Genomic DNA, 144,179 nt, shown 5'->3' with positions numbered 1-144,179 from the left:
TTGCATCGCGCCAGAGCAGATAGAGCATCTGCTAGCTCTATCTGCGCTAGCAGTGACGGACCCGGAAATGCTGCAGCCCGCGTCTCCGGGTCCGTTACTCAATGACGGCACATCCCTAGCGTACACCCATTGTGGGCGTGCGCTAGTGATGCATCCGACATTGCTGTCAATGGTGGCCGTAACGGACTACGTTACACCGCGTTTATGCCGTGGTGTAACGTAGTCCGTCTAATGGACTGCTTAGACGCAGTGTGAACTAACCCTAACCCTAGTGGGGCAAAGAAAAAAAAAATTATATTATTTTTGTCCCTACCTATGGGGGTGATAAAGGGGGGGGGTTATTTATTATTTTTTTTATTTTGATCGCTGTGATAGAACCTATCACAGCGATCAGAATGTACTTGCAACGAATCTGCCGGCCGGCAGATTCCTCTGGCGCACTGCGCATGCGCCCGCCATTTTCCAAGATAGCGGCGCCCATGCAGCAGCCGGATGGACACCAGGAGGGACACGGGAGGTCGGTAAGTACGATGGGGGGTGATCAGACAGCAGGGGGGGTATCGGACAGCGGGGGGAGCGGACAGGAGGATGGAGGGGAGCGGAGGACATGAAATGACAGGACGGAGGACCGAAGGGGAGGCGATCGGTGGCGGTGGAGGGGGTCAGATCACGATCTCCAGCCATGGCTGATGCTATTGCAGCATCGGCCATGGCTGGATTGTAATATTTCACCAATTTTCATTGGTGAAATATTAGTATTGCTCTGATTGAAAGTGAAACGTCACTTTCAACAGCCAATCAGAGCGATCGTAGCCACGGGGGGGGGGACGAAGCCACCCCCCTGGGCTAAAGTACAACTCCTCCTGTCCCTGCAGGCCGGGTGAAATTACAGTTAACCCTTTCACCCGGCCTGCAGGAGCCCAATCCGACCATGACGCATATGCTGCGTCACAGGTCGGATTGGCACAGGTTTTCATGATGCATACGGTGCGTCAAAGGTCAGGAAAGGGTTAATATTCAAATTATTATTTAATACAGCCATGAATTCATCCAACTGCCGCACCGTCCCCCGCCCAAAAAGTAAAACATCATCAATGTAGCGTAGCCAGCACAGCACATGTGTTGTGAATTCTGTGGCCAAGCTCCCTCCTGTGGTCGTGAGTGGTACTGCGGCTGGTTCTGTCTATAAGCTTCCTTTGGTGGATGAGAGTGGTACTGCGGCTTCTGAGTTTCCTTCCTCAGGTGATGAGGTTAAGTCGTTAGGTGCTGCTCTATTTAACTCCACCTGGTGCTTTGATCCTGGCCTCCAGTCAATGTTCTAGTATTGGTCTTGCTTCCTCCTGGATCGTTCCTGTGGCCTCTCTATCCTGCATAAGCTAAGTTCTGCTTGTGTTATTTTTGTTTGCTATATTTTCTGTCCAGCTTGCTATATTGGTTTTTTTTTGCTTGCTGGAAGCTCTGAGACGCAGAGGGAGCACCTCCATACCGTTAGTCGGTGCGGAGGGTCTTTTTGCCCCTCTGCGTTGTTGTTTGTAGGTTTTTGTGTTGACCGCAAAGCTATCTTTCCTATCCTCGGTCTATTCAGTAAGTCGGGCCTCACTTTGCTAAATCTATTTCATCTCTGTGTTTGTATTTCATCTTTACTCACAGTCATTATATGTGGGGGGCTGCCTTTTCCTTTGGGGAATTTCTCTGAGGCAAGGTAGGCTTATTTTTCTATCTTCAGGGCTAGTTAATTTCTCAGGCTGTGCCGAGTTGCATAGGGAGCGTTAGGCGCAATCCACGGCTACCTCTAGTGTGGTGTGTTAGGATTAGGGATTGCGGTCAGCAGAGTTTCCACGTCTCAGAGCTTGTCCTATGTTTTTGGTAAATGTCAGGTCACCTTGTGTGCTCTGAACTTCAAGGTCCATTGTGGTTCTGAATTACCTGATCATAAAAGTACTGGAGGCCCAAAGTACTAATGCTTCTCAATAGAGGGAAAAGAGAAGTTCTGAGACCATTTTTTTTTCTTTGCACTGTGTTCTGTCTTTCTTTTCCCCTTTACATCAGGGTGGTTCAGAACACAGGTGTGGACATGGATATTCAGGATCTGTCCTCTTTGATGGATAATCTCACTATAAGAGTACAGAACATTCAAGATTTAGTGGTTCAGAATCCTATGTTAGAACCTAAAATTCCTATTCCGGAGTTATTTTCTGGAGATAGAGCTAAGTTTTTGAATTTTAAAAATAATTGTAAACTGTTTCTGGCTTTGAAACCCCGCTCCTCTGGTGACCCAGTTCAACAAGTTAAAATCATTATTTCTTTATTACGTGGCGACCCTCAAGACTGGGCATTTTCCCTTGCGCCAGGAGATCCTGCATTATGTAATATTGATGCGTTTTTTCTGGCGCTCGGATTGCTGTACGACGAACCTAATTCAGTGGATCAGGCAGAGAAAAATTTGCTGGCTCTGTGTCAGGGTCAGGATGAGATAGAGATTTTTTGTCAGAAGTTTAGAAAGTGGTCCGTGCTCACTCAATGGAATGAATGTGCGCTGGCAGCTATTTTCAGAAAGGGTCTCTCTGAAGCCCTTAAGGATGTCATGGTGGGATTTCCTATGCCTGCTGGTCTGAATGAGTCTATGTCTTTGGCCATTCAGATCGGTCGACGCTTGCGCGAGCGTAAATCTGTGCACCATTTGGCGGTATTATCTGAGCATAAACCTGAGCCTATGCAGTGCGATAGGACTTTGACCAGAGCTGAAAGGCAGGAACACAGACGTCAGAATGGGCTGTGTTTCTACTGTGGTGATTCCACTCATGCTATCTCCGATTGTCCTAAGCGCACTAAGCGGTTCGCTAGGTCTGCCACCATTGGTACAGTACAGTCGAAATTTCTTTTGTCCGTTACTTTGATCTGCTCTTTGTCTTCCTATTCTGTCATGGCATTTGTGGATTCAGGCGCTGCCCTGAATTTGATGGACTTGGAGTATGCTAGGCGCTGTGGGTTTGTCTTGGAGCCCTTGCAGTGTCCTATTCCATTGAGAGGAATTGATGCTACGCCTTTGGCCAAGAATAAACCTCAGTATTGGACCCAGCTGACCATGTGCATGGCTCCTGCGCACCAGGAGGATATTCGCTTTCTGGTGTTGCATAATCTGCATGATGTGGTCGTGTTGGGGTTGCCATGGCTACAAGTCCATAACCCAGTATTAGATTGGAAATCAATGTCTGTGTCCAGCTGGGGTTGTCAGGGGGTACATGGTGATGTTCCATTTCTGTCTATCTCATCATCCACCCCTTCTAAAGTCCCAGAGTTCTTGTCTGATTACCGGGATGTATTCGATGAGCCCAAGTCCAATGCCCTACCTCCGCATAGGGATTGTGATTGTGCTATCGATTTGATTCCTGGTGGTAAGTTTCCTAAGGGTCGACTGTTTAATTTATCTGTACCTGAGCACGTCGCTATGCGCAGTTACGTGAAGGAGTCTTTGGAGAAGGGTCATATTCGCCCGTCATCGTCGCCATTGGGAGCGGGTTTCTTTTTTGTGGCCAAGAAGGATGGTTCGCTGAGACCTTGTATTGATTACCGCCTTCTAAATAAAATTACGGTCAAATTTCAGTACCCCTTGCCGCTGCTGTCTGATTTGTTTGCTCGGATTAAGGGGGCTAGTTGGTTCACCAAGATAGATCTTCGTGGTGCGTATAATCTTGTGCGTATCAAACGAGGCGATGAATGGAAAACAGCATTTAATACGCCCGAAGGCCATTTTGAGTACCTGGTTATGCCATTCGGACTTTCTAATGCTCCATCAGTGTTTCAGTCCTTTATGCATGACATCTTCCGAGAGTACCTGGATAAATTCCTGATTGTATACTTGGATGATATTTTGGTCTTCTCGGATGATTGGGAGTCTCATGTGAAGCAGGTCAGAATAATAATAATAATAATAATAATTTTTATTTATAGAATGGTATTCCAGGTCCTGCGTGCTAATTCTTTGTTTGTGAAGGGGTCAAAGTGTCTCTTTGGTGTTTAGAAGATTTCATTTTTGGGGTTCATTTTTTCTCCTTCTACTATCGAGATGGACCCTGTTAAAGTTCAGGCCATTTATGATTGGACTCAGCCAACATCTCTGAAGAGTCTGCAGAAGTTCCTGGGCTTTGCTAATTTTTATCGTCGCTTCATCGCTAATTTTTCTAGCATTGCTAAACCGTTGACTGATTTGACCAAGAAGGGTGCTGATGTGGTCAATTGGTCTTCTGCTGCTGTGGAAGCTTTTCAGGAGTTGAAGCGTCGTTTTTCTTCTGCCCCTGTGTTGTGCCAACCAATCTGGCCAATTGTCAAATATGAACGGGAAGCATTCCGGCAACTACGGGACAATGAGGTATATACTAAATTGGGTTATAGCCCTGTGGTGTCTTTCTCTGCACAACTTCAAAAAATCTTAATGAAGGCTTTTGATTAGGGGATTATCAATAAAAAAATTATTGATGGGTTGACAGTACAGTTCCCTAAGATACCAACTTTTTATTTACTTCCGGAGATACACAAGGATGCCGTCAACCCACCAGGACGTCCAATCGTGTCAGGGATAGATGGTCTGTGTGACCCCATATGTAAGTTAATTGACTATTACTTGAAGAGTCTTGTGGAAACATTACCCTCTTATGTAAAAGACACGACGGATGTCCTTGCGAGGGTTGACGGCATCTTTGTGGATAAGGGAACTGCATTGGTGACCGCAGATGTTAAAACATTGTACACTTGCATTAACCACGAAGATGGTATTCGGGCGGTCTGCTTTTTCCTCGGCACCTCCAACCTGAATGGCCCTCTGTGTGAATTCATCCTTGAACAGCTGCACTTTGTCCTTACGCATAATTTTCTTACTTTTAAAGACCAGTTTTATCAACAGAAGCATGGCGCAGCCATGGGTGCGGCCTATGCCCCCGCGTACGCCAACCACTTTTTGGTAGGACACAACCTAGAAAAGGTTTTTTTAAATGTGGACACTGTCTGGCATGTGCCAATACCCATCAAACATCTACGTTTAGTTCAGTTGACCTGACATCACCACAGGTCCTGAAACAAACATAGATAGGCACGGTTATGCCCCTTACCCAGGGGTGAGGTATATGGGTAGCCAGACCCTCCCATCTCTCATAGCTACCCGTAACCCGGACCCAAATATACTAAACAATTCCTTATTGCTTTATGTGTACTAAAGAAAACACTCCGAGTTACATCACAGCAACAAGCCTTCTCTGTGATACATACCTCCCGTCGACTATACAACCTTTAGCCACGCTACATACCTCACCCCTCTGCCTAAAGCCGTGGGGCTTGGCACTTGTCTTAAACCGACTAGAGACCCCTCTCAGTCGTCCCTGACAGTCAAACCGTCTGTCTAAGTCAGGGCCTGTTATAGAACCCTTTCGTCGGCATTCGTCATCCCTTTCCGTCACATCCTTTGATAACGATGACCCCTTGTCATCTCGTCTGTTACAGGATCTCCTGCTTAGGTCACTTAACCCTGAGCTAACTGAGGCATCACTGCTTCTACTTGTTTCATCAGGCCACCTTCTCCCATGGTTTTTATTGCCTGGAGAGCAATCTATCCACTTTTCTCTATGTCCTCTGTTAGCTTCAGCTTGAGGACTTCTGGTCTTGCGCAAACTTCTTCGCCTCTCTGGCAGCTGTTTATTAACTTGCCGTCTCTCAAGTCTCAGCTGCTCTACCTCCCTTAGGTATGCCATGCAATATTCCAGGAGCATGCGGATATTCCTAAGACTCTCTCTGAATCCGACAACCAGGAACGGGACCATCCCATCTTCACCCATGACCTGGACCTCTTCATCAGCGGGTATCCTCAGTCTCTTCAGACCGGATTTATCCACCATCTTCTGCATCACTCTCCCAAGTTTCCCAATGACTTTTGCCACCAGACCTTTAGGTACTTGGACTGTGTCTTCCACTAAGCCCATCCGACTAAGAGCTTTCCTTTCACGCTCCAAACGTCAAACGGCTTCATAATTCTTCAAAATGATCTTCTGCTTTGTACGGAGGCAATGTAGGTGCATATCCCTCAGGACAGCCACCCGCTTCACTGTGACTTCCCTAGTCGACAGTATGACCAATTGCTGAGTCTCAGGCGCCCAGTGCACACTACAAGCCTCTACTGCCTTTCTAAATGCTTCATGCACACCCTTCCTGGCGCACACTGCTCGCATGTCTTCGGGTACTTCTATTATGCTCTTGAAAAGCGGGGTCTCATCTTCACGGACATCTACCATAAGCAGGTGACTATCTTGTTCTGCCTTAAGCACGAACTCTTCCCCAGTCTTTTCTTCTGCTTGAGCCTTTGCCAAGACGGGTATTGGCAACTCCTCTACCAGGCAGCGACGTTCCTCCTCTCTCTGGAGAAACTCCTGCTGATGCTTTTCTTGAGCCATTCTGAGCACATCCATATCTTTCAATATGGCCCTATTCATGGCCTGACACGCTGATAGTTGACCTCTGAGTTCAACGACCTCCTTCTCTAGGTCACCCACTTTGTGCTCAATTGCTTGCCTCAGGACCCTTTCTTGTTCAACAGTTTCTTTAAGCAGCTCTATGTTATGGTCCTGCTCACTTTTGGCCAGCACATGTCGCACCACCAGTTCTTTAATTAAACTTTCAAACGGGGGCTCTTGTCCACCCACACTCTGCCTCTTCAGAGTTCCACCTATTTCCGCAACCACCTCTATGGTCTCTCCTGGGCTCTCTGTCTGTTTACTGTTCGGTACCTCTGGACTCTTGGTAACTTCAGAGTTCTCCATCTCTTCAGCATCAGGTACTTCATCATACTGAGCCAGTTCAGTCTTTCCGGGCATTGCAGACGTGGGTCTACTACAGATCTGTTCTAACCCCAGCCTGACACTAACTACCTCAGTGCTAGGGTTTGTCAGAGATAAAGTGACCTCCTCATCAAGGACAATAATGTTATCTGCACCTGACCCTGTCTCTTCCTCATCATCTTTCTTCTCAGAGGGTGTAACTTGTCCCACCTTTTTGCGTCCCCAGCGACGAGATGAAGATCTGTGATTTTTACTCGGCTCCTCCTTACTGCACTCCTTTCCCTTTGTGCTCGAGTCACAGTCTGAATAGGAGTCACCCCCTCTCACTCTGTCATCCTGGAACAGCAATTCCCCATTTAAACATGTGTCAGACCCACACTTTCTTCCAGTCACCCGGAACTCTGGACTATCGACCTTAGGTGTCGCTATCTCCTTTTCACACATCACACAATCCGGAATCACTACAGCCGCCTGTTGTGGTGGGGCTCCCTTAGAGTCCTTCCGACTCCGTTCTGAGCAATCAGACACTCCCCTTTCCTCCCACAAGTCCCAAAACCTTTCAAAGTCCTGGCCTATTACAACAGGGAATGGTAAGTCTGGGACTACAGGTACATCATGGCTGGCAATAAACGTGGGCGTCTCAATGATTACCCTGGACACCGGATAATCCCTAGCGACCCCATGAATGCAGTGAACTTCCATCTTCCTTCCGGGAATCAGATAGACAGGGAGTGTGGCGCTCACCAGCGTCACCAGGCTCAGAGATCCAGTCACGCACACTCCATTGACTTCTACAGAACAGCTCTGTGTCATCTTGCCAGATGAAAAGTCAGTACAATATTCTGAACATGTGCTGTTCGAACACTGAACCCGGCAACAGTTTATCAGCGAATTCACCGCCGCCCCTTTTTGAGCCACCACCCCTATTTGGGTTGCCGCTCCCTTTTTGGACTCCACCCCTTTTGGGTTACCGCCCCCTTGTGGACCATTTTCTCCTTTAGGGCCACCGCCCCTTTTAGGGACTCCACCCCCTTTTGGGTTACCGCCCCCTTGTGGACCATTTTCTCCTTTAGGGCCACCGCCCCTTTTAGGGACTCCACCCCCTTTTGGGTTACCGCCCCCTTGTGGACCATTTTCTCCTTTAGGGCCACCGCCCCTTTTAGGGACTCCACCCCCTTTTGGGCAACTACCCCCTTTTGAGACGCAGCCCCTTTTTGGCCAACCATAATTATTTGGGCACCGCTCTGTTTTTTTTGGGGACTCCACCCACTTTTTAGGGACACCACCCCACTCTGGGGTACACCCTGTGGACTTCCAACAGTACTCTCAGGCCCCAGTTTGCACAGCACACCAATGTGACTCTGGCCCTTTAAGAGTCTGCACACTCTAAACCAGCAATGTCTTTTTTTTTTTTTCTCTCTTTTGCTGCAACTGCACTTCACAAGGCTCTGCACCGCGGACTTCGTGGACCCGCCGATCCACAGCAAAACTTCGTAACCCCGCCGAGTTACCGCCAGACGCCTTCAGTCTTCGTGGCCCCGCCGAGCCACAGCAAGTCAATCACAGAAGAAAAAAAAAAGAAATACATGGACTCGCCGGTCCACAGCAAGCACTTGCACACGTGTTTATAGAAAAAAAAACACAGTCTCTCAGTGACCTCTGGTCAGCATAGCACAGACTCCTGTCTGTTACAAAAAAATCACTGATCCCAATCAGCACAATACACGGTTTTCAGACCGTTACCCGCTGGCAACTTGCACGGGTTCCTGGACACCTCTTGGCCTCAGAGGTGCCCCAGACACAATGTCTCTTTCTTTGTTTCACACTGACCCTGGTCAGCACAACACGGATCTCCATCCGTTCTCAGCTTTACAGCCCAAACACATTTTCTCACTGATCCCAATCAGCATAACACGGATCTCCATCCGTTACCTGTTGGTGGCAGCCACACAGGTTCCTGGATCCCTCTTCTCCACAGAGGTATCCCATATACAGCAGTTCTCACTGATCCCGGTCAGCATTACTCACGGTTGTCAAGACCGTCCACTCTTCTGGCTCAGACCAGCCATCACTGCAACATGTGCTCCTTGGATCGTTGCCCGCATTCGAAACACCAATTGTAGCGTTTCACCCGCTACGGGTCTTGGGGATACTCGCTTGGCAGCAGGATAAACACTTCAGGCACGATATCTCACACATATCAGCCCATATGGTTTATTCAAACTCCGCATAAACCAGACAGGGTACAGTCCATTTCATTACAGCCATGAAATATTAGACAGTTCACGTAGCAGATAGGCTTCACTGCTGTATATTATAATCCCGTTGTCCGGGGTTACCTCTCAGAAGTTCCACTTCTTACACTGACTTCAGGTCAGTCCCAGGTCCTCAACACAGACCGTCCAGGTCTACGGTCTCCAGGTGCTTCCAGGACGACTCCACTCACAGGAGTCTCCAACACGCAGGCTCTCCAGCCTGGAATGGTCTCCGCGTGCTTCCAGGACGTCCCCACTTGGAACCGTCCATCATACAGGCCATTCTGCAGTGTCCTGCCAGGACACACAGAAGTGTGTCCACCCTGACAGACACTCACTCAGTCTCTCTACATAGGTGTAACCACACCCAGGAACCCATTACATGATTAGACATGTGGTTCTGACATCACCACAGGTCCTGAAACAAACATAGATAGGCACGGTTATGCCCCTTACCCAGGGGTGAGGTATATGGGTAGCCAGACCCTCCCATCTCTCATAGCTACCCGTAACCCGGACCCAAATATACTAAACAATTCCTTATTGCTTTATGTGTACTAAAGAAAACACTCCGGGTTACATCACAGCGACAAGCCTTCTCTGTGATACATACCTCCCGTCGACTATACAACCTTTAGCCACGCTACAATATATATATATATATATATATATATATATATATATATATATATATAAATATATAGGACTAATGTCACGTGAACTAAGGATACGTGTAAGAGAGCACGTACGGGATATTGGCGCAGCCAGATCAGTGGATGACGTGTCGACCCTTAAAACGATTCCTAGACACTTCAGAATGGTCCATAATTGTAATCCAAAGGAGTTTAAAGTTAGAGGTATAGATGTCGTACATGTTGGAATCAGAGGGGAAAATGTAAAAAAACTGCTAGCACAGCGAGAATTAAAATGGATTGTTACACTTGGAACTATGAAACCTGTGGGTTTGAATGAGTCCTTGAATTTTGGCCCATACTTGTAAAGTTACTCTGTCTCTGACCCCTATCAAAAGTTCCTCTCTATCTGTATTTTAACTGTTTATGTGAGTTTGGTTTTAACTATTTTTTGTGTTTTTGTTATATATTACATAGGTTCCTTTTTTCTTAAATGCATTATTTTGACTTCATTTGGACCCTATCATCCCCCCCAAAAATGTATGCAAAGATTGACACCTTGTGAAGAGGAATGACACATCTGACCCGATGGACGATGAATGGGATTCATTACTGATCATTTCTCATCGTGGATGTTCCTTATGATGACATAATACCTGCATTACATACTGTATTCATATGCAGATTCACCCTTGCTTTAAATATGTGGGGTAGATATAGGCTCTCGCAGTCTCTTGCTGTGGTGCGCGTGTGTGCGCAAGCTCTCTGGGGTTGTCTCCTCTGGGCGTGACTGGGACCAGCTGGTGCCCGCTCGTGCTCAGGGTCGGATATGTCCGGGCGGGGGTGGGTTAACTCGGACAGCGGCGCGCGCATGCGCCATACTTACACAGCATAGGATTTAGCGATATGATGTGATCATCACATGACACGTTTCCATGGATGTTTAAGGTCCTACAGGTAATTGAAACCACACTTCCCCTTGAGAAAGCGAGGCTGACAGCGGCGAAACACGTGTTGGGGTGCGTGCAGTGGTCTTCCCAGCACCAGGTGAGACATGCTCTCCTGTTGTTCCTATTCCTAGGTCCACGGAGTTGGGCACATATTATGGTCGCATGCCTTATTCAAACTGGTGTACCTAGATATGGAATCCCCTCAGGTTGTCACTAATGAGAGAGTATGGTATAAAAAGGAGGGTTACCATTAACGAGAGTTATATGTTTTTGGATACTATATAGGAGTCTCTTTTGTCTGCACCTTAAATATTATACTGATATCATAACACACTAATTTTTGTGCTGTAGACCTCTAACATCTGGTGTCTTTTGTTTGTTAGCACTTTCATTACCTGGTATATGCTTGTTTTTAAACTGTTTGTATTGGTATAAATATAGTTTGGTCACTTTTTATACAAAACTTCCATTTGTTCTCCGGAGTTTTATATACTATTGGGCTTATGTGTCTCCATCTAGTGGACTAACTTAAATACTGCACTTTCCCTACAACATACAGTACGAACCAAAAGTTTGGACATACCTTCTCATTTAAAGATTTTTCTGTATCTCCATGACTATGAAAATTGTAAATTCACAATGAAGGCATCAAAACTATGAATTAACACATGTGGAATTATATACTTAACAAAAAAGTGTGAAACAACTGAAAATATGTCTTATATTCTAGGTTTTTCAAAGTAGCCACATTTTGCTTTGATGACTGCTTTGCGCTCTCTTGGCATTCTCTTGATGAGCTTCAAGAGGTAGTCACCGGGAATGGTCTTCCAACAAACTTGAAGGAGTTCCCAGAGATGCTTAGCACTTGTTGGCCCTTTTGTCTTCACTCTGCGGTCCAGCTCACCCCAAAACATCTCGATTGGGTTCCGGTCTGGCCAGGTCATCTGGCGTAGCACCCCATCACTCTTCTTCTTGGTCAAATAGCCCTTACACAGCCTGGAGGTGTGTTTGGGGTCATTGTCCTGTTGAAAAATAAATGATGGTCCACCTAAACACAAACGGGATGGAATAGCGTGCCGCTGCAAGATGCTGTGGTAGCCATGCTGGTTCAGTATGCCTTCAATTTTAAATAAATCCCCAACAGCAAAGCACCCCCACACCATTACACCTCCTCCTCCATGCTTCACGGTGGGAACCAGGCATGTAGAGTCCATCCGTTCACCTTTTCTGCGTCACACAAAGACACGGTGGTTGGAACCAAAGATCTCAAATTTGGACTCATCAGACCAAAGCACAGATTTCCACTGGTCTAATGTCCATTCCTTGTGTTCTTTAGCCCAAACAAGTCTCTTCTGCTTGTTGCCTGTCCTTAGCAATGGTTTCCTAGCAGCTATGTTACCATGAAGGCCTGCTGCACAAAGTCTCCTCTTAATAGTTGTTGTAGAGATGTGTCTGCTGCTAGAACTCTGTGTGGCATTGACCTGGTCTCTAATCTGACCTGCTGTTAATCTGCGATTTCTGAGGCTGGTGACTCGGATAAACTTATCCTCAGAAGCAGAGGTGACTCTTGGTCTTCCTTTCCTGGGGTGGTCCTCATGTGAGCCAGTTTCATTGTAGTGCTGTGATTTATTCATGTGCTCCCAGAGCTCTGTGCTGTTTGCTGTAGGATCAGGTTTCACAGTCACATACAGCAGCCATTGGCTCTGACCACAGTCACTGCTTGTAATCTGAAAGTGCGACCTGCTGTCAATACAGACTGGATGACACAAGGCAGGAATATTGTCTGCTGAATCAGGGTATCTATTATATAGAAATAAATGAATTCCCATGTGAAATATTAAGGGTTAGCCATACACATATAGTACAGGTGTGCATAGGAATCAGCGTTTTGGGAGCATTTTTTTTTTGCAGCCACAACCTACTCTCTTGGCAGTAAAAACACTGCTTTCAAAACACCCATTTTTAGGGTATGTGCAGAGGATCCGGAAATGGCAGCACCTTGGACGCAGCGGACATGTGCTGCGTCCAAAGTGCTGCCATCTTTTGAACACAGGTGATTCCGCATGTGTTCATTGATCTGTGCAGAATCCCTGCATCCTATACATTGCACGGGTGAGATTTCTCTTGTGGAGACTCATGTCTACGCCAGATAAATTGGCATGCTGGGGTCTGGACAGACGCGCCGCATGTCCGTCTCCGCTGGTGAGGTGCGGGTGTCAGTGCACGCATAGTAGAGATGGAATTTCTTGAAATCCCATCCACTATACTGTAACATCTGGCCGCTGCGGGTTGGACGCTGCACAAGTACACAGCAGCCGACCTGCAGCGTTTACTGATTGCGGGCACATACCTTTAGAGCTTTTGCCGTTTGTTTTTTTTTACAGTTTGCATTTTGTCTACGGTACATGTTTAATAAAGTTAGTGTTATTCACAAAAAACGCAGCAAAAAACAACGTTGCAACATTTGCAGCATGTTTTAAACTTTTTCATTGCTTTCTACAGGTGAAAAAAATTGCTGAAAGTGACACGCTGCAGATTTAAAAAAGGCTGCAGATGTGAAATTCTGTCAGGGGAAATAAAAGGGTGTGCAGAAGATTACTGAAAATCTCAGTTTTTGCTTGTGCTGTAAAATGCTGTAAACTTCTTATTTGCAGAAGAAAAAGCTGCAAAACTTCTGCATATGAACATGGCGAAAAGCTGCTTTAAAAAGTGCCAGCAAAACATAGGAGATTTCCGAAATCTCCTGCATGCGCTTGTTTGTTTTCTGACTGGATTTCAGAACTGTAGCACTTTTTAAATCCCCTCAGCTTTACCTGCAGATTTACCGCAGATTTATGGCGGCGTTACCGCGGTTATTGTGCAGTTTTCAACAGCGTTTTTACACCTGCGGATTCCTATTATGGAGCAGGTGTAAAACGCTGCGGAATCCGCTCAAAGAATTGACATGCTGCAGAAAATACAACGCAGCGTCTCCACATAGTATTTTCCGCAGCATGGGCACTGCGGATTTCGTTTTCCATAGGTTTACATGGTACTGTAAACGCATGGAAAACTGCTGCAGATCCGCAGCAAAATCCGCAACATGTTCACATAGCCTGAGAAACACATCACTACTTCTGTAGTTCTCACCCTCCTGGTTTTGGCTTACATATGCTGACCAAACACTCAACGTGTGAACGTGGCCTTAAACATACTGTAGACAAAACAAACATCCTCTCTCCAAAAAAAAAGCTGAAAAAAGTGTGAAGAACACCACAAAACAAGCTGAAAAACAGGCAGGTGTTTTGAACGCAACATTTTTACTGCTAATAGAAAAGGTTTTGGCTACTGAAAAAAATGCTGCATGTGAACATAGTCTTAGTCTGAAACGCTATGTCTATCTGTTGTGTTACATAGGACTGCATGTGATATATACTAAATTATCTGTACTCAGAGAATTATCACTGCTATCTCTAGTGTTACATAGGACTGCAGGTGACATCTACTACATTATCTGTTCTCCGAGAGTTAGCACTGTTTTATCTGAAGAGTTAAAAAAAAAAATTAAGAGGGGGTTGGGGGCAACTCTTTGTCTTGGGCCCCCAATCTTTTCTGACCCTAGCAACGCCCCTGTGTACAGCTAATATCGGCATACCCGTTGGCTGATATAAGGCCCCTACATATGGGGGCCACAGTGCAATGTTATCATTTGGGGCCCTGTTGTGAATTCCGCTCTTGGGCTCCCTCCGGTGGTTGTAAGTAGCATTTTTGTGAGTTCTGCTCTTTGGCTCCCTCCTGTGGTTTTGAGTGGTATGGCTGCTTCTTGGATTTAGCTTCAGCAGCTGTTTTCACTGATCGTCTTTCTGGCTCGGCTATATTAGTCTGGCCTTATCCCTCATTCAATGCCAGTTGTCAATTGTTCCTGCCTGGAGTCATTGCTCTTAGGACTTTCCTGTCACTCTGACCAGTTCATCAAAGCTAAGTCCTTGCTTGTCCTTTTGCGGTTCCCTTGTTGTGGACTTTGTTGTTCAGCACTTTCTTTGTTTTTGTTCATTTGTCCAGCTTTTCAGTATGGATCTATTCAGTTAAGCTGGAAGCTCTGGGCAGCAGAGTTTGCCCTCCACACCTTTAGTCAGGTGTGGAGATTTTTGCATTTCTCTGCGGTGGACTTTTTCTAGTTTTTTTTACTGACCGCACAGCGTTCTGTTCTGTACTATTTCTATTTAGCTAGAAGTGGCCTCCTGTGCTAAATCTTGGTTCATACTACGTATGTCATTTCCTTCTCCTCTCACAGTCATCATTTGTGGGGGGCTAATCTATCCTTTGGGGGTTTTCTCTGAGGCAAGATAGTTTTCCTGCTTCTATCTTTAGGGGTAGTTAGCTCTTAGGCTGTGACGAGATGCCTAGGCCGAGTTAGGAGCATTCCACGGCTACTTCTAGTGTTGTGTTGAGCTTAGGGACTGCGGTCAGTATAGTTGCAACCTGCTCAGAGCTAGACGCATGTCGCTCCCTAATCACCAGATCATAACAGTACAACTGGCCAAAAATGAGCTGGATGCCTCTCAAAAGAAGGAAGAGAAAAAGAGTTCTGAGCCATTTTTTTTCTTTAGTTTGTTTTGTCTTTTTCCTTCCTCTTGATCTCTGGGTGATTCGGGATTTGGATGCAGGCATGGATGTTCAGGGTTTGTTTTCTCGTGTGGATCAGCTTGCTGCAAGAGTACAGAGTATTCAAGATTATGTGGTTCAGACTCCGGCCTTAGAGCCTAGAATTCCTACTCCGGACTTGTTTTACGGGGATAGATCTAAGTTTTTGAACTTTAAAAATAACTGCAAATTGTTTTTTGCTCTGAAACCCCGTTCCTCTGGTGACCCCGTTCAGCAAGTAAAGATAGTTATTTCTCTACTGCGTGGCGACCCTCAGGACTGGGCATTCTCACTTGAGTCAGGAAATCCGGCATTGCTTAATGTAGATGCATTTTTCCAATCGCTCGGATTATTCTATGACGAACCTAACTCTGTAGAGCATGCTGAGAAAACACTGTTGGCCCTGTGTCAGGGTCAGGAAGCGGCAGAATTATACTGCCAGAAATTTAGAAAATGGTCTGTGCTCACTAAATGGAATGAGGATGCTCTGTGTTATGATCAGGTAATTCAGAACCACAATGGACATTGAAGTTCAGAGCACACAAAGTGACCTGACAATTACCAAAAACAAAGGACGAGCTCTGAGACGAGGGAACTCTGCTGACCGCAATCCCTAATCCTAACACACCACACTAGAGGTAGCCGTGGATTGCGCCTAACGCTCCCTATGCAACTCGGCACAGCCTGAGAAACTAACTAGCCCTGAAGATAGAAAAATAAGCCTACCTTGCCTCAGAGAAATTCCCCAAAGGAAAAGGCAGCCCCCCACATATAATGACTGTGAGTAAGATGAAAATACAAACACAGAGATGAAATAGATTTAGCAAAGTGAGGCCCGACTTACTGAATAGACCGAGGATAGGAAAGATAGCTTTGCGGTCAACACAAAAACCTACAAACAACCACGCAGAGGGGCAAAAAGACCCTCCGCACCGACTAACGGTACGGAGGTGCTCCCTCTGCGTCTCAGAGCTTCCAGCAAGCAAGAAAAACCAATAAAGCAAGCTGGACAGAAAAAAATAGCAAGCAAAAATAACACAAGCAAAACTTAGCTTATGCAGGGTAGACAGGCCACAGGAACGATCCAGGAGGAAGCAAGACCAATACTAGAACATTGACTGGAGGCCAGGATCAAAGCACCAGGTGGAGTTAAATAGAGCAGCACCTAATGACTTAACCTCATCACCTGAGGAAGGAAACTCAGAAGCCGCAGTACCACTCTCATCCACCAAAGGAAGCTCATAGACAGAACCAGCCGAAGTACCACTCTCGACCACAGGAGGGAGCTTGGCCACAGAATTCACAACAGTACCCCCCCTTGAGGAGGGGTCACCGAACCCTCACCAGAGCCCCCAGGCCGACCAGGATGAGCCACATGAAAGGCACGAACCAGATCGGCAGCATGGACATCAGAGGCAAAGACCCAGGAATTATCTTCCTGACCATAACCTTTCCACTTAACCAGATACTGGAGTTTCCATCTCGAAACACGAGAATCCAAAATCTTCTCCACTATATACTCCAATTCCCCTTCAACCAAAACCGGAGCAAGAGGATCAATAGATGGAACCACAGGTGCCACGTATCTCCGCAACAATGACCTATGGAACACGTTATGGATGGAAAAAGAAGCTGGAAGAGTCAAACGAAAAGACACAGGATTAAGAACCTCAGAAATCCTATATGGACCAATGAAACGAGGCTTAAATTTAGGAGAGGAAACCTTCATAGGAATATAACGACATGACAACCAAACCAAATCCCCAACACGAAGTCGGGGACCCACACAGCGCCTGCGGTTAGCGAAACGTTGAGCCTTCTCCTGGGACAAAGTCAGATTGTCCACTACATGAGTCCAGATCTGCTGCAACCTATCCACCACAGTATCCACACCAGGACAGTCCAAAGACTCAACCTGCCCTGAAGAGAAACGAGGGTGGAACCCAGAATTGCAGAAAAACGGCGAAACCAAAGTAGCCGAGCTGGCCCGATTATTAAGGGCGAACTCAGCCAAAGGCAAAAAGGACACCCAATCATCCTGATCAGCAGAAACAAAACATCTCAGATATGTTTCCAAGGTCTGATTGGTTTGTTCAGTCTGGCCATTTGTCTGAGGATGGAAAGCCGAGGAAAAAGACAAATCAATGCCCATCCTAGCACAAAAGGCTCGCCAAAACCTCGAAACAAACTGGGAACCTCTGTCAGAAACGATGTTCTCTGGAATGCCATGTAAACTAACCACATGCTGGAAAAACAACGGCACCAAATCAGAGGAGGAAGGCAATTTAGACAAGGGCACCAAATGGACCATCTTAGAGAGGCGATCACAAACCACCCAAATGACCGACATTCTTTGAGAGACGGGGAGATCCGAAATAAAATCCATAGAGATATGTGTCCAAGGCCTCTTCGGGACCGGCAAGGGCAAAAGCAACCCACTGGCACGAGAACAGCAGGGCTTAGCCCGAGCACAAATCCCACAGGACTGCACAAAAGAACGCACATCCCGCGACAGAGACGGCCACCAAAAGGATCTAGCCACCAAATCTCTAGTACCAAAGATTTCAGGATGACCAGCCAACACCGAACAATGAACCTCAGAGATAACTTTATTCGCCACCTATCAGGGACAAACAGTTTCTCCGCTTGGCAACAGTCAGGTCTATTAGCCTGAAATTTTTGCAGCACCCGCCGCAAATCAGGGGAGATGGCAGACAAAATTACCCCCTCTTTGAGAATACCCGCCGGCTCAGACAAACCCGGAGAATCGGGCACAAAACTCCTAGACAGGGCATCCGCCTTCACATTTTTAGAGCCCGGAAGGTACGAAACCACAAAGTCAAAACGGGAGAAAAACAGCGACCAACGAGCCTGTCTAGGATTCAACCGTTTGGCAGACTCGAGATAAGTCAAGTTTTTGTGATCAGTCAAGACCACCACGCGATGCTTAGCTCCTTCAAGCCAATGACGCCACTCCTCGAATGCCCACTTCATGGCTAGCAACTCTCGATTGCCAACATCATAATTTCGCTCAGCAGGCGAAAATTTCCTGGAAAAGAAGGCGCATGGTTTCATCACCGAGCAATCAGAACTTCTCTGCGACAAAACAGCCCCTGCTCCAATTTCGGAAGCATCAACCTCGACCTGGAACGGAAGCGAAACATCTGGTTGGCACAACACAGGGGCAGAAGAAAAACGACGCTTCAACTCCTGAAAAGCTTCCACAGCAGCAGAAGAACAATTGACCACATCAGCACCCTTCTTGGTTAAATCAGTCAACGGTTTAGCAATGCTAGAAAAATTAGCGATGAAGCGACGATAAAAATTAGCAAAGCCCAGGAACTTCTGCAGACTCTTCAGAGATGTTGGCTGAGTCCAATCATAAATGGCCTGAACTTTAACAGGGTCCATCTCGATAGTAGAAGGAGAAAAAATTAACCCCAAAAATGAAATCTTCTGAACACCAAAGAGACACTTTGACCCCTTCACAAACAAAGAATTAGCACGCAGGACCTGGAACACCATTCTGACCTGCTTCACATGAGACTCCCAATCATCCGAGAAGACCAAAATATCATCCAAGTATACAATCAGGAATTTATCCAGGTACTCTCGGAAGATGTCATGCATAAAGGACTGAAACACTAATGGAGCATTAGAAAGTCCGAATGGCATAACCAGGTACTCAAAATGGCCTTCGGGCGTATTAAATGCTGTTTTCCATTCATCGCCCCGTTTAATACGCACAAGATTATACGCACCACGAAGATCTATCTTGGTGAACCAACTAGCCCCCTTAATCCGAGCAAACAAATCAGACAGCAGCGGCAAGGGGTACTGAAATTTGACCGTAATTTTATTTAGAAGGCGGTAATCAATACAAGGTCTCAGCGAACCATCCTTCTTGGCCACAAAAAAGAACCCTGCTCCCAATGGCGACGATGACGGGCGAATATGACCCTTCTCCAAAGACTCCTTCACGTAACTCCGCATAGCGGCGTGCTCAGGTACAGATAAATAAACAGTCGACCCTTAGGAAACTTACTACCAGGAATCAAATCGATAGCACAATCACAATCCCTATGCGGAGGTAGGGCATTGGACTTGGGCTCATCGAATACATCCCGGTAATCAGACAAGAACTCTGGGACCTCAGAAGGGGTGGATGATGAGATAGACAGAGATGGAACATCACCATGTACCCCCTGACAATCCCAGCTGGACACAGACATTGATTTCCAATCTAATACTGGGTTATGGACTTGTAGCCATGGCAACCCCAACACGACCACATCATGCAGATTATGCAACACCAGAAAGCGAATATCCTCCTGGTGCGCAGGAGCCATGCACATGGTCAGCTGGGTCCAATACTGAGGCTTATTCTTGGCCAAAGGCGTAGCATCAATTCCTCTCAATGGAATAGGACACTGCAAGGGCTCCAAGACAAACCCACAGCGCCTAGCAAACTCCAAGTCCATCAAATTCAGGGCAGCGCCTGAATCCACAAATGCCATGACTGAATAGGAAGACAAAGAGCAGATCAAAGTAACGGACAAAAGAAATTTCGACTGTACTGTACCAATGATGGCAGACCTAGCGAACCGCTTAGTGCGCTTAGGACAATCGGAAATAGCATGAGTGGAATCACCACAGTAGAAACACAGCCCATTCAGACGTCTGTGTTCTTGCCTTTCAGCTCTGGTCAAAGTCCTATCGCACTCTGCATAGGCTCAGGTTCATGCTCAGATAATACCGCCAAATGGTGCACAGATTTACGCTCGCGCAAGCGTCGACCGATCTGAATGGCCAAAGACATAGACTCATTCAGACCAGCAGGCATAGGAAATACCACCATGACATCCTTAAGGGCTTCAGAGAGACCCTTTCTGAAAATAGCTGCCAGCGCACATTCATTCCATTGAGTGAGCACGGACCACTTTCTAAACTTCTGACAATAAATCTCTATCTCATCCTGACCCTGACACAGAGCCAGCAAATTTTTCTCTGCCTGATCCACTGAATTAGGTTCGTCGTACAGCAATCCGAGCGCCAGAAAAAACGCATCAATATTACATAATGCAGGATCTCCTGGCGCAAGGGAAAATGCCCAGTCTTGAGGGTCGCCACGTAATAAAGAAATAATGATCTTAACTTGTTGTAGTGGGTCACCAGAGGAGCGGGGTTTCAAAGCCAGAAATAGTTTACAATTATTTTTAAAATTCAAAAACTTTGCTCTATCTCCAGAAAATAACTCAGGAATAGGAATCTTAGGTTCTAACATAGGATTCTGAACCACTAAATCTTGAATATTCTGTACATTTATAGCGAGATTATCCATCAAAGAGAACAGACCTTGAATGTCCATGTCCACACCCGTGTTCTGAACCACCCTGATGTAAAGGGGAAAAGAAAGACAGAACACAGTGCAAAGAAAAAAAAATGGTCTCAGAACTTCTCTTTTCCCTCTATTGAGAAGCATTAGTACTTTGGGCCTCCAGTACTGTTATGATCAGGTAATTCAGAACCACAATGGACATTGAAGTTCAGAGTACACAAAGTGACCTGACAATTACCAAAAACAAAGGACGAGCTCTGAGACGTGGGAACTCTGCTGACCGCAATCCCTAATCCTAACACACCACACTAGAGGTAGCCGTGGATTGCGCCTAACGCTCCCTATGCAACTCGGCACAGCCTGATAAACTAACTAGCCCTGAAGATAGAAAAATAAGCCTACCTTGCCTCAGAGAAATTCCCCAAAGGAAAAGGCAGCCCCCCACATATAATGACTGTGAGTAAGATGAAAATACAAACACAGAGATGAAATAGATTTAGCAAAGTGAGGCCCGACTTACTGAATAGACCGAGGATAGGAAAGATAGCTTTGCGGTCAACACAAAAACCTACAAACAACCACGCAGAGGGGCAAAAAGACCCTCCGCACCGACTAACGGTACGGAGGTGCTCCCTCTGCGTCTCAGAGCTTCCAGCAAGCAAGAAAAACCAATAAAGCAAGCTGGACAGAAAAAATAGCAAGCAAAAATAACTCAAGCAAAACTTAGCTTATGCAGGATAGACCGGCCACAGGAACGATCCAGGAGGAAGCAAGACCAATACTAGAACATTGACTGGAGGCCAGGATCAAAGCACCAGGTGGAGTTAAATAGAGCAGCACCTAACGACTTAACCTCATCACCTGAGGAAGGAAACTCAGAAGCCGCAGTACCACTCTCATCCACCAAAGGAAGCTCATAGACAGAACCAGCCGAAGTACCACTCTCGACCACAGGAGGGAGCTTGGCCACAGAATTCACAACAGCTCTGGCAGCATTTTTCAGAAAGGGTCTTTCTGAAGCCTGTTATGACCTGGTGGTTAGGAGCACCCAGAATGACCCGATAGTTAAACCTCATACAGGACGAGCTCTGGGATGTGGGAGCTCTGCTGACCGCAAGCCCTAATCCTATCACACACACTAGAAATAGCCGTGGAGCGCTCGTGACCAGACCTAGGTGCCTCGTCACAGCCTAAGAACTTTCTAGCCCTAGAGATAGAAAATAAAGCCTAACTTGCCTCAGAGAAATTCCCCAAAGGTAAAGGAAGCCCCCACATATATTGACTGTGAGTAAAGATGAAAGTCACAAACGCAGAAATGAAACAGGTTTCAGCAAAGGGAGGCCAGACTTACTAAATAGACAGAGGATAGGAAAGGTAACTTTGCGATCAGCACAAAAACCTACAAAAGACCACGCAGAGTGTGCAAAAAAGACCTCCGCACCGACTCACGGTGCAGAGGGGCCACTCTGCATCCCAGAGCTTCCAGCTAGCAAGACAAAATCATGAAAACCAGCTGGACAAGAAAACAATGAACAAATAATGACTATCAGGAACTTAGCTTCTGCAGGAGAAGGCAGGTCACCAGAGAGATCCAGGAGCGAACTGAACCAATGCAAAAACATTGACAGCTGGCATGGAGTAACGATCTGAGAGGAGTTAAATAGAGCAGTCAACCAAAGGATAAACCACGTCACTTGTGTAAGGAACCTCAGAAGCAGCAGCTTCACTCACAGCCACCAGAGGGAGCCCATAGACAGAACTCGCCGAAGTACCATTCACGACCACAGGAGGGAGTTCGACAACAGAATTCACAACAGAAGCCCTTAAAGATGTTATGGTGGGGTTTCCCACGCCTGTTGGTTTGAGCGAATCTATGTCTCTGGCCATTCAGATTGATCGGCGCCTGCGCGAACACAAAGTGGTGCACCATATGGCAGTGTCCTTTAAGCAAAGTCCTGAGCCCATGTAATGTGATAGGATTTTGACTAGAGCGGAACAGAGGGGATACAGACGTCAGAATGGGCTGTGTTTTTACTGTGGTGATTCTGTTCATACTATTTCTGATTGCCCTAAGCGTATTAAGAGGGTCGCTAGATCTGTTACCATTAGTACTGTGCAGCCTAAGTTTCTCCTGTCTGTGACCCTGATTTGCTCATTGTCTTCTTTTTCTGTCATGGCATTTGTGGATTCAGGCGCTGCTCTGAACTTAATGGACTTAGAATTCGCTAGGCGCTGTGGTTTTTCTTTGCAGCCTTTGCAGAGTCCCATACCCTTGAGGGGTATTGATGCTACACCATTGGCCAAGAATAAACCTCAGTACTGGATGCAGATGACTATGTACACGGCTCCTGCACATCAGGAAGATTGCCGTTCTCTGGTGTTGCATAATTTACATGATGTTGTTGTACTGGGTTTTCCATGGTTACAAGTACACAATCCAGTGCTGGATTGGAAATCAATGTCTGTGACTAGTTGGGGTTGTCAAGGGGTACATAGTGACGTTCCCTTGATGTCAATTTCCTTTTCCCCCTCTTCTGATGTTCCTGAATTTTTGTTAGATTTCCAGGATGTATTCGATGAGCCCAAGTCCAGTTCCCTTCCACCACACAGGGACTGTGATTGTGCTATTGACTTGATTCCTGGCTGTAAGTTCCCCAAGGGCCGACTTTTCAACCTGTCTGTGCCAGAGCATGCCGCCATGCGGAGCTATGTTAAGGAGTCTTTAGAGAAGGGGCATATTCGGCCGTCTTCGTCACCATTGGGAGCGGGATTCTTTTTTGTTGCCAAGAAGGATGGCTCCTTAAGACCCTGTATTGATTATCGCCATCTTAATAAGATCACGGTCAAATTCCAATATCCATTACCTTTGCTCTCTGATTTGTTTGCTAGGATTAAGGGGGCTAGTTGGTTTACCAAGATTGACCTTCGAGGGGCATATAATCTTGTTCGTATTTAACAGGGTGACGAATGGAAGACTGCATTTAATACGCCCGAAGGCCATTTTGAATACCTTGTGATGCCATTTGGGCTCTCTAATGCTCCATCTGTGTTCCAGTCTTTCATGCATGATATTTTCCACAATTATCTTGACAAATTCCTGATTGTGTATTTGGATGATATTTTGATTTTTTCCGATGATTGGGAGTCTCATGTGAAGCAGGTCAGGATGGTATTCCAGATCCTTCGTGATAATGCTCTATTTGTGAAGGGGTCTAAGTGCCTATTTGGAGTTCAGAAGGTCTCTTTTTTGGGGTTTATTTTTTCTCCTTCGTCTATAGAAATGGATCCTGTTAAGGTCCAAGCCATTCATGACTGGATTCAACCCAAATCTGTGAAGAGCCTTCAGAAATTTTTGGGCTTTGCTAATTTTTATCGCCGTTTCATTGCCAACTTCTCTAGTGTGGTTAAACCCCTGACCGATTTGACGAAGAAAGGCGCTGATGTGGCTAATTGGTCCTCTGAGGCTGTTGAGGCCTTTCAGGAGCTTAAACGCCGATTTACTTCTGCCCCTGTGTTGCGTCAACCGGATGTTTCTCTTCCTTTTCAGGTTGAGGTTGACGCTTCTGAGATTGGGGCAGGGGCCGTTTTGTCACAGAGGAATTCTGATGGTTCCTTGATGAAGCCATGTGCCTTCTTTTCTCGGAAGTTTTCGCTTGCGGAACGCAATTATGATGTCGGCAATCGGGAGTTGTTGGCTATGAAGTGGGCATTTGAGGAGTGGCGACATTGGCTTGAGGGAGCCAAGCACCGCATTGTGGTCTTGACTGATCATAAGAATTTGATTTACCTTGAGTCGGCCAAGCGGCTGAACCCTAGACAGGCTCGGTGGTCCCTGTTTTTCTCCCGTTTTGATTTTGTGGTCTCATATCTTCCAGGATCTAAGAATGTTAAGGCGGATGCACTCTCTAGGAGTTTTTTGCCGGATTCTCCTGGAGTCCTTGAGCCGGTTGGCATTCTTAAGGAAGGGGTGATTCTTTCTGCCATCTCCCCTGATTTGCGGCGGGTGCTTCAGGAATTTCAGGCTGATAGGCCTGACCGCTGTCCTGTGGGGAAGCTGTTTGTTCCTGATAGATGGACGAGTAAGGTGATTTCTGAGGTCCATTGTTCAGTGTTGGCTGGTCATCCTGGGATTTTTGGTACCAGAGATTTGGTTGCTAGGTCCTTTTGGTGGCCTTCCTTGTCGCGTGATGTCCGTGCTTTTGTGCAGTCCTGTGGGACTTGCGCCCAAGCCAAGCCTTGCTGTTCCCGCGCTAGTGGGTTGCTTTTGCCTTTGCCCGTCCCGGAGAGGCCTTGGACGCATATTTCCATGGATTTTATTTCGGATCTTCCTGTGTCCCAGAGGATGTCTGTTATCTGGGTGGTTTGTGACCGGTTCTCTAAAATGGTCCATTTGGTACCTTTGCCTAAATTGCCTTCCTCCTCTGATTTGGTTCCATTGTTTTTTCAGCATGTGGTTCGTTTGCATGGCATTCCGGAGAATATTGTGTCTGACAGAGGTTCCCAGTTTGTTTCCAGGTTTTGGCGGGCCTTTTGTGCTAGGATGGGTATTGATTTGTCTTTTTCTTCGGCGTTCCATCCTCAGACCAATGGCCAAACTGAGCGAACTAATCAGACCTTGGAAACCTATTTGAGATGCTTTGTGTCTGCTGATCAGGATGATTGGGTGACTTTCTTGCCGTTGGCCGAGTTTGCCCTTAATAATCGGGCCAGTTCGGCTACTTTGGTTTCGCCTTTCTTTTGTAATTTTGGTTTCCATCCTCGTTTTTCTTCAGGGCAGGTTGAGCCTTCTGATAGTCCTGGTGTTGATTCTGTGATGGACAGGTTATAGCGGATTTGGGCTCATGTGGTAGACAATTTGACGTTGTCCCAGGAAAAGGCTCAGCGTTTTGCTAACCGCCGTCGGTGTGTTGGTCCTCGGCTTCGTGTGGGGGATTTGGTTTGGTTGTCTTCTTGTCATGTTCCTATGAAGGTTTCTTCCCCTAAGTTCAAGCCTCGGTTTATTGGTCCTTATAAGATTTCTGAGATTATCAATCCTGTGTCTTTTCGTTTGGCCCTTCCAGCCTCTTTTGCCATCCACAATGTTTTCCATAGATCTTTGTTGCGGAGATATGTGGTGCCCGTTGTTCCATCTGTTGATCCTCCTGCCCCGGTGTTGGTTGAGGGGGAGTTGGAATATGTGGTTGAGAAAATTTTGGATTCTCGTTTTTCGAGGCGGAAGTTTCAGTATCTTGTCAAGTGGAAGGGTTATGGCCAGGAGGATAATTATTGGGTTGTTACCTCCGATGTTCATGCCGCCGATTTGGTTCGTGCTTTTCATTTGGCTCATCCTGATCGGCCTGGGGGCTCTGGTGAGGGTTCGGTGACCCCTCCTTAAGGGGGGGGTACTGTTGTGAATTCCGCTCTTGGGCTCCCTCCGGTGGTTGTAAGTAGCATTTTTGTGAGTTCTGCTCTTTGGCTCCCTCCTGTGGTTTTGAGTGGTATGGCTGCTTCTTGGATTTAGCTTCAGCAGCTGTTTTCACTGATCGTCTTTCTGGCTCGGCTATATTAGTCTGGTCTTATCCCTCATTCAATGCCAGTTGTCAATTGTTCCTGCCTGGAGTCATTGCTCTTAGGACTTTCTTGACACTCTGACCAGTTCATCAAAGCTAAGTCCTTGCTTGTCCTTTTGCGGTTCTCTTGTTGTGGACTTTGTTGTTCAGCACTTTCTTTGTTTTTGTTCATTTGTCCAGCTTTTCAGTATGGATCTATTCAGTTAAGCTGGAAGCTCTGGGCAGCAGAGTTTGCCCTCCACACCTTTAGTCAGGTGTGGAGATTTTTGCATTTCTCTGCGGTGGACTTTTTCTAGTTTTTTTTACTGACCGCACAGCGTTCTGTTCTGTACTATTTCTATTTAGCTAGAAGTGGCCTCCTGTGCTAAATCTTGTTCCATACTACGTATGTCATTTCCTTCTCCTCTCACAGTCATTATTTGTGGGGGGCTAATCTATCCTTTGGGGATTTTCTCTGAGGCAAGATAGTTTTCCTGCTTCTATCTTTAGGGGTAGTTAGCTCTAAGGCTGTGACGAGATGCCTAGGCCGAGTTAGGAGCATTCCACGGCTACTTCTAGTGTTGTGTTGAGCTTAGGGACTGCGGTCAGTATAGTTGCCACCTGCTCAGAGCTAGACGCATGTCGCTCCCTAATCACCAGATCATAACAGGGCCCCCACATTAAATTTTTGCCTAGGGCCCCACTTTGTCTAAAACCGGCCCTGGTCATAATACAAATTCTAACAGTCTATTCAGTAGGACTATCAGCTGTGTATCCACCAGACTCCTGCTCAACACAACTGATGGTCCCAACTCCATTTATAAGGCAAGAAATCCCACTTATTAAACCTGACAGGGCACATCTGTGAAGTGAAAACTATTTCCGGTGACGACCTCTTGAAGCTCATCAAGACAATGCCAAGAGTGTGCAAAGCAGTCATCAAAGCAAAAGGTGGCTACTTTGAAGAACCTAGAATATAAGACATAATTTCAGTTGTTTCACGCTTTTTTGTTAAGTATATAATTCCACATGTGTTAATTCATAATTTTGATGCATTCAGTGTGAATTTACAATTATCATAGTCATGAAAATACAGATAAATCTTTAAATGAGAAGGTGTGTCCAAACTTTTGGTCTGTACTGTACATATTTATGCATTATACTATACAGTAGCAGCATCTGATACAGAATATTAAATATAACCATAAATACACGGTTTAACGACATTACAGGGCGGCAATATACATAGAATTAACCGGGACGTGCTTGGGGCACAAGACCGCTTTTATGACCCCCTTACATACACATGGCTCCGCACTGTATGCTTTATACACACATGGCTCTGCTCTGTGTGCTTTATACACACACGGCTCTGCGCTGTATGCTGTTGTCACGGATAGGGGGGTGACATTTGGCCAACACACAAGTATCACATGTGCAGGGGGCTTATCTTAGTTTCCCACCTCTGCTACAATGTGATGAAAACACAAACAAAGCCTATTGACCTATCAATTTACCGCAGGGGCTTATTTTAGTTATCCCGCTGCTGCTACAATATGCCACAAACTGCAGGGATTTATGTATATCCCGCTTTCCAGTTCCGCTTCAGAACTTGCAGCTCTCCGGCGCCCCCTTACCCTCAGGTCAGTCAGGGAACTACACCTACAATAATTAGTCGCCGGATGAGCCGCTTCACTGTGGACTGGCTAGTAGGCATGCTGCAGCAAGGGAATTATAAATGCTCAGGCCGCAGCCAGACAATAGTTATAAAACCCCGTTCAGTCGCTGCCAGCTTTACCCACCTAGCCCAGAACACACTTTGCTGCCAGCAGCTCCGATTCCTCAACAGAGGGGTTCGAGCCAACCCAAATTAGTAACGTAATTAACTTCAAGCACGTGAAAAATTAGTTTCAGAGCATAGAGAGACAACTAGTAATTTTATAGTTTACTCCAAAAGGTAGGCAGTGTTTACAGAAGGTATAAAAAGATTTTACAAAATGAGACAAAGTATGCACAAAGCACTTACAAAAACAGGGATTAAAGAAGATAAACACTCACATGTTGCTTAGATCGTCCTAGCTAACCATGCTGGTGGGAGGAGCCAGACATCCCAATTCATCAGAGGATGCTGCAACAGCTGCTCAGACAAGACTGAAGTCTGGGCTGACTGGCAGTAACTTATACTTGTAGGCTTGTGACAACACTAAAGGGGCTGGTTTAGCTGCACCCTCCCCTAGCTGCCAGGGTGTACATATTGGTACAAAAACTTATAATACTTGTAAATGTGCTTGAGAACCTAGTAGAATAACGGCACACCCATCACTCATCTTATGTTGAAATTAGCTTTCTAATGAGTCTAAACTCGGGCTAGCTATTCCACTGTTTAGGAGAAATCCGCACTTTGCACTCATTGCGTTTAGCTGCTAGCGCTTACAGTGATTGACAGATCTACTGATGAACATTCGTAATATGTACTCCTTATATTTGTAGCCCAAATCGGTGGCCCAATATATCACTATAATAGAACAAAGAAATCCCTGCCGTGTGGAAGGGCCTAATAAAAGTTTTAGCTGGTACTAGATGGGAGGATTGTCTGCTGCAGCTACAAGGACCACAAAAATTATTTTGGGAGGGGGGAAATGAGGGGCTTGGGATTCACACACACATAGCAGCAGGCTATGAGAAGAGAGGGGGGGGCGGAATAGCCCGCAGCATGTCTTGTAAAGTTAGGCAGACTCAAACATGGCATATTCACATTATCGTAATAGCTGTATACACACATGGCTCTGTGCTGTATGCTTTATACACCCAGGCTCTGCGCTGAATACTGTATACACACGGCTCTGCACTGTATGCTGTACACAAACACAGCTCTGCGCTGTATGCTTTATACACCCATGGCTCTGCGCTGTATGCTTTATACACACGGCTCTGTGCTGTATGCTTTATACACATGGCTCTGCGCTGTATGCTATATACACACACGGCTCTGCACTGTATGCGATATACACACATGGCTCTGCACTGTATGCTTTATACACACACAACTCTGCACTGTATGCTGTATACACAGGGCTCTGTGCTGTATTCTGTATACACACATGGCTCTGTGCCGTATACTTGATATGCACACGGCTTTGCGCTGTATGCTTTTATACACACGGCTCTGCGCTGTATGCTGTATAAACAAATGGCTCTGTGCTATATGCTTTATAGACACACGGCTCTGTGCTGTATGCTTTATACACACACAGCTCTGCGCTGTATGCTGTATACACAAACGGCTCTGTGCAGCATACTTTATACCCACATGGCTCAACGCTGTATACACACACGGCTCAGCGTTGTGTACTGTATACACAAACGGCTCTGCGCTGTATGCTGTATACATGGCTCTGCGGTGTATGTTGTATACACACATGGCTCTGCGCTGTATGGTGCATACACACACGGCTCTGCGCTTTATACTGTATAGAAACACGGTTCTGCGCTGTATACTTTATACACTACTTTAGACACTACTCTGTCCTCCTCCTCCTCGACCTGTCGGCTGCCTTTGACACAGTGGACCATTCCCTATTATTACAGACCCTCTCATCCCTTGGCATCACAGACTTGGCCCTATCCTGGATCTCATCATACCTAACAGACCGGACATTCAGCGTCTCCCACTCACACACCGCCTCCTCACCTCGCCCCTATCTGTCGGAGTCCCACAAGGTTCAGTCCTAGGGCCCCTGCTCTTCTCCATTTACACTTTTGGCCTGGGACAGCTCATAGAATCTCATGGCTTTCAGTATCATCTCTATACTGATGACACACAGATCTACATCTCTGGACCAGATATCACCAACCTACTAACCAGAATCCCTCAATGTCTGTCCGCTACTTCATCCTTCTTCTCCGCTAGATTTCTAAAACTTAACATGGACAAAACAGAATTCATCGTCTTTCCCCCATCTCACGCGACCCCGCCCAACGAACCTATCCATTACAGTAAATGGCTGGCCACTCTACCCAGTCCCACAAGCTCGCTGCCTCGGGATAATCCTTGACGATGATCTCTCCTTCAAACCACATATCCAAGCCCTTTCCACTTCCTGCCGACTTCAACTCAAAAATATTTCACGAATCCGTTCATTCCTCAACTAAGAATCTGCAAAAACCCTAGTCCATGCCCTCATCATCTCTCGCCTTGACTACTGCAACCTCCTGCTCTCTGGCCTCCCCTCTAACACTCTCGCACCCCTCCAATCTATTCTAAACTCAGCTGCCCGACTAATCCACCTGTCCCCCCTGCTATTCCCCGGCCTCTCCCCTCTGTCAATCCCTTCACTGGCTCCCCATTGCCCAGAGACTCCAGTACAAAACCTTAACCATGACATACAAAGCCATCCACAACCTGTCTCCTCCATACATCTGTGACCTCGTCTCCCGGTACTTACCTACACGCAACCTCCGATCCTCACAAGATCTCCTTCTCTACTCCCCTCTTATCTCCTCTTCCCACAATCGGATACAAGATTTCTCTCGCGCATCACCCCTACTCTGGAACTCTCTACCACAACACATGAGACTCTCGCCTACCATCGAAACCTTCAAAAAGAACCTGAAAACCTACCTCTTCCGACAAGCCTACAACCTGCAGTAACCACCGATGGACCAAACCGCTGCATGATCAGCTCTATCCTCACCTACTGTATTCTCACCCATCCCTTGTAGATTGTGAGCCTTCGCGGGCAGGGTCCTCATTCCTCCTGTACCAGTTATGACTTGTATTGTACAAGATTATTGTACTTGTTTTTATTATGTATACCCCTCCTCACATGTAAAGCGCCATGGAATAAATGGCGCTATAACAATAAATAATAATAATAAGAATAATACACACACAACTCTGCGCTTTATGCTGTATACACAAATGGCTCTGCGCTGTATGCTGTATACACAAACGGCTCTGCGATGTATGCTTTATACACACACACAGCTCTGTGCTGTATGCTTTATACACGGTTCGGTGCTGTATGCTGTATACACACATGGCTCTGCGCTGTATGCTGTATACACACTCTGGTCTGCGCTTTATACTGTATACAAACATGGCTCTGCGCAGTATGTTTTATACACACATGACTGCACTGTATGCTTTATATACACACGGCTCTGCGGGGTATGCTTTAAACACGGCTCTGCACTGCATGCTGTATACACACACGGCTCTGCGCTGTATACTTTATACACACGGCTCTGCACTGTATGCTGTGTACACAAATGGCTCTGCGCTGTATGCTTTATACACACACGGCTCTGCCTTGTATGCTTTATACATACACAGCTCTGTGCTGTATGCTGTATACACAAACTGCTCTGAGCTGTGTGCTGTATACACAAACGGCTCTATGCTGTATACACACGGCTCTGCGGTGTATATACAAATTTTTCTGCGCTGTATGCTATATACACACGGCTCTGCGCTGTATGCTTTATACACACATGGCTCTGCACTGAATGCTGTAGACACAGCTCTGCGCTGTATGCTTTATACCCACACTGCTCTGTATGTTTTATACACACATGGCTCTGCGCTGTATCCTGTATACATTGCTCTGCGGTGTATGATGTATACACACGGCTCTGCCCTGTATGATGTATGCACATACGGCTCTGCGCTGTATGCTGTATACACACAACTCTGCGCTGTATGCTTTATACACACACAGCTCTGAGCATTATACTGTATACAAATACGGCTCTGCGCTGTATGCCTTAGGCTGCCGTCACACTAGCAGTATTTGGTCAGTATTTTACATCAGTATTTGTAAGCTAAAACCAGGAGTGGGTGATAAATACAGAAGTGGTGCATATGTTTCTATTATACTTTTCCTCTAATTGTTCCACTCCAGGCTTTGGCTGAGAAATACTGATGTAAAATACTGACCAAATACTGCTAGTGTGACGGCAGCCTTCTACACACATGGCTCTGTGATGTATGCTTTATGCACACACAGCTTTGTGCTGTATGCTTTATCCACCGCTCTGTGCTGTATGCTGTGTACACACAGGACTCTGCGCTGTATGCTTTATACACAAAGCTCTACGCTGTATTCTGTTTACACACACGGCTCTGCGCTTGTCACGGTTCACACCGTGCTGCCAACAATATGTCACTAATCCCAACCCTAAGGGTACCGTCACACAGTGGCACTTTGATCGCTAGGACGGCACGATCCGTGACGTTCCAGCGATATCCTTACGATGTCGCTGTGTCTGACACGCTACTGCGATCAGGGACCCCGCTGAGAATCGTACGTCGTAGCAGATCGTTTGAAACTTTCTTTCGTCGCTGGATCTCCCGCTGACATCGCTGAATCGGCGTGTGTGACGCCGATTCAGCGATGTCTTCACTGGTAACCAGGGTGAATATCGGGTTACTAAGCGCAGGGCCGCGCTTAGTAACCCGATGTTTACCCTGGTTACTAGCGTAAACGTATAAAAAACAAACACTACATACTTACATTCTGGTGTCTGTCCTCCGGCGCTGTGCTTCTCTGCACTGGCTGTGAGCGCCGGCCAGCCGGAAAGCACAGCGGTGACGTCACCGCTCTGCTTTACGGCTGACCGGCGCTGACAGTGCAGAGGAAAGCACAGCGCCGGAGGACAGACACGGAAGGTAAGTATGTAGTGTTTGTTTTTTTTACATTTACGCTGGTAACCAGGGTAAACATCGGGTTACTAAGCGCGGCCCTGCGCTTAGTAACCTGATGTTTACCCTGGTTACCAGGGGACCGGGATCGTTGGTCGCTGGAGAGCTGTCTGTGTGACAGCTCTCCAGCGACCAAACAGCGACGCTGCAGGGATCGACATCGTTCTTGTATCGCTGCAGCGTCGTTTTAGTGTGACGGTACCCTAAGTCACGGTCCACGGGTAAGAAACCTTTATCATCCCCACCACTTACACCAGTTTGTCACGAACCGGGGTTGTTTGGTTGCCCCTGGTGTCATGATTCCAATGGCAGGGAATCACAAAAGGACAAGCACCAACGAGCTCTAGGGTGATGGAACCTGAGCTGACCGCGACCCTAAACCTGAACACACAAATAACAATAGCCGGGGAACGTGCCTACGTTGATCCTAGACGTCTCGCACCAGCCGAAGATCTAACTTCCCCTATTAGAAGAAACACAGACCTCTCTTGCCTCCAGAGAAATACCCCACAGAAATAGCAGCCCCCCACATATAATGACGGTGAAATGAGAGGAAGGCACATACACAGTATGAAAACAGATTCAGCAAAATGAGGCCCGCTAAAACTAGATAGCAGAGGATACAAAAGTAAACTGCGTGGTCAGCAAAAAACCCTTCAAAAAACCATCCTGTAATTACTTGAACTCATGTTCCAACTCATGGAACATGAGGAGCAATTACAGCCCACTTAAGCAACCAGCAGCAAAGAGACAATTATATGCAAGCTGGACAAGACAAAAATAAAGCAAAACGTGGAACAAGAAAATCAAAACTTAGCTTGTCCTGAAGATTACTGAAGCCAGAAGCTGAGGTAACAAAACACTCTGATAACCTTGATAGCCGGCGGGGAAATGACAAGAAAGCCCGGCTAAATAGGAAACTCCCAAATCCTAATAGAACAGGTGGACACCAGAGACAGCAGAACACAAATCACCCAGTACCATCAGTAACCACCAGAGGGAGCCCAAAAACAGAACTCACAACAGTACCCCCCCCCTTGAGGAGGGGTCACCGAACCCTCACGAGAACCACCAGGGCGACCAGGATGAGCCCTATGAAAAGCGCGGACCAAATCATCAGCATGAACATCAGAGGCAACCACCCAAGAATTATCCTCCTGACCATAACCCCTCCACTTGACCAAATACTGGAGTCTCCGTCTGGAAACACGAGAATCCAAGATCTTCTCCACAACATACTCCAATTCTCCCTCCACCAGCACCGGAGCAGGAGGCTCAAGCGAAGGAACAACAGGTACCTCATACCTCCGCAACAACGACCGATGGAACACATTATGAATAGCAAACGATGCCGGGAGATCCAAACGAAACGACACAGGGTTAAGAATTTCCAAGATCCTATAAGGACCGATGAACCGAGGCTTGAACTTAGGAGAAGAGACCTTCATAGGAACAAAACGAGAAGACAACCACACCAAGTCCCCAACACGAAGTCGAGGACCCACGCGGCGACGGCGATTAGCAAACTGCTGAGCCTTCTCCTGGGACAACTTCAAATTGTCCACCACATGACTCCAAATCCGATGCAACCCATCCACCACCATGTCCACTCCAGGACAATCAGAAGGCTCCACCTGACCAGAGGAAAAACGAGGATGAAACCCCGAATTACAAAAGAAAGGAGAAACCAAGGTAGCAGAACTAGCCCGATTATTAAGGGCAAACTCGGCCAGCGGCAAAAAGGTAACCCAGTCATCCTGATCAGCAGAAACAAAACACCTCAAATAAGTTTCCAAGGTCTGATTAGTTCGCTCCGTCTGGCCATTCGTCTGAGGATGGAATGCAGACGAAAAGGACAAATCAATGCCCATCTTAGCACAGAACGTCCGCCAAAATCTAGACACAAACTGGGATCCCCTGTCAGAAACGATGTTCTCCGGAATCCCATGCAAACGAACCACGTTCTGGAAAAACAGAGGGACCAACTCAGAGGAGGAAGGCAACTTAGGCAAGGGTACAAGATGAACCATTTTAGAAAAGCGGTCACACACAACCCAGATGACAGACATTTTTTGAGGGACAGGGAGATCCGAAATAAAGTCCATGGAAATGTGCGTCCAAGGCCTCTTCGGGATAGGCAAAGGTGACAACAATCCACTGGTTCGAGAACAGCAAGGCTTAGCCCGAGCACAAACCTCACAAGACTGCACAAAAGAACGCACATCCCTCGACAAGGAAGGCCACCAAAAAGACCTGGCCACCAAGTCTCTAGTACCAAATATTCCAGGATGACCTGCCAACGCAGAAGAATGGACCTCGGAGATGACTCTACTGGTCCAACTATCCGGAACAAACAGTCTCTCAGGCGGACAACGATCAGATTTACCCGCCTGAAACTCCTGCAAAGCACGTCGCAAGTCTGGGAAGACGGCCGACAAAATCACCCCATCCCTAAGGATACCAGTGGGCTCAGAATTTCCAGGGGAGTCAGGCACAAAACTCCTAGAAAGAGCATCCGCCTTCACATTCTTTGAACCTGGCAGGTATGAAACCACAAAATTGAAACGAGAGAAAAACAGTGACCAACGAGCCTGTCTAGGATTCAGACGCCTGGCAGACTCAAGGTAAATCAGATTTTTGTGATCAGTCAAGACCACCACACGATGTCTAGCACCCTCCAGCCAATGACGCCACTCCTCAAATGCCCACTTCATGGCCAAAAGTTCCCGATTACCCACATCATAATTCCGCTCAGCGGGCGAAAATTTTCTAGAAAAGAACGCACATGGCTTCATCACCGAGCAATCGGAGCTTCTCTGTGACAAAACCGCCCCGCTCCAATCTCGGAAGCATCAACCTCAACTTGGAAAGGAAGCGAAACATCAGGCTGACGCAACACAGGAGCAGAAGAAAACCGGCGTTTAAGTTCCCGAAAGGCCTCCACAGCCGCAGGAGACCAATCAGCAACATCAGCACCCTTCTTAGTCAAATCCTTCAAAGGCTTAACAACACTAGAAAAATTAGTTATAAAACGACGATAGAAATTAGCAAAGCCTAAGAACTTCTGCAGACTCTTAAGAGATGCAGGCTGCGTCCAGTCACAAATAGCCCGAACCTTGACGGGATCCATCTCAATAGTAGAAGGGGAAAAAATATACCCCAAGAAAGAAATCTTCTGGACTCCAAAGAGACACTTTGAGCCCTTTACAAACATGGAATTAGCCCGCAGGACCTGAAACACCTTCCTGACCTGCTGAACATGAGACTCCCAGTCATCAGAAAAAACCAAAATATCATCCAAATACACAATCATAAATTTATCCAGATATTCACGGAAAATATCGTGCATAAAGGACTGGAAGACTGAAGGAGCATTAGAAAGTCCGAAAGGCATTACCAAATACTCAAAATGGCCCTCAGGCGTATTAAATGCGGTTTTCCACTCATCACCTTGCTTTATTCGTATAAGATTATACGCACCCCGAAGATCAATCTTAGTGAACCATTTAGTCCCCTTAATGCGAGCAAACAAATCAGTCAACAAAGGCAAAGGATACTGATATTTTACGGTAATCTTATTCAAAAGACGATAATCTATACAAGGCCTCAAGGACCCATCTTTTTTGGCCACGAAAAAAAAACCTGCTCCCAAAGGAGACGAAGATGGACGGATATGTCCCTTTTCCAAGGACTCCTTAACATAATCCCGCATAGCAGTATGCTCTGGCACTGACAGATTGAACAAACGACCTTTAGGAAATTTACTACCAGGAATTAAATCTATAGCACAATCGCAATCCCTGTGAGGAGGAAGCGAACTGAGCTTAGGCTCCTCAAAAACATCCCGATAATCAGACAAAAATACAGGAACCTCAGAAGGAGTAGATGAAGCGATAGAAATCGGAGGTGCATCATCATGAACCCCCTGACATCCCCAGCTTAACACAGACATTGTTTTCCAGTCAAGGACTGGATTATGAGTTTGTAACCATGGCAGACCAAGTACTAGAACATCATGTAAATTATACAATACCAGGAAGCGAATCACCTCCTGATGAACGGGAGTCATACGCATGGTCACTTGTGTCCAGTACTGAGGTTTATTCATAGCTAAAGGTGTAGAGTCAATTCCCTTCAAAGGAATAGGGACTTCCAGAGGCTCAAGACTAAACCCACATCGCTTGGCAAATGACCAATCCATAAGACTCAGGGCAGCGCCTGAATCTACATAGGCATCGACGGAAATGGATGATAATGAGCAAATCAGAGTCACAGACAGAATGAACTTAGACTGTAACGTACTAATGGCAACAGACTTATCAACCTTTTTTGTGCGTTTAGAGCATGCTGATATAACATGAGCTGAATCACCACAATAAAAGCACAACCCATTTTTCCGCCTATAGTTTTGCCGTTCACTTCTAGACTGAACTCTATCACATTGCATTGTCTCAAGTGCCTGTTCAGAAGACACCGCCAAATGGTGCACAGGTTTGCGCTCCCGTAAACGCCGATCAATCTGAATAGCCATAGTCATAGACTCATTCAGACCCGTAGGCGCAGGGAACCCCACCATAACATCTTTAATGGCCTCAGAAAGGCCATCTCTGAACTTTGCAGCCAGGGCGCACTCATTCCACTGAGTAAGCACTGACCATTTCCGAAATTTTTGACAATATATTTCTGCCTCATCTTGCCCCTGAGAGAGAGCTAATAAAGCTTTTTCAGCCTGAATCTCCTGGTTAGGTTCCTCATAGAGCAAACCCAATGCCAGAAAAAACGCATCCACATTAAGCAACGCAGGATCCCCTGGTGCCAATGCAAATGCCCAATTTTGAGGGTCACCCCGCAGGAAAGATATAATAATCTTAACCTGCTGAGCAGGGTCTCCAGAAGAGCGAGATTTCAAAGAAAGGAACAGCTTGCAATTTTTCCTAAAATTCAGAAAACTAGATCTATCTCCAGCAAAGAACTCTGGAATAGGAATTCTAGGTTCAGACATAGGAGCATGTACAACAAAATCTTGTATATTTTGAACCTTAGCAGCAAGATTATTCAAGCTGGAAGCTAAACTCTGGACGTCCATGATAAACAGCTAAGGTCAGAGCCATTCAAGGATTAAGAGGAGGAAAAAAAAAAAATCAGCCTGGCTGCAATTAAGGCTAGGCAGCAACCTCAGAGGAGAGGAAAAAAAAAAAAAAAAAACTTCCTCAGACTACTTTTCCTCCTATTTCAGCCCAAACATTTTGGCCGGCTATACTGTCATGATTCCAATGGCAGGGAATCACAAAAGGACAAGCACCAACGAGCTCTAGGGTGATGGAACCTGAGCTGACCGCGACCCTAAACCTGAACACACAAATAACAGTAGCCGGGGAACGTGCCTACGTTGATCCTAGACGTCTCGCACCAGCCGAAGATCTAACTTCCCCTATTAGAAGAAACACAGACCTCTCTTGCCTCCAGAGAAATACCCCACAGAAATAGCAGCCCCCCACATATAATGACGGTGAAATGAGAGGAAGGCACATACACAGTATGAAAACAGATTCAGCAAAATGAGGCCCACTAAAACTAGATAGCAGAGGATACAAAAGTAAACTGCGCGGTCAGCAAAAAACCCTTCAAAAAACCATCCTGTAATTACTTGAACTCATGTTCCAACTCATGGAACATGAGGAGCAATTACAGCCCACTAAAGCAACCAGCAGCAAAGAGACAATTATATGCAAGCTGGACAAGACAAAAATAAAGCAAAACGTGGAACAAGAAAATCAAAACTTAGCTTGTCCTGAAGATTACTGAAGCCAGAAGCTGAGGTAACAAAACACTCTGATAACCTTGATAGCCAGCGGGGAAATGACAAGAAAGCCCGGTTGAATAGGAAACTCCCAAATCCTAATAGAACAGGTGGACACCAGAGACAGCAGAACACAAATCACCCAGTACCATCAGTAACCACCAGAGGGAGCCCAAAAACAGAACTCACAACACCCTGGTTCCTTCTGAAGGGGATTTATCTATATCCCACTTCCCAGTTCCGGTTTGGACCTTCCAGCTCTCTGGTGCCCCCTTACCCTCAGGTCAGACTAGGTACTGCCCCTAGGGTAATTAGTCGCCAGAATGGATGCCTGCTATGTACTGTTTATTGGGCACGCTGCAGCGAGGGCGATATAACTACTCCCACACACAAGGCCGTATTTACCACTAGGCACTTGAGGGCACGTGCCTGGGGCGGGAAGATGGCGCGGGAGCGGCACCTGAGCAAGGTTTTTTTTTTTTTAAACTAGTCCAGTGCGTCCCTTCCTGAAGATGGATCGGCAGAGCGGCAGCCAGAATACATGGTGCTGGTGCCGCCTTTCCGTACTCCCCCTGCTGAGACACAGTGAGGCCCCTGCTCACAGCCTCACTGGTGCCCTGCCGGAAGGTGACTGTTTGACTGCTGACGTGGAGCGGCGGCGCCCTGTGTTCTGACCCTGGCTGGGTCCTGTCCTGGACTCACACTACTGGCCTCTGGACTCGCAGTAGAGCAGTACAAACACAGTAAGGCTAGGTTCACATTGCGTTAGTGGGTGTCCGCTGACGTAATCCGTTACATAGCGCTACTAACGCAATGTAACAGGAGTTAGTGCACCCATTGACCGTAATGTATGTAATGCATCCCTAACACATGCCATTTTTGGCATGCGTTAGCGATGTTCCGTTATTTTGTGACGGACCTCAAACGCTGTCTGCAGCGTTTTTGGGTCCGTTCTCGCTAGCGCAGATCGGGCATCTGCGCTAGCATGATCGCTAAATGCGATCCCTTTTTGGACATTGCGTTAACACAGTCCGTTAACGTATGCGCTAAACGGACTGCACTAACGCAATGTGAACCTAGCCTTAGTAGTGTACTGTCTCTGTAATGATCTCCCTCCCGCGCGCGCTGCCTGCCACTCCTCACCCCTTCCCTCGGATTCCTCATCCTCATTTCTGCCTGTATTGCCTGAGGCTAGAGGAGCTGTGCAAACACAGCAGGCGCAGCACTGGAATGTTTGATGTTTGCTCCCAGCCAGGAGATGGACCCAGAGAGTGAGTGGGGGTGTGTAATACACTGGTTCCTGAGAGCAAACATTGCCAGTGCTGCGATTTGTGTGTGTGTGTGCTTGCGGGGCTGTATGTGTTGTGTGTGTGCGGAGCTGTATCTGTGTGTGTCTGTGTGTGCGCGTGGAGCTCTGTGTGTGTGCGTGCAGAGCTGTATGTGTGCGTGGCTGTGTATGTTTGTGTAGCTGTGTATGTGTGCGTGCGCGGAGCTGTGTGTGTGCGTGTATGTGCGCGGAGCTGTGTGTGTGCACAGAGCAGTGTGTGTGTGGAGCTGTGTGTGCGGAGCTGTGTGTGTGCGCGCGGAGGTGTGCGTGTATGTGTGTTCGTGCGCGGAGCTGTATGTGTGTGTGCGGGGCTGTGTATGTGTGTGCGGGGCTGTGTGTGTGCAGAGATGTATGTGTGTGTGTGGGACTGTGCGTGTACGGGGCTGTGTGTGTGCAGGGCTGTGTATGTGTGTGTGTAGAGATGTATGTGTGTGCGGTGCTGTGTATGTGTGTGTGCAGAGATGTATGTGTGTGCTGGGCTGTATTTGTGTGTGTGCAGAGATGAATGTGTGTGCAGTGCTATGTATGTGTGTGCAGAGATGTATGTGTGTATGCGGGGCTGTGTGTGTGTGCAGGGCTGTGTATGTGGGTGTGCAGAGATGTGTATGTGTGTGTGGGGCTGTGTGTGTGTGTGCGGGGCTGTGTAAGTGCAGCGCCCCAGAGTCCTGGTCGTTGCAGTAATGTCATTCTTCCACAAAGGGGGAGTGATGTGACGTCTGATGGCACCAAAGGAGTTCACCTTGCCAGGTATCACAGCCACACACACACTTCACACTCCAGTCCACCAGGGGGAGCTAAGGGTTCTATCTACTAGGCCACTCCTCACATAGGGTAAAACTGGTGGGTTGGTTAGGAAGTTAGTCAGTCGGAGGAGAGGAATTCCTGGCTGGGGACCGACGAGGAAAGGTCTCCAGGTCGAGCTGGCTGGGGTGATCCCTGGTCAGATCCAGACTGAAGTCTGAGGAGAAAGGAAAGAAGGACACGGAGCTGCGCCTGCAACCTATGCGGCAGCATCCTAAGAAAGGACACGAAAGGAATTGTGCTGTAGTGAGTGAGAAAAGAAGTCATAGCAACAGGAGTGAAACATCAGTGGGAGACCAGCTAGAAGCAGGCTGCCTCCATCTGAAGCGCAGATCTGGTGGTCGGAACACCGAGGGAGTAATATACTCTACACTTTACTTAAGAGACCGGTAAGGCAGTCAATTCCAAGTTGGCTGTCTGACCTAAACACCTAAGCAGACACGGTGGCAATTGTGTAGGAAACTCCATTATTCTGTAAAAAAAAAATTTTTTTCAAACATAAAATAAGTATGTGATGGCAAAAAAGATAAAACTGAGATGATAAATAATTGTAAATCGTGAGAATGAGAACTATAGTTTTTAAGATGATGATGTACTGCATGTAATGCAATTTTGTGCGGAATAGAATTTTGTGCGGAATAAAGAGCAACAACATTGCATGTGAGCCAACACCAGCGTGGATTCCACGTTATATTATCAAGCATATTGAGCACGTCTCTGGAATCTTTAAGATAACCCGGAACCCTTTGCACTAATGGTTGTAAAATACTGTCTAGCCATTCCCCTAAATGTTCACTATAGGAACCTATCCCTGAAATTATGGGACGCATGGGTGGTGGTCTGATGTGTTTATGTGTTTTGGGCAAAGCATATAAAAACGGAATCTTGGGATTATCAATAAATACATATTCAGCTTGTTTTTTTTTGTAAAAATGTTTTGACTTAAATCATTATCAATGATGTTTTTGCAAAGTTTGAGATATTCTGAGGTTGGATCTGATTTGAGTTGAATGTAAATGTCTTGTTCTGATAACATATCGAATATAGCTTTTGTGTAGTCACATTTGTTAAACACTACTACCGATCCACCTTTATCCGACATTTTTATGATAATGTTGGAGTTACTGCGAATTTTTTCTAAATGATTCACGTTCACATTTGCTCAAATTCAATTTAGGATGGAAAATAAATATATCCGATTTCAATGCTAAATTACGTATGTCTCTTTCAACATTTTCTTGGAATCTGTCCATAGCTTCAGTTCTGGTATGAACCGGATAAAATGTTGGATTTTTAGTCCTGAACGAAGAGACAAAGTTTCCATCTTGGTGAGTTTCCTTCTGAGTATCCAATTCCATAAGACATAACCCATTTTGTTCAGCAAAACCCATGCCTGTGAACTCATTGATATTGTGGGGCACAGATGAATCAGGGGTTCCTTTTTCAGAAAAAAAATGCTTTTTAACCGTCAAATCTCTCACAAATTTGTTAATGTCTTTAAGTGTTGAAAAGATATCCAAATTGGTTTTGGTGGGGGCAAAGTTTAAGCATCGGGATAATAGTCTTAAATCAATAGCAGAAAAAACGCAAGATGACAAATTGATGACATCTAGCGAGGTGTTTTGTTGTAACTCCTCAATCGATTCTGGAATATAGCAGGCACCTCTGTGGTGTTTTCTGCTGCTCCTCCTGATGCGTTTTTTTGATGCATTTTTTGAATAACCAATGTTACTTTGTCTGGATTTACGATAATAACTAGTCTGAGATTTGGAATTGGTGTTTGCTTGTTGTACATGTGTGCCATGATTCGATGAGTCCACAGAGACATCAGATGTTTCTAGATCTGACAATGAAAACGTGACTTGATTGCGATGTGCAAAACAACGATTGCGTCTCTTTAGAATAGATTTGGGTGGATTTACTTGCTTTTCCCATCTTCCCCACTCGTATACTTGTTTGTTGGTATCGTCAAAAACATCTCGATTAAATTTACGTTTTTTGACTGCAATAATGGATTCCTCTAGAGCATGTAGATTAGATTTTAGGTCTTTTTGAAAGTCCAGATATTCCTGACTAGTTATAGAAGATTTTAATGATGATAAATCTTTGTCAAGATTGTTTTTTATGGTCAGCAACTCCTCATTTTCATGTTTAACAATAAGTTGCATTAATTGTTTTGAACATGTTGAAAGAATTGAGTTCCAATTAGTTACAAAGTCATCATTACCGTATTTTTCGGACTAAAAGACGCACTTTTTCCCCCCCAAAAAAGGGGGGAAAATGGGGGGTGCGTCTAATAGTCGCAATGCAGTCTTACCGTGGCGGCAGAGGTGCGGTGGCAGAGGTCCGGTGGCAGAGGTGCGGTGGCGGGGGTGTTATCAGTGGTGGCGGCCATTTTCCGGAGGCCGCGCGTGCGCAGATGGAGCGCTCTGCTTCCCGGGGCTTCAGGAAAATGGCCGCCGCAATCTCCATCTGCGCACACGCGGCCTCCTGCGGCCTTTTTCCTGAAGCCCCGGGAGCAGAGCGCTTCATCTGCACACGCGCGGCCTCAGGAAGATGGCCGTGCCCACCGATAACAAGAGGATTCACCCGGCTCTGCTACATACCGGGCCTGCTGCATCACCATACCGGGGAAAGGGACCCCGCTTACTGCGCCTCCTCTGCTGCCACACCCCCGCCACCGCACCTCTGCCGCCGGACCTCTGCCACCGCACCTCTGCCACCAAGGTAAGCCTGCATGGTAAGCCAGGGACCCCTCTCACGCCATACCTCTCACTGCACCTCCTGATCCCAGCACCTCCTGATCCCAGCACCTCCTGATCCCAGCACCTCCTGATCTCAGCACCTCCTGATCCCAGCACCTTCTCATCCCAGCACCTTCTCATCCCAGCACCTTCTCATCCCCGCACCTCCTCATCCCAGCACCTCCTGATCCCAGCACCTTCTCATCCCAGCACCTCCTCATCCCAGCACCTTCTCATCCCAGCACCTCCTCATCCCAGCATCACCCCACCTCTGCCGACACCTTGCCTCCTGTGACCCTGCTCTGCCACCGCCATCCCTCAGGTAAGATACTGTAAATTCGGACAATAAGACGGACCCCCATCTTATAAAAAATCTTTTTTTCTGCAATTTTCACCCCAAATTTGGGGTGCGTCTTATGGTCCGGTGCGTCTTATAGTCCGAAAAATACGGTATATACCGTAGTAAGTATCTTTTTAATTCTCAAACCTCGCGGAATAATGTCTTGTTCAAGATAATTTACAAGGGTGGTTTGATCCCACCAAATGTGAGTTTAATTTAAAGATGATTTTTCTATTGAATGCATGATGTTAAGTATATCAGGAGAAGTATCCATATTTTTATGCATGGACTGAAAGACCTGTGCTGCTCGTTCCTTTCTCTAGCCCACCTGCTCTACCTTTGCTCCTTTCATTCTCTGTGGGGTTGTAGGAGGTAACTGAGCCCAGCTCTCACCTATCCCACCTGCTCTACCTTTGCTCCTTTCATTATCTATGGGGCTGTAGGAGGTAACAGAGCACAGCACTCCTCTATCCCACTTACTCTACCTTTGCTTCATTCATTCTCTGTGGGGCTGGAGGAGGTAGCAGAGCCCAGCACTCACCTATCCTACCTACCCTACCTGTGCTCCATTAAATCTCTATAGGGCTGTAGGAGGTAGCAGAGCCCAGCACTCACTTTTACCATCTTCTCTACCTCTTGTCCTTTCTTTCTCTATAGGGCCGTAGGAGGTAGCAGAGCCCATTACTTACCTTTACCAACTGTTCTACCTCCTGTCCTTTCATTCTATATGGGGCTGTAGGAGGTAGCAGAGCCCAGCACTAACCTTTACCACTTGTTCTACCTCTCATTTAATTCTCTGTGAGCTGTAGGAGGTAAAGCCCAGCGCTCACCTTTACCAACTGCTCCTTTCATTCTTTATGCATGTAGCAGAGCCCAGCACTCTCCTATCCTACATGCTCTACCTTTGCTGCATTCATTCACTATGCGGCTGTAAGAGATAGCAGAGCCCAGCACTGACTTGCTCTACCTCTGCTCCATTCTTTCTCACTGGAGCTGTAGAAGGTAGCAGAGCCCAGCACTCACCTATCCCATCTGCTCTACCTCTGCTCCATTTATTCTCTATAGGGCTTTAGGTGGTAGCAGAGTCTAGAACTCATCTTGCCCACTTGCTCTACCAATGCTCCTTTCTTTATGGATAGCAGGTAGCTGTAGAAGGTAGCAGAGCCCAGCACTTAGCTATCCCACCTGTTAGGATCAGGTGACCTTGGAGCAGCATGAAAAACTTTCACTGGAGTAGGTGGTAACTATACTGACCGCAAACCCTGATCTTATCACCGCAACTAGAAGTAGCCGTGGGGTGTGCCTAACAAAACCTAGACACCTCGACACAGCCGGAGGACTAAATACCCCTATAGATGGAGATAGGAATTTCTACCTTGCCTCAGAGCAGAACCCCAAAGGATAGGCAGCCCCCCACAAATATTGACTGTGAGTAGTAGAGGAAAAGACACACGTAGGCAGAAAACAGGATTTAGCAAATGAGGCACACACTAGCTAAATAGGAAAGGATAGGACAGGATACTAAGCGGTCAGTATTAAAAATCCTTCCAAAAATATCCACAGCAGAAAATACAAAAACTCCACCATCTAACTAAAGATTTGGAGCGTATATCTGCATCTCCAGAGAATCTAACAAGACCGAGAAAACACTGACACAGTCTAAGCTGGACAAGAGAAAAACAAATGAATAGCACAGAATATAAGCACACTGCATGTGTGCCACAGAAACAAAAACCAGACACTTATCTTTGCTGAATTGACAGCTGAACAGGAGAAGCCAGAAAGTGATCCAACACTTCAGAAGAAACATTGACAACTGGAAAGGACAAAAGAATCCTGCACACCTAAATATCCCAGTCAGAACTGCAATCAGTAGATACACCTGGCCAGGACTGTGACTCAGAGACAACTGCATTCCCACCTACAACCACTGGAGGGAACCCAAGAGCAGAATTCACAACAGTCCCCCCCCTTGAGGAGGGGTCACCGAACCCTCACCAGGGCCTCCAGGACAATCAGGATGAGCCAGATGAAAGGCACGGACCAAATCAGCAGCATGGACATCAGAGGCAAAAACCCAAGAATTATCCTCCTGGCCATAACCCTTCCATTTGACAAGTACTGAAGCCTCCGCCTCGAAAAACGAGAATCCAAAATCTTCTCAACCACATACTCCAACTCACCATCAACCAACACAGGGGCCGGAGGATCAACAGAGGGAACAACGGGCACCACATATTTCCGCAATAAAGATCTATGGAAGACATTATGGATAGCAAAAGAGGCCGGAAGCGCCAAACGAAAAGACAACGGATTAATAATCTCAGAAATCTTATGAGGACCAATAAACTGAGGCTTAAACTTAGGGGAAGAAACATTTCATAGGAACATAACGGGAAGACAACCAGACCAGATCCCCAACCCGAAGCCGGGAACCAACACACCGACGACGGTTAGCAAAACGTTGAGCCTCCTCCTGAGACAACACCAAATTGTCCACCACATGAGCCCAAATCTGCTGCAACCTGTCAACCACAGAATCCACACCAGGACAGTCAGAAGGCTCAACCTGCCCAGAAGAAAAAAGAGGATGAAAACCAAAATTCCAAAAGAAAGGCGAAATCAAAGTAGCCGAACTAGCCCGATTATTAAGGGCAAACTCGGCCAATGGCAAGAAGGCCACCCAATCATCCTGATCAGCAGACACAAAGCATCTCAAATAAGTTTCCAAAGTCTGATTAGTTCGCTCGGTCTGGCCATTTGTCTGAGGATGAAATGCAGAAGAAAAAGACAAATCAATGCCCAGCCTAGCACAAAAGGCCCGCCAAAACCTAGAAACAAACTGGGAACCTCTGTCGGACTCTGTTGTGAATTCTGTGGTCAAGCTCCCTCCTGTGGTCATGAGTGGTACTTCGGCTGGTTCTGTCTATGAGCTTCCTCTGGTGGATGTGAGTGGGGCTGCGGCCTCTGAGTTTCCTTCCTCAGGTGACGAGGTTAAGTCGTTAGGTGCTGCTCTATTTGACTCCACCTAGTTCTTTGTTCCTGGCCTCCAGTCAATGTTCCAGTATTGGTCTAGCTCTCTCCTGGATCGTTCTTGTGGCCTGTCTGCCCTGCATAAGCTAAGTTTTGCTTGTGTTACTTTTGTTTACTATATTTTCTGTCCAGCTTTGCTATATTGGTTTTTCTTCTGAGACGCAGAGGGAGCACCTCCGTACCGTTAGTCGGTGCGGAGGGTCTTTTTGCCCCCTCTGCGTGGTTGTTTGTAGGTTTTTGTGCTGACCGCAAAGCTATCTTTCCTATCCTCGGTCTATTCAGTAAGTCGGGCCTCACTTTGCTAAAATCTATTTCATCTCTGTGTTTGTATTTTCATCTTACTCACAGTCATTATATGTGGGGGGCTGCCTTTTCCTTTGGGGAATTTCTCTGAGGCAAGGTAGGCTTATTTTTCTATCTTCAGGGCTAGCTAGTTTCTCAGGCTGTGCCCGAGGCGCCTAGGTTTTTGTTAGGAGCGCTCCACGGCTACCTCTAGTGTGGTTTGATAGGATTAGGGATTGCGGTCAGCAGAGTTTCCACGTCTCAGAGCTCGTCCTATGTTAGTAACTATCAGGTCACTTTGTGTGCTCTTAACCACTAGGTCCATTGTGGTTCTGAATCACCTGTTCATAACAGTACTGGAGGCCCAAAGTACTAATGCTTCTCAATAGAGGGAAAAGAGAAGTTCTGAGACCATTTTTTTTTCTCTGTACTGTGTTTTGGCTTTCTTTTCCCCTAGACATTTGGGTGGTTCAGGACACAGGTGTAGTGATGGACATTAAAGGTCTGTCTTCTTGTATGGATCATCTCACTGCAAGAGTACAAAATATTCAAGACTTTGTGGTTCAGAATTCTATGTTAGAACCAAGAATTCCTATTCCTGATTTGTTTTCTGGAGATAGAGCTAAGTTTCTGAGTTTTAAGAATAATTGTAAACTGTTTCTGGCTTTGAAACCCCGCTCCTCTGGTGACCCAGTTCAACAAGTTAAGATCATTATTTCTTTATTACGTGGCGACCCTCAAGACTGGGCATTTTCCCTTGCGCCAGGAGATCCTGCATTATGTAATATTGATGCATTTTTTCTGGCGCTCGGATTGCTGTATGAAGAACCTAATTCAGTGGATCAGGCAGAGAAAAATTTGCTGGCTCTGTGTCAGGGTCAGGATGAGGTAGAGATATATTGTCAGAAGTTTAGGAAGTGGTCTATGCTCACTCAATGGAATGAATGTGCGCTGGCAGCAATTTTCAGAAAAGATCTCTCTGAAGCCCTTAGGGATGTCATGGTGGGATTTCCTATGCCTGCTGGTCTGAACGAGTCTATGTCTTTGGCCATTCAGATCGGTCGACGCTTGCGTGAGCGTAAAACTGTGCACCATTTGGCGGTATTATCTGAGCATGGACCTGAGCCTATGCAGTGCGATAGGACTTTGACCAGAGCTGAACAGCAAGAACACAGACGTCAGAATGGGCTGTGTTTTTACTGTGGTGATTCCACTCATGCTATCTCCAATTGTCCTAAGCGCACTAAGCGGTTCGCTAGGTCTGCCACCATTGGTACGGTACAGTCGAAATTTCTTTTGTCCGTTACTTTGATCTGCTCTTTGTCATCCTATTCTGTCATGGCATTTGTGGATTCAGGCGCTGCCCTGAATTTGATGGACTTGGAGTATGCTAGGCGCTGTGGGTTTGTCTTGGAGCCCTTGCAGTGTCCTATTCCATTGAGAGGACTTGATGCTACGCCTTTGGCCAAGAATAAACCTCAGTATTGGACCCAGCTGACCATGTGCATGGCTCCTGCGCACCAGGAGGATATTCGCTTTCTGGTGTTGCATAATCTGCATGATGTGGTCGTGTTGGGGTTGCCATGGCTACAAGTCCATAACCCAGTATTGGATTGGAAATCAATGTCTGTGTCCAGCTGGGGTTGTCAGGGGTTACATGGTGATGTTCCATTTCTGTCTATTTCATCATCCATCCTTTCTGAGGTCCCAGAGTTCTTGTCGGATTACCGGGATGTATTTGATGAGCCCAAGTCCAGTGCCCTACCTCCGCATAGGGATTGTGATTGTGCTATCGATTTGATTCCTGGTAGTAAGTTTCCTAAAGGTCGACTGTTTAATTTGTCTGTGCCTGAGCACGCCGCTATGCGGAGTTACGTAAAGGAATCCTTGGAGAAGGTTCATATTCGCCCGTCATCGTCGCCATTGGGAGCAGGGTTCTTTTTTGTGGCCAAGAAGGATGGTTCGCTGAGACCTTGTATTGATTACCGCCTTCTAAATAAAATCACGGTCAAATTTCAGTACCCCTTGCCGCTGCTGTCTGATTTGTTTGCTCGGATTAAGGGGGCTAGTTGGTTCACCAAGATAGATCTTCGTGGTGCGTATAATCTTGTGCGTATTAAACAGGGCGATGAATGGAAAACAGCATTTAATACGCCCGAGGGCCATTTTGAGAACCTGGTTATGCCATTCGGGCTTTCTAATGCTCCATCGGTGTTTCAGTCCTTTATGCATGACATCTTCCGAGAGTACCTGGATAAATTCCTGATTGTATACTTGGATGATATTTTGGTCTTCTCGGATGATTGGGAGTCTCACGTGAAGCAGGTCAGAATGGTGTTCTAGGTCCTGCGTGCGAATTCTTTGTTTGTGAAGGGGTCAAAGTGTCTCTTTGGTGTTCAGAAGGTTTCATTTTTGGGTTTCATTTTTTCCCCTTCTACTATCGAGATGGACCCTGTTAAAGTTCAGGCAATTTATGATTGGACTCAGCCGACGTCTCTGAAGAGTCTGCAAAAGTTCCTGGGCTTTGCTAATTTTTATCGTCGCTTCATCAATAATTTTTCTAGTATTGCTAAACCGTTGACTGATTTAACCAAGAAGGGTGCTGATGTGGTCAATTGGTCTTCTGCTGCTGTGGAAGCTTTTGAAGAGTTGAAGCGTCGTTTTTCTTCTGCCCCTGTGTTGTGCCAACCAGATGTTTCGCTCCCGTTCCAGGTCGATGTTAATGCTTCTGAGATTGGAGCAGGGGCTGTTTTGTCGCAAAGAAGTTCTGATGGCTCGGTGATGAAACCATGCGCCTTCTTTTCCAGGAAGTTTTCGCCTGCTGAGCGTAATTATGATGTTGGCAATCGAGAGTTGCTGGCCATGAAGTGGGCATTCGAGGAGTGGCGTCATTGGCTTGAAGAAGCTAAGCATCACGTGGTGGTCTTGACTGATCACAAGAACTTGACTTATCTCGAGTCTGCCAAACGGTTGAATCCTAGACAGGCTCGTTGGTCGCTGTTTTTCTCCCATTTTGACTTTGTGGTTTCGTACCTTCCGGGCTCTAAAAATGTGAAGGCGGATGCCCTGTCTAGGAGTTTTGTGCCCGACTCTCCGGGTTTGTCTGAGCCGGCGGGTATTCTCAAAGAGGGGGTAATTTTGTCTGCCATCTCCCCTGATTTGCGGCGGGTGCTGCAAAAATTTCAGGCTAATAGACCTGACCGTTGCCCAGCGGAGAAACTGTTTGTCCCTGATAAATGGACGAGTAGAGTTATCTCTGAGGTTCATTGTTCGGTGTTGGCTGGTCATCCTGGAATCTTTGGTACCAGAGATTTGGTGGCTAGATCCTTTTGGTGGCCGTCTCTGTCGCGGGATGTGCGTTCATTTGTGCAGTCCTGTGGGATTTGCCCTTGCCGATCCCGAAGAGGCCCTGGACACATATCTCTATGGATTTTATTTCGGATCTCCCCGTCTCTCAAAAAATGTTGGTCATTTGGGTTGTTTGTGATCGCTTCTCTAAGATGGTCCATTTGGTACCCTTGTCTAAATTGCCTTCCTCCTCTGATTTGGTGCCATTGTTCTTCCAGCATGTGGTTCGTTTACATGGCATTCCGGAGAACATCGTTTCTGACAGAGGTTCCCAGTTTGTTTCGAGGTTTTGGCGAGCCTTTTGTGCTAGGATGGGCATTGATTTGTCTTTTTCCTCGGCTTTCCATCCTCAGACAAATGGCCAGACTGAACGAACCAATCAGACCTTGGAAACATATCTGAGATGTTTTGTTTCTGCCGATCAGGATGATTGGGTGTCCTTTTTGCCTTTGGCTGAGTTCGCCCTTAATAATCGGGCCAGCTCGGCTACTTTGGTTTCGCCGTTTTTCTGCAATTCTGGTTTCCATCCTCGTTTCTCTTCAGGGCAGGTTGAGTCTTCTGACTGTCCTGGTGTGGATACTGTGGTGGATAGGTTGCAGCAGATTTGGACTCATGTGGTGGACAATTTGACATTGTCTTAGGAGAAGGCTCAACGTTTCGTTAACCGCAGGCGCTGTGTGGGTCCCCGACTTCGTGTTGGGGATTTGGTTTGGTTGTCATCTCGTTATATTCCTATGAAAGTTTCCTCTCCTAAGCTTAAGCCTCGTTTCATTGGTCCGTATAGGATTTCTGAGGTTCTTAATCCTGTGTCTTTTCGTTTGACCCTTCCAGCTTCTTTTTCCATCCATAACGTATTCCATAGGTCATCGTTGCGGAGATACGTGGCACCTGTGGTTCCATCCGTTGATCCTCCTGCCCCGGTTTTGGTTGAGGGGGAGTTGGAGTATATAGTGGAGAAGATTTTGGATTCTCGTATTTCGAGACGGAAACTCCAGTACCTGGTTAAGTGGAAGGGTTATGGTCAGGAAGATAATTCCTGGGTCTTTGCCTCTGATGTTCATGCTGCCGATCTGGTTCGTGCCTTTCATTTGGCTCATCCTGGTCGGCCTGGGGGCTCTGGTGAGGGTTCGGTGACCCCTCCTCAAGGGGGGGTACTGTTGTGAATTCTGTGGTCAAGCTCCCTCCTGTGGTCATGAGTGGTACTTCGGCTGGTTCTGTCTATGAGCTTCCTCTGGTAGATGTGAGTGGGGCTGCGGCCTCTGAGTTTCCTTCCTCAGGTGACGAGGTTAAGTCGTTAGGTGCTGCTCTATTTGACTCCACCTAGTTCTTTGTTCCTGGCCTCCAGTCAATGTTCCAGTATTGGTCTAGCTCTCTCCTGGATCGTTCTTGTGGCCTGTCTGCCCTGCATAAGCTAAGTTTTGCTTGTGTTACTTTTGTTTACTATATTTTCTGTCCAGCTTTGCTATATTGGTTTTTCTTGCTTGCTAGAAGCTCTGAGACGCAGAGGGAGCACCTCCGTACCGTTAGTCGGTGCGGAGGGTCTTTTTGCCCCCTCTGCGTGGTTGTTTGTAGGTTTTTGTGCTGACCGCAAAGCTATCTTTCCTATCCTCAGTCTATTCAGTAAGTCGGGCCTCACTTTGCTAAAATCTATTTCATCTCTGTGTTTGTATTTTCATCTTACTCACAGTCATTATATGTGGGGGGCTGCCTTTTCCTTTGGGGAATTTCTCTGAGGCAAGGTAGGCTTATTTTTCTATCTTCAGGGCTAGCTAGTTTCTCAGGCTGTGCCCGAGGCGCCTAGGTTTTTGTTAGGAGCGCTCCACGGCTACCTCTAGTGTGGTTTGATAGGATTAGGGATTGCGGTCAGCAGAGTTTCCACGTCTCAGAGCTCGTCCTATGTTAGTAACTATCAGGTCGCTTTGTGTGCTCTTAACCACTAGGTCCATTGTGGTTCTGAATCACCTGTTCATAACAGTACTGGAGGCCCAAAGTACTAATGCTTCTCAATAGAGGGAAAAGAGAAGTTCTGAGACCATTTTTTTTCTCTGTACTGTGTTTTGGCTTTCTTTTCCCCTAGACATTTGGGTGGTTCAGGACACAGGTGTAGTGATGGACATTAAAGGTCTGTCTTCTTGTATGGATCATCTCACTGCAAGAGTACAAAATATTCAAGACTTTGTGGTTCAGAATTCTATGTTAGAACCAAGAATTCCTATTCCTGATTTGTTTTCTGGAGATAGAGCTAAGTTTCTGAGTTTTAAGAATAATTGTAAACTGTTTCTGGCTTTGAAACCCCGCTCCTCTGGTGACCCAGTTCAACAAGTTAAGATCATTATTTCTTTATTACGTGGCGACCCTCAAGACTGGGCATTTTCCCTTGCGCCAGGAGATCCTGCATTATGTAATATTGATGCGTTTTTTCTGGCGCTCGGATTGCTGTATGAAGAACCTAATTCAGTGGATCAGGCAGAGAAAAATTTGCTGGCTCTGTGTCAGGGTCAGGATGAGGTAGAGATATATTGTCAGAAGTTTAGGAAGTGGTCTATGCTCACTCAATGGAATAAATGTGCGCTGGCAGCAATTTTCAGAAAAGGTCTCTCTGAAGCCCTTAAGGATGTCATGGTGGGATTTCCTATGCCTGCTGGTCTGAATGAGTCTATGTCTTTGGCCATTCAGATCGGTCGACGCTTGCGTGAGCGTAAAACTGTGCACCATTTGGCGGTATTATCTGAGCATGGACCTGAGCCTATGCAGTGCGATAGGACTTTGACCAGAGCTGAACAGCAAGAACACAGACGTCAGAATGGGCTGTGTTTTTACTGTGGTGATTCCACTCATGCTATCTCCAATTGTCCTAAGCGCACTAAGCGGTTCGCTAGGTCTGCCACCATTGGTACGGTAAAGTCGAAATTTCTTTTGTCCGTTACTTTGATCTGCTCTTTGTCATCCTATTCTGTCATGGCATTTGTGGATTCAGGCGCTGCCCTGAATTTGATGGACTTGGAGTATGCTAGGCGCTGTGGGTTTTTCTTGGAGCCCTTGCAGTATCCTATTCCATTGAGAGGAATTGATGCTACGCCTTTGGCCAAGAATAAGCCTCAGTACTGGACCCAGCTGACCATGTGCATGGCTTCTGCGCATCAGGAGGATATTCGCTTTTTGGTGTTGCATAATCTGCATGATGTGGTCGTGTTGGGGTTGCCATGGCTACAAGTCCATAACCCAGTATTGGATTGGAAATCAATGTCTGTGTCCAGCTGGGGTTGTCAGGGGTTACATGGTGATGTTCCATTTCTGTCTATTTCATCATCCATCCTTTCTGAGGTCCCAGAGTTCTTGTCGGATTACCGGGATGTATTTGATGAGCCCAAGTCCAGTGCCCTACCTCCGCATAGGGATTGTGATTGTGCTATCGATTTGATTCCTGGTAGAGGTAGGTCAAGCGTAGGACCTCGTATAAGAGAGATGCCGTAAAGTGGCTACGAGGTACACATAAATATGGCCATTTTTATGCGCTAAAAGCTCTCATTTTTCATATTTCTAGTGCAGTAATGCAGTTCAAATTTCGTGTTTTCAAGTTTGCATGTTTTGGCGCTGCAGTGTGCTGCCCTTTTTACTTAACAATGTTCCAGTATTGGTCTAGCTCTCTCCTGGATCGTTCTTGTGGCCTGTCTGCCCTGCATAAGCTAAGTTTTGCTTGTGTTACTTTTGTTTACTATATTTTCTGTCCAGCTTTGCTATATTGGTTTTTCTTGCTTGCTAGAAGCTCTGAGACGCAGAGGGAGCACCTCCGTACCGTTAGTCGGTGCGGAGGGTCTTTTTGCCCCCTCTGCGTGGTTGTTTGTAGGTTTTTGTGCTGACCGCAAAGCTATCTTTCCTATTCTCGGTCTATTCAGTAAGTTGGGCCTCACTTTGCTAAAATCTATTTCATCTCTGTGTTTGTATTTTCATCTTACTCACAGTTATTATATGTGGGGGGCTGCCTTTTCCTTTGGGGAATTTCTCTGAGGCAAGGTAGGCTTATTTTTCTATCTTCAGGGCTAGCTAGTTTCTCAGGCTGTGCCCGAGGCGCCTAGGTTTTTGTTAGGAGCGCACCACGGCTACCTCTAGTGTGGTTTGATAGGATTAGGGATTGCGGTCAGCAGAGTTTCCACGTCTCAGAGCTCGTCCTATGTTAGTAACTATCAGGTCACTTTGTGTGCTCTTAACCACTAGGTCCATTGTGGTTCTGAATCACCTGTTCATAACAGGACACAATATTCTCCGGAATCCCATGCAAATGAACCACATGCTGAAAAAACAACGGAACCAAATCCGAAGATGAAGGCAATTTAGGCAAAGGCACCAAATGAACCATCTTAGAGAACCGGTCACAAACAACTCGGATAACAGACATTTTCTGGGAGACCGGAAGATCAGAAATTAAATCCATCGAAATATACGTCCAGGGCCTCTCAGGGACTGGCAATGGTAAAAGCAACCCACTAGCACGGGAACAACAAGGCTTGGCCCGCGCACAAGTCCCACAGGACTGCACAAAAAAACGCACATCACGCGACAAAGAAGGCCACCAAAAGGACCTACCAACCAAGTCTCTGGTACCAAAAATGCCAGGATGACCAGCCAACACGGAACAGTGAACCTCAGAAATCACTCTATTAGTCCATCTGTCAGGAACAAACAGTTTCCCCACAGGACAGCGGTCAGGTTTGTCAGCCTGAAATTCCTGAAGAACCCGTCGTAAATCAGGGGAAATGGCAGAAAGGACCACCCCTTCTTTCAGAATACCGACCGGTTCTAAGACCTCAGGAGAATCAGGCAAAAAACTCCTAGAGAGGGCATCAGCATTAATATTCTTAGAACCGGGAAGGTACGAGACCACGAAATCAAAACGGGAAAAAAACCAAGGACCATCGAGCCTGTCTAGGATTCAGCCGTTGGGCAGAATCGAGGTAAATAAGATTCTTATGATCGGTCAAGACCACAATACGGTGCTTAGCTCCCTCAAGCCAATGTCGCCACTCCTCAAACGCCCACTTCATAGCCAACAACTCCCGATTGCCGACATCATAATTGCGTTCAGCAGGCGAAAACTTACGGGAAAAGAAGGCACACGGTTTCATCAAGGAACCAACAGGATCCCTCTGAGACAAAACGGCCCCTGCCCCAATCTCGGAAGTGTCAACCTCAACCTGAAATGGAAGAGAAACATCCGGTTGGCGCAACACTGGAGCAGAAGTAAATCGATGTTTAAGCTCCTGAAAGGCAGAGACAGCCGCAGAGGACCAATTCGCCACATCAGCGCCTTTCTTCGTCAAATCGGTCAAGGGTTTAACCACACTGGAAAAATTAGCAATGAAACGGCAATAAAAATTTGCAAAACCCAAAACTTTCTGAAGGCTCTTCACGGATGTGGGCTGAATCCAATCATGAATGGCCTGAACCTTAACCGGATCCATCTCTATAGACGAGGGGGAAAAATAAAGCCCAAAAAAGAAACCTTCTGCACCCCAAAGAGACACTTAGACCCTTTCACAAACAAAGCATTGTCACGAAGGATCTGAAATACCATCCTGACCTGTTGCACATGAGACTACCAATCATCTGAAAAAATCAAAATATCGTCCAAATATACAATCAAGAATTTATCAAGATAAGTCCGGAAGATATCATGCATGAAGGACTGAAAAACAGATGGAGCATTAGAGAGTCCGAATGGCATCACAAGGTATTCAAAATGGCCTTCAGGCGTGTTAAACGCAGTTTTCCATTCATCACCCTGCTTAATACGAACAAGATTATATGCCACCCGAAGGTCAATCTTAGTAAACCAACTAGCTCCCTTAATCCTAGCAAACAAATCGGAAAGCAAAGGTAAAGGGTATTGAAACTTGACCGTGATCTTATTAAGAAGGCGATAATCAATACAGGGTCTTAAGGAGCCATCCTTCTTGGCAACAAAAAAGAATCCCGCTCCCAATGGTGACGAAGACGGCCGAATATGCCCCTTCTCTAAAGACTCCTTAACATAGCTCCGCATGGCGGCATGCTCTGGCACAGACAGGTTGAAAAGTCGACCCTTAGGAAACTTACAGCCTGGAATCAAGTCAATAGCATAATCGCAGTCCCTGTGCGGTGGAAGGAAACTGGAATTGGGCTCATCGAATACATCCTGAAAATCAGACAAAAACTCTGGAATTTCAGAAGAGGAAGAAGAGGAGATTGACATCAAAGGAACATCATTATGAACCCCCTGACAACCCCAACTAGTCACAGACATGGACTTCCAATCCAACACAGGATTATGTACCTGCAACCACGGAAAGCCCAGCACGATAGCATCATGCAAATTATGCAACACCAGAAATCGACAATCTTCCTGATGGACTGGCGCCATGCGCATGGTAACCTGTGTCCAAAACTTTATTTTTAGCCAAGGGTGTAGCATCAATGCCCCTTAAAGGAATAGGGTTCTGCAAAGGCTGCAAGGGAAAACCACAACGCTTGGCAAACTCATGGCAAAGTCCATGAAGTTCAAGGCGGCGCCTGAATCCACAAACGCCATGACAGAAAATGATGACTATGAGCAGATCAAGGACACAGATAATAAAAATTTAGGTTGTACAGTACTGATAGTAATTGAACTAGCGATCCTCTTTGTCCGCTTAGGACAGACAGAAATGACATGAGAAGCGTCGTCACAATAATAACACAACCTATTCTGACGTCTGAAACCTTGTCGTTCTGTTCTAGACAGAATCCTATCACACTGCATTGGCTCAGGAATTTGCTCTGAGGATAACGCCACAGTGCGCACAGTTCTGCGCTCCCGCAAGCGCCGGTCAATCTGAATGGCCAGAGACATAGAGTCACTCAGACCGGAAGGTGTGGGAAACCCCACCATAACATCTTTAACGGATTCAGAAAGACCCTTTCTGAAAATTGCCGCCAAAGCATCATTTTTCCATTTAGTCAACACCGACCATTTTCTAAATTTCTGACAATACAATTCTGCCGCCTCTTGACCCTGAGACAGGGCCAACAAGGTCTTTTCAGCTTGATCCACAGAATTAGGTTCATCATATAACAATCCCAAGGCCTGAAAAAAAGAGTCTACATCAAGCAAAGCCGGATTCCCAGATTCCAGGGAAAATGCCCAATCCTGCGGGTCACCACGCAGCAGGGAAATGACAATTTTTGCTCGCTGAATGGAATCACCGGAGGATCGAGGTCTCAAAGCAAAAAAAAGTTTACAGTTTTTAAAACTCAAAAATTTGGACCTGTCACCAAAAAACAAATCAGGAGTAGGAATCTTCGGTTCTAAAACAGGAGTCTGAACAATATAATCAGAAATACCCTGTACCCGAGCAGCAAGCTGGTCCACACGAGAAGCTAATTCCTGAACATTCATGCTAGCACAAGGCTCTTCAGCCACCCAGAGATAAAGAGGGAGAAGACAAAGTAGACTGAAGAAAAAAAATGGCTCAAGACCTTTCTTCCCTTCTTCTGAGATACATTTAACTCATTATTGGCCAGTTGTACTGTTATGATCAGGTGACCTTGGAGCAGCATGAAAAACTTTCACTGGAGTAGGTGGTAACTATACTGACCGCAAACCCTGATCATATCACCGCAACTAGAAGTAGCCGTGGGGTGTGCCTAACAAAACCTAGACACCTCGATACAGCCGGAGGACTAAATACCCCTATAGATGGAAATAGGAATTTCTACCTTGCCTCAGAGCAGAACCCCAAAGGATAGGCAGCCCCCCACAAATATTGACTGTGAGTAGTAGAGGAAAAGACACACGTAGGCAGAAAACAGGATTTAGCAAATGAGGCACACACTAGCTAAATAGGAAAGGATAGGACAGGATACTAAGCGGTCAGTATTAAAAATCCTTCCAAAAATATCCACAGCAGAAAATACAGAAACTCCACCATCTAACTAAAGATGTGTATATCTGCATCTCCAGAGAATCCAACAAGACCAAGAAAACACTGACAGTCTAAGCTGGACAAGAGAAAAACAAATGAATAGCACAGAATATAAGCACACTGCATGTGTGCCACAGAAACAAAAACCAGACACTTATCTTTGCTGAATTGACAGCTGAGCAGGAGAAGCCAGAAAGTGATCCAACACTTCAGAAGAAACATTGACAACTGGCAAGGACTAAAGAATCCTGCACACCTAAATATCCCAGTCAGAACTGCAATCAGTAGATACACCTGGCCAGGACTGTGACTCAGAGACAACTGCATTCCCACCTACAACCACTGGAGGGAACCCAAGAGCAGAATTCACAACACCCACCTACTCTATCTCTACTCCATTCGTTCTCTATGGTATTACAGTAGGTAGCAGAGCCCAGCAATTCCCTATCCCACCTGCTCTATCTCTGCTCCATTCATTCTCTATGTGGCTGTAGGAGGTAGCAGATTCCAGCACTCACCTATCCCACATGTTCTAGATCGGCTTCTTTCAGTCTCTATGGGTCTGTATGAGGTAGAGGCCAGCACTCACCTACCCCACATGTTCTACCTCTGCTCCATTTCATTATGGGTCTGTAGGAGGTAGCAGAGCCCAGCACTCGACTACCCCACATGCTACACCTCTGCTCCATTCAGATTTGACTCTTAAGACATTGTGTTCTTGGGATTGCTGGCGGGCTCAGTGGTTGGACTAAATCAATAAATTTTATTTCATATCTTATCTATAGAGGATAGTATATTAACATAGTACAAAGCCTTTATAAGTAGTAACCATCCTCTCCTCATTCCCCCAGATAAGTGTCAGCCTCTCTCCACCTCCCCCCCCCAGATAAGGGTCAGCTTCTCTCCATCCCCCCAGATATGGGTCAGCCTCTTCTCATGCCCAAAGATAAGGGTCAGCCTCCCTGCAAAACACCAGATATGGGTCAGCCTCTCTCCATCCCCCAAATAAGGGTCAGCCTCCAGGCAGCACACCAGATATAGGTTAGCCTCTCTTCATCCCCCCCAGATAAGGGTCAGCCTCCCTGCAGCACAGCACACCAGATATGAGTCAGCCTCATTCCATTCCCCCAGATATGGGTCAGCCTCCCTGCAGCACACCAGATATAGGTAAGCCTCTCTTCATCCCCCCAGATATTGGTCAGCCTCTCTGCAGCACACCAGATATGAGTCAGCCTCATTCCATTCCCCCAGATATGGGTCAGCCTCCCTGCAGCACACCAGATATGGGGTCAGCCTCATTCCATTCCCCCAGATGAGGGTTAGCCTCTCTGCTGCACACCAGATAATGGTCTTTGATATGAGATGTCCTACATTATTGATTACCATACACTCCCTGACAGAAGTTATGTCACTTATACATGTTATGTAAATAAAAGCTTATACCATAAGGTTAACTTCATCCATTGGTTGTATAAATTATTCTTTTGAAAGCTGAAACCCTCAGAAATGTGGTTTAGGCTAAGAAAATAAATTGGCATCAATGCAGAAATATTGATCAGTTAATGGTCACAGAATGGTCAGATTTTAGCAAAAGTTTTGTCACCCACAGAAAGTTATGTGATATTCAAACAAATAATTAATTTAAAATACAAATATATGTTGCATAACTGTTGTGAATTCTGCTCTTGGGTTCCCTCCAGTGGTTGTTGGTGGGAATGCAGTTGTCTCTGACTCGCAGTCCTGGCCAGGTGTATCGGATAATTACAATTCTGACTAGGATATTTAGGTGTGCTGGATCCTTTAGCCCTTGCCAGTTGTCAATGTTTCTTTGGAAGTGTTGGATCTCTGCCTGGCCTCTCCTGCTTATCTGCCAGTTCAGCAAAGATAAGTGTCTGTTTCTTTTCCTGGGGCACACATGCAGTATGCTTATTTTCAGTACTGTTCGTTTGTTTTTCTTTTGTCCAGACTAGACTGTGTCTGTGTTTTCTCAGTCTGGTTGGTTTCACTGGAGTTGCAGATATACGCTCCTACATGTTTAGTTAGATGTAGGAAGTTTTTTGTATATTCTGCTGTGGATTGTTTGAAGGGTTTTAATACTGACCGCACAGAACTCTGTCCTATTCTGTCCTATCTAGCTAGAGTGGCCTCCTGTGCTAAATCCTGTTTCTTCTGCCTGTGTATGTTTTTTCCTCTCCGACTCACCGCCAATATTTGTGGGGGGCTGTCTATCCTTTGGGGATTTTCTCTGAGGCAAGATAGTATTGCGATTTCCATCTTTAGGGGTATTTAGTCCTCCGGCTGTGACGAGGTGTCTAGGTGTGTTAGGTACACTCCACGGCTACTTCTAGTTGCGGTGTTATGTTCAGGGTTGCAGTCAGTATAGTGGCCACTTTCTCCAGTGAAAGTTCTCATGCAGCTCCAAGGTCACCGGATCATAACACATAACATTGGTGAATGAAGTTGTGGTGCTGTTAGAATCATATTTAATATTTTGTGTGATTTCCATGAGCTTGAAGGACTGCATCCATGCGGTTCAACAATGATTCACACAATTAATGAAGTCATCAGGAATAGCAAAGGATGCAGTCTTATATGCCTCCCAGAGTTCAGGGCCGTAACTACAACTGGGGCACTGCCCCGGGGTCCCAACCACCCAACGGGCACTAAACTGATGGTAAAAAAATGGTATTTTAATACTTTAATTGCTCATAAAATACCCAGCTCCTATATTTCTGTCAATGTCACCCGGAGGACAGGAGACACTATCATGCGTAGCAGGCTTCACCACGTTCCGCACAACCTCTAGTGATTGAAATGTTGAGGGGCCCCACTATGTTTTGCCCCGGGGCCCCGAAGTTTATAGTTACAGCACTGCCAGAGTTCATCTAGATTCTTTGGTTTTGTCTTCCAAGCTTCCTCTTTCATCCTACCCCAAACATGCTCAATGATGTTCATGTCCGGTGACTGGGCTTGCCAGTCCTTGAGCACCTTGATCTTTTTTGCCTTGAGGAACTTTGTTGTAGAGATGGATGTATGAAATGGAGCACCATCCTGCTGCAGAATTTGACCCCTTTTATTTATGATTTGGAATATAAGAGGTAGCTAAGGCTACTTTCACACATCAGGTTTTTTTGTTGTAGGCAGAATCCGGCTAATGTTTGAAAAAACGGATCCGTTGCAAATAGTGGAAAAACTGATGCAACGGATCCCTTTTTCTGTAGGATCCGGTTTTTACTTTTAATATGGAGTTTACATTGAAGAGAGAGAGAGAGCGATATCAGAACGGAAAATCTGCATGATTTCAATGGAAAATGCTGTTAAATCCGGAGGCTGGATTCATCTTTTCACATCTGTTTCACACGTTTTTGGCCGGTTCTGTCGCTGTGCGCTTTTTTCGCCGGACGAAAAAAACGTTCATCTGGACATTTTCTCCGTCTGCCGGAATCGACTATTTGGACGGATCCGGAAAAAAACGGATGAGACGTCTGGCCATCAGGCACAATCCGGCGCTAATAAAACTCTGAGAAAAAAACGGATCCGTTTTTTTCAAAACTTGCCGGATTGTGCCTGAAACAAAAAACCTGATGTGTGAAAGTAGCCTAATACTTCTTGATATTTTAGGCTATTGATATTGCCTTCCACCTTGCAAATGTTTCGCACACCCCCATACTGAATGTAGCCCCAGACCATGATCTTTCCACCACCAAATTTAACTGTTTTCTGGGTGTATTTTGGATCCATATGGGCTCCAGTAGGTCTCCTGCAGTATTTGTGGCGGCTGTGGTGTAATTCTACTGAAGATTCATCAGAGAAATCCACCTTCTGCCATTTTTCCAGCATCCATCTGTTTAGCAGGCTGTGGGACTTTGCAAATGCCACACGGTTTTTTATTTGCCTTTTGTTTAGTGCTGGCTTCTGGGCACTGATTCGACCATGGAGGCCATTTCGAGGCAGAATCCTACAAACTGTTCTAGTTGACACAGGGACTTGAGGTGACCAGGCCTATTGGAGCTCTGCTGCAGTGGAAGAGAGGCCTGCTTTGGATTTTCTAACCAACAAACGTGACCAGTTGTCTTGTGGGGGTCTGCCAGACCTGGGCTTGTCAAAACACATCTCCAGTCTCTTCAAATCTTTTTTTTTTTAATTCTTTGTACTTGACGCTGAGACACATTAAGGGTGCCAGTCACCTCTGCAGTGGATCTGGTCTTTAGCCTCTTGAAAATCCAGGCTTTGGTCGCAGGGTGGATTTTTGGCATGTTGTCAGAGCTCAAGTTGCAGTTCAAGTGGGGTACTGGGTTTCTTTTTATACACACACACTAATTAACGCCAGTCTCACACGTCCAGATAATTCCGGTACCGGAAAAATCGGTACCGGAATTATCCGTGTCAGTGTGCTCACGTGGCATATCAGTGTGGCACACGTGCGGCATCCGTGTGCCGACTGGGTACCACACGCACCGTGCAGGAGACAGCGCTACAGTTAAGCGCGGTCCCCTGCATCTGGTGCTGAAGCCGCCATTCATTTCTTCTCTCCAGCAGCGTTCACCCCCCCGCTGTTAATAAAATACGTACCCGGCTCCCTCGCTGCTTCTTCTCCTCGCCGCAGCTTCTCCTGTATGAGCGGTCACGTGGTGCCGGCCATTACAGTGATGAATATGCGGCTCCACCCCTATGGGGGGCGCACAGGGGGTGGGAGGGGTTGGGGACAGGGATTTTTTTTTAAACACCAAAAAAAAAAAAAAGATTTTTCATATCTTCTCTCCAGCAAACGCTGCTGGAGAGAAGAAATGAATGGCGGCTTCAGCACCACGCTGGGGGGACAGTGCTTACTGTAGCGCTGTCTCCTGCATGGCACACGGACAGCATCCATGTGCGGTACGTGTTTTACACAGACCCATTGACTTTAATGGGTCCGTGTAATACGTGCGCTCCCGCAAACACTGACATGTCTCCGTGTTTTTCAAACGGACACACGGTCCGTGAAAACATGCTGACATGTGCAGAGACACATTGATTTTAATGTGTCTACGTGAGTCAGTGTCTCCGGTACGTGAGGAAACGGTCACCTCACGTACCGGAGCCACTGATGTGTGAAACCGGCCTAACAGATCATTTACTGAGCACAGGTGAGGATGTAAACTAGGATTGGGTGCATATATGACCAGGCGACAAAACTTTTGTCTTGCCAAAATCTGATCATTCTGTGTCCATGAACTGATCAATATTGATGCCAATTTATTTTCTTAACCTAAACCACATTTTGGAGGGTTTCAGATTTCAAAAGAATAATTTATACAACCAATGGATGAATTTAACGTCAGGTTATAAGCTTTTATTTACAACATGAATAAGCGACATATCTACACTCCCTGACAGAAGTTATTTGCTCAGTCGTGACCAGCATTTTCCTCTAGGCACCTGTAGGACGCCTGCTGTCCAGTCCCAGGTGTCTGTCACTGCTGCCCCTGGCATCCCCAAGTTGAGGAGACTCTGACTGAAGGTGTAGCCCAAATTCTCGCATCAGAGACCCCTCCATTAGATCTGTTGGTGTGACCCACATGAGTGGGTAGAATTTAATTAGTTATTTTCTGGTGTTCGTTTTCCCCAGACAGTAAAGTCCTCTATCCTCACAGACTCCTCAGTTTCCAGTACAAGCAAGGATGGGACGTTCTGCCCTGGTTCAGACTACTACCCAGTCAGCAGCTTTTTCTGGCTGTAGTCACCAATCTTCTAGAGCAAGGAGACCATGAGGTGAAAAATCACCAGAATGAAGAGCAGGGTGGTACTTTGTTCTATCAAGAGCTAAAACATCAGCGGTTTTACCTGCAGCTTTTCATGTGATTGGAGAAGACGTAGTCAACTATTTGTATGTGAGCTTGGCAGTCAAATCTCTTCCCTAATAAAGCAGATTTTTTTTTTTCTTAATTACAGTCTGGCAGCCATATTTGAGCTTGTGGAGAAGGACGAGTTGGGTTCTGGTGGGGGATCAACCATGAACAGAAGCATGCGTTAAGTGGGCAGTTTGGAGGAGTCCTCCGCAGTGAAGGTAGCTGCTGCAAGTGACTTGTCACCATATTTTTGTCTTCAGGGCACCTGCTCAGAGCAAACAGCTACGTCAGGTTTGCCTTTCTACAATTAGAAGACCACCAATGGTTCCCAACCTGCATATACAAGGTGTTCCTGGCAAAATCAGCCATTAACCAGGGGATAAAAGCCCCCAATAAAGAGAAATGGTAACGTAGAGCTGAATAAATTGTGCAGTGGGATGAGCCAGGCGATAAATTAACAAAACCTTTATTAACAGAAACAATATATATATATATATATATATATATATATATATATATATATATATATATATATATATATATATATATATATATATATATATATATATATATATATATATATATTATACAACTTGTAAACATGGCAAACGGCACCGTGCAAAAAAGCAAACTGTGGCCAGAGGGGGCACTGCTCAGGATTCCTCTTCTATCACGTTGATGTCACTGCTGGAGCTCAGGAGCATGTCTGCGGAGAGACATAAAGGCAGGAGTTAATGAGAGGGAGGGATCAGAGGACAGAGCATAAGAGGGGGCCGAAGCGTCACAAGGATAGAGGAAGCGAGAAAGAAAAAAGGGAGCCAAAGTGTCACAAGAAGGATGGAGGATGCGAGAAAGAGGGAACCAAAACATAAGGATGAAAGGAGGGAGCAAGGGTTCCTGTACTATAAGAGGGAGCGCGTAAGAGAGCCGAAGCATCATAAGGATGGAGGTGGCAAACCGGGTCCCTGTAGTGCAAGAGGGAGTGAGTAAGAGGGAACCGAAGCATCATAAGGATGGAGGTAGCGAGCAGGGTTGCTGTAGAGTTAAGAGGGAGCCAAAATATCACAAGGATGGAGGGAACGAGCGGGGTCCCTGTAGTGTAAGAGGGAGCGAGAAAGAGGAAGTCGAAGCGTCATAAGCAACATAAGCATGGAGGGAGCGAGCGGGGTCCCTGTAGTGTAAGTGTTGAGGAGAGCCATAAGATCAAATACTTAACCTCAAGACATAAGAGATTGAGAGAAGGAATCCATAACATGTATTGTTTAACCTTACATAAGCTTTCTCAGACCAAAGTGAGACCCTAAAGATGGCTGCCATTTCCTGTATCAGCACACCATGTGCTGGTATCCAAGATGACGCCCACCCTGATGACCTCATGGATCCGCCCACAGTGACGCCCACCTTGATGACCTCATGGACCAACCCACCCTGATGACCTCAGGGATCCACCCATGGACTTGCTCATTGCCCAACCCACTAACCAATGGGATACATCCGATCACTCCCATTTTAGAGCTAACCGAGCCCCCCTTACAGGGGTTATATAAACCTGTGTTCTGACTAAATAAAGCCCCTTGGAGCTGAGCCATAGATTGATCAAGGAGAGTTTACATCTGACTGTGTGTTGTCATATGTTATTTCTTTGGTGCGCACCTGATCAATATCCATTAGGCCAGGGAGTAGGCAACTAGAGAGAACATTTTATTAATTGTTCAACCTAACATATTTGGCTGCCCAACCTGGGGCCAGCAGAGGAAGAGCCCTGAACCCTGAGGACCGGCGAGTGGAACAGCAGGACGCGCTGAATACCCCGAACCTGGACACTGATCACCTCCTTATCAGAACATGGTAAGTCTGCTGATTTTTATAATCTGTAGTCTTTACCTGTGTCCTTCGGGGTATCCTGTGCAGATTGCCTGACCGTGTCCGGTTTTCGCGGTATCTAAGACGGCAGAAGGGTCTCTCCGCTGCTGGTCATTTAATTGCAAGAACCGTCATAGGTTTTAGTTGCCTACTGCCTGTTACGTGTTGTGAAGAGGGGAGATGACTAGTAGATAAGAGAGCAAGCGGATTTTTTTTCAGCGTTTTTAAAAAAATAAATAAATAATTGTCTGTGGTACAGTACACGGGTGTCGCCTGTGATACGATTTTCAGTTCTGTATAGGAGAGACTAGGACCTGGAGTGAATTGACTCGGCCTAGTACGGGCCCGTTAAACCTCGAGTGAATTGACTCAGTTCGGCGCCTAACAAATTGTGTAGCGGACCGTAAACTTCGAGTGAGATGACTCAGTTCGAGCTTAATAAATTTAGTTTTGCCTTGTGACTTGGAGTGAATTGACTCAGCACGGGGCTTGGTAATTTAGGAGTAATTTGATTAAGTATTCCACGCCTCAACACGTCCAATTATCCACCACCCTCGCATCCTTCAGACGGAACCTGAAAACCCATCTCTTCAGGAAAGCCTACAGCCAACAATAACCGAGCCGCCGCCTCATAGAATGTAAGTCCGCAAGGACAGGGTCCTCTCCCCTCTGTACCAGTCCATCACTGTAAACCTGTTTACTGTAAATGATATCTATAACCCTGTATGTAACCCCTTTCTCATGTACAGCACCATGGAATTAATGGTGCTATATAAATAAATAATAAGTAGGGAATAATTGGTTTGTAAAGTACTGAACACATAAGTCAGACAGGGACCACGAGACAAGAAGGAATAGGAAGTGTGTGCTGCAGACTAAGTTCTCTTTAGAATCTCAGGTTTGGGTCACCTCCCCCGTCTTATTATTTGTTTGGTGCTTGTTATCTTGATATAGATAGATTATGTATATATATATATATATATATATATATATATATATATATATATATATATATATATATATATATACAGTGGGGCAAAAAAGTATTTAGTCAGTCAGCAATAGTGCAAGTTCCACCACTTAAAAAGATGAGAGGCGTCTGTAATTTACATCATAGGTAGACCTCAACTATGGGAGACAAACTGAGAAAAAAAAAATCCAGAAAATCACATTGTCTGTTTTTTTAACATTTTATTTGCATATTATGGTGGAAAATAAGTATTTGGTCAGAAACAAACAATCAAGATTTCTGGCTCTCACAGACCTGTAACTTCTTCTTTAAGAGTCTCCTCTTTCCTCCACTCATTACCTGTAGTAATGGCACCTGTTTAAACTTGTTATCAGTATAAAAAGACACCTGTGCACACCCTCAACAGTCTGACTCCAAACTCCACTATGGTGAAGACCAAAGAGCTGTCAAAGTACACCAGAAACAAAATTGTAGCCCTGCACCAGGCTGGGAAGACTGAATCTGCAATAGCCAACCAGCTTGGAGTGAAGAAATCAACAGTGGGAGCAATAATTAGAAAATGGAAGACATACAAGACCACTGATAATCTCCCTCGATCTGGGGCTCCACGCAAAATCCCACCCCGTGGGGTCAGAATGATCACAAGAACGGTGAGCAAAAATCCCAGAACCACGCGGGGGGACCTAGTGAATGAACTGCAGAGAGCTGGGACCAATGTAACAAGGCCTACCATAAGTAACACACTACGCCACCATGGACTCAGATCCTGCAGTGCCAGACGTGTCCCACTGCTTAAGCCAGTACATGTCCGGGCCCGTCTGAAGTTTGCTAGAGAGCATTTGGATGATCCAGAGGAGTTTTGGGAGAATGTCCTATGGTCTGATGAAACCAAACTGGAACTGTTTGGTAGAAACACAACTTGTCGTGTTTGGAGGAAAAAGAATACTGAGTTGCATCCATCAAACACCATACCTACTGTAAAGCATAGTGGTGGAAACATCATGCTTTGGGGCTGTTTCTCTACAAAGGGGCCAGGACGACTGATTCGGGTACATGAAAGAATGAATGGGGCCATGTATCGTGAGATATTGAGTGCAAACCTCCTTCCATCAGCAAGGGCATTGAAGATGAAACGTGGCTGGGTCTTTCAACATGACAATGATCCAAAGCACACCGCCAGGGCAACGAAGGAGTGGCTTCGTAAGAAGCATTTCAAGGTCCTGGAGTGGCCTAGCCAGTCTCCAGATCTCAACCCTATAGAAAACCTTTGGAGGGAGTTGAAAGTCCGTGTTGCCAAGCAAAAAGCCAAAAACATCACTGCTCTAGAGGAGATCTGCATGGAGGAATGGGCCAACATACCAACAACAGTGTGTGGCAACCTTGTGAAGACTTACAGAAAACGTTTGACCTCTGTCATTGCCAACAAAGGATATATTACAAAGTATTGAGATGAAATTTTGTTTCTGACCAAATACTTATTTTCCACCATAATATGCAAATGAAATGTTAAAAAAACAGACAATGTGATTTTCTGGATTTTTTTTTCTCAGTTTGTCTCCCATAGTTGAGGTCTACCTATGATGTAAATTACAGACGCCTCTCATGTTTTTAAGTGGTGGAACTTGCACTATTGCTGACTGACTAAATACTTTTTTGCCCCACTGTGTGTATATATATATATATATATATATATATATATATATATATATATATATATATAATCTATATCTATAGAAAGATGGAGAAATTAATGCAGTTCTGCCGTATTGGCACTAAGCCAAATTCAGATGGCAAGTTAGACCAGAGGCGTATCTAGGGTTTCTGGCACCTGGGGCAAGAATTCAGTTTTCCCCAGTATTGTTTCCTCATGCATGCCCCCATCTCCCCCTTTGCTCTTCATTTTTTGTCCTTAAATCTCCCCCACACATTAAATCCCCCATCCCCATGACAAATCTCCCCCCACACACATTCAATCTCCCATCTCCACTCACATTAAATCCCTTCACCACAATAAATCCCCCCCATCTCCACTCACATTAAAATCCCCCACAATAAATCCCCCCACATCTCCACTCACATTAAATCCCTTCCCCACAATAAATCCCCCCCATCTCCACTCACATTAAATCCTTTCCCCACAATAAATCCCCCCATCTCCACTCACATTAAATCCCTTCCCCACAATAAATCCCTCTATCTCCACTCATATTAAATATCCCCATCCAATAATAAATCCGACCATCCCCACTCACATTAAATCCCCTTCACAATATATCCTCCCCCATTCCCACTCACATTAAATCCCCCCCTGCACCTTCGGTGTCTTCAGCTTCACTGGAGCACTTACCACCGATCTGCGTCTCAGTGCCTCTGCTCTGCAGCGCGGGCGAGTGACGTCAGCAGCGTGATCACATGACCTGATCACGCTGCAGGCGTCACTCTGACCCGGCAGTCAGAGCTTCAATTGTACTCGCATCTCACATGCAGTACAACTGAACACTGGGAGCCGGCGCGCTGCAGCTTCTCTGTGCCGGCTGTCAGCTTGACAGTCGGCACAGAGAACAGCTGACTCCCAGTGCGGGGGGCGGCAGAATGCAGCCGCCGGGGGAGACACTGGGAACCGCCGCTTTAGGCGGCCCAACTGCGCCCCCCCCTGCCAGCTGCGCCCGGGGCACATGCCCAGGCTGGACCCCCTACATACGCCACTGAGTTAGACCCGCATACATTAGTGGCGACTCGTGAAGGGAAGAATCATGTTAAACAATGTAAAAAGCTTATGATGTTGTGTGGAATGCCGGGGGGGGGGTTTGGGGGGAGGTTAACAGCCCCCTGGAGTGGAAGATTGTCTTGAAAAAAAAAAAAAACAAAAACTAGGGCATGGGAGTCTCTGAAAGTCTGCATAGAGAAAATTGGGTAGAAGAGGAAAGGAATAACAAAAATAAATCCTGTGAGCGGCCACCACCATATAAATGGTGGCCCAGAGCCATGTGCTTACTCTGATGGCTGCAGCCATTTTGTGGATGGAAAATGTAATTCTGATAGCAGCCATTTTGTGGGTGGCAAATGTGCTAATTATAATAGCAGCCATTTTGTGGATGGCAAATGTGTTAATGCTGGCAGCAGCCGTTTTGTGAATGGAAAATGTGTTAATTCTGGCGGCAGGCATTTTGTGGATGGGCCATGTGCTTATTCTGATGGTAGCAGCCATTTTGTGGATGGAAAATGTAATTCTGATAGCAGCCATTTTGTGGATGGCAAATGTTCTAATTCTAATAGCAGCCATTTTCTGGATGGCAAATGTGTTAATGCTGGCAGCAGCCATTTTGTGGATGGCAAATGTTCTAATTCTAATAGCAGCCATTTTCTGGATGGCAAATGTGTTAATGCTGGCAGCAGCCATTTTGTGAATGGAAAATGTAAATCTGGCAGTAGCCATTTTTTGGATGGCAAATGTAATGCTGGCAGCAGCCATTTTGTGGATGGAAAATGTGTTAATGCTGGCAGCAGCCATTTTGGGAATGGAAAATGTGCCAATTCTAATGGTAGCCATTTTGTGGATGACAAATGTGTTAATGCTGGCAGCAGCCATTTTGTGAATGGAAAATGTAAATCTGGCAGCCATTTTTTGGATGGCAAATGTAATGCTGGCAGCAGCCATTTTGTGGATGGAAAATGTTAATGCTGGCAGTAGCCATTTTGTGGATGGCAAATGTGCTAATGCTGGCGGCAGCCATTTTGTGGATGACGCTCCTGGTGGTGAACATCTTAGATTAAGGCTACACAAATCACTAAATCCTTGTTACCCAGTAATGACCACTAACGGTGAATACTATATTCCTTCGGGAATTGAACAGGATTTACCCATGTTTCCCGTCTCAGTGGTTTCCAATGGGGCACCGACTCTTTCCCCTATCACTCCTGTCGTAAATCCAGCAATCCTCCTACCTGGATCGTCCCTGGCACCAACCCTTTCTACTGTCACTTCCACTGCCAATTTAGCCGCACACCCATGCAAGATGCTCCAAGCAATGGCCTCTCCTCCCAACGCTTCCACTACAACAGCACTCTCACGCAGTCTACCTAACCCTATACCTCACAGGCTCTCTCGCAGCCAAGCACACACTTGTATGGGACGGTGGCAACTGTATCAAGGGGGAGCTCAATCTGGGAGGGGGATACCAATAGCACAGGAAGCACAAAGGGGAGGGAATGTTGGCAACCTATTTTTGAAAAAGAACTTCCTGAGGGACCCTTGTTAGTGGTGGGAAAGGGTGACATAACAATGGAGACAGACGCTATTGTTAATGCTGCCAATTCTCGGTTAGCTAGAGCTATAGTGGAAGCAGGAGGGGCGACTATTCAAGCTGATAGTCGAATCATTGTTGAGTCACGTGGTCAGATAGCTGTTGGGGACATAGCGGTGACTTAATCTAGCAATCTTCCGTGTAGAATGATCATACACGCTGTGACCCCTACTTTTGACCCTATTCATCCAGACGTTAGTGCTCAACAACTTCGTGCAGCAATAACTCGCATTTTAGAGTATGCGAATATTAGTGAGCAGATTGAGACCTTGACAATTCCCGCCTTTGGTGTTGGCATTTTCGGTTTCCCTGTTCATGCATGTACAAGAGAAATCATTGGAATTATAATAAACAAATGTAGCCCCCCAAGTATTTGCTGCCTCTCTGAAATCGGGTTAATTAGTAATGAGGACAGGACTGTTAAAGCTTTTAAGACTGCCTGCGTCACCTGGACCCCACAACATATTGGAGCTGCCCAAATAGAGCCCCTCATTCCAAGATTGTTACCTCCTCCTGCTCCTCATACACAAGGGATTACATCTGTACTCCCGGTGCCATCTATACTCCCGCCTCAGGTGCCACCACCAACAGTGCCAATGCTTATGTCTGAGGAGCCCACCCTCTACGTCAAGTTTACACCCCAGCAAGCTGCTACTCTGTTGAACAAAAGTTCTAGATCCAGAAAAACAGCCGATGCCTTTCTACAGAAGCATGCTTCAAATCCAAAGTACTTACCCAGCCACGTGGCAAGATCTCATTTTCCTGGCAAATCTAGGACTACTGGACTCGTGGACCCCGACTAGAACTACAGAAGTGCAAGTTGTCAAAATGACTATACCAGTAGTCCTAGTGTTAAAGCAGGCGATGCATATTGGCCTGTTATGAAAATCGTGTTCAATGATGCCTCACCTGCCAGTGACACTACATGGGACTCTGGTGTTGAGTTCTGCCAACAACTTAAGACATGGGCCTCGGATGAGTTGGCTGACCTATCACTTATTGTCGCCTATGGATTCCAGATGCCTCCAAGCTGATGCAGCCATTGTACGATGACCTCAAGACGTCAGTGTTTCCACTATGTACCAAATCCGTGGAAGCTTTCTAGGCTCTTATACAGGCCATACAGTCTGCACCAGCTTTTGGAATCCCAAATTCTGATATCATCTTAAGACATCCGGTTCTCTTAATGGCTCCACACAACAAAAAAGCTATTTTTGAATTCTAAACGTCTGTCACTGCAGCGTCATATGAGACTCCAATGTTCCATCTTGGAATTCTTGTCCACTGCACCATCCTCAACCCGTCCATGCTGCTTCCTCTTTCCAGGGGGGATGTGGATGATACTGATGCTCTCGGAGAAGATGCCTCTACACACTCAGAGGATCATGACTGTCTCGAACAAATGCAGAAAGAAGCAGCCTCCAAGAAAAAAAAAAAAAAAAAAGTGTCTGAGGACCCATTCCCACATGCTGACCTGACTTTCTTCACTGATGGTTCCAGATTTGCAGATGAATCAGGAAGGTTCCATACGGGATATGCCGTGGTTACACATGACCAGGTCATCTCTGCTGGATCCCTACCACCGCACATGTCTGCACAAGTAGCGGAACTTAAGGCTTTGACACTGGCTTGTCAGGAAGCGACGGAGAAGCTGGTCAACATCTACACGGATTCAAGATATGCTTTCGGAGTGGCTCATGACTTCGGCAGTATCTGGGCAGCCAGAGGATACCTAACGTCCAGTGGAACTTCTGTAAAACATGCTGCTACCATACAAGAACTTGTGGCCGCTCTAGATCTACCTTTGGAAGTTGCAGTGATCAAGATCAAAGCTCACGGGAGACTGGATCCTCCAGAAGGGGGAACTTCTTTGTCGACAAAACAGCAAAAACCTATGCTGCGGATCCATTTGGGAAAGAGAAAGCAGCGGTGTACGTGTCACAAGACACTGAAGAAGGGACTAAAGGCTCTCTTATGAGGATTATCCATCTCCATCAAGACAAGACATCGGATGATGAAAAGAAGTCATGGCAAGAAGGAGGAGATAAAAAAGGATGAAGATGGAGTCTGGAGGGTGAACAAAAAGCTCTGTCTACCCCGTAATCTGTACCCCTCGGTGACAGAATGGGCACACGGTATCACCCACAGAGGCAAGAATCAGATGAATGACCTGATTTGGAAGACTTATATGGCACCTGGGATCTCTACTGTTACCCCAAAATATTTCAAGTCCTGCCTTGTGTGTGCAACATGCAATCCAGCACCTCCTCAGAAAGTTACTCAAACATTTGGCTAAACCACTCTATCCCTTTCAGAGAATTCAGATAGATCACATTTTATTTGCTTGCCTGAGGAGGTGGTGATGGCGAACTCAGTCGAGGGGTTCAAGAGAGGCCTGGATGTCTTCCTGGAGCAGAACAATATTGTATCATACAATTATTAGGTTCCGTAGAAGGACGTAGATCTGGGGATTTATTATGATGGAATATAGGCTGAACTGGATGGACAAATGTCTTTTTTCGGCCTTACTAACTATGTTACTATGTTACATTCAAATGACAAAAGTAGGGAAGTGCGAGTATGTACTGGTAGCGACTGACATGTTTTCAGGATGGCCCGAAGCCTATCCAGCAACCAACATGACTGTTAAGAGACTGATGACTGAAATAGCATGCAGATGTGGGGCCCCAGAGGTAATTGAGAGTGACCAAGGACCTGCGTTTACTGCAGCACTGACTAAGGAACTATGAACATTGGTGGGAGCTGATTTGGGTTTACATACTCCATATCACCCACAGAGCAGTGGGAAAGTAGAAACACTGAATGGCACCTTCAAAAATAAAATACTGAAAGCCAGTCAGGAGGTCAGACTTGGACAGAGATTTTGCCCATTGCCTTATACTCAGTCAGAGACACTCCAAGGAGTCCCACTAAACTTACACCATTCGAGATTCTTTTTGGGGGGCCTCCAAGGTTGGGTCAATATTTTCCACAACAGCTAGCCTTAGGAAGTGATACTCTTGTAAATTATGTAATTGCCCTTACTAAAGAACTGTCAGTAACACATGTACAAGTTTTATCATCCATTCCAGGTCCAGATTCCAGTGAAGGTACCCATAATATCCAACCTGGTGACTACGTGCTGGTAAAGAAGTTCATCAGAAAGACATCCCTGGAGTCGAGATTTAAGGGTCCCTACCAATTGCTCCTGACTACTCCTACTTCGGCCAGGATTGCTGAGCGTCTCCTGGATCCATCTCTCACATTGTAAACTTGTTAGACAGTAAGGGACAGAGTAAGATCTGACCTGCTTGTCAAAGTCCAGCTACAAAGGGAGGTTTTCCACAAGGGAAAACTTGTCTCAAACTGGTGAAAACTCCAATTTCCCCGACCCGGGCGAGACGGTCAGATCTAGGATGTTTACATCAGGGTGAGTCACATGTGTATTTTATGTAACCATGGAGATGGGAGATTGGAGAGTAATAGATCCAGCAGGTAGGAAAGTCCCAAGGACATGGGTAACGCGTTCCGATATACCTCCCCGATATACCCATAATTGGTCACACATTCTCTGGAGTCTATAGCATCCGTATTGTCATGAAGCCTCTGTCATAGTGACACTTAACACTGGTGGGTTTGGGAGCCACGGTGGGATCAAGATAAAAAAAAAAAAAAAAAAAAAAAAAAAGGTTAATGAAGTATTTAGGGGGGACTGTTGAGGACAGCCATAAGATCAAATACTTAATTAACCTCAAGACGTAAGATTGAGAGAAGGAACCCATAACATGTATTGTTTAACCTTCCATAAGCTTTCTCAGATCAAAGTGAGACCCTAAAGATGGCTGCCATTTCCTGTATCAGCACACCATGCCATGTGCTGGTATCCAAGATGACGCCCACCCTGATGACCTCATGGATCCACCCACAGTGACGCCCACCTTGATGACCTCATGGACCAACCCACCCTGATGATCTCATGGATCCACCCATGGACTTGCTCATTGCCCAACCCACTAACCAATGGAATACATCCGATCACTCCCATTTTAGAGCTAGATGAGCCCCCCTTACAGGGGTTTTATAAACCTGTGTTCTGACTTAATAAAGCCCCTTGGAGCTGAGCCATAGATTGATCAAGGAGAGCTTACATCTGACTGTGTGTTGTCATATGTTATTTCTTTGGTGTGCACCTGATCAATATCCATTAGGCCAGGAGTAGGCAACTAGAGAACATTTTATTAATTGTTCAACCTAACATAAGAGGGAGAAAGAGGGAGTCGAAGAATCATAAGGATAGAGAGAGCAAGCTTATTTTCCTTGCAGTTTGGTACTGACAAAGTCTATTTGAATTGAAAAGAAAGCGAGAGAAACCAGAGAGAAAAGCGTAAGAGACCACAAGCAAGACCAATTTCAAACAGATGGCAACCCAGAGAGCCCAAAGAGAGGGCCAAAGTACATGAGTCCACATGCCCCACAGTGGCAAAACAAAGCAACAGAGGGCAGCAACATGGCAGAAATAAGGACATTGCTCAACACATTGTACAGCATAAGTTATATTGACAGGATATGACAGTCACGTACCCGCTCCTTCGCATGTGACTGGGGGTTGCGCCTGCAAGGGTTAATCCTTCTCCTCTAACTCAATCCAGCATTCAACCTCTGTCCTGTGCTGCAATGGGAGCATAAATCACACCCTGACACAGACCACGCACCCCCGCTTCATACACGCTGCCACCACTCACTAAACACACAGGCGATGAGTCCCAGAAATACTACTACTACCACTGGTTTCTTTTAGAGCATACAAGTTTCAGACTTATTAACGTTTTAAGCTTTAGCAGAAAAAAGGTAGTTCTCACAAAAGAAGGATAAAAAAAAAATGTAAATAAGTGACATACAAATATGCAAAACAGTTATAAAATAAAAAGGAGAAACGTACAGAAATATCTAAACTTTGCAGTCTGGTATTCTGTTCCCTTAGGGGGGGGGGGGGAATGAAATGGATCACATCAATTTGTGAACATCTCCTTTTGTGGGGGGCCCCAATTTATAGGTTTAGCCTGGAGATCAGATCAGATCTCTAGACCAGCCCTTCATGTTAATATCCTAATTCCTGGTTTGTGATTGGACCATGGCTACTTTACCAATGAAAACATTATTTTTTCTTTGTCTTAACCCTTCTTTCCAATAGTAAAGAGAAAGTGTCAGGCTGCAACTAGGACACATTTGGTGTGTCTCTTCAAAGGCATCAGAGGTGTGAAATGGTTCCTATTCTGTGTGCTCTCAGGAAGGCACCCTTTGGTTTGAGACCCTGAGGTCAGGAAAGCTACCTGTTGTGAATTCTGTGGCAGAGCTCCCTCATGTGGTCACAAGTGGTACTTCGGCTGATTCTCTCTGTAAGCTTCCGTTGGTGGAGGGAAGTGGTACTGCGGCTTCTGAGTTTCCTCCCTCAGGTGATGTGGTGAGGTCGTTAGGTGCTGCTCTACTTAACTCCACCTAGTGCTTTGATCCTGGCTTCCTGTCAATGTTCCAGTATTGGACTTGTTTTCCTCCTGGATCGTTCCTGTGGCCTGCTGCTCTGCATAGCTAAGTTTTCCTTTGCTATTTTGTTTGCTTTTCTTCTGTCCAGCTTATCTATTTGTTTGCTGGAAGCTCTGGGACGCAGAGGGTGTACCTCCGTGCCGTTAGTTCGGTACGGAGGGTCTTTTTGCCCCCTTTGCGTGGTTTTTAGGGTTTTGTGTTGACCGCAAAGTTACCTTTCCTATCCTCGCTCTGTTCAGAAAGTCGGGCCTCACTTTGCTAAATCTATTTCATCTCTACGTTTGTCTTTTCATCTTACTCACAGTCATTATATGTGGGGGGCTGCCTTTTCCTTTGGGGTATTTCTCTGAGGCAAGGTAGGCTTATTTTCTATCTTCAGGCTAGCTAGTTTCTCAGGCTGTGCAGAGTTGCATAGGTAGCGTTAGGCGCAATCCACGGCTGCCTCTAGTGTTGTTGGATAGGATTAGGGATTGCGGTCAACAGAGTTCCCACGTCTCAGAGCTCGTTCTATGTTTTTGGATTATTGTCAGATCACTGTATGTGCTCTGACCTCTATGTTCACTGTGGTACTGAGTTGCCTAATCATAACAGTACAGGAAGCCAAAGTACTAATGATTCTCAATAGAGGGAAAAAAGAAGTTCCGAGACCATTTTTTTTTCTCTGCACTGTGTTTTGCCTTTTTTCCCCCCTAGACATTTGGGTGGTTCAGGACACAGGTGTAGCAATGGACATTAGAAGTCTGTCTTCATGTGTGGATCAGCTCTCGGCAAGAGTACAAAAGATTCAAGACACTATTGATCAGAAATCTATGTTAGAACCAAGAATTCCTATTCCTGATTTGTTTTTTGGTGATAGAACTAAGTTTCTGAGTTTCAAAAATAATTGTAAACTATTTCTGGCCTTGAAACCTCGCTCCTCTGGTGATCCAGTTCAACAGGTTTTGATCATTATTTCTTTTTTGCGTGGCGACCCTCAGGACTGGGCATTTTCTCTTGCGCCAGGGGATCCTGCATTAAGTAATATCGATGCGTTTTTCCTGGCGCTCGGATTGCTGTACGATGAGCCTAATTCTGTGGATCAGGCAGAAAAAAATTTGCTGGCTCTTTGTCAGGGTCAGGATGAGATAGAGGTATATTGTCAGAAATTTAGAAAGTGGTCCGTGCTCACTCAATGGAATGAATCTGCGCTGGCGGCTATGTTCAGAAAGGGTCTCTCTGAAGCCCTTAAGGATGTCATAGTGGGATTTCCTATGCCTGCTGGTTTGAATGAGTCTATGTCTTTGGCCACTCAGATTGGTCGACGCTTGCGTGAGCGTAAATCTGTGCACCATTTGGCGGTATTACCTGAGCTTAAACCTGAGCCTATGCAGTGCGATAGGACTTTGACCAGAGTTGAACGGCAAGAACACAGACGTCTGAATGGGCTGTGTTTCTACTGTGGTGATTCCACTCATGCTATCTCTGATTGTCCTAAGCGCACTAAGCGGTTCGCTAGGTCTGCCACCATTGGTACAGTACAGTCAAAATTTCTTCTGCCCGTTACCTTGATCTGCTCTTTGTCATCGTATTCTGTCATGGCATTTGTGGATTCAGGTGCTGCCCTGAATTTGATGGACTTGGAGTATGCTAAGCATTGTGGGTTTTTCTTGGAGCCCTTGCAGTGTCCTATTCCATTGAGAGGAATTGATGCTACGCCTTTGGCCAAGAATAAGCCTCAGTACTGGACCCAGCTGACCATGTGCATGGCTCCTGCACATCAGGAGGTTATTCGCTTTCTGGTGTTGCATAATCTGCATGATGTGGTCGTGTTGGGGTTGCCATGGCTACAAGTCCATAATCCAGTATTAGATTGGAAATCCATGTCGGTGTCCAGCTGGGGTTGTCAGGGGGTACATGGTGATGTTCCATTTCTGTCAATTTCGTCATCCACCCCTTCTGAGGTTCCAGAGTTCTTGTCTGATTACCGGGATGTATTTGATGAGCCCAAGTCCGATGCCCTACCTCCGCATAGGGATTGTGATTGTGCTATCAATTTGATTCCTGGTAGCAAGTTCCCAAAAGGCCGATTGTTTAATTTATCTGTGCCTGAGCACGCCGCTATGCGCAGTTATGTGAAGGAGTCCCTGGAGAAGGGGCATATTCGCCCGTCATCGTCGCCATTAGGAGCAGGGTTCTTTTTTGTAGCCAAGAAGGATGGTTCGCTGAGACCTTGTATAGATTACCGCCTTCTAAATAAGATCACGGTTAAATTTCAGTACCCCTTGCCGTTGTTATCTGATTTGTTTGCTCGGATTAAGGGGGCTAGTTGGTTCACCAAGATAGATCTTCGTGGTGCGTATAATCTTGTGCGAATTAAGCGAGGCGATGAATGGAAAACTGCATTTAATACGCCCGAGGGTCATTTTGAGTATCTAGTAATGCCATTCGGACTTGCCAATGCTCCATCAGTGTTTCAGTCCTTTATGCATGACATCTTCCGAGAGTACCTGGATAAATTCCTGATTGTGTACTTGGATGACATTTTGATCTTCTCGGATGATTGGGAGTCTCATGTGAAGCAGGTCAGAACGGTTTTTCAGGTCCTGCGTGCTAATTCTTTGTTTGTGAAGGGATCAAAGTGTCTCTTTGGTGTGCAGAAGGTTTCATTTTTGGGGTTCATCTTTTCCCCTTCTACTATCGAGATGGATCCTGTTAAGGTCCAAGCCATCCATGATTGGACTCAGCCGACATCTCTGAAAAGTCTGCAAAAGTTCCTGGGCTTTGCTAATTTTTATCGTCGCTTCATCTGCAATTTTTCTAGTATTGCTAAACCATTGACCGATTTGACCAAGAAGGGTGCTGATGTGGTCAATTGGTCTTCTGGTGCTGTGGAAGCTTTTCAAGAGTTGAAGCGTCGTTTTTCTTCTGCCCCTGTGTTGTGTCAACCAGATGTTTCGCTTCCGTTCCAGGTCGAGGTTGATGCTTCTGAGATTGGAGCAGGGGCTGTTTTGTCGCAGAGAGGTTCTGATTGCTCAGTGATGAAACCGTGCGCCTTCTTTTCCAGGAAGTTTTCGCCTGCTGAGCGAAATTATGATGTGGGCAACCGAGAGTTGCTGGCCATGAAGTGGGCATTCGAGGAGTGGCGTCATTGGCTTGAAGGAGCTAAGCATCGCGTGGTGGTCTTGACTGATCATAAGAACTTGACTTATCTCGAGTCCGCCAAGCGGTGAATCCTAGACAAGCTCGTTGGTCGTTGTTTTTTGCCCGTTTTGACTTTGTGATCTCATACCTTCCGGGCTCTAAAAATGTGAAGGCGGATGCTCTGTCTAGGAGTTTTGTGCCCGACTCTCCGGGTGTATCTGAGCCGGCGGGTATCCTCAAAGAGGGAGTAATTGTGTCTGCCATCTCCCCTGATTTGCGGCGAGTGCTGCAAAAATTTCAGGCTAATAAACCTGATCGTTGTCCAGCGGAGAAACTGTTTGTCCCTGATAGGTGGACGAATAAAGTTATCTCTGAGGTTCATTGTTCGGTCTTGGCTGGTCATCCTGGAATCTTTGGTACCAGAGAGTTAGTGGCTAGATCCTTTTGGTGGCCATCTCTGTCGCGGGATGTGCGTACTTTTGTGCAGTCCTGTGGGATTTGTGCTCGGGCTAAGCCCTGCTGTTCTCGTGCCAGTGGGTTGCTTTTGCCCTTGCCAGTCCCGAAGAGGCCTTGGACACATATCTCTATGGATTTTATTTCAGATCTTCCCGTTTCTCAAAAGATGTCAGTCATCTGGGTGGTCTGTGATCGCTTTTCTAAGATGGTCCATTTGGTACCCTTGTCTAAATTGCTTTCCTCCTCTGATTTGGTGCCATTCTTCCTCCAGCATGTGGTTCGTTTACATGGCATTCCAGAGAATATCGTTTCTGACAGAGGTTCCCAGTTTGTTTCGAGGTTTTGGCGAGCCTTTTGTGGTAGGATGGGCATTGACATGTCTTTTTACTCGGCTTTCCATCCTCAGACTAATGGCCAGACCGAACGAACCAATCAGACCTTGGAAACATATCTGAGATGTTTTGTTTCTGCTGATCAGGATGACTGGGTGTCCTTTTTGCCTTTGGCTGAGTTCGCCCTTAATAATCGGGCTAGCTCGGCTACCTTGGTTTCGCCATTTTTCTGCAACTCTGGGTTCCATCCTCGTTTCTCGTCAGGACAGGTTGAGTCTTCGGACTGTCCTGGTGTGGATACTGTGGTGGACAGGTTGCAGCAGATTTGGACTCAGGTAGTGGACAATTTGACCTTGTCCCAGGAGAAGGCTCAACGTTTTGCTAATCGCAGACGCTGTGTGGGTCCCCGACTTCGTGTTGGGGATCTGGTTTGGTTATCTTCTCGTCATATTCCTATGAAGGTTTCCTCTCCTAAGTTTAAACCTCGTTTCATTGGTCCGTATAGGATTTCTGAGGTTCTTAATCCTGTGTCTTTTCGTCTGACCCTTCCAGATTCTTTTTCCATACATAACGTATTCCATAGGTCATTGTTGCGGAGATACGTGGCACCTATGGTTCCTTCTGTTGACCCTCCTGCCCCGGTTTTGGTGGAGGGGGAGTTGGAGTATATTGTGGAGAAGATTTTGGATTCTCGTGTTTCAAGACGGAAACTCCAGTATCTGGTTAAGTGGAAGGGTTATGCTCAGGAAGATAATTCCTGGGTCTTTGCCTCTGATGTCCATGGTCCCGATCTTGTTCGTGCCTTTCATGTGGCTCATCCTGGTCGGCCTGGGGGCTCTGGTGAGGGTTCGGTGACCCCTCCTCAAGGGGGGGGGTACTGTTGTGAATTCTGTGGCAGAGCTCCCTCCTGTGGTCACAAGTGGTACTTCGGCTGATTCTCTCTGTAAGCTTCCGTTGGTGGAGGGAAGTGGTACTGCGGCTTCTGAGTTTCCGCCCTCAGGTGATGTGGTGAGGTCGTTAGGTGCTGCTCTACTTAACTCCACCTAGTGCTTTGATCCTGGCTTCCTGTCAATGTTCCAGTATTGGACTTGTTTTCCTCCTGGATCGTTCCTGTGGCCTGCTGCTCTGCATAGCTAAGTTTTCCTTTGCTATTTTGTTTGCTTTACTTCTGTCCAGCTTATCTATTTGTTTGCTGGAAGCTCTGGGACGCAGAGGGTGTACCTCCGTGCCGTTAGTTCGGTACGGAGGGTCTTTTTGCCCCCTTTGCGTGGTTTTTAGGGTTTTGTGTTGACCGCAAAGTTACCTTTCCTATCCTCGCTCTGTTCAGAAAGTCGGGCCTCACTTTGCTAAATCTATTTCATCTCTACGTTTGTCTTTTCATCTTACTCACAGTCATTATATGTGGGGGGCTGCCTTTTCCTTTGGGGTATTTCTCTGAGGCAAGGTAGGCTTATTTTCTATCTTCAGGCTAGCTAGTTTCTCAGGCTGTGCAGAGTTGCATAGGTAGCGTTAGGCGCAATCCACGGCTGCCTCTAGTGTTGTTGGATAGGATTAGGGATTGCGGTCAACAGAGTTCCCACGTCTCAGAGCTCGTTCTATGTTTTTGGATTATTGTCAGATCACTGTATGTGCTCTGACCTCTATGTTCACTGTGGTACTGAGTTGCCTAATCATAACAGCTACCATTGCAATAGATACAATAGGTTATCACCTTTGTAAAGAGCTACAGCCTAAAGGTACTGTCACACTAGACGATATCGCTAGCGATCCGTGACGTTGCAGCGTCCTCGCTAGCGATATCGTCCAGTGTGACAGACAAGCGATCAGGCCCCTGCTGTGAGATCGCTGGTCGGGGAAGAAAGTCCAGAACTTTATTTCGTCGCTGGACTCCCCGTAGATATCGCTGAATCGGCGTGTGTGACACCGATTCAGCGATGTCTTCACTGGTAACCAGGGTAAACATCGGGTAACTAAGCGCAGGGCCGCGCTTAGTAACCCGCTGTTTACCCTGGTTACCAGCGTAAAAAAACAAACAGTACATACTTACATTCAGCTGTCTGTCCCTTGCCGTCTGGTTCCTGCACTGACTGCTGGCCGTAAAGTGAAAGAGCACAGCCACAGCGGTGAGTCACCGCTGTGTGACTCACCGCTGTGCTGTGCTTTCACTTTCACTTTACGGCCAGCAGTCAGTGCAGGAACCAGACGGCAAGGGACAGACAGCTGAATGTAAGTATGTAGTGTTTGTTTTTTTACGCTGGTAACCAGGGTAAACATCGGGTTACTAAGCGCGGCCCTGCGCTTAGTTACCCGATGTTTACCCTGGTTACCGGGGACCTCGGGATCGTTGGTCGCTGGAGAGCTGTCTGTGTGACAGCTCTCCAGCGACCAAACAGCGACGCTGCAGCGATCCGGATCGTTGTCGGTATCGCTGCAGCGTCGCTAAGTGTGACGGTACCTTAAGAACAGATGCTAATTTACTGCCTGTCATGCATCGCCTACAAATAAATACAATGTGTTCCAAATTATTATGCAAATTGAATTTAAGTGTCATACAGACTTAATTGTTTTGTTTTTCAAATAAACTCATGGATGGTATTGTGTCTCAGGGCTCAATGGATCACTGAAATCAATCTTAAACACATGTGAATTAGTTTTCCAGGTGATTCTAATTAAAGGAAAACTACTTAAAAATGATGTTCCACATTATTAAGCAGGCCACAGGTTTCAAGTAACATGGGAACTAAAAAGGATCTCTCTGCTGCTGAAAAGCATTAAATAGTGCAATGCCTTGGACAAAGTATGAAAACATTAGATATTCCACAAAAACTTAAGAGTGGTCATCATACTGTGAAGAGATTTGTGACTGAAACAGAGCACAGACAGAGTTCATGCAGATAAAGGCATAATGAGGAAGGTTTCTGACAGACAAATTCATGGTATTAAGAGAGCAGCTGCCAAAATACCATTACAAAGCAGCAAACAGTTATTTGAAGCTGCTGGTGCCTCTGGAGTCCCTTGAACCTCAAGGTGTAGGATCCTTCAAAGGCTTGCTATGGTGCATAAACCTAATATTCAGACACCCTTACACAGTGTTCACAAGCAGAAATGGTTAAAGTGGGCCCAGACATACATGAAGACTAATTTCCAAATAGTCTTGTTTACTGATGAGTGTCAAGCAACCCTGGATGGTCCAGATGGATGGAGTAGTGGATGGTTCGTGGATTGCCACCATGTCCCAACAAGGCTGCGATGTCAGCAAGGAGGTGGAGGAGTCACATTTTGGGCCAGAATCACAGAGAAACAGCTGGTAGGATGCTTTAAGGTTCCTGGAGGTGTGAAAATGACCTCTGCAAAGTATCTAGAGTTTCTGACTGACAACTTTCTTCCATGGTCTAAAAAGCAGAAACGTGCCTTCAGGAGCAAAATCATCTTCATGCATGACAATGCACCATCTTATGCTGCATGGCATGGCCACCATCTTCCCTGACTTCCACCGTACAGAGAACCTGTGGAGTATCATCAAGCAAAAGATCTATGAGGGTGGGAGGCAGTTCACATCAAAACAGCAGCTCTGGGAGGCTATTCTGACTTCATGCAAAGAAATACAAGCAGAAACTCTCCAAAAACTCACAAGTTCAATGGATGCAAGAATTGTGAAGGTGATATCAAAGAAGGGGTCCTATGTTAACATTTAACTTGGCCTGTTAGGATGTTTTGGAGTTAAATAGCGGTTTTGTTCAGTGAATGTGACCTCCTAATGCTGCAAATTCCACAAATGAGCATTTTCAGTTCTTTAAAACATATCAAATGTATAGAAATTCTACTGTGCCTAATAATTTGGAACAGTGCATTTTGACTTTTTACTTATTTTGGAGATTATACTGTTATCATTGGGAGGTTTCTTCAATAAAATTCGATGTATAATCTAACGGGTGATGACTTATTAGACTGACTTTCATTTGCACCGACCATTTAGGAAAATCTGAGAAAAATATCATTTGCATAATAATTTGGAACATGGTGTATTTTCACTACAGACATCCTTAGTTATCAGCAGCTGGAACATTCAAGGACTGAACTCTTCAGTTTTTGGATCCAAGACAAACAACCCAGAATTCAAACAAAAGCTAAAAAAAAAAACGTTGACTTTCAGATCCTCTTGGAGACATAGGCCCAAGTGGAGGAGGAATCTCTTGCACCCATGGGGTACAGGGAATTATCTATCTCCACCCAGAAAAACAAGAACGCGAAACAAAGCTGAGGGGGCATAGTAATATGGTACAAGAAGGAAATCAAATAACATCAGTGCAAAAAAAAAAAAAAGACAGCCACATCTGGATGGATAAGCAGCTCCATCCTCACCTCTTAGCAGGACATCCACCTCTGCACAGCTCACATCCCTGCATCAGAATCCCCATACTTCAAGCTGGACATCTTCGAGGTCCTACAGAAGGAGCCAAGCTCCAATCCAGTCCAGGGTTCTCGTCTGTGGAGACCTCAACGCCAGGACAGGTACAGAGAAGGACTACATGTCACCTGATGGAGACTCCTACGTACTGACAGAATTGTTAATAAAAGCAGCAGAACACCGCTGTAGGTGCGCCGGAGCCCTGGGTTCTCCATACTCAATGGGCGCTTCAAGGGGGACTCATTAAGGACATCTACACTACACTCCCACACAAGCAGCAGTGTGGTGGATTACGCCATAACAGACCCAGCAAACACATGCCTTCATAGTCCACTTGTCAGTGGACACTGACACTGCTGTACAGACCTTGATCTTTAGTAGCACGCAGTGTCAACCACCAGCTTCCTGCAGCTGCCGGGTTTTCGTGTCCCCGCTACTAAAGAGAATGAATATTCACTCCATTCCACTCCCATAGGCATTTATCCATAGAGATTTATCTATATCCCACTTCCGGTTTGGAACTTGCAGCTCTGGCGCCCCTTTACTACCAGGTCAGACAGGGTACTGCACCTAGGATAATTAGTCGACAGAAAGACTGCCTTACTATGTACTGGCTAATGGGCACGCTGCAGCGAGGGCGATATAACTACTCCCACTCAGGTGGGAATAATAGTTATCAACGCCGTCTGTCGCTACCAGGTTTCCCAAAGGCGTAGGACAAATCCGCTGCCACTAGCCCCGATTTCTTAATTAATAACGGGTCCAGAGCCAACCCAATTAATAGCGTAATTCACTTCAGAGGACGTGACCGTACGTTATAGAGCACGGAGAAACAAAGCTAGTAATTTTATATATTTTACTCCAAAAGATAGGCAGTGTTTACAAAAGGGTAAAAAGATAATTATAAAAGGAGACAAGTATCTTATGTACAGTCAATTACAAATAAAAAGGGATTAACGGAAGAAAATAAGCTTACAGTTCTTTCATATCATTTCATAGCAGATGTCTCTAGAAGGATGTCTCTAAAAGGATAACAGCAAATGAGCCAGAAGTGAACAGAAGGTAAGACTAACCACTGTTAATAAATGTACTAAATTTCATTCCCTTTCGGCAACACTTATTCTCATCATGCTGACATACGCTGTAACAGTTTTGGCTCCCTTACTCCTCAATCTCCTTTGCTATCCTCAAACCCCAGCACCCCCTAACCAAGTAATCTCTCCTTCCCTCCTGCCTCCCCACCTGACCTCCTCTGCTGACCTGCTCAACCTCAGATCTCTCCTAATAAAAAACAAAACAAGCCGCCCACTCTTCTTCTCCCACCTGCTTTGTCTCTCTCTGCTTCTCCTCACTGCTGGAGACATATCTCCCAACCCTGGGCTCCCACAGCTCATACCTCCTTTTACTACCCCCTCCTATCGCTCCCAACCCAATATAAACTCCCGAAACCTTGCCCACCTCAAATCCGTGCCCATGACGCCCACCCCCCCTGCACCCTCTCTCTGGATTACTATGGAATGCCCGCTGTTATGAACAGGTAATTCAGAACCACAATGGACCTTGAAGTTCAGAGCATACAAAGTGACCTGACATTTACCAAAAACATATGACGAGCTCTGAGACGTGGAAACTCTGCTGACCGCAATCCCTAATCCTACCACACCACACTAGAGGTAGCCGTGGATTGCGCCTAACGCTACCTATGCAACTCGGCACAGCCTGAGAAACTAACTAGCCCTGAAGATAGAAAAATAAGCCTACCTTGCCTCAGAGAAATTCCCCAAAGGAAAAGGCAGCCCCCCACATATAATGACTGTGAGTAAAGATGAAATACAAACACAGAGATGAAATAGATTTAGCAAAGTGAGGCCCGACTTACTGAATAGACCGAGGATAGGAAAGATAGCTTTGCGGTCAACACAAAAACCTATAAACAACCACGCAGAGGGGCAAAAAGACCCTCCGCACCGACTAACGGTACGGAGGTGCTCCCTCTGCGTCTCAGAGCTTCCAGCAAGCAAGAAAAACCAATATAGCAAGCTGGACCGAAAATATAGCAAAAAAAAATAACATAAGCAGAACTTAGCTTATGCAGGATAGACAGGCCACAGGAACGATCCAGGAGGAAGCAAGACCAATACTAGAACATAGACTGGAGGCCAGGATCAAAGCACCAGGTGGAGTTAAATAGAGCAGCACCTAACGACTTAACCTCATCACCTGAGGAAGGAAACTCAGAAGCCGCAGTACCACTCTCATCCACCAAAGGAAGCTTATAGACAGAACCAGCCGCAGTACCACTCACGACCACAGGAGGGAGCTTGGCCACAGAATTCACAGCAGCCCGCTCCATCTGCAATAAACTCCACGTGATTCACGACCTCTTTACCACTCTTAATCTTTTCTTTCTGGGCATCACCGAAACATGGCTGACACCCTCTGACACAGCCTCCCCTGCTGCACTATGTTACGGTGGCCTCCACTTCACCCACACTCCTCGCCCTGGCAACAAACACGGTGGAGTAGTGGGCCTTCTCCTTTCTTCCAACTGTACCTTTAACCCAATCCCACCTCTAACATCCCTTTATCCAGTAGTTCAGTACTCCCTTAGTCAGTAAACTAACTTTGTCCTGTTCCCTCCTTCCAAATATTATCTGCATGTGAATCTGCACCCTACTATTCATCTGTCTCCACACCCTCCATGCACATGATAACTGCACCTGATACTTGACTATTGCACTTAAACACACGGGCTGATGACCGGATCATGCAGCTTTATATGAAAATCCCTATTTATTATAATTGCCTGACCTGAAATAACAAGCACTTTTCACCTATTGTGTCCCCCCATTTCCTTGTAGATTGTAAGCTTGCGAGCAGGGACCTCACCCCTAATGTCACTGTTTAAATTGTCTTAACTTGTACTGAATTTATTGTCTGTACATGTCCCCGCTTAATTGTAAAATGCTGCGGAATTTGTTGGCACTATATAAATAAAAATTATTATTATCCTCCCCTCTTTTGAAGTCCACTCTGTCCGCATCTACTCCCCCTACAACCTCCAAATGGCCATCATATACCGACCTCCGGGCCCGACCACTGCCTTTATTGACCAATTCTCCACCTGGCTCCTTCACTTTCTGTCTGCTGACATTCCCACCATCATCATGGGTGACTTCAACATCCCCATTGACACCCACCAGTCAGCAGCCTCCAAACTCCTGTCCCTTACTTCATCCTTTGAACTTACTCAGTGGTCCTCCTCAGCCACCCACACAGACGGACACATATTAGACCTGGTCTTCACCCGTTTATGCTCCTTATCTAACTTCCCAACCTCCCCTCTCCCTCTATCTGACCACCATCTACTCACTTTCTCATCCCTGTCCTCCTCACCTGTCACCCATGTCCAGCACCATGCGCACCCACGCAGGAACCTCGCACACCTAGACACCAACACACTCTCTGACTATCCTACCACTGTCCTCTATATCCTCACTCCACGACACAGACACTGCTTTCTACAATGCCACTCTTGCATCAGCTATTGACACGGTCGCCTCTGTCATGCATAGCAGATTGCGAAGAACCAATAGACAACCTTGGCACAATAACATCACTAAAAAGCTTCAACAAGTATCCAGAATTGCAGAACGGCATTGGAAGAAAACGCATTCCCAAGATGATTTCACTGCACTCAAACAAGCAACACTGGCATTCAAATCAGCGCTCACCTCTGCTAAACAGGCCTACTTCACAACCCTCGTATCTTCCTTATCCCACAACCCCAAACAGTTGTTCAACACCTTTAACTCCCTCCTCCGCCTACCACTGCCCCCTCCGAGTTCCCTAATCGTTGCCGAGGACTTTGCCACGCACTTCAAAAATAAGATAGACCAAACAAGGCAAGTCTTTGTTGTCCAACCACAACCCCTTTGTATGAGACCAATGCCCAAACCCCATAACTTCACTCTCCAAAATCTCTGAAGGGGAGCTTGCTCATCTCTCCAAATCACACCTCACCGCTTGTGCACTTGACCCCATCCCATCTTCTCCCCAACCTCCCCACCACACTAATCCCATCCCTAACCTCTCTCTTCAACCTTTCACTAACTTCTGGTACCTTCCCTTCTGCCTTCAAACATGCCACAATCACACCTATCCTCAAAAAGCCATCCCTTGACCGAAGCAGTATGTCCAGCTATCGCCCCATATTTTTGCTCCCATTTGCTTCCAAACTCCTTGAGCAGAACGTCCATGCTGAACTTTCCTCTCACTTTGCATCTCTCTCTTCGACAACCTACAATCTGGCTTCCGTCCCCACCATTCCACTGAGACTGCCCTGACCAAAATTACTAACGACTTACTTACAGCCAAAGCTAACAGACAATTCTCTATACTCCTCCTCCGAGAGCTGTCCTCTGCCTTCGACACAGTTAACCACTGCCTCCTACTACAGATCCTATCTTCCTTTGGGGTCAAAGGCCTTGCCCTATCTTGGATCTCCTCATACCTTGCCAATCGCACATTTAGCGTTTCCTACTCCCATACTACCTCTTCATCTCACCCCCTCTCTGTTGGAGTCCCCCAAGGCTCTGTCCTAGGACCCTTACTCTTCTCAATCTATACACTCGGCCTGGGACAACTCACAAGGTCCTATGGCTTCCAGTACCATCTATATGCCAATGACACTCAGATCTACCTCTCTGGCCCAGATGTCACCTCTCTGCTCTCCAGAATCCCAGAGTGTCTATTGACCATATGCTCCTCCTTCTCCTCTCGCTTCCTCAAGCTCAATGTGGACAAATCTGAACTCATTATCTTTCCTCCATCACGCATATTTTCCCTACCTAATCTATCAAAATAAATGAAATCACAATTTCCGCTGTCCCCAAAATCCACTGCCTCGGAGTAACCCTTGACTCTGCCCTGTCCATCAAACCGCACATCCAAGCTCTCGCCACCTCCTGTCGCCTCCATGTCAAAAATATTTCCATAATCCGTCCTTTCCTTAACCCACACTACCAAAATGCTCGTGCATGCCCTAATCATCTCCCGCCTCGACTACTGCAACATACTCCTCTGTGGCCTACCTTCTAACACTCTCGCACCCCTCCAGTCCATCCTTAACTCTGCTGCCCGACTAATTAATCTCTCACCTCGCTACACCCCTTCTTCACCTCTTTGCAAATCCCTTCACTAGCTCCCAATTTCCCAGCGTATACAGTTTAAATTACTAACACTGACCTACAAAGCCATCCATAACCTTTCTCCTCCGTATATTTCTACACTAATCTCTCAATATCTTCCCTCATGTAATCTCAGGTCCTCCCAAGACCTCCTCCTCTCCTCAACGCTTATTCGCCCCTCACTCAATCACCTCCAAGACTTCTCCCGAATATCACCCATCCTCTCGAATTCAGGGCCCAACACATCCGGTTATCCACTACTTTTCGATCCTTCAAAAGAAACCTGAAAACCCACCTCTTCAAAGGAAGCTTAAAGCCTGTAAAGACCACAAGGCCAGCTCAACACCATTGGAGCTACTGCAACCCTCGACCTACTGTCTCCTATCCCATAATCGTGTAGAATGTAAGCCCGCAAGGGCAGGGTCCTCTTCCCTCTGTACCAGTCTGTCATTGTTAGTTTTGTTTACTGTAAGTGATATTTGTATTTTGATGTAACCCCTTCTCATGTACAGCACCATGGAATTAATGGTGCTATATAAATAATAATAATAGCAGACCATGTGGCTTGGGGGAAGGGTGACACATCAAGATGCATTACAGATGTGTCTCACAGCTAGACTCCGGACAAAAGCTGCCACAACCCGATCGGCTCTGCTACATAGAGGCGATCTGACCATTGCCTCTATGTAGTAGAATTGCTGACTTGCTGTGAGCGCCGACCACTGGGTGGCGCTCACAGCTATCCGGCACAGACAACCATAAATGTCTCCAGGAGACCTCTGGTTGTCATGCCAATGAATTGGTGACCCGATTGCTGGAAGCGCTAGTTAAATGCCGCTGTCAGCGTTTGACAGCAGTAGCCGCGGTTGGATCGCGATTCACCTGCCGATATTCCAGGCACATGTCAGCTATTCAAAACAGCTGACATGTGACAGGAAAGATGTGGGCTCACCGCCGGAGCCCACATCAAAGGGATGGAGTCCGACATTGGCGTACTATTACACCCGATGTCAGAAAGGGGTTAATATCTTATATACCATGGCAGAACTAGCAGGCCTCAGAAGAACTAACTGCAAGAGACCTACAAATAAACAGTACCAAAAATGGTACGGCAAAGAATGGAAGGCAATACGCAGCTCCCCAAGAGTAGACTCAAACCAAAATCAGAGACCCCAGCAACAGGGACCTAAGAGCAACCCATGACATCCTACAGAAGCAATACAAGCACATCCTCAAGGAGAAAAACCAGAGGCTCATTGTGGGAGACCTGGAGTCATATTGGCACAAAGCCCAAGTAGAGCACCCTTCACATTCAGAACGGCAACATTGGGTGCATCCATGCGGAAGACAGAGACAGAGAGAGAGACAGAAAAAAAAAAAAAAGACAGGACACACACAAGACAGAAAAAGACTTACAGAAACAGACTCAGACACACAGAGACAAAGACAGTGACAGAAGAGACAGACAAAAAAAAAAAAAACACAGTGAGAAACAGACACGAAGTGTCAGAGGGAACAAGCAAAGCACCAAGAGAAGATTGCTGAGAGCGACCAGGCCTGGAGTGTAGCAGGGAGTGATCGAGCAGGTCTATATTGCAAGGGCAGTGATTGGGGCTCAGAGTGCAAAAAAGAAATGTGTCAGTAAAAGAGAGCGAGCAGGACTCCGTACAAAAAAATAATAAGGGAGCGGGGCAGAGTGAATAAAAAGGAAGGAGGGAGTGAGAGCAGAGAGAATGAGTCCTATATAATGTAAAAGGGGTGAAGTGTGAATGACACCATAAACAGTGGGACAACCCTGTGTCCCCACCACCATCACTCTGTGGATCTTTACCAAAATCCCTTGGTGCCCGTTTTACACCCATCTGGACTATGTCGCCCTCACTGTCGGAGCTGATGGTGATGACTTCTCTGGAGGAGCTGGTGGATGACTCATTCAGGTAATAGAAACAGCCACGTGGGGAGTTGATGCTGCTGTCCTCCAGGGAAGAGGGCACAAAGCTCAGCCCCTCCGAGCTTGTGCAGGTGGAGAAAGAGCCGGATACCACCCATGAGGAATCTGAAGATGAGGCTGAAGGGGCGGTGTTCTTGGGAGAAAGGGCGGTGGACGGGCTGGAAGTTGCAGGGTGGTCACCGATTTTTGAGACGCTCTGATCTAGGCTGTCCACTTCATCCACAGAATTCGGCCAGGATGTGGGGGTGGAAATGCCGCTCTGCTGCTGACGCTCAGGGATGCGAAACACATCCACTCGGATCATCTCAATAGATCCATCTGGGATGCAGGTAGTCGAGTGTTAACCCAGATGGCCATGTTACCATCATAGCAGCCACCAATCTATTTCCAAGAGGTTGTCACCAAGAAGTAGAGCACCACCAACGGAAGGCAGTGGTGACAACTCAGACATAGACCCGACTCTTAGCCGACACACATCCGACAACACTTACCAGATGCCAGGCGCCCCTCCTCCGGACAGCTAGAGAAACTGCCAGGGTCTGACCCCGCAGACAGACCAGTGACTTCTTCCTATTGGGGGCAGCAAACCGTGAGCAGAGAATATCGACTGCTGTCACCATTGGTGAGGACGTTACCCACCAGGAGTCGAGCCACCAGAGAGTCCGTTTCATCGCCCTTCATGGGGCTCACCTGGCACTCTATGGCATGGCCTTGGCGGATCAGCTCCAGACCGATGTCCAGCATCTACAAGAAGATGGACAATGACCAGAGGGTCACAGCCGAAATAGAAGAAATCCTACCCATCCTCCATTATAACCCTTCTAGCCTCCAATCATAGCCAGAGCTGCAGTCACATCTGATACAATATCAAAAGTTGTAACTGCTCCTCTGGCTGTGAGTGGAGTACAGATCTAACATGACAGCATATGTATAACCGCAGCTATGGTTGTGAGTGGAGCATGTCACACATCATACTCCATGTGTAATTAACAAGAACAAAAAAAACAAAAAACAAAAAAAAAATAGGGAGCACTACTATAGGGCATGTCTAAATAAGGACTAATATGAATGGGGCTGCTGCCTCGTGCACGGAGAGGCTAAACATGTGGAGAGGAGAAAAAGATCCGTGCATACAAAGCGCACACCCAAAATCACAAGAAAATGTTGAAATTATGTGCAATATTTATTAGTAGACATAAAACCATTAAAAGACAGAACACATATACAGAAGTCCAATATGACTATGACATATCAATACAATGTCAAGGCAAAGTGCAGCATATATATATGTATGCACACATGGATAATTAGCCCTGGAAAACAATATCAATGCCAATAAATCTTAAATCACATGAAGTCTCACACCGGGCGTCCCCAGGGAGACAGAAGAAAAAGGAACTTAATGCAAGATCACAATAAATCCTGATATAGAACTATAAACCCCTCTTAGCAAATATAAAAGTGAGCAGTTCCCTGGTTGTGCAAGAAATGGAGGAACGCTGAAAATAATTGCAAAAAGAGAGGGGAATAACAAATTGTATTGTGGTACCGTGTTACCCAGAAAAATCGATGTGAATACTTTTCTGCCCAATGATGACAAAAGTATTCTAGGAGTGATACCTTTATTGGCTAACCAGAAAATAATATGTTTGCAAGCTTTCAGTACACAGTGTCTCCTTCTTCAGGCTTATTACAAATAGATTAATAAGAAACAAGCACAACATTTAAAGAATACTACAGTGGGACATTTGTTAAGGTACCGTCACACTCAGCAACTTTGCAAAGAGAATGACAACAATCCGTGACGTTGCAGCGTCCTGGATAGCGATCTCGTTGTGTTTGACACGCCAGCTGGTCGGAGCTAGAAGTCCAGAACTTTATTTCGTCGCCAGGTCGGCGTGTATCGTCATGTCTTGATATCGACATCAAAAGCAACGACGCCAGCAACGAGCATAGGGCCCATAGATGTGTGTCGGATCGGTACACTACGGCTGTTTGACATGGAGCTAACAACCAGCGAGAACGAGAAGTGAGTCGCCGTTACGTCACTGGATCGCTCCTGTATCGTTCTGGAGTTGCTGTGTTTGACGTCTCTACAGCGACCTAACAGCGACGCTCCAGCGATCTAGTTTAGGTCGGCTCGTTGTCTATATCGCTGCAGCATCGCTGAGTGTGACGGTACCTTTACGGGGTGGGAAGTGTGATGAGTCCATAGATAAGCCAAGGAAATTAAATTAGGTATTTTCTTACAAATGGAGAGGCAGTGGGAATAATGTTCTTAGTTATCTGGAGTCTGGTGGAGGTGTGAATTGTATCCATGTAGTGTCTCAAATCCACGTGTTAAATTGAGTCCTATAGTGTCAACGAATTAAACATCTTCATTAGTTTGCATTCCCAAATTTTTTCTTTCCCTGTGGTCCTTAAAATTACCTTTTAGTATTAAGACTTTTAAATCTGTCATATTGTGTCCAGGTCCAGAGAAATGTTTTCCCACCGGTGTGTCCATTTTATTCCTGATTGTGTGTCTGTGTAGATTCATCCTAGTTTGTAGTATTTGCATGGTTTCCCCAATATAAATACTTCCAGGGCACCTCGTACATTGTATCATGAACACCATGTTGGAGGATGTACAAGAAAAGGAACCCATGACCTTGTAGTCCTGAGTTGTGTTTGGTACACGGACTATACTTGTTAGTAATATGTGGGTACAAGTTTAGCATTTTTTATTATTACAGGGGAAAGTGCCAGCCACTGATGGTGAGGAGAGGGCACTTCTGACAAGGAGATTACTTAAGTTAGGGGGCTGTTTGTAGGAGAGAAGTGGTAGTTCTGGGAATATGTCTTTCAATTTGCAGCGATACACGCGAGGCTCCCCACATCGCCTCGGTCCCTTGGTTATTGACCCCTGGACTTCATGCCCTGATGCCCATTTCACTGATTCATCTGGTAAATCGGATGGCTTTCTCATCCTGGACGTCCTCTCTTTTTGCAATTGTTTTCAGTGTTCCTCCATTTCTTACACAACCAGGGAACTGCTCACTTTTCTACTTGCTAAGAAGGGTTCTATATCAGGATTTATTGTGATCTTGCATTAAGTTCCTTTTTCTTTCTTTCGGGCACCCGATGTGAGACTTCATGTGATTTAAGATTTATTGGCATTGATATTGTTTTCAAGGCCTAATTTTCCATGTGTGCATACATATATATGCTGCACTTTGCCTTGACATTGTATTGATATGTCATAGTCATATTGGACTTCTGGCTATGTGTTCTGTCTTTTAATGGTTTGATTATGTCTACTAATAAATATTGCACATAATTTCAACATTGTCTTGAGATTTTGGGTGTGCGTCTTGTACGCACGGATCTTTTTCTCCTCCTCTCCACACATCATACTCCACTCACAGCTGGAGCAGTTTCATCTTCCAGGATGCAGCAACAGGTTTAAATCTTGACAAGACTATGCATGCTGCTTTGAATGTGGCTAGAACACATGTCTGGACTCACGGGGTCAATGGAAGGGTCGTAAAGATGGATCTGGAAGTAGCAAGACTCCCCGGGAGATGGAAAACTGGAGATTTTGGCGAGCAGCGGCTTCCATTCAGCGCAGTGCGATAAAGTATCGAAAACATCCAGCGCTTGATGAGACCACGTCCCCCCTGCCGGGAGAAGAGATCACCATAAGGAGGAACCCCCAGAAGACGTATGTATTGTACGGACAACCAACATGGCCGTGGCTTCAAGGAGTGGGCACCGGCTCTCAAGTCCTGCAGATATTTGGGCAGGCAAGAATCGGCATATCTGCTTCCTATGGATATAATGGTGGCCATGATGGTTGTCACTGCTCTGCTGGATACAACTCACCATGGGGAGCAACACCGGAGAGGCCACATTCAATGGCCTGGAACGGCAGACTCAGAAAGTCACTCCTGGAAGAAGACAAGTCCACGGTTACACAGAACAGCGGCTGGACCTAGGTCATCACACTGGGCAGTTGGGGAGCTGCCACTCACCGGAGCGGATGCAGCTCCTCTCTCGCCGTGTCCCAGTTGTTGCCGTAGTCCACATAGTATAAATCCACGTTTCCATTTTGCAGGAAGCCCAGCACCTCCGCCCGATACCAGAACTTGTCAACGTGGAAGGGAGCAGCCACAATGTCACCCACCTGGATCTCTGGCACTGCCCCCTGACAAAGCAGTGATACCATAAGGGGGAGGAGCAACTAATCAAGGTGGTGACATAATAATGGTAAGTGTGACTAGTCAATGAATAAATTAAATCCCTTCCCCCACACGAGCGGCAGCCAATAGGAATCTGGGCAGTGAGGGGGGAGTGGCCATCATCAGGACTCACCCTCTTCCGTCCGCGATAGTGGTCACTCATCTCTGTGGTCAGTTTGTCCAACTGCGAAGAGCGGGATCCCAGGATCTGGATCCAGAAGTGTTCGGGTTTCTCTGCGGCTGACACGTAGACATCCACATACTCATCTGCGCGGAAACTGAAGTCCGGGCTCGGGACTGCAAGAACAGAAAATTAAGAACATCTCCACCTCCATGGTACACCCGACATCACACTTACACGACATCTATACAAGGAGACTTGGTAGATATCACCTCCCTTCCCACAGCCAATCAGAAGAGCTAGCAGCGGTTATGTGATGCTATAGTAAGATGCACATACCCTCAAACTTGCAGATGTTGGAGGGGCAGTCGGCCAGGTTTTCTTGGGCTGGTGATTCATCCCCCAAGGCTCTGTCCTCTGCAGGATCCATGGTCTGGGGAGCTTCCCAGAGAGGCGGCTGCTTATCTTGCTCTTCCTCTGGGGGGCGCCGTCTGTCCACCTTCTTCACAGCGATGATCTCTTTCCGGCGTGAACGGAAGGTGGAAGACTGTGCAACTCTGCCCTGGACAGCAACAAACTCCTCTGAGGCTTTCTGGAGGAGGGTCTAGCAAGAGGAGGGCAGAGGGTTAGGATGGGGTGACACAGACTTACTACATGTCACCATCTCGCCCTCGCACCTTGGCTGCCTCCACTTGCTCTCTGGTTCCAGTGACTGTGACCAGTTGGGTCAACGCAGCCTGGTTATTCTCTGTCCGCCGCTCACAGTAGATGTTGGCTCCAGAACTTCTGCCCATTTCCTGGATCCGCTCGCCCCCTTGTCCTGCAGCCAACAGAAAAGACAGACTTCGGGGAGCTGCATGCCCAGCAAGACAGTAGCTTGTAGAGCCACACCCCGAGCCTCCATTTTCTCACATTAGACCTCACCAAAGCAGTGTGTCACATATGGCCGCCATCGACGGCTCCTCATGTTACCTATGATGCGACCCATAGACCTGGCCGGGAAGAACAGCTCCACCTTCAGTGCAGACCCGTCCTGCAGCCACTGCTGAGCCTGGTGCAACTGTGCGGGGCTGCCTGTAACAGTCAGCTCGTGGTCTCTGCCGTCTGCAGCCGTTTCATAACGAGACTGGTTTTGTCTCATCAGCTGAGAAGAATTAATGATTACATGGAGGAAACATGGAATCACCTGGCAACTGGGCTGATCCAACTGCTGGGACTCACCTTGTGCAAGACAGCACCATCTTGATCAACGATGAGCTCCGCGGCCAACTGGGGACCGGTTATCTGCAGCTCGTCCAGTCTGTGGTCAGGAGCTAGACAACACACAGACGAGAAAACGTGGAGGCCGGCCAGGACGGGGGGGCGGCAAGACAGACGGGACGGCCAGGATGAGGGGGGAGGGGGGATAGATGGGCCGGCTGGGGGGTGGGGGGAAGACAGACGGGACGGCTACGGGGAAAGACAGACGGGACGGCCTGCATGCGGGGGGTTGGGGGTTTGGGCGGGGGAGACAGACGGGCCGGCTGGGGGGAAAGACAGTCGGGCTGGCCGGGACGCGGGGGGGGGGGGTTGTTAGACAGACGGGCCGGCTGGGGGGGGGTAAGACAGACGGGCCGGGACGCGTGGGGAGGGTTTGAAGACAGACGGGCTGGCCAGGACGAGGGGGGGGCGGGGGGTGAGGAGACACACGGACGGGCCGGGGGGGGGAGGAACGAGACAGACGGGCCGGCCGAGAAGACAGACGGGCCGACTGGGGGGGAAACAGACAGACGGACGGGCCGATCAGCAGGCCCAAGGGTCATGGGGCTGGGGTCAGCTCCTCACCTGTCCGGTACCAGGTGTAGCAAGTGTACAGCAGTACTGCTCCAGCTGATACTCCCATCGTCACGACAACCTTTTGCCCAGTTGTAAGGCCGCTCCAGCGCTCCATGATCCACCTGCTACAGTCAAAATATAACCTGACAGTCCCCAGCAACTAGATAAAGGAGAACCATCTGTAGCCATTCCTGTCACCCGACCACTAACCTCCAGCTACCGAACAGCTCATGAGCAGGAAGACGGAGAGCAGTACCGCTACCTCAGTATTTATCTGCTCCCCCGCCAAAGCTGTTGACGTCACGGGCTAGTGCTCGGTGATGACTTCCGGGTGCAGCAAGATGGCGGCAGACACTGCGTGCTGAAAAACCAGTAGAGAACAGGAGACTGAGCGTGAGAAAGGACTAATATTCGGCGCCTCTCATACAGCCCTCACTGTCGGGGAGCCCTCTTTCTGCCCATTTGCCTTTGAATCGTCGCACGCTTCCCCCACGGTCTGCCAGCCCTTGCAGCGAGGTCTCTCCGGTCGGGTACGTGTATGGGCGATGGGTCCGCGTTGTGGCCGGATAACAATCCCTAACATGGCGTCTGCTGTCCTGCAGTGTCCTCCCACCATGGAGGTGAACCCCGCCAGCGCGGTGTGGAGCCTCGGCCGGGAGGCCGCCTCGCTCTCGGTGGTCGGTGTGGAGATGAAGCTGGGCTCTGTGGTGACGTTACTCCTCCTGAGCCTCCTCAGCGGCCTGGCGCCCCTCTTCCTCTTCAGTCGGCAGGCAGCCCCCGACATCTTGGGTAAGTCCCGCTGTCAGAAGGGCGGGGGGCTGACTAGCATCACTAATGTCCACAGCATGTCCTGGTTGCAGGCGACCGGCGCAGGGCGCAGAGTCTGGTCAGCTGCTTCTCTGGGGGGGTCTTCCTGGCCACCTGCCTGTTAGATCTGCTGCCCGACTACCTCTCCGGGATGAACGATGCCCTCATGAGACTGAAAATAACCGTGAGTATGACAGATGCCACAGCTAGTCACATGACGCTGGACGCCACCCTCCTGACACTTCGACGAGTCACATGACTCTTCCTGCTTTAACCTCTTGTTCCCTGTGCTTGCCCCCAGCTCCAGTTCCCCCTGCAGGAGTTCGTCTTGGCCGTGGGCTTCTTCCTGGTGCTGGTGTTGGAGCAGATTGTGCTCAGTTACAAGGAGCCATGGGGGAGGTTGGAGGAGACGCACTCCCTCCTGGGCACTGACACCCGGATCCTGCACACAGACCGGCCACATGTCCATGTGGACGTGAATGCTCACTCGGTGCTGCGGGCAGTGGTTCTGGTTCTGTCTCTCTCCTTACACTCGGTGCTGGAGGGTCTGGCAGTGGGGCTCCTGCAGGAGAGCGAGAAGATGCTGGAGATCTGCCTGGCGCTGCTCATACATAAGTGCATCATCTCCTTCAGCATGACGCTAAAGCTGGTGCAGGGCCGCCTCCATCCGCGGGTCATCCTCTCCTGCCTCCTCCTCTATGCCTTCATGACTCCTCTGGGTATCGGACTTGGCATTGTGGTGACAGAAAATGCAGACCCTATTCAGCAACTGACCCACAGTGTCCTGGAGGGCATTGCAACAGGGACCTTCCTGTACATCACCTTCCTGGAGATTCTGCCCCACGAGCTGACCGCCGGCGACCATCGCATCATCAAGGTCATCATCATACTCTGTGGCTTCTCCGTCATCACCGCCATCCTTTTCATCAAGATCCAAAGGGTGTGAGAACTGCTTGTATGAGTAAGGCCAGAGTCACAATAGAGAGGAATGCAGACGAGTGCTATGCGATTAAAAAAAAAAATCGCGTAGCACTTGGGCCAATGTTTCTCTATGGGGCAGCTCCTATTATCTGTTGTTTTCTCGGCCATATTACATGTGCGAATGAAATCGCAGCATGCTGTGATTGTCACCGTATTCTGCCCGAAATATGCCAATCAAAGTCTATGGGTGTGAGAAAAAAACAGAACACATGGACCATACGTGTGACTTGTGAGAAATACGCACCGGTGTTCTATAGAAAAGCGGTGTACTGTAAAATCACACTGACAGGTTAGAATAGAATATAAAATAAATATCCACACAGTGTGTCTAAAATATATATATATATATGTATATATATATGTATGTATATATATATATATATATATATATATATATATATATATATATATATATATATATATATATATATATATATATATTTAGATGGTGGCCCGATTCTAACGCATCGGGTATTCTAGAATATGCATGTCTGCGTAGTATATTGCCCAGACAGACAATTAGACCCTTAGACAACACAATGGCGGTACTTAACAGCAGTGGAGGACAATGATAATTCCAGAATTTGTGGCAGACCGTGCCCATCGCTGATTGGTCGAGGTCGGCTGGCCTCGACAAATCAGCAATGCGGGATTTCCAGGACAGACAGACAATTATATTATAATTTATTTTTATTTTTTTTCATACAGAGCTAGATAGCAGAATAGCTGGTAATTCAATTGTCGGGTTCTGTAAAATCATTGCAAAACCAGACAGGATATGAGACATGGTTTACATACAGCAAACTATTGCATATCCGTTATATTTGTATTTGTCCCTCATTAATAATGTTAGCAGTTTGTGTATGTAACATTTTGGAACTGTAGGTGTTAAACTAAAGGATTATTTCACGGTAAAAACTGGCGTGGGCTCCCGCACAATTTTCTCTGCCAAATAGGGAAAGCCAGTGATTGAGGGCAGATATGAATAGCCTAGAAAGGGACCATGGTTATTTGGCCCTCCCCCTGGCTAAAAACATCTGCCCCCAGCCACCCCAGAAAAATTCTCGCACTCAGCCTCTCTTCCCACTCCCCTGTGGCATTGGCATATGGGGTAATAAGGGGTTAATGTCAAAGTACTGCAGTGCTCAGTGGCTGCGCACTGCAGTGCTTTGCCCTCAACAGGGCAGATAAAGTATGCCGGAGCCGAGACAGGAAGCAAGGAAGTGGACGTTATCGCATGAAAATGGGAGGCACCGGACCGCTACGTCCATCGGACCGGACCACAGAGGGTATAATCCAACCTGTCTTTCTTTTCTTTCAGGTTACATCGGGGCTTATCTAGAGCATTATAGAATGCTGTAGATAAGCCCTTGATGGCGGTGGCCGCAGCTTATATACTAAAAAGTAGGTGACAGATTCCCTTTAACCAGGCTTAATATCACCATACATTAGCGAGGTTATATTTTCCCCTTATTACCCCATATGCCAATGCCACAGGGCAGTGGGAAGAGAGAGGATAAGTGCCAGAATAGACGCATCTTACAGATGTGCCTTTTCTGAGGTGGCTGGGGGCAGATCTTGTTAGCTTGGGGGGGGGGGGGGGGGGTTGGGCAATAACCATGGTGCCTCTCTAGGCTATTAATATCTGCCCTCAGTCACTGGCTTTCCCTCACTGGTGGAGAAAATTGCATTGGAACCCACGCCAGTTTTTTCTGTGAATTAATCCTTTAACACCTAGAGCTCCCAAATTGTGTACACATACACTACTAACATTATTAGTGAGCAATATATAAAAATATGACGGATATGCAATGATTTACTGTATGTAACCCGTGTCTCATTTCCTCTCTGGTTCTGTAATGATTTCACAGAACCCGACAATTGAATCAATCTTGCCTTGCGCAGGCGTGTACTATGGAGGACAGAGAATGAACTTCAATCCAATATTGCAGCCAGCGGGTAAGGAAAGGGTGAATCAAACACCCAAAAACCCCGCCCCTATGGCTGAAGATTGTTCCCTCCAAATTCAGGTGACAGAGTCACTTTAATCAAGATAAGTGAAAGCAGTCAGAGGAATTGATCCAGGGAAGGGGAGATGAAAAGGAGTTGCGGAGCACCACCGCAGCTCCAGCTGAATACCTCCAAATTAGGATAAGAATGTGTGTCAAACAGAAATCAGTCTCAGGAGCGCTGAAGGAAACTCGAACAACATATGTCGTTTGCCACAACGCGTTTCAACGGTAAACACCATCTTCTACTCCCACCTGAAGAAGACAGTGTTTACCGTTGAAACGCGTTGTGGCAAACGACATATGTTGTCTGAGTTTCCTTCAGCGCTCCTGAGACTGATTTCTGTTTGACAGAGTCCCTTTAATAGCTGCGTAACCGGAGTGCGGTACACCGCGCTCCGGAAACGCTGGCATTAACCCTGTGTGAGGGTATGGAGTGGGCACTGACTGCGGGGAGGAAGGAGTGGTCATATTGCCGCCGGACTGCGCCCATCGCTGATTGGTCGTGGCAAAACGATCAGCGGCTTGGATTCTATGACAGAGGCCGCAACCAATGAATATCTGTGACAGACGGAAGTGACCCTTAGACAATTATATAGTAGATATATTCGTGACCACCAGCTGTGACAATACCGCCCCCTATGTACAGAGCAGTGACTGCACCAGCGTGGACTATATGGCTATGTGCACATGTTGTGGATTTTGCTGCGGACCCACAGTGGATTTGATGCTGCGGATCTGCAGCTGTTTTCCATGCGTTGTACAGTACCATGTAAACCTATGGAAAACTAAATCTGCAGTGCACATGCTGCGGAAAATACAGCGCGGAAATGCTGTGTTGTATTTTCTGCAGCATGTCAATTCTTTGTGCGGATCACACAGCAGTTTACACCTGCTCCTCAATAGGAATCCGCAGGTGTAAAACCGCAAGTGGAATTTGCACAAAAAACGCAGGAAATCTGCAGGTAATCGGCATTGCGTTTTACCTGCGGATTTTGCAAAAACGGTGAGGAAAAATCCGCACGTGATCCTTCAATATTCAGGTATTCCCATTTTACACTTTGTCTTTTAGATATATAAAGATCATAATCTTTAATTACCTGATGGAGCAAAATGTCATAGTTTTGTCTTATTTTCATACAAACTCATGCTTATCCTTCTATTGTCTACATTAGACTGTGATTTTCTGATGATACACCATCACTCATTGTAGTCTATGGAAACGACATACTTTTATTGTTATATCATTATATAATATGCATCAGGGATTTTGAACATTCTTCTATGTCTCTATACAGATATGTACTTGAAAAAGGCTGAGCTAAGCTGAAACGTCATATTGATTGTCTGTCTTCCCAAGGATCTTTTTCTTTTTTTTTTTTTTTTTTTCCAGCATCAGAGAATTGTATCCATAAGGGTTGAGTCTTTTTTTTTTCTTCTCCGTTTTTTGCCTCCTATATGCTAAACAAATAAATGCTTGTTTTGAGTGCCGAAGCTTTTTGTATTTTCTATAAGATTTTCTTCTGAGCTCCAACATTCGTTCACTGTGCGCACCCCTTTGTTCTTTATATATACAGAGCAGTTACTGCACCAGCTGTGACTATACCACCCCCTATACACAGAGCAGTGACTGCATTAGCGGTGACTATAACGCCTCTATATACAGCGCAGTGATTGCACTCGTGACTATACCGCCCCCTATATACAGAACATGACTGCACCAGTTGCCACTATACCGCCCCCTGTATATAGAACATAACTGCACCAGCTGTGACTATACCGCCCCCTGTATATAGAAAATGACTGTACCAGCTGCCACTATACCGCCCCCCGTATATAGAACATGACTGCACCAGCTGGGACTATACCGCCCCCTGTATATAGAACATGACTGCACCAGCTGTCACTTTACCGCCCCCTGTATATAGAACATGACTGCATTAGCTGTGACTATACCGCCCCCTGTATATGGAACATGACTGAACCAGCTGTCACTATACCGCCCCTATATACAAAGCAATGACTGCACCAGCGTGGATTATACCGGCCCTCTTTATACAGAGCAGTTACTGCACCAGTATGGGCTATATTGCCCTCTATATACAGGGCAGTATCTGCATAATCTGTGACTATACCGCCCCCTGTATATAGAACATGACTGCACCAGCTGTGACTATACCGTGCCCTGTATATAGAACATGACTGCACCAGCTGTGACTATACCGCCCCCTGTATATGACTGCACCAGCTGTGACTATACCGCACCCTGTATACAGAACATGACTGCACCAGCTGTGAGTATACCGCACCCTGTATATAGAACATGACCACCAGCTGCCACTATACCGCCCCCTGTATATAGAACATGACTACACCAGCTGTGACTATACCGCGCCCCGTATATAGAACATGACTGCACCAGCTGTGACTATACCGCCCCCTGTATATAGAACATGACTGCACCAGCTGGGACTATACCGCCCCCTGTATATAGAACATGACTGCACCAGCTGGGACTATACTGCCCCTATATACAGAGCATGACTGCACCAGCTGTGACTATACCGACCCTGTATATAGAACATGACTGCATTAGCTGCCACTATACCGCCCCCTGTATATAGAACATGACTGCATTAGCTGCCACTATACCACCCCCCCGTATATATAACATGACTGCACCAGCTGTGAGTATACCGCCCCCTGTATACAGAACATGACTGCACCAGCTGACTATACCACCCCCTGTATATAGAACATGACTGCATTAGCTGTGACTATACCGTGCCCTGTATATAGAACATGACTGCACCAGCTGTGACTATACCGCCCCCTGTATATAGAACATGACTGCACCAGCTGTGACTATACCGCACCCTGTATACAGAACATGACTGCACCAGCTGTGAGTATACCGCACCCTGTATATAGAACATGACCACCAGCTGGGACTATACCGCCCCCTGTATATAGAACATGACTACACCAGCTGTGACTATACCGCGCCCCGTATATAGAACATGACTGCACCAGCTGTGACTATACCGCCCCCTGTATATAGAACATGACTGCACCAGCTGGGACTATACCGCCCCCTGTATATAGAACATGACTGCACCAGCTGTGACTATACTGCCCCTATATACAGAGCATGACTGCACCAGCTGTGACTATACCGACCCTGTATATAGAACATGACTGCATTAGCTGCCACTATACCGCCCCCTGTATATAGAACATGACTGCACCAGCTGTGACTATACCCCCCCTGTATAATGAACATGACTGCATTAGCTGCCACTATACCACCCCCCCCGTATATATAACATGACTGCACCAGCTGTGAGTATACCGCCCCCTGTATACAGAACTTGACTGCACCAGCTGACTATACCACCCCCTGTATATAGAACATGACTGCATTAGCTGTGACTATACCGCCCCCTGTATATAGAACATGACTGCATTAGCTGTGACTATACCGCCCCCTGTATATAGAACATGACTGCACCAGATGTGACTATACCGACCCTGTATGTAGAACATGACTGCACCAGCTGTAACTATACCGCCCCCTGTATATAGAACATGACTGCACCAGCTGTGACTATACCGACCCTGTATATAGAACATGACTGCACCAGCTGTGACTATACCGCCCCCTGTATATAGAACATGACTGCACCAGCTGTCACTATGCCGCCGCCTGTATATAGAACATGACTGCACCAGCTGTCACTATACCGCCCCCTGTATATAGAACATGACTGCACCAGCTGTGACTATACCGCCCCCTGTATATAGAACATGACTGCGTTAGCTGTGACTATACTGCCCCCTGTATATAGGACATGCCTGCATTAGTTGTGATTATACTGCCCCCTGTATATAGAACATGACTGCATTAGCTGTGACTATACCGCCCCCTGTATATAGAACATGACTGCATTAGTTGTGATTATACCGCCCCCTGTATATAGAACATGACTGCACCAGCTGTGACTATACCGCCCCCTCTATATAGAACATGACTGCATTAGCTGTGACTATACCGCCCCCTGTATATAGAACATGACTGTATTAGCTGCCACTATACCGCCCCCTGTATATAGAAAATGACTGCACCAGCTGTGACTATACTGCCCCCTGTATATAGAACATGACTGCACCAGCTGTCACTATACTGCCCCCTGTATATAGAACATGACTGCACCAGCTGTGACTATACCGCCCCTTGTATATAGAACATGACTGCACCAGCTGTCACTATACCGCCCCCTGTATATAGAACATGACTGCACCAGCTGTCACTATACCGCCCCCTGTATATAGAACATGACTGCATTAGCTGTGGCTATACCGCCCCCTGTATATAGAACATGACTGCATTAGCTGTGGCTATACCGCCCCCTGTATATAGAACATGACTGCACCAGCTGTGACTATACCGCCCCCTGTATATAGAACATGAGTGCATTAGCTGTGACTATACCGCCCCCTGTATATAGAACATGAGTGCATTAGCTGTGACTATACCGCCCCCTGTATATAGAACATGACTGCACCAGCTGTGACTATACTGCTCCCTGTTTATAGAACTTGACTGTACCAGCTGTGACTATACCGCCCCCTGTATATAGAACATGAGTGCATTAGCTGTGACTATACCGCCCCCTGTATATAGAACATGACTGCATTAGCTGTGGCTATACCGCCCCCTGTATATAGAACATGACTGCATTAGCTGTGACTATACCGCCCCCTGTATATAGAACATGAGTGCATTAGCTGTGACTATACCGCCCCCTGTGTATAGAACATGACTGCATTAGCTGTGGCTATACCGCCCCCTGTATATAGAACATGACTGCACTAGCTGCCACTATACCGCCCCCTGTATATAGAACATGACTGCACCAGATGTGACTATACCGACCCTGTATGTAGAACATGACTGCACCAGATGTGACTATACCGACCCTGTATGTAGAACATGACTGCACCAGCTGTAACTATACCGCCCCCTGTATATAGAACATGACTGCACCAGCTGTCACTATACTGCCCCCTGTATATAGAACATGACTGCACCAGCTGTGACTATACCGCCCCTTGTATATAGAACATGACTGCACCAGCTGTCACTATACCGCCCCCTGTATATAGAACATGACTGCACCAGCTGTCACTATACCGCCCCCTGTATATAGAACATGACTGCATTAGCTGTGGCTATACCGCCCCCTGTATATAGAACATGACTGCACCAGCTGTCACTATACCGCCCCCTGTATATAGAACATGACTGCATTAGCTGTGGCTATACCGCCCCCTGTATATAGAACATGACTGCACCAGCTGTCACTATACCGCCCCCTGTATATAGAACATGACTGCATTAGCTGTGGCTATACCGCCCCCTGTATATAGAACATGACTGCACCAGCTGTGACTATACCGCCCCCTGTATATAGAACATGAGTGCATTAGCTGTGACTATACCGCCCCTTGTATATAGAACATGAGTGCATTAGCTGTGACTATACCGACCCTGTATATAGAACATGACTGCACCAGCTGTGACTATACCGCCCCCTGTATATAGAACATGACTGCACCAGCTGTGACTATACCGCCCCCTGAATATAGAACATGACTGCATTAGCTGTGACTATACCGCCCCCTGTTTATAGGACATGACTGAATTAGCTGTCACTATGCCGCCCCCTGTATATAGAACATGACTGCACCAGCTGTGACTATACCGCCCCTGTATACAGAATATGACTGCACCAGCTGTGATTATACCGCCCCCGTGTGTATAGAACATGACTGCACCAGCTGTCACTATGCCGCCGCCTGTATATAGAACATGACTGCACCAGCTGTCACTATACCGCCCCCTGTATATAGAACATGACTGCATTAGTTGTGATTATACCGCCCCCTGTATATAGAACATGACTGCATTAGTTGTGATTATACCGCCCCCTGTATATAGAACATGACTGCACCAGCTGTGACTATACCAACCCTGTATACAGAACATGACTGCACCAGCTGTGACTATACCGCCCCCTCTATATAGAACATGACTGCATTAGCTGTGACTATACCGCCCCCTGTATATAGAACATGACTGCATTAGTTGTGATTATACCGCCCCCTGTATATAGAACATGACTGCACCAGCTGTGACTATACCGCCCCCTCTATATAGAACATGACTGCATTAGCTGTGACTATACCGCCCCCTGTATATAGAAAATGACTTCACCAGCTGTGACTATACCGCCCCCCCGTATATAGAACATGACTGTATTAGCTGCCACTATACCGCCCCCTGTATATAGAAAATGACTGCACCAGCTGTGACTATACCGCCCCCTGTATATAGAACATGACTGCACCAGCTGTGACTATACCGCCCCCTGTATATAGAACATGACTGCATTAGCTGTGACTATACCGCCCCCTGTATATAGAACATGACTGCAATAGCTGTGACTATACCACCCGCTGTATATAGAACATGACTGCATTAGCTGTCACTATGCCTGTTGTGAATTCTGCTTTTGGGTTCCCTCCAGTGGTTGTAGGTGGTAATGCAGTTGTCCCTGAGTTGCAGTCCTGGTCAAGTGTTTCTGCTGATTGCAGTTCTGACTGGGGTATTTAGGTGTGCAGGATTCATTAGTCCTTGCCAGTTGTCCATGGTTCTGGGAGGTTTTGGATCTTTGTCTGGTTCCTCCTGCCTTGCTGCCAATTCAGCAAATATAAGTGCCTGGTTTTTGTTTCTGTAGCACACATGATGTGTGCTTAATAATTCTGTGCTATTCATTTGTTTTCTCTTGTCCAGCTTAGATTTTCTGCTGTGGATATTTTTAGAAGGATTTTAATACTGACCGGTTAGTATTCTGTCCTATCCTTTCCTATTTTAGCTAGAGTGGCCTCTTTTGCTAAATCCTGTTTCCTACCTGCGTGTGTCTTTTCCTCTACTACTCACAGTCAATATTTTTGGGGGGCTGCCTATCCTTTGGGGTTCTGCTCTGAGGCAAGGTAGAATTCCTATTTCCATCTATAGGGGTATTTAGTCCTCCGGCTGTGTCGAGGTGTCTAGGATTTGTTAGGCACACCCCACGGCTACTTCTAGTTGCGGTGTTAAGTTCAGGATTTGCGGTCAGTACAGTTTACACCAACTCCAGAGAAAGTTCCATGCGGCTCCAAGGTCACCGGATCAGAACATATGCCGCCCCCTGTATATAGAACATGACTGCACCAGCTGTCACTATACTGCCCCCTGTATATAGAACATGACTGCACCAGCTGTGACTATACCGCCCCTTGTATATAGAACATGACTGCACCAGCTGTCACTATACCGCCCCCTGTATATAGAACATGACTGCATTAGCTGTGGCTATACCGCCCTCTGTATATAGAACATGACTGCATTAGCTGTGGCTATACCGCCCCCTGTATATAGAACATGACTGCACCAGCTGTGACTATACTGCCCCCCCGTATATAGAACATGACTGTATTAGCTGCCACTATACCGCCCCCTGTATATAGAAAATGACTGCACCAGCTGTGACTATACCGCCCCCTGTATATAGAACATGACTGCACCAGCTGTCACTATACCGCCCCCTGTATATAGAACATGACTGCACCAGCTGTCACTATACCACCCCCTGTATATAGAACATGACTGCACCAGCTGTCACTATACCGCCCCCTGTATATAGAACATGACTGCATTAGCTGTGGCTATACCGCCCCCTGTATATAGAACATGACTGCATTAGCTGTGGCTATACCGCCCCCTGTATATAGAACATGAGTGCATTAGCTGTGACTATACCGCCCCCTGTATATAGAACATGACTGCACCAGCTGTGACTATACTGCTCCCTGTTTATAGAACTTGACTGTACCAGCTGTCACTATACTGCCCCCTGTATATAGAACATGACTGCACCAGCTGTGACTATACCGCCCCTTGTATATAGAACATGACTGCACCAGCTGTCACTATACCGCCCCCTGTATATACATAGTAACATAGTTAGTAAGGCCGAAAAAAGACATTTGTCCATCCAGTTCAGCCTATATTCCATCATAATAAATCCCCAGATCTACGTCCTTCTACAGAACCTAATAATTGTATGATACAATATTGTTCTTCTCCAGGAAGACATCCAGGCCTCTCTTGAACCCCTCGACTGAGTTCGCCATCACCACCTCCTCAGGCAAGCAATTCCAGATTCTCACTGCCCTAACAGTAAAGAATCCTCTTCTATGTTGGTGGAAAAACCTTCTCTCCTCCAGACGCAAAGAATGCCCCCTTGTGCCCGTCACCTTCCTTGGTATAAACAGATCCTCAGCGAGATATTTGTATTGTCCCCTTATATACTTATACATGGTTATTAGATCGCCCCTCAGTCGTCTTTTTTCTAGACTAAATAATCCTAATTTCGCTAATCTATCTGGGTATTGTAGTTCTCCCATCCCCTTTATTAATTTTGTTGCCCTCCTTTGTACTCTCTCTAGTTCCATTATATCCTTCCTGAGCACCGGTGCCCAAAACTGGACACAGTACTCCATGTGCGGTCTAACTAGGGATTTGTACAGAGGCAGTATAATGCTCTCATCATGTGTATCCAGACCTCTTTTAATGCACCCCATGATCCTGTTTGCCTTGGCAGCTGCTGCCTGGCACTGGCTGCTCCAGGTAAGTTTATCATTAACTAGGATCCCCAAGTCCTTCTCCCTGTCAGATTTACCCAGTGGTTTCCCATTCAGTGTGTAATGGTGATATTGATTCCTTCTTCCCATGTGTATAACCTTACATTTATCATTGTTAAACCTCATCTGCCACCTTTCAGCCTAAGTTTCCAACTTATCCAGATCCATCTGTAGCAGAATACTATCTTCTCTTGTATTAACTGCTTTACATAGTTTTGTATCATCTGCAAATATCGATATTTTACTGTGTAAACCTTCTACCAGATCATTAATGAATATGTTGAAGAGAACAGGTCCCAATACCGACCCCTGCGGTACCCCACTGGTCACAGCGACCCAGTTAGAGACTATACCATTTATAACCACCCTCTGCTTTCTATCACTAAGCCAGTTACTAACCCATTTACACACATTTTCCCCCAGACCAAGCATTCTCATTTTGTGTACCAACCTCTTGTGCGGCACGGTATCAAACGCTTTGGAAAAATCGAGATATACCACGTCCAATGACTCACCGTGGTCCAGCCTATAGCTTACCTCTTCATAAAAACTGATTAGATTGGTTTGACAGGAGCGATTTCTCATAATCCCATGCTGATATGGAGTTAAACAGTTATTCTCATTGAGATAATCCAGAATAACATCCCTCAGAAACCCTTCAAATATTTTACCAACAATAGAGGTTAGACTTACTGGCCTATAATTTCCAGGTTCACTTTTAGAGCCCTTTTTGAATATTGGCACCACATTTGCTATGTGCCAGTCCTGCGGAACAGACCCTGTCGCTATAGAGTCCCTAAAAATAAGAAATAATGGTTTATCTATTACATTACTTAGTTCTCTTAGTACTCGTGGGTGTATGCCATCCGGACCCGGAGATTTATCTATTTTAATCTTATTTAGCCGGTTTCGCACCTCTTCTTGGGTTAGATTGGTGACCCTTAATATAGGGTTTTCATTGTTTCTTGGGATTTCACCTAGCATTTCATTTTCCATCGTGAATACCGTGGAGAAGAAGGTGTTTAATATGTTAGCTTTTTCCTCATCATCTACAACCATTCTTTCCTCACTATTTTTTAAGGGGCCTACATTTTCAGTTTTTATTCTTTTACTATTGATATAGTTGAAGAACAGTTTGGGATTAGTTTTACTCTCCTTAGCAATGTGCTTCTCTGTTTCCTTTTTGGCAGCTTTAATTAGTTTTTTAGATAAAGTATTTTTCTCCCTATAGTTTTTTAGAGCTTCAATGGTGCCATCCTGCTTTAGTAGTGCAAATTATTTCTTTTTACTGTTAATTGCCTGTCTTATTTCTTTGTTTAGCCACATTGGGTTTTTCCTATTTCTAGTCCTTTTATTCCCACAAGGTATAAACCGCTTACACTGTCTATTTAGGATGTTCTTAAACATTTCCCATTTATTATCTGTATTCTTATTTCTGAGGATATTGTCCCAGTCTACCACATTAAGGGCATCTCTAAGCTGGTCAAACTTTGCCTTCCTAAAGTTCAGTGTTTTTGTGACTCCCTGACAAGTCCCCCTAGTGAAAGACAGGTGAAACTGTACAATATTGTGGTCGCTATTTCCTAGATGCCCGACCACCTGCAGATTTGTTATTCTGTCAGGTCTATTAGATAGTATTAGGTCTAAAAGTGCTGCTCCTCTGGTTGGATTCTGCACCAATTGTGAAAGATAATTTTTCTTGGTTATTAGCAGAAACCTGTTGCCTTTATGGGTTTCACAGGTTTCTGTTTCCCAGTTAATATCCGGGTAGTTAAAGTCCCCCATAACCAGGACCTCATTATGGGTTGCAGCTTCATCTATCTGCTTTAAAAGTAGACTTTCCATGGTTTCTGTTATATTTGGGGGTTTGTAACAGACCCCAATGAGAATTTTGTTACCATTTTTCCCTCCATGAATTTCGACCCATATGGACTCGACATCCTCATTTCCTTCGCTAATATCCTCCCTTAAAGTGGACTTTAGACAAGACTTTACATAGAGACAAACCCCTCCTCCTCTCCGATTTTTACGATCCTTTCTAAACAGACTGTAACCCTGTAAGTTAACTGCCCAGTCATAGCTTTCATCTAACCATGTCTCGGTTATTCCCACTATGTCAAAGTTACCTGTAGATATTTCTGCTTCTAGTTCTTCCATCTTGTTTGTCAGGCTTCTGGCGTTTGCGAGCATGCAGTTTAGAGGATTTTGTTTTGTTCCAATCTCCTCGCTGTGGATTGTTTTAGAAATGTTCTTACCTCCCTTCTGAGTATGTTTTCCTGGGTCTTCTTTGTTCAAGTCTAATGTTTTTCTTCCCGTCCCCTCTTCTTCTAGTTTAACGCCCTCCTGATGAGTGTAGCGAGTCTTCTGGCGAATGTGTGTTTCCCAGGTTTGTTGAGGTGTAGTCCGTCTCTGGCGAGGAGTCCATCGTACAAGTAATTCACACCGTGGTCCAGGAATCCGAATCCTTGTTGTCTGCACCATCGTCTTAGCCAGTTGCTTGCATCAAGGATCCTGTTCCATCTCCTGGTGCCATGCCCGTCTACTGGAAGGATAGAAGAAAAAACTACCTGTGCATCCAGTTCCTTTACTTTCTTCCCCAACTCTTCAAAGTCTTTGCAGATTGTCGGTAGGTCCTTCCTTGCCGTGTCATTGGTGCCAACATGTATCAGAAGAAATGGGTGGACGTCCTTGGAGCTGAAGAGCTTTGGTATCCTATCGGTCACATCCTTGATCATCGCACCTGGAAGGCAGCATACTTCTCTTGCGGTTATGTCCGGTCTGCAGATGGCTGCTTCTGTGCCTCTCAGTAGTGAGTCTCCCACCACCACCACTCTTCGTTGCTTCTTGGCTGTACTTTTTGCTGTCACTTGTTGCTGTGTGCCCTTTTCTTTTTTGCTTGCTGGTATTGCTTCATCCTTAGGTGTGCCATCTTCATTCTCTACAAAGATTTGATATCGGTTCTTCAGTTGTGTGGTTGGTGATTTCTCCATGGTCTTCTTGCTTCTTTTGGTCACATGCTTCCACTCATCTGCTTTTGGAGGTTCTCTGACACTTTTTTCACCTTCTGTGACCAGTAGAGATGCTTCTGTTCTGTCTAGAAAGTCTTCATTCTCTTTGATGAGTTTCAAAGTTGCTATTCTTTCTTCCAGACCCCGCACCTTTTCTTCTAAAAGGGCCACTAGTCTACACTTCTGACAGGTGAAATTGGATTCTTCTTCTGGTCGATCTGTGAACATGTAGCACATGCTGCAGCTCACCATGTAGGTTGTCACATCTGCCATGTTGCTCCTAGATCCTGCTGACTTGCTGTGTGTTTTCCTTCTTGTGTAATCTACTCAGCCAAGCTCTCTTGCAATAATGTACTACAGGCAAAAATTACGGCGCGCGGTTTGACTGTAGTACAGTATAGAACATGTATAGAACATGACTGCACCAGCTGTCACTATACCGCCCCCTGTATATAGAACATGAGTGCATTAGCTGTGGCTATACCGCCCCCTGTATATAGAACATGACTGCATTAGCTGTGACTATACCGCCCCCTGTATATAGAACATGGCTGCATTAGCTGTGACTATACCGCCCCCTGTGTATAGAACATGACTGCACTAGCTGCCACTATACCGCCCCCTGTATATAGAACATGACTGCACCAGATGTGACTATACCGCCCCCTGTATATAGAACATGACTGCACCAGATGTGACTATACCGCCCCCTGTATATAGAACATGACTGCATTAGCTGTGACTATACCGCCGCCTGTATATAGAACATGACTGCACCAGCTGTCACTATACCGCACCCTGTATATAGAACATGACTGCACCAGCTGTGACTATACCGCCCCCTGTATATAGGACATGCCTGCGTTAGCTGTGACTATACCGCCCCCTGTATATAGAACATGACTGCATTAGCTGTGACTATACTGCCCCCTGTATATAGGACATGCCTGCATTAGTTGTGATTATACCGCCCCCTGTATATAGAACATGACTGCATTAGCTGTGACTATACCGCCCCCTGTATATAGAACATGACTGCATTAGTTGTGATTATACCGCCCCCTGTATATAGAACATGACTGCACCAGCTGTGACTATACCGACCCTGTATACAGAACATGACTGCACCAGCTGTGACTATACCGCCCCCTCTATATAGAACATGACTGCATTAGCTGTGACTATACCACCCCCTGTATATAGAAAATGACTTCACCAGCTGTGACTATACCGCCCCCCCGTATATAGAACATGACTGTATTAGCTGCCACTATACCGCCCCCTGTATATAGAAAATGACTGCACCAGCTGTGACTATACCGCCCCCTGTATATAGAACATGACTGCACCAGCTGTGACTATACCGCCCCCTGTATATAGAACATGAGTGCATTAGCTGTGACTATACCGCCCCCTGTATATAGAACATGACTGCATTAGCTGTGGCTATACCGCCCCCTGTTTATAGAACATGACTGCATTAGCTGTGACTATACCGCCCCCTGTTTATAGGACATGACTGCATTAGCCGTCACTATGCCGCCCCCTGTATATAGAACATGACTGCACCAGCTGTGACTATACCGCCCCTGTATACAGAATATGACTGCACCAGCTGTGACTATACCGCCCCCTGTATATAGGACATGCCTGCGTTAGCTGTGACTATACCGCCCCCTGTATATAGAACATGACTGCATTAGCTGTGACTATACTGCCCCCTGTATATAGGACATGCCTGCATTAGTTGTGATTATACCGCCCCCTGTATATAGAACATGACTGCATTAGCTGTGACTATACCGCCCCCTGTATATAGAACATGACTGCATTAGTTGTGATTATACCGCCCCCTGTATATAGAACATGACTGCACCAGCTGTGACTATACCGACCCTGTATACAGAATATGACTGCACCAGCTGTGATTATACCGCCCCCGTGTGTATAGAACATGACTGCACCAGCTGTCACTATGCCGCCGCCTGTATATAGAACATGACTGCACCAGCTGTCACTATACCGCCCCCTGTATATAGAACATGACTGCACCAGCTGTGACTATACCGCCCCCTGTATATAGAACATGACTGCATTAGTTGTGATTATACCGCCCCCTGTATATAGAACATGACTGCATTAGTTGTGATTATACCGCCCCCTGTATATAGAACGTGACTGCACCAGCTGTGACTATACCGCCCCCTCTATATAGAACATGACTGCATTAGCTGTGACTATACCGCCCCCTGTATATAGAACATGACTGCATTAGCTGCCACTATACCGCCCCCTGTATATAGAAAATGACTGCATTAGCTGCCACTATACCGCCCCCTGTATATAGAAAATGACTTCACCAGCTGTGACTATACTGCCCCCCCGTATATAGAACATGACTGTATTAGCTGCCACTATACCGCCCCCTGTATATAGAAAATGACTGCACCAGCTGTGACTATACCGCCCCCTGTATATAGAACATGACTGCACCAGCTGTGACTATACCGCCCCCTGTATATAGAACATGAGTGCATTAGCTGTGACTATACCGCCCCCTGTATATAGAACATGACTGCATTAGCTGTGACTATACCACCCCCTGTATATAGAAAATGACTTCACCAGCTGTGACTATACCGCCCCCCCGTATATAGAACATGACTGTATTAGCTGCCACTATACCGCCCCCTGTATATAGAAAATGACTGCACCAGCTGTGACTATACCGCCCCCTGTATATAGAACATGACTGCACCAGCTGTGACTATACCGCCCCCTGTATATAGAACATGAGTGCATTAGCTGTGACTATACCGCCCCCTGTATATAGAACATGACTGCATTAGCTGTGGCTATACCGCCCCCTGTTTATAGAACATGACTGCATTAGCTGTGACTATACCGCCCCCTGTTTATAGGACATGACTGCATTAGCTGTCACTATGCCGCCCCCTGTATATAGAACATGACTGCACCAGCTGTGACTATACCGCCCCTGTATACAGAATATGACTGCACCAGCTGTGACTATACCGCCCCCTGTATATAGGACATGCCTGCGTTAGCTGTGACTATACCGCCCCCTGTATATAGAACATGACTGCATTAGCTGTGACTATACTGCCCCCTGTATATAGGACATGCCTGCATTAGTTGTGATTATACCGCCCCCTGTATATAGAACATGACTGCATTAGCTGTGACTATACCGCCCCCTGTATATAGAACATGACTGCATTAGTTGTGATTATACCGCCCCCTGTATATAGAACATGACTGCACCAGCTGTGACTATACCGACCCTGTATACAGAATATGACTGCACCAGCTGTGATTATACCGCCCCCGTGTGTATAGAACATGACTGCACCAGCTGTCACTATGCCGCCGCCTGTATATAGAACATGACTGCACCAGCTGTCACTATACCGCCCCCTGTATATAGAACATGACTGCACCAGCTGTGACTATACCGCCCCCTGTATATAGAACATGACTGCATTAGTTGTGATTATACCGCCCCCTGTATATAGAACATGACTGCATTAGTTGTGATTATACCGCCCCCTGTATATAGAACGTGACTGCACCAGCTGTGACTATACCGCCCCCTCTATATAGAACATGACTGCATTAGCTGTGACTATACCGCCCCCTGTATATAGAACATGACTGCATTAGCTGCCACTATACCGCCCCCTGTATATAGAAAATGACTGCATTAGCTGCCACTATACCGCCCCCTGTATATAGAAAATGACTTCACCAGCTGTGACTATACTGCCCCCCCGTATATAGAACATGACTGTATTAGCTGCCACTATACCGCCCCCTGTATATAGAAAATGACTGCACCAGCTGTGACTATACCGCCCCCTGTATATAGAACATGACTGCACCAGCTGTGACTATACCGCCCCCTGTATATAGAACATGACTGCACCAGCTGTCACTATACCACCCCCTGTATATAGAACATGACTGCACCAGCTGTCACTATACCGCCCCCTGTATATAGAACATGACTGCATTAGCTGTGGCTATACCGCCCCCTGTATATAGAACATGACTGCATTAGCTGTGGCTATACCGCCCCCTGTATATAGAACATGAGTGCATTAGCTGTGACTATACCGCCCCCTGTATATAGAACATGACTGCACCAGCTGTGACTATACTGCTCCCTGTTTATAGAACTTGACTGTACCAGCTGTCACTATACTGCCCCCTGTATATAGAACATGACTGCACCAGCTGTGACTATACCGCCCCTTGTATATAGAACATGACTGCACCAGCTGTCACTATACCGCCCCTTGTATATACATAGTAACATAGTTAGTAAGGCCGAAAAAAGACATTTGTCCATCCAGTTCAGCCTATATTCCATCATAATAAATCCCCAGATCTACGTCCTTCTACAGAACCTAATAATTGTATGATACAATATTGTTCTTCTCCAGGAAGACATCCAGGCCTCTCTTGAACCCCTCGACTGAGTTCGCCATCACCACCTCCTCAGGCAAGCAATTCCAGATTCTCACTGCCCTAACAGTAAAGAATCCTCTTCTATGTTGGTGGAAAAACCTTCTCTCCTCCAGACGCAAAGAATGCCCCCTTGTGCCCGTCACCTTCCTTGGTATAAACAGATCCTCAGCAAGATATTTGTATTGTCCCCTTATATACTTATACATGGTTATTAGATCGCCCCTCAGTCGTCTTTTTTCTAGACTAAATAATCCTAATTTCGCTAATCTATCTGGGTATTGTAGTTCTCCCATCCCCTTTATTAATTTTGTTGCCCTCCTTTGTACTCTCTCTAGTTCCATTATATCCTTCCTGAGCACCGGTGCCCAAAACTGGACACAGTACTCCATGTGCGGTCTAACTAGGGATTTGTACAGAGGCAGTATAATGCTCTCATCATGTGTATCCAGACCTCTTTTAATGCACCCCATGATCCTGTTTGCCTTGGCAGCTGCTGCCTGGCACTGGCTGCTCCAGGTAAGTTTATCATTAACTAGGATCCCCAAGTCCTTCTCCCTGTCAGATTTACCCAGTGGTTTCCCATTCAGTGTGTAATGGTGATATTGATTCCTTCTTCCCATGTGTATAACCTTACATTTATCATTGTTAAACCTCATCTGCCACCTTTCAGCCTAAGTTTCCAACTTATCCAGATCCATCTGTAGCAGAATACTATCTTCTCTTGTATTAACTGCTTTACATAGTTTTGTATCATCTGCAAATATCGATATTTTACTGTGTAAACCTTCTACCAGATCATTAATGAATATGTTGAAGAGAACAGGTCCCAATACCGACCCCTGCGGTACCCCACTGGTCACAGCGACCCAGTTAGAGACTATACCATTTATAACCACCCTCTGCTTTCTATCACTAAGCCAGTTACTAACCCATTTACACACATTTTCCCCCAGACCAAGCATTCTCATTTTGTGTACCAACCTCTTGTGCGGCACGGTATAAAAACGCTTTGGAAAAATCGAGATATACCACGTCCAATGACTCACCGTGGTCCAGCCTATAGCTTACCTCTTCATAAAAACTGATTAGATTGGTTTGACAGGAGCTATTTCTCATAATCCCATGCTGATATGGAGTTAAACAGTTATTCTCATTGAGATAATCCAGAATAACATCCCTCAGAAACCCTTCAAATATTTTACCAACAATAGAGGTTAGACTTACTGGCCTATAATTTCCAGGTTCACTTTTAGAGCCCTTTTTGAATATTGGCACCACATTTGCTATGTGCCAGTCCTGCGGAACAGACCCTGTCGCTATAGAGTCCCTAAAAATAAGAAATAATGGTTTATCTATTACATTACTTAGTTCTCTTAGTACTCGTGGGTGTATGCCATCCGGACCCGGAGATTTATCTATTTTAATCTTATTTAGCCGGTTTCGCACCTCTTCTTGGGTTAGATTGGTGACCCTTAATATAGGGTTTTCATTGTTTCTTGGGATTTCACCTAGCATTTCATTTTCCATCGTGAATAACGTGGAGAAGAAGGTGTTTAATATGTTAGCTTTTTCCTCATCATCTACAACCATTCTTTCCTCACTATTTTTTAAGGGGCCTACATTTTCAGTTTTTATTCTTTTACTATTGATATAGTTGAAGAACAGTTTGGGATTAGTTTTACTCTCCTTAGCAATGTGCTTCTCTGTTTCCTTTTTGGCAGCTTTAATTAGTTTTTTAGATAAAGTATTTTTCTCCCTATAGTTTTTTAGAGCTTCAATGGTGCCATCCTGCTTTAGTAGTGCAAATTATTTCTTTTTACTGTTAATTGCCTGTCTTATTTCTTTGTTTAGCCACATTGGGTTTTTCCTATTTCTAGTCCTTTTATTCCCACAAGGTATAAACCGCTTACACTGTCTATTTAGGATGTTCTTAAACATTTCCCATTTATTATCTGTATTCTTATTTCTGAGGATATTGTCCCAGTCTACCACATTAAGGGCATCTCTAAGCTGGTCAAACTTTGCCTTCCTAAAGTTCAGTGTTTTTGTGACTCCCTGACAAGTCCCCCTAGTGAAAGACAGGTGAAACTGTACAATATTGTGGTCGCTATTTCCTAGATGCCCGACCACCTGCAGATTTGTTATTCTGTCAGGTCTATTAGATAGTATTAGGTCTAAAAGTGCTGCTCCTCTGGTTGGATTCTGCACCAATTGTGAAAGATAATTTTTCTTGGTTATTAGCAGAAACCTGTTGCCTTTATGGGTTTCACAGGTTTCTGTTTCCCAGTTAATATCCGGGTAGTTAAAGTCCCCCATAACCAGGACCTCATTATGGGTTGCAGCTTCATCTATCTGCTTTAAAAGTAGACTTTCCATGGTTTCTGTTATATTTGGGGGTTTGTAACAGACCCCAATGAGAATTTTGTTACCATTTTTCCCTCCATGAATTTCGACCCATATGGACTCGACATCCTCATTTCTTTCGCTAATATCCTCCCTTAAAGTGGACTTTAGACAAGACTTTACATAGAGACAAACCCCTCCTCCTCTCCGATTTTTACGATCCTTTCTAAACAGACTGTAACCCTGTAAGTTAACTGCCCAGTCATAGCTTTCATCTAACCATGTCTCGGTTATTCCCACTATGTCAAAGTTACCTGTAGATATTTCTGCTTCTAGTTCTTCCATCTTGTTTGTCAGGCTTCTGGCGTTTGCGAGCATGCAGTTTAGAGGATTTTGTTTTGTTCCAATCTCCTCGCTGTGGATTGTTTTAGAAATGTTCTTACCTCCCTTCTGAGTATGTTTTCCTGGGTCTTCTTTGTTCAAGTCTAATGTTTTTCTTCCCGTCCCCTCTTCTTCTAGTTTAACGCCCTCCTGATGAGTGTAGCGAGTCTTCTGGCGAATGTGTGTTTCCCAGGTTTGTTGAGGTGTAGTCCGTCTCTGGCGAGGAGTCCATCGTACAAGTAATTCACACCGTGGTCCAGGAATCCGAATCCTTGTTGTCTGCACCATCGTCTTAGCCAGTTGCTTGCATCAAGGATCCTGTTCCATCTCCTGGTGCCATGCCCGTCTACTGGAAGGATAGAAGAAAAAACTACCTGTGCATCCAGTTCCTTTACTTTCTTCCCCAACTCTTCAAAGTCTTTGCAGATTGTCGGTAGGTCCTTCCTTGCCGTGTCATTGGTGCCAACATGTATCAGAAGAAATGGGTGGACGTCCTTGGAGCTGAAGAGCTTTGGTATCCTATCGGTCACATCCTTGATCATCGCACCTGGAAGGCAGCATACTTCTCTTGCGGTTATGTCCGGTCTGCAGATGGCTGCTTCTGTGCCTCTCAGTAGTGAGTCTCCCACCACCACCACTCTTCGTTGCTTCTTGGCTGTACTTTTTGCTGTCACTTGTTGCTGTGTGCCCTTTTCTTTTTTGCTTGCTGGTATTGCTTCATCCTTAGGTGTGCCATCTTCATTCTCTACAAAGATTTGATATCGGTTCTTCAGTTGTGTGGTTGGTGATTTCTCCATGGTCTTCTTGCTTCTTTTGGTCACATGCTTCCACTCATCTGCTTTTGGAGGTTCTCTGACACTTTTTTCACCTTCTGTGACCAGTAGAGATGCTTCTGTTCTGTCTAGAAAGTCTTCATTCTCTTTGATGAGTTTCAAAGTTGCTATTCTTTCTTCCAGACCCCGCACCTTTTCTTCTAAAAGGGCCACTAGTCTACACTTCTGACAGGTGAAATTGGATTCTTCTTCTGGTCGATCTGTGAACATGTAGCACATGCTGCAGCTCACCATGTAGGTTGTCACATCTGCCATGTTGCTCCTAGATCCTGCTGACTTGCTGTGTGTTTTCCTTCTTGTGTAATCTACTCAGCCAAGCTCTCTTGCAATAATGTACTACAGGCAAAAATTACGGCGCGCGGTTTGACTGTAGTACAGTATAGAACATGTATAGAACATGACTGCACCAGCTGTCACTATACCGCCCCCTGTATATAGAACATGAGTGCATTAGCTGTGACTATACCGCCCCCTGTATATAGAACATGAGTGCATTAGCTGTGATTATACCGCCCCCTGTATATAGAACATGACTGCATTAGCTGTGGCTATACCGCCCCCTGTTTATAGAACATGACTGCATTAGCTGTGACTATACCGCCCCCTGTGTATAGAACATGACTGCACTAGCTGCCACTATACCGCCCCCTGTATATAGAACATGACTGCTCCAGCTGTGACTATACCGCCCCCTGTATATAGAACATGACTGCACCAGCTGTGACTATACCGCCCCCTGTATATAGAACATGACTGCATTAGCTGTGGCTATACCGCCCCCTGTATATAGAACATGACTGCATTAGCTGTGACTATACCGCCCCCTGTGTATAGAACATGACTGCACTAGCTGCCACTATACCGCCCCCTGTATATAGAACATGACTGCACCAGATGTGACTATACCGCCCCCTGTATATAGAACATGACTGCACCAGATGTGACTATACCGCCCCCTGTATATAGAACATGACTGCATTAGCTGTGACTATACCGCCGCCTGTATATAGAACATGACTGCACCAGCTGTCACTATACCGCCCCCTGTATATAGAACATGACTGCATTAGCTGTGGCTATACCGCCCTCTGTATATAGAACATGACTGCATTAGCTGTGGCTATACCGCCCCCTGTATATAGAACATGACTGCACCAGCTGTGACTATACCGCCCCCTGTATATAGAACATGACTGCATTAGCTGCCACTATACCGCCCCCTGTATATAGAAAATGACTTCACCAGCTGTGACTATACTGCCCCCCCGTATATAGAACATGACTGTATTAGCTGCCACTATACCGCCCCCTGTATATAGAAAATGACTGCACCAGCTGTGACTATACCGCCCCCTGTATATAGAACATGACTGCACCAGCTGTCACTATACCGCCCCCTGTATATAGAACATGACTGCACCAGCTGTCACTATACCACCCCCTGTATATAGAACATGACTGCACCAGCTGTCACTATACCGCCCCCTGTATATAGAACATGACTGCATTAGCTGTGGCTATACCGCCCCCTGTATATAGAACATGACTGCATTAGCTGTGGCTATACCGCCCCCTGTATATAGAACATGAGTGCATTAGCTGTGACTATACCGCCCCCTGTATATAGAACATGACTGCACCAGCTGTGACTATACTGCTCCCTGTTTATAGAACTTGACTGTACCAGCTGTCACTATACTGCCCCCTGTATATAGAACATGACTGCACCAGCTGTGACTATACCGCCCCCTGTATATAGAACATGACTGCTCCAGCTGTGACTATACCGCCCCCTGTATATAGAACATGACTGCACCAGCTGTGACTATACCGCCCCCTGTATATAGAACATGACTGCATTAGCTGTGGCTATACCGCCCCCTGTATATAGAACATGACTGCATTAGCTGTGACTATACCGCCCCCTGTATATAGAACATGACTGCATTAGCTGTGACTATACCGCCCCCTGTGTATAGAACATGACTGCACTAGCTGCCACTATACCGCCCCCTGTATATAGAACATGACTGCACCAGATGTGACTATACCGCCCCCTGTATATAGAACATGACTGCACCAGATGTGACTATACCGCCCCCTGTATATAGAACATGACTGCATTAGCTGTGACTATACCGCCGCCTGTATATAGAACATGACTGCACCAGCTGTCACTATACCGCCCCCTGTATATAGAACATGACTGCACCAGCTGTGACTATACCGCCCCCTGTATATAGGACATGCCTGCGTTAGCTGTGACTATACCGCCCCCTGTATATAGAACATGACTGCATTAGCTGTGACTATACTGCCCCCTGTATATAGGACATGCCTGCATTAGTTGTGATTATACCGCCCCCTGTATATAGAACATGACTGCATTAGCTGTGACTATACCGCCCCCTGTATATAGAACATGACTGCATTAGTTGTGATTATACCGCCCCCTGTATATAGAACATGACTGCACCAGCTGTGACTATACCGACCCTGTATACAGAACATGACTGCACCAGCTGTGACTATACCGCCCCCTCTATATAGAACATGACTGCATTAGCTGTGACTATACCGCCCCCTGTATATAGAAAATGACTTCACCAGCTGTGACTATACCACCCCCCCGTATATAGAACATGACTGTATTAGCTGCCACTATACCGCCCCCTGTATATAGAAAATGACTGCACCAGCTGTGACTATACCGCCCCCTGTATATAGAACATGACTGCACCAGCTGTGACTATACCGCCCCCTGTATATAGAACATGAGTGCATTAGCTGTGACTATACCGCCCCCTGTATATAGAACATGACTGCATTAGCTGTGGCTATACCGCCCCCTGTTTATAGAACATGACTGCATTAGCTGTGACTATACCGCCCCCTGTTTATAGGACATGACTGCATTAGCTGTCACTATGCCGCCCCCTGTATTTAGAACATGACTGCACCAGCTGTGACTATACCGCCCCTGTATACAGAATATGACTGCACCAGCTGTGATTATACCGCCCCCGTGTATAGAACATGACTGCACCAGCTGTCACTATGCCGCCGCCTGTATATAGAACATGACTGCACCAGCTGTCACTATACCGCCCCCTGTATATAGAACATGACTGCACCAGCTGTGACTATACCGCCCCCTGTATATAGGACATGCCTGCGTTAGCTGTGACTATACCGCCCCCTGTATATAGAACATGACTGCATTAGCTGTGACTATACTGCCCCCTGTATATAGGACATGCCTGCATTAGTTGTGATTATACCGCCCCCTGTATATAGAACATGACTGCATTAGCTGTGACTATACCGCCCCCTGTATATAGAACATGACTGCATTAGTTGTGATTATACCGCCCCCTGTATATAGAACATGACTGCACCAGCTGTGACTATACCGACCCTGTATACAGAACATGACTGCACCAGCTGTGACTATACCGCCCCCTGTATATAGAAAATGACTGTATTAGCTGCCACTATACCGCCCCCTGTATATAGAAAATGACTGCACCAGCTGTGACTTTACCGCCCCCTGTATATAGAACATGACTGCACCAGCTGTGACTATACCGCCCCCTGTATATAGAACATGAGTGCATTAGCTGTGACTATACCGCCCCCTGTATGTAGAACATGACTGCATTAGCTGTGGCTATACCGCCCCCTGTTTATAGAACATGACTGCATTAGCTGTGACTATACCGCCCCCTGTGTATAGAACATGACTGCACTAACTGCCACTATACCGCCCCCTGTATATAGAACATGACTGCTCCAGCTGTGACTATACCGCCCCCTGTATATAGAACATGACTGCACCAGCTGTGACTATACCGCCCCCTGTATATAGAACATGACAGCACCAGCTGTGACTATAGCGCCCCCTGTATATAGAACATGACTGCATTAGCTGTCACTATGCCGCCCCCTGTATATAGAACATGACTGCACCAGCTGTGACTATAGTGCCCCTGTATACAGAATATGACTGCACCAGCTGTGATTATACCGCCCCCGTGTATAGAACATGACTGCACCAGCTGTCACTATACCGCCCCCTGTATATAGAACATGACTGCACCAGCTGTGACTATACCGCCCCCTGTATATAGGACATGCCTGCGTTAGCTGTGACTATACCGCCCCCTGTATATAGAACATGACTGCATTAGCTGTGACTATACTGCCCCCTGTATATAGGACATGCCTGCATTAGTTGTGATTATACCGCCCCCTGTATATAGAACATGAGTGCATTAGCTGTGACTATACCGCCCCCTGTATATAGAACATGACTGCATTAGCTGTGGCTATACCGCCCCCTGTTTATGGAACATGACTGCATTAGCTGTGACTATACCGCCCCCTGTGTATAGAACATGACTGCACTAGCTGCTACTATACCGCCCCCTGTATATAGAACATGACTGCTCCAGCTGTGACTATACCGCCCCCTGTATATAGAACATGACTGCACCAGCTGTGACTATACCGCCCCCTGTATATAGAACATGACTGCATTAGCTGTGGCTATACCGCCCCCTGTATATAGAACATGACTGCATTAGCTGTGACTATACCGCCCCCTGTATATAGAACATGACTGCATTAGCTGTGACTATACCGCCCCCTGTGTATAGAACATGACTGCACTAGCTGCCACTGTACCGCCCCCTGTATATAGAACATGACTGCACCAGATGTGACTATACCGACCCTGTATGTAGAACATGACTGCACCAGATGTGACTATACCGACCCTGTATGTAGAACATGACTGCACCAGCTGTGACTATACCGCCCCCTGTATATAGAACATGACTGCATTAGCTGTGACTATACCACCCCCTGTTTATAGGACATGACTGCATTAGCTGTCACTATGCCGCCCCCTGTATATAGAATATGACTGCACCAGCTGTGACTATACCGCCCCTGTATACAGAATATGACTGCACCAGCTGTGATTATACCGCCCCCGTGTGTATAGAACATGACTGCACCAGCTGTCACTATGCCGCCGCCTGTATATAGAACATGACTGCACCAGCTGTCACTATACCGCCCCCTGTATATAGAACATGACTGCACCAGCTGTCACTATACCGCCCCCTGTATATAGGACATGCCTGCGTTAGCTGTGACTATACCGCCCCCTGTATATAGAACATGACTGCATTAGCTGTGATTATACCGCCCCCTGTATATAGAACATGAATGCATTAGCTGTGACTATACCGCCCCCTGTATATAGAACATGACTGCATTAGTTGTGATTATACCGCCCCCTGTATATAGAACATGACTGCACCAGCTGTGACTATACCGACCCCGTATACAGAACATGACTGCACCAGCTGTGACTATACCTCCTCCTCTATATAGAACATGACTGCATTAGCTGTGGCTATACCGCCCCCTGTATATAGAAAATGACTTCACCAGCTGTGACTATACCGCCCCCCCCCCCCGTATATAGAACATGACTGTATTAGCTGCCACTATACCGCCCCCTGTATATAGAAAATGACTGCACCAGCTGTGACTATACCGCCCCCTGTATATAGAACATGACTGCACCAGCTGTGACTATACCGCCCCCTGTATATAGAACATGACTGCATTAGCTGTGACTATACCGCCCCCTGTATATAGAACATGACTGCAATAGCTGTGACTATACCACCCGCTGTATATAGAACATGACTGCATTAGCTGTCACTATGCCTGTTGTGAATTCTGCTTTTGGGTTCCCTCCAGTGGTTGTAGGTGGTAATGCAGTTGTCCCTGAGTTGCAGTCCTGGTCAAGTGTTTCTGCTGATTGCAGTTCTGACTGGGGTATTTAGGTGTGCAGGATTCATTAGTCCTTGCCAGTTGTCCATGGTTCTGGGAGGTTTTGGATCTTTGTCTAGTTCCTCCTGCCTTGCTGCCAATTCAGCAAAGATAAGTGCCTGGTTTTTGTTTCTGTAGCACACATGCTGTGTGCTTAATAATTCTGTGCTATTCATTTGTTTTCTCTTGTCCAGCTTAGATTTTCTGCTGTGGATATTTTTGGAAGGATTTTAATACTGACCGGTTAGTATTCTGTCCTATCCTTTCCTATTTTAGCTAGAGTGGCCTCTTTTGCTAAATCCTGTTTCCTACCTGCGTGTGTGTGTTTTTTCCTCTACTACTCACAGTCAATATTTTTGGGGGGCTGCCTATCCTTTGGGGTTCTGCTCTGAGGCAAGGTAGAATTCCTATTTCCATCTATAGGGGTATTTAGTCCTCCGTCTGTGTCGAGGTGTCTAGGATTTGTTAGGCACACCCCACGGCTACTTGTAGTTGCGGTGTTAAGTTCAGGATTTGCGGTCAGTACAGTTTACACCAACTCCAGAGAAAGTTCCATGCGGCTTCAAGGTCACCGGATCATAACATATGCCGCCCCCTGTATATAGAACATGACTGCACCAGCTGTCACTATACTGCCCCCTGTATGTAGAACATGACTGCACCAGCTGTGACTATACCGCCCCTTGTATATAGAACATGACTGCACCAGCTGTCACTATACCGCCCCCTGTATATAGAACATGACTGCATTAGCTGTGGCTATACCGCCCCCTGTATATAGAACATGACTGCATTAGCTGTGGCTATACCGCCCCCTGTATATAGAACATGACTGCACCAGCTGTGACTATACCGCCCCCTGTATATAGAACATGAGTGCATTAGCTGTGACTATACCGCCCCCTGTATATAGAACATGAGTGCATTAGCTGTGACTATACCGCCCCCTGTATATAGAACATGACTGCACCAGCTGTGACTATACTGCTCCCTGTTTATAGAACTTGACTGTACCAGCTGTGACTATACCGCCCCCTGTATATAGAACATGACTGCACCAGCTGTAACTATACCGCCCCCTGTATATAGAACATGACTGCACCAGCTGTGACTATACCGACCCTGTATATAGAACATGACTGAAACAAGCTGTAACTATACCGCCCCCTGTATATAGAACATGACTGCACCAGCTGTAACTATACCGCCCCCTGTATATAGAACATGACTGCACCAGCTGTAACTATACTGCCCCCTGTATATAGAACTTGACTGCATTCGCTGCCACTATACCGCCCCTATATACACAAGAGAAAGCAGAGTACAAATATACCACCAAAGAATAAAAAATAGAACATGTTTATTACCAATACAAATAAAAAAACAATCAATATAATATTAATGAGAGGAAGGTGATCAAGGAGACAAACTGATACAGCAAAGAAGACTGGGTCACATATTCCCGAGGGTGAGCAGCATCAAGAGTGTAAATCAATAAAAATACTGCTAGTGACATGCATAATAATACGCAGGAACTGGTGAAAAATCAACAAAGTATCAGTGCACAATATACACAAAGTTCCCGAAAGGGTTAATCCTGCTTAGCCATCAAAGGTAGTGACCTCACGTCTCCCTGCTGGCCCATTTGACGCGCGTTATCGTTTCGCTTGACCGTTTTATTAAAAAGAGTGTACATACATCGTGCTCAGTCTCGCAAGTTTAAATATCAATGGAACCGGAAATCCTAACCCATGTGGCGCACGTGTCCCGGAAATCCCGTGCCAAGATACCCCCTTTCCCCATGGCCATCAACACACTGCGCACAGAGGCGTGTCTAGGGTTTCTGGCACCCGGGGCAATAATTCAGTTTGGCGCCACCCCTTCACCCCCTGGACATATGCGATTTGCACTTAGTCATGTACCCACGTGCTCCTCTCCCTAATGCTCCCAATATTCAGTGAAAAACTGAGAGAAGCAGAAGAGAAGCTCGTTGTCACAGGACCACAAGTGTGAAAATCACATATGAGTGAAGTGTCCATGTGTTGACTGCTGGAACCTGCAGAGCTGAATCCTGACATCGCAGCTTCTGAATTCTCACAACTAGTGTTGAGCGATGCATTCCGTTATCCAAAAATATCGGTATCGGATTGGATCGGCCGATATTCAAAAAATATCGGATATCACCGATACCCGATACCAATGCAAGTCAATGGGACCAAAATATCGGAATTAAAATAAACCCTTTCTTTCCTTGTAGGTTAATTCTACATGAAGGAAAACAACTAAGAATAATGTAGGATGTATTGGGGGAGGTGGAGGAAACAACAGACACTACCAATAGTGACAAATAACACCAAATACAAACAAAAGTGCTACGAAAACACAATAAAACTGATGGGGAAAAATTTTTATCACCCTAGCTGAGGCACCTATATTCACCCCTGCCTGGCTGCGGAGGTAGACACCCTAGGGGGGAGGGTTATGGCGCCCCCGCTCCACGATGGCTATCCCTAGGGGCCCTAATATACCCTACAGTCACTAGTGAGAGCCTCTACCCAAAAGCTGCAGGGTCCTCTGCACTATACATAGACCAACTGTGCTAGGGAAGACCTGTATCCCCAAAAGAAGCAATAAAACAGACACATATGGCGGTAGATGGTAAAAATGCTGGATGATAATAACTCCCCAGTGGACTATTAGGAGTAGCTCACTTTCATGTGGATAAGCTACAACCAGATATACTTCATTATCTAAAAATGCAGGAGCACCCGTTCTGTATTCCCCTGTTGCATAACCAATTTACATGATAAACTCCAACAGCATCGATAGTTTCTTATGCATCGGTATATATGGGGAAACCATCAGTACTCATCTGTAAGTAAGTCCACTGTGCTCCACCATGCCGCCATCTTAACTAAACGCCTCAACGCGTTTCGCCTGCCACGGCTCATCAGGAGGCCAGATAGTGTGATATGTAGTGTCACCTATGATAGTGGATAGCTATATGCCACCGCACCTACTTTTATATCTGCCGCTGGTCTGGCTAGGTCCAAGCGCCGCCTTTCCACTTCCTGTGGTGTGCCCCAGACCCTACTGCACATGTCCGAAGTGGGGCTTTCATCTCTCACCTGCGCAGGTCCGTAATGGACCGCCCAGGGTAATGCCTCTATTCCCTCCACTAGATCACCAGTGGCGCAGCCTGCCGGGCTAATTGCGTAGCGCCTGCCCAAGCTCTTACAGGCTCGTATGTGGAGTGCTCCTGCGCATGCCCGTAGTCAGGCTTTAAACTCTCCGAAGCTCATATCCCTGGTGAATCACACAGGGAAATACCTCTGCTACCTCCAATGATTTACAGCGACACAAGCCTGCCGGGCTAATTGTATAGCACATGCTCATGCCAGACAATGTTGCGCCGTGACCGCCACCTATATTCATGATATATGTTCATATCCACTCCCGACCTTCTCATCTAGAGGGTACATCGGGGCTATTTCTCCCATATCAATGCAAGGAAGTATAGATACGATAGCCAGCAGCGTCACAGTGTCAACAATTCATCTTACATGCAGAAAGTGCAACCCAGATTCTAACAGATATGTGGACTGGCTTCAAAACCGCATAACCTATCATATTATATCGGAGTGTCAACGACTCTGCTTTTTTTACAGGGATAAATACTAGGTCATACAGCATAGTCAGAGCCAATATTTACAAATACCGCATACAGAGCCTATAGTGGCCAAAAACGCCCCTCTAGTATATCTAAATACAGTAAAGGCTCTCCGGTCTCTATCCACACCTTAGCATATACTTGACATGTGTGAACTAAGCAGTATCCGAGGTATCACACACCATCTGCAAAAGAACCAGAAGAAGGAAGCCTGAGGACATTTTATAATTCTGTAATCTGCCCTATTAAATACAATACACTTGTGACTTAAGATGATATATACTCACTTAAGGAGCATGAGATAGATATGCCCATACTACCTCTAGTGTACACAATGGGCTACAGAAGCAGTGGGCATACGAGCACATGAAAAGTATATCCCATATTACAAAAATCTCCGTACTTCACACAATATATTGGACCACGGGAGGACAAGGCATATGAGAGAGAGACCAATTTAACCTGTGGCGTAAGTAAAACCAAGTAGGGCAGGGGATAGGTATAAAGAATGCAATAAAAAATAGATATTACATGGAAATCCATGTGAATCCTCAAAAGTGAGAATTACACCAAGAAAATGGTATGACCTTAACGTCCTATACGCCGACCTCGAAATTTATACTCTACTACATAGCCAAAGGGTGAAAAGATTTGATGACTACAGAAAACATGTATATGAAATTTGCTCGTCTCTGTCTAGGTCCAACAGCTTTACCTCGGAGTCCCACTGGAGGTGACGGTACGGCCGCGCCCCCGCGGGGGGTGCCAGCGCGACAGGGTCAAACTGTTGAGTTTGATGTTTATACCTCGTACCGATACAATTTTTCGAGATAATTACTGGGGAGGTGGAGGAGACATTAAAGGCATAGAGGTTTAGCCCAATCAAATGGAATAGCAGGAATTATTATTATTTTTTTTTTTTTAAGACGTTCAGCGTTACAAAGCTATTGACTATGTTAAGATTTTTTATATTTAGTCAGGTATTTGTTTCACTACTTCCATGCTGTTCACCTTCTTTTTAACTTCTCCCACACTTTCTTCTTCATCATCCTCAGCAGCATCATCTTTTCCATCAACTTCTCCTTCACCTTATTCATCTTCTTCTTCACCTTCTTCGTATTATTTTTTTTTTTTACATTCTTCATATTTTTTTTATTCAACTATTATTCTTCTTCATAATCAACTTCTTCATATTCTTCTTCTTCTTCATCATATTCTTATTTGTGACAGCCAGACCTTCCTGTAGTTATTCTCTATAAAAGTTTGAAGATTACACCTTCTGTTCTGCCTGTCACAAAGGCTTTACAACCGGATTTGTCCGCGTTCAGCTTAGCCTGAACCTTTCCAGGGGCACCACGAGGAGGAACGAACTCACCTCCCCCCCCCCTCCCTACACTGCTTAGTCTTCTTCTGCTTAAAATTTAGATAATATCTTTTGCTCTGATTTTTAGTCTTATGCTTAATGTTCTTCTGCTTTTTGTTCTGCAGCTTCTTGTTCTTCTGCTTCTCGGTCTTCATGGTCGTCCCCTTTAGGGTCTTGAACTTGGAAATGTAGCAGAAGGTACAAGAAGGCTGAGGAACTGTCGAGAACCAGCAGACGGTACTGGAACCCGGATGACTAGCCGAAGGTACAAGAGCCAATGGAACAACCGAGGACCAGCTGACGTTACTGGAACCCGGTTACTAAGCAGGAGGTACCCGTGCCAGAAAGCACTACCAAGGACCACCTGACGTTGGTGGAACTCGGACACCCAGAAGGAGGCACCTAAGCCAAAGGCTCTGCCCGACACCAGCTGACGGTACTGGAACCAGGATGGGGAGCAGAAGGTACAAGAGCAAAAGACCCTGCCGAGAACCAGCTGACGGTACTGGAACCCAGATGGCTAGCCGAAGGTACAAGAGCCAATGGAACTACCGAGGACCAGCTGACATTACTGGAACCCGCTTACTAAGCAGGAGGTACCCGTGCCAGAAAGCACTACTAAGGACCACCTGACGTTGGTGGAACTCGGATACCCAGAAGGAGGCACCTAAGCCAAAGGCTCTGCCCGGAACCAGCTGACGGTACTGGAACCAGGATGGGGAGCAGAAGGTACAAGAGCAAAAGACCCTGCTGAGAACCAGCTGATGGTACTGGAACCCGGATGGGTAGCCGAAGGTACAAGAGCCAATGGAACTACCGAGGACCAGCTGACGGTACTGGAACCCTGTTACTAAGCAGGAGGTACCCATGCCAGAAAGCACTACCAAGGATCACCTTATGTTGGTGGAACTCGGATACCCAGAAGGAGGCACCTAAGCCAAAGGCTCTGCCTGGAACCAGCTGACACTTCTGAGCAGCAACTGGCGGTGTTGGAGCCCAGGGAATCCAGGAGAAGCAGAGTATAGGCTGAGGCCTAATTGGGGCAAGTTGAAAGGGAACCTTTAACCCCCAAAGGTGTTTGCAGCTAAAAGAGCCTCCTTGTGCAGCACTAATGCTGCACAAGGAAAAGGTGCCTCTTTTCATTATGCTCCTTGTACACGCTGAAGTTAACACCTATAAAATGTGTCCCCTCATATCCTGAAACCGTCCCAGAGGCGGGACTTTCCTTCTTAATGAGACGCAGCACAGCTGTCATTCACACCCCCTTGATGCCGTGCGCCGCCTCCTCAGCATTGTTTGAATCTGTCCGGAGCCTGCGCTGTTATGTTCTCCCTTGGCCATGCGCAGTTAGCGCTGCCCGTCTACAGACATCATTTGTTGTCAGGCTGGCTGCGCCTGCCCTGCCAGAGATCCTGCCCCGCCGTATCTTCTGATTTATTCACACTGCGGGCCTGGGATTCATGGGTATCCGCAGTGCATATCTTCGCCTCTCACTCATCTCCTTCCGCCTTCTTCAGACTGTGCCGCGCCAGCTGATCCCAAATTGCATGCCAAGGCCCTGACGCGGCACAGTCAGAAGAAGGCGGAAGGAGATGAGTGAGAGTCGAAGAAATGCACTGCGCATTCCCATGAATCACAGGCCCACAGTGTGAATAAATCTGAAGACACTGCGGGCCTGGGATTCATGGGCATCCGCAGTGCATAACTTCGCCTCTCACTCATCTCCTTCCGCCTTCTTCAGACTGTGCCGTGCCAGCTGATCCCAAATTGCTGATTGCTGATCCCAATAACTTCGGTGGCGGCACATTTTCTGGAAGTACATGGAAGTAGTACCAGAGGCTTAAGAATTATGGGATTGGAAGGTATTAATGTCACTATTAGAGGAGGCAACATAACAAATCAACTACTAAGATGTGAGTCGAAGTGGATATACAAATTACGGAGTCTCACACCAGTTGGGCTTCTCTTCACCGGTTACTACAAGCAACTTTAGTGTGCCTCAATTGTTTTGGACTGTATAAATACTGCCTTTTATAAGTATTGCTAGCTATTTTGTTGACTTTAGAGATTGGTATCCAATATGGGGGGCTCCTTCTTTCCCTTCTATGAGCTCATTCCTTATAGGTTTATGGACTATGAAAATTCTCAGATTTATCAAGACAATCCAGTTTTTTTCGTGATTTGGGGTCTGTTGTACTTAGTACTCACGTTCAACTATTCCCCATGTTTGGTAAATCCTAAATTATCTGTTTAATACGGATACTAAATATATTACCTAACATCTTTGATTAGTCCATACCTCTAATTGTGCTCTAATCTTTTTTTTTTTTTTTCTTTTTTGCAACTGTTGGGCAGAACATAGGGAGACATGTTCCTATATGTCATATGGGCCTGTTGTTTGTGTGATGGGTAGAGCTTGGTTATGTGACACTCCCCTAGATCTTATACTTTTGGGTTACTGGTACCTGTAAAAATACTGATATAAGTCTAACATTAGATCCGCAGGGATCTATGGTCATCTCAGTTCTTCCGGATTTAAAATCTATCATGCTTATGCGAATTTAATGGTTATCCACTTATTTCCTATGGTGACTCTAGCTCAGGGGTATTTAGGACTTATTGAACTAATCATGTAACAACCCTGCGCTGGCCTAAAACCTTATTGAGGCCGGTTTTTCTGTGTCTATACAACAGGGTTGTTGCGGTTCATACTGTTTCTTTATGGTGATCTCTGATTATGCGCATCAGCAACCCTTTAGATTAACTAATGAGTGAATCATATAGTCTTATGGCGATATAACTTATGGGTGCATCAATATAATCAAGCATGCAGTAATCTTGTGCTGTATTAAAATCTTTATTGTTGTCCGGACTATAATGCTTCGGTAATGAGGTTGCCGCAGCTATAACTGATCTTCCCATGGGACTGTTGGTCATGCGCAATAGTAACCTCTTGGATTAGCTATAGATCGGTCTCACGCCCCTAGTGTTGTCTAGACTAGCGCACCTGCGCAATAGGGTTCGGTATCGCTGTACTTTTGAACATGTGCATCAGCTGCACCTAGGACACATTCAGCAGTGTCTCTATGTCGGCGATTGCCAAGTCGGCTGCGCCTGTGCAATGGGGCTAGCACCGCTACGTATCTATGGGAACGTCTGGTCATGCGCAGTAGTGACTTCCAGGACGCGGAAAAGTAAAGGAAAAATGCCAGTGTGTGTACTCTAGCATGACTTGAGCTGCAGCTGTATCGCATTCTACAATTTGTAAGTGTTATATATACTAGGGTCCGTAAGTTACCACACTACTTTTACCCCTGATGAAGTCACTTAGGTGACGATACGCGTTGGATGGGCCGCATGGGAGCCGGTTCATTCTCCTCTACCTCAACCTCCTCAGGCATGTATAGAGTGTGAGCATGTCCATTAGGAGCTTATTTCGGGTATATGCACTCTTATATGTATATGCATTTATTTAATCTATTTGTCTAAATATGCTGGTCCGGCGTTAAGATGCATACTCGGTTAGGGTATTGAATTACTATCTGTGTATTTAGGTTACAGCAATGTATATTTATTCTCTATAGGAATTGCACTATTGCACTTTTTGCCTATATTGGGTACCAATCTATTATTGTAAGACTTTAAAGCATCAAGGAGCCACCTATTATGTAATCAGGACCTCATATTAGGTTCTGTAGAAGGACGTAGATCTGGTTATTTATTATGATGGAATATAGGCTGAACTGGATGGACAAATGTCTTTTTTCGGCCTTACTAACTATGTTACTATGTTACTATGTTAGGACAGCATGTGATTTTGGAGGAAATTTGATAGGGGACCGTTCTCCCATGTGTGTTATTCTTTGTCTTCCCTTTTCTTCTTGGGTATTTTTTGATTCTGGTTTTTAAATTCAAGTTGTGTGGTCTAAGGACTTGGCATTAATAAAATTTGTTATATATTTGTTGATCCCTGCGTTTGTGCATGTCTCTTTTTCTCTTGTTTTGTATAGTTCATATTTGACATGCTGCGGGTTGAGCACATAGAAAATTATTGTTGATGGTGCCCTCTATCCCTTAGTGTTTTGTGAATAAATCTGAAGACACTGCGGGCCTGGGATTCATGGGCATCTGCAGTGCATAACTTCGCCTCTCACTCATCTCCTTCCACCTTCTTCAGACTGTGCCGCGCCAGCTGACCCTAAATTGCATGCCACGGCCGTAACACAGCACAGTCAGAAGAAGGCGGAAGGAGATGAGTGAGAGTCGAAGATATGCACTGCGCATGCCCATGAATCACAGCCCCACAGTGTCAATAAATCTGAAGACACTGCGGGGCGTGATCTCGGGCAGGGCGGCCGCACTGGTGTAGCCAGCCTGACAAAAGATGTCTGAAGACGGGCAGCGCTAACTGCGCAGGGCCAAGGGACAACATAACAGCGCAGGCTCCGGGACAGATTCAAACAATGCTGAGGAGGTGGCGCATGGCGCCAAGGGGGTGTGAATGACAGCTGTGCTGCATCTCATTAAGAAGGAAAGTCCAGCCTCCGGGACGGTTTCAGGGTATGAGGGGACACATTTTATAAGTGTTAACTTCAGCGTGTGCAAGGAGCATAATGAAAAGATGCATCTTTTCCTTGTGGAGCATTAGTGCCGTACAAGGTGGCTCTTTTAGTTAGAAACGCCTGGGGGGGGGGAGGATCCCTTTAACCCCTTCATGACCCAGCCTATAGCGGTTCTGAGATTGTTTTTTCGTGACATATTGGGCTTCATGTTAGTGGTAAATTTAGGTCAATAAATTCTGCGTTTATTTGTGATAAAAACGGAAATTTGGCGAAAATTTTGAAAATTTCGCAATTTTCACAATTTGAATTTTTATTCTGTTAAACCAGAGAGTTATGTGACACAAAATAGTTAATAAATAACATTTCCCACATGTATACATCAGCACAATTTTGGAAACAAAACTTTTTTTTGCTAGGAAGTTATAAGGGTTAAAATTTGACCAGCGATTTCTCATTTTTACAACGAAATTTACAAAACCATTTTTTTTTAGGGACCACCTCACATTTGAAGTCAGTTTACGGGGTCTATATGGCTGAAAATACCCAAAAGTGACACCATTCTAAAAACTGCACCCCACAAGGTGCACATAACCACATTCAAGAAGTTTATTAACCCTTCAGGTGCTTCACAGCAGCAGAAGCAACATGGAAGGAAAAAATGAACATTTAACTTTTTAGTCACAAAAATTATATTTTAGCAACAATTTTTTTGATTTCACAATGGTAAAAGGAGAAACTGAACCACGAAAGTTGTTGTCCAATTTGTCCTGAGTACGCTGATACCTCATATGTAGGGGTAAACCACTGTTTGGGCGCACGGCAGGGCTTGGAAGGGAAGGCACGCCATTTGGCTTTTTAACCCTGCTGTTCTGTTCGGGTCATAGTGACCCGAACAGACTTTTTGCGGCCCTGTAGATTTTTTTCTGTAAGTCTCTAAAACTTGAGACTCCTTGACTTTTCCTCATTTGGGGGGACCTACCTATGAGTATTTTTCTTTTTTATTTTTTTCGTTTACTTTTTGCTACATGCAAAAAGTTACACTTGTTGTGTTCGAGTCATAGTGACCCGACATCGTTTTTTACAGCTGTGAGGCCATATTTTCAGTGAAATAAAGGAGTTATAACCTCAGTTGGGTCTATTTATTGCATCTACTATTGTGTATCAATTGATTTATTTCCTAAATTATTTCAATGGGGTCGTACACGCGCTCTACCGGGGGTATGCATTGAGATCTGTGCACCATAAAAATGGCTTTATATTGATTATTTTTGGTGCGCAGTCTATTTTAAAATGTAGAGTGCATCTGGAGAGATCACTAGGTGTGCACTACACGTGTATATTATGCGCAGAACGGACTGCTCAGAACGCGCTGTCTAAGACGTTTTTTTTTGTAAAGCTGAGCTGTAAAGTCTTGCAAATAATTTTTTTTTGCTAAATAAGTCTGTCTTCCTGGCTTATCTGCTTGTTTTCAGAAGGGTTCTTATCTTCTCTGCTCTTATCAGTACACATATGCTAGCCCAGACATGTTACCTTTCAGTTTCTTTGGAGAGCAGCTGTGTGCTTCTACCCCCATGGCCTCTTCCGGCATCAAAAGAAAAAGATGCAGCTATTGCCCTTCTACTTGTGACAACAAGACGAGTATAACATGTTCTGGCTGTAAAACATTTCTATGCAAAAATCATGTGTATTGTTTTTCATGCAAGAATCCGTAAATTTATATGATCATGTAAATATATTCACATTGTAATGTTTATTATCTTTAATTTTTTATCACAAAATGTTTGATTTGATTGTTTTGTTTTTTTGTTTTTTTTTTTACAAAATGTGTAGTTTTCTATTTTCGTTTTGCTCATTGGATGGATCTGTTTTTTCAGAATAAAAACAAAAAAAAGATTTCTAGTTCATTTTTCTTTTTTTTTTTTACTACCAAACATGTTCACAAACAGTCTAGTAAGCAAAAAGTATAAAAAAAAAAGGAGTTAGAGTGTCTAAAATCAAGGTTTAATAAGCCGGGTCATAGTGACCCGGAACACTACAAGTGTATAGTAAATGCGAACAAAACAGCAGGGTTAAATGGAAAATTAGCTCCAATCATTAGCGGACACCATGTCACGTTTGGAGAGCCCTTGTGTGCCTAAACATTGGAGATCCCCCACAAATGACCCCATTTTGGAAACTAGACCCCCAAAGGAACTAATCTAGATGTATGGTGAGGACTTTGAACCCCCAAGTGCTTCACAGAAGTTTATAACGCAGAGCCGTGAAAATAATAAATACGTTTTCTTTCCTCAAAAATAATTATTTAGCCCAGAATTTTTTAATTTTCCCAAGGGTAACAGGAGAAATTTGACCCCAATATTTGTTGTCCAGTTTCTCCTGAGTACGGTGATACCCCATATGTGGGGGTAAGTTACTGTTTGGGCACATGCCGGGGCTCGGAAGTGAAGTAGTGACGTTTTGAAATGTAGACTTTGATGGAATGCTCTGCGGGCGTCATGTTGCGTTTGCAGAGCCCCTGATGTGGCTAAACAGTAGAAACCCCCCACAAGTGACCCCATTTTGGAAACGACCCCGAAAGGAACTTATCTAGATGTGTGGTGAGCACTTTGAACCCCCAAGTGCTTCACAGAAGTTTATAACGCAGAGCCGTGAAAATAATAAATACGTTTTCTTTCCTCAAAAATAATTATTTAGCCCAGAATTTTTTATTTTCCCAAGGGTTACAGGAGAAATTGGACCCCAAAAGTTGTTGTCCAGTTTCTCCTGAGTACGCTGATACCCCATGTGTGGGGGTAAACCACTGTTTGGGCACACGTCGGGGCTCAGAAGCGAAGTAGTGACTTTTGAAATGCAGACTTTGATGGAATGGTCTGCGGGTGTCACATTGCGTTTGCAGAGCCCCTGGTGTGCCTAAACAGTAGAAACCCCCCACAAGTGACCCCATTTTAGAAACTAGACCCCCCAAGGAACTTATCTAGATATGTGGTGAGCACTTTGAACCCCCAAGTGCTTCACAGACGTTTACAACGCAGAGCCGTGAAAATAAAAAATCATTTTTCTTTCCTCAAAAATGATGTTTTAGCAAGCATTTTTTTTATTTTCACAAGGGTAACAGGAGAAATTGGACCCCAGTAATTGTTGCGCAGTTTGTCCTGAGTATGCTGGTACCCCATATGTGGGGGTAAACCACTGTTTGGGCACACGTCGGGGCTCGAAGTGAGGGAGCACCATTTGACTTTTTGAATACAAGATTGTCTGGAATCAATGGTGGCGCCATGTTGCGTTTGGAGACCCCTGATGTGCCTAAACAGTGGAAACCCCTCAATTCTACCTCCAACACTAACCCCAACACACCCCTAACCCTAATCCCAACTGTAGCCATAACCCTAATCACAACCCTAACCGCAACACACCCCTAACCACAACCCTAACCCCAACACACCCCTAACCACAACCCTAATTCCAACCCTAACCCTAAGGTTATGTGCCCACGTTGCGGATTCGTGTGAGATTTTTCAGCATCATTTTTGAAAAATCCGCGGGTAAAAGGCACTGCGTTTTACCTGCGGATTTACCGTGGATTTCCAGTGTTTTTTGTGCGGATTTCACCTGCGGATTCCTATTGAGGGACAGGTGTAAAATGCAGCGGAATCCGCACAAAGAATTGACATGCTGCGGAAAATACAACACAGCGTTTCCGCGTGGTATTTTCCGCACCATGGGCACAGCGGATTTGGTTTTCCATAGGTATACTTGGTACTGTAAACCTGATGGAACACTGCTGCGAATCCGCAGCCAAATCCGCACCGTGTGCACATAGCCTAATTCTAAAGGTATGGGCACACGCTGCGGAAAACGCTGCGGATCCGCAGCAGTTTCCCATGAGTTTACAGTTCAATGTAAACCTATGGAAAACAAAAATCGCTGTACACATGCTGCAGAAAAACTGCACGGAAACGCAGCGGTTTACATTCCGCAGCATATTGCTTTCTGCGGATTCCACAGCGGTTTTACAACTGCTCCAATAGAAAATCTCAGTTGTAAAAGTGCAGTGAAATGCGCAGAAAAACCGCGGTAAATCTGCCATAAATCCGCATTGGTTTAGCACTGCGGATTTATCAAATTCGCAGCGGAAAAATCCGCAGAGGACCAGAATACGTGTGCACATACCGAAACCCTAACCCTAACCCTAGTTCTTACCCCAACCTTAGTGGAAGAAAAAAAAAAAAAAAATCTTTTATTATTGTCCCTACCTATGGGGGTGACAAAGGGGGGGGGGGGGTCATTCAGTATTTTTTTTATTTTGATCACTGCGATAGGTTTTATCGCAGTGATCAAAATGCACTTGAAACGAATCTGCCGGCCGGCAGATTCGGCGGGTGCACTGTGCATGCGCCCGCCATTTTGGAAGATGGCGGCGCCCAGGAAAGAAGACGGACGGACCACGGGAGGCTCGGTAAGTATGATGGGGGGGGAACACGGGGGGGTAAATCGGAGCATGGGGGGGTAAATCGGAGCATGGGGGGGTAAATCGGAGCATGGGGGTGGATCGGAGCACAGGGGGTGCATTGGAGCATCAGGGGGTGCATTGGAGCATCGGGGGGTGGATCGGACTGCAGGGGGGTGGATCAGAGTGCGGGGGGGGTGGTTGGAGCATGGGGGGTGATTGGAGCACGGGGGTGAGCGGACAAGAGCACGGGGGGGAGCGGACAGTAGGACGGAGCGGAGCAGTGTAAAGGACAGATCGGAGGGCTGGGGGGGGCGATCGGTGGGGTGGGGGCACATCAGTGTTTCCAGCCATGGCCGATGATATTGCAGCATCGGCCATGGCTGGATTGTAATATTTCACCAGTTATAATAGGTGAAATATTACAAATCGCTCTGATTGGCTGTTGAAAGTGAAACTGCCAATCAGAGCGATCGTAGCCACGAGGGGGTGAAGCCACCCCCCCTGGGCTAAACTACCACTCCCCCTGTCCCTGCAGATCGGGTGAAATGGGAGTTAACCCTTTCACCGGATCTGCAGGGACGCGATCATTCTGTGACAGCATATGCGTCACAGGTCGGATTGGCACCGACTTTCATGACGCATACGCTGTGACACAGGTCGGGAAGGGGTTAATATCTGTTGTTGTGTCGGGGGGGAGGATGATCCCTTTAATATCTTTTGTTGTGTCAACGTGGTGGTCGCAGGACAAATTGCCGGCTACACAGCAGGGGAACAGCTGACGTTACTGATCCCCACTGACACAGTGGCGAGTGTTTTTCTTTGTGCAGCCAGCACTTCCGAGCACCAACAGGCCGTGTTAGAGCCCAGGGAATTTAGGAGGAGCAGAGTGTAGGCCGAGGCCTGCACTGGAGGCAGTTTAATATCTGTTGTTGTGTCTGCGTGGCGGTCACAGGACACATTGCCGGCTACACAGCAGTGGAACAGCTGGCGTTACTGAACCCCACTGACACATGAGCGAGTGTTTTTCTCTGTGCAGCCAGCACTTCCAAGCACCAAACTGGCGGTATTGTAGCCCAGGGAATCCAGCAGGAGCAGAGTGTAGGCTGAGGCCTGAACTGAAGGCAGTTTTATATCAGTTGTGTCTGCGTGGCAGTTGCAGGACACATTGCCGCAAACACAGCAGGGGAACAGCTGGTGCTACTGAACCCCAATAACGCGGCAGCAAGTGTTGACTGTGCAGACAGCACTTCCGGGCAATAACTAGTGGTGTTGAAGCCCAGGGAAAGCAGGAGAAGCAGACTTTAGTTTTTGCCGCACACACAGCAGGGGATAAAACCAAAAACACATGGGCTACTTGCACAGTGAACAAGTCCGTAGAAACCTGTTCACACCACCAAAGAACTTGAAGACACAAAAGCGCACAGAGAGGTCAAAAAATACTCTGTTGTAGAAAAGTCACAGTAAATAAGCAAGTGCTAGTCAAAAAATGAAAAAATACAGGGTAATTAGTTAATACACACAGCAGGGGAGCAGCTAGCGTTACTGAACCCCAATAACACGGCAGCAAGTGTTGACTGTGCAGACAGCACTTCCGGCCAACAACTGGCGATGTTGAAGCCCAGGGAAAGCAGGAGGAGCAGACTTTAGTTTTTGCTGCACACACAGCAGGGGAGCAGCTGGCGTTACTGAACCCCATTAACACAGGAGGGAGTGTTTTTCTCTGTGCAGACAGCACTTCCGGGCAACAACTGGCGGTGTTGGAGCCCAGGGAATGCAGGAGAAGCAGAGTGTAGGCAGAGGCCTAATTGGAGCAAGTTGAAAGGGAACCTTTAACCCCCCCCAGGCGTTTGTAACTGAAAGAGCCACCTTGTGCTGCAGTAATGCTGCAAAAGGAAAAGGTGGCTCTTTTAATTATGCTCCTTGCAAACGCAGAGCTAAACACTTCTATCCCCATGAATCCCAGGCCTGCAGTGTGATTAAATCATAAGACACTGCGAGTCGGGATCTCGGGCAGTGCTGACGCACAGTCCGCCTGACGCCAAATGTTGTCAGAAGACAGGCAGCGCTAACTGCACATGGCCAAGGTTGAACATAACAGCGCAG

General features: G+C 46.2%; 2 protein-coding genes and 1 long non-coding RNA gene across 6 annotated transcripts; 2 read left to right on the top strand and 1 right to left on the bottom strand.

The window, feature by feature from the left end:
- Positions 1-42,031: 42,031 nt before the first annotated feature.
- On the top strand, positions 42,032-65,790 carry LOC138681052 (uncharacterized). Its single transcript, XR_011321880.1, has 3 exons — positions 42,032-42,106; positions 64,394-64,508; positions 65,577-65,790. It is a non-coding gene; the product is annotated as an uncharacterized lncRNA (long non-coding RNA).
- On the bottom strand, positions 64,850-99,185 carry TDRKH (tudor and KH domain containing). Of its 4 annotated transcripts, none has more exons than XM_069768222.1 (13): positions 99,047-99,185; positions 98,590-98,941; positions 97,987-98,078; positions 97,738-97,909; positions 97,443-97,585; positions 97,105-97,369; positions 96,778-96,941; positions 96,438-96,610; positions 96,289-96,353; positions 95,932-96,083; positions 93,064-93,168; positions 92,916-92,994; positions 91,871-92,742 (listed from the first exon to the last, which is right to left on the bottom strand). In XM_069768222.1, the coding sequence occupies exons 2-13, from the start codon at positions 98,693-98,695 to the stop codon at positions 91,886-91,888; spliced, it is 2,373 nt and encodes a 790-aa protein (XP_069624323.1). In that variant the 5' UTR covers positions 98,696-98,941; positions 99,047-99,185; the 3' UTR covers positions 91,871-91,885. The 4 variants fall into 4 exon arrangements, with proteins under 4 accessions (XP_069624337.1, XP_069624346.1, XP_069624323.1 ...); XM_069768228.1 differs by lacking the exon at positions 99,047-99,185 and having other exon boundaries at positions 98,590-98,705; positions 98,791-98,918; XM_069768236.1 differs by lacking the exons at positions 91,871-92,742; positions 99,047-99,185 and adding an exon at positions 64,850-64,996 and having other exon boundaries at positions 98,590-98,892.
- A 9-nt stretch (positions 99,186-99,194) lies between these two features.
- Positions 99,195-100,737, top strand: SLC39A1 (solute carrier family 39 member 1). Its single transcript, XM_069768258.1, has 3 exons — positions 99,195-99,369; positions 99,441-99,571; positions 99,689-100,737. The coding sequence occupies exons 1-3, from the start codon at positions 99,195-99,197 to the stop codon at positions 100,331-100,333; spliced, it is 951 nt and encodes a 316-aa protein (XP_069624359.1). The 3' UTR covers positions 100,334-100,737.
- Positions 100,738-144,179: the final 43,442 nt, after the last annotated feature.

Source organism: Ranitomeya imitator, chromosome 1 (genome assembly GCF_032444005.1).
Source record: "Ranitomeya imitator isolate aRanImi1 chromosome 1, aRanImi1.pri, whole genome shotgun sequence".
NCBI classification, from domain to species: Eukaryota; Metazoa; Chordata; class Amphibia; order Anura; family Dendrobatidae; genus Ranitomeya; species Ranitomeya imitator.
The sequence above is the reverse complement of the archived record's forward strand: the minus strand, read 5'-3'. Positions and strand labels throughout refer to the sequence as shown.

Excerpts from the sequence above, each read along its gene's own strand:
- TDRKH (XM_069768222.1), bottom strand. The coding sequence starts at position 98,695 with ATGGAGCGCTGGAGCGGCCTTACAACTGGGCAAAAGGTTGTCGTGACG. Across the intron at positions 96,611-96,777 it reads ACTATCGCGGACGGAAGAGG|GGGGCAGTGCCAGAGATCCA; the intron begins GTGAGTCCTGAT and ends CTGCTTTGTCAG. Across the intron at positions 93,169-95,931 it reads ACGACCCTTCCATTGACCCC|ATGCTGGACATCGGTCTGGA; the intron begins GTGAGTCCAGAC and ends ATCTTCTTGTAG.
- SLC39A1 (XM_069768258.1), top strand. The coding sequence starts at position 99,195 with ATGGAGGTGAACCCCGCCAGCGCGGTGTGGAGCCTCGGCCGGGAGGCC. Across the intron at positions 99,370-99,440 it reads GGCAGCCCCCGACATCTTGG|GCGACCGGCGCAGGGCGCAG; the intron begins GTAAGTCCCGCT and ends TCCTGGTTGCAG. Across the intron at positions 99,572-99,688 it reads TCATGAGACTGAAAATAACC|CTCCAGTTCCCCCTGCAGGA; the intron begins GTGAGTATGACA and ends GCTTGCCCCCAG.